General features: G+C 44.5%; 1 protein-coding gene and 2 pseudogenes across 1 annotated transcript; 1 reads left to right on the forward strand and 2 right to left on the reverse strand.

Annotated features, from left to right (window-relative positions):
• Positions 1-4,804: 4,804 nt before the first annotated feature.
• Positions 4,805-7,929, reverse strand: LOC109870695 (FUN14 domain-containing protein 1-like). The gene is made up of 5 exons (XM_020461295.2): positions 7,858-7,929; positions 7,195-7,351; positions 6,891-6,966; positions 6,552-6,680; positions 4,805-6,298 (listed from the first exon to the last, which is right to left on the reverse strand). The coding sequence occupies exons 1-5, from the start codon at positions 7,874-7,876 to the stop codon at positions 6,221-6,223; spliced, it is 459 nt and encodes a 152-aa protein (XP_020316884.1). The 5' UTR covers positions 7,877-7,929; the 3' UTR covers positions 4,805-6,220.
• A 2,203-nt stretch (positions 7,930-10,132) lies between these two features.
• Positions 10,133-116,296, forward strand: LOC109905194 (lysine-specific demethylase 6A-like; annotated as a pseudogene).
• Positions 116,297-137,641: 21,345 nt separating this feature from the next.
• Positions 137,642-144,179, reverse strand: part of LOC109905201 (divergent protein kinase domain 2B-like) — a 44,908-nt pseudogene continuing 38,370 nt past the window's right edge.

Raw genomic sequence — 144,179 nt, forward strand, 5'->3', positions numbered from 1 at the left:
ATGTTGTTGTTTTTTACCTTTATTTAACTAGGCAAGTCAGTTAATAACAAACTCTTATTGACAATGACAGCCTAGGAACAGTGAGTTAATTGCCAGGGGTAGAAAGACAGATTTTTACCTTGTCAGTTCGGGGATTTGATCTTGCAACCTTTCAGTTACTAATCCATCACTCTAACCACTAGGTTACCTGCCACCCCCATTAATGCACACCTGTCAGGTTGGATGAGAGCTATGTGAGGGAAGGGAGGGCAGTAAGGAGAGATTGAGGGAGAAAGAGAGAGTGATAGAGAGAGAGAGACCTGTCAGGGAAGGAGTGAGGGAGAAGACATCCAAGCAAAGAGAAAGAGGCACATTTCCTTTTGACTACACTTCTGTCATGATATGACGAAATCAAATGAAAATGTTGTGCATTCTACCAGGAAATGGCTTGCTCTTACTCTTTTTTACGTGTGTATTGTATGATTTCACTTATGTTTTGGAGTGTCACTAAGTGGATTCACAGGAGCATTGCCTATATTCACTGGAGATTAACAACGGGAGGAAAGCAGAGGAACTCATGGACCTGTTGGCACACCAATCCCCCTGCGAGAATGCAGATACAATCATTCAGATGTATTCCCATTGGTTCACTGCATATTGTAGCCTGTATTTAAACCCTTGAAGAAGCAGCATGGAGGCAAAACGTCTCAGGGCGCCGATGAGGAAGGATCACAAATGAACATGAGAAACTGGAAAGGGGGTGAAGCTCTGGCGGCATCATTGATGGTAAACACGGACTGGGGAGTCCACAGTTTTTAAAACATTTCCACTTGACTGGAATCACGTTATTTTAAAGAACGGATTTTGGTTTTTAAGGAATAGACTGTGGTTTATTGTAAATATATACTCAAAGACAATTGTGTGGCATTGTGCTGCTCAACATTTCTTTGTTCCTCAGGTCTAACCCAGAGGAGGAGGAGAGGACAGAGCAGAAGGAAAACCATGATCGGACTTCCCCACCCCTTAAACTGGACGAAGACCTTTTCTATTTTTGTGGAACGAAATTCCACTTTAGCCCATTAGTAGGTGGCTTACAGTTTTACCTATATTTATTTGTGTTCAAAATAAATGTCCATACTTTTTTGCTGAAATCACGCCTCCTTGTGTTTTATGATTAGTGTGGTTCCCAACTGCTCACGACAACCTTATACGTTTAAGAGTCCTGGTCTCCAAACCTCCATCGGGTGGTGTAGTGGCAGGATTGTGACTACTGTATTTGGAACCCAGGACCGTAACAATTAGTGAAATTGCAGAAGAAGCCCTATGAGTGTAAGGTACGGCTGCACCATTTTTATTGGAGCACCATGGGTGCCAAAATTCCAAGGCTCAGATGTGCGCTATGAAGACTGGAAAGATCAGATTCAAGCCATGTTGCGCACAAATGTGGTCGGAAGCTCAGCAATGTGGTTTCATCATGAGTGCATTGGAAGGAGAGGCCCGTAGAGAAATCTTCATTCTTGAAGAGGACGAACGAGCTACCCCGAAACTCATTTTCCAATATTTGATATATCTACTGGTGCTTTACATGCTCTGTTTTTTAATTGGAGAGAGAAGCCTGAGGAGTCTGCACGTTCATATGCCCTGCACCTACGTGAGCTGGCGCAGTGCTTTCAAAACTGAGACCCACAGGACCACTGCCAAGCAGACAGACACACATGACCAGTACATCCTCGGGTCTGCGAGAAAGGTCAGAAACTATGACCCCGACCATAACTTCCATCAGCTGCGCCAGGAGGCCCTGTACCTTGAGGAAGATGGGCGTGGCCAATATGAAGATGAACCAACCTGTGCAGTGGTTTGGGATCTTCCAAATAACCCAAACATTATTCTTGGAAAAAAGAGCTAAAAAGAGAATCGCTGGCTGAGATGAAGGAGAAAATGGCAGAGCTCAGCTGAACCATCTGGGAAAAGCTTTGAGGAACCAGGGTGAGGTATGAGGACACTTCTTTGTAAATGGACAATGGGTCCCTAGTTACCCTTATGACAGAGGCTTGTTTTAACCAACTTTTTCCAGAACAGGATGTTGGCTCCAAGGAGGACCTTGGCTGGCTGACACTGACTGCAGCAAATGGGTTACAAATCCCTCACATTGGCTATGTACTAGCAGATGTAAAGGTGGGAGAGCTTGTGTTGAAGTACAAAGGGATTGTGATTTCAAGGAGTGAACTCAATAACCCTGACTCCCTACCCAATATAGGCAGTAACATCATGACGGGATACATCTCTCTCTGATTCACAGATTAAATATGAGTTCTTTCCAACACTTAAAAAAAATATTTTACCTTTATTTAACTAGGCAAGTCAGTTAAGAACAAATTCTTATTTTCAATGACGGCCTAGGAATAGTGGGTTAACTGCCTGTTCAGGGGCAGAACGACAGATTTGTACCTTGTCAGCTCGGGGGTTTGAACTTGCAACTTTCCGGTTAGTAGTCTAACCACTAGGCTACCCTGCCGCCCCACATCTGCTGACCCCTCATCCAGGCCTCCACAACACCCACATAAAAGGTGTGGGTACCAGTCAAGGTGAAAAATCGAAACTCCTTTCCAGTCATATTGCCATGCTACCACAATAGATGGCCATACCTCCCACCATGTACCAAGAGGTTGATAGTCTCTTAGGGGCCGTGCAGAAAACAGGTCTAGTAAGGGAAGCACAAGCCCCAGGGACGCACCAACTGTCTTAGTCAGAAAGAAGAACGGAGACGGAGAACTTTGAATTTGTGTTGATTATCAGAAAAGGAAAAATGTAAACTCATAAAAGATGCCCATCCGTTGCCCAGAATTGAGGAAGCACCGAACACACTCACAAAAGCCAGTTACTATTCCACCCTAGATTTGGCCAGGTGGAAGTGACAGACCAATACCGTGAGAAAATGTCTTTATGAACCCCGCTTGGCCTTTAGGAGTTTGAACACATGCCCTTTGGGTCGTGCAATGCCCCCGAGATCTTCCAAAGACTAATGCAAAGCTGTTTGGGTAACTTCGTAGCAGAGTCCCCTTTGGTCTACCATGACAGCTTCATTGTGTATTTAGCAGACTTTGAAACAGTTGACCTGGATATAGTGTTTGAAAGGCTGAAGAAATTTGGCTTGAAACTGCACCCTGACAAATGTACTTTGTTTCACAAACAGGTCAAGATCCTGGGACAAATTTTCAATGGAGATTGGGTTGCCCCCGATCCAGAGAAGATTGCCATTGTCCAGAGCTGGCTGGGCCGTCTCTCAGACAGTAAAACAAGTGCAGTCTTTCCTCGGATTGGCTGGTTATTACAGTAGGCCCATACCTGGTTTTGCAAGCTTGGCCCGGCCATTCAATTGTCTCCTAGTCCCACTGTTCTTGAATTCCGGATCTACCACCTGGATGGCGTTGTCCAACAGATAGAAACAGATCTTACACGCAGTCGGTAGAGCATGAGACTCTTAATCTCAGGGTCGTGGGTTCGCGCCCCACATTGGGCGCTCTTGTTTTTTGGGGGGGGCGGCAGGTAGCCTAGTGCTTAGAGAGTTGGGCCAGTAACTGAAATGTTGCTGGGTTGAATCCCGAGCTGACAAGGTAAAAATATGTCTTTCTGCCCCTGAACAAGGCAGTTAACCCACTATTCCCCGGTAGGCCGTCATTGTAAATAAGAATTTGTTCTTAACTGACTTGCCTTGTTAAATAGGTTAAGTAAAACATTTTTTTAAATTACGTGATACTTCTCTTGCTTCTGAGGCACAGCCTCACAAAATAATGTGTCGAAGCTCAGCACCTGAGGGGGAGAGATGGTGAAAATATAGCAGTCTGTCTGTAGTCATCCTTCTTGACAACAATTAACCACAATGTGTATGCACTTTCCAAGATTCTTTGGAAAGCCCATAACAGTTCCATGACAGACCTGTCAAAAGCCACTCATGACAGAGTGTCACTGCCCTCTCCTTTGGGGAAGACAAGAGTAGTTTGGTTGTGCCTTCTGGCCCAGCAGCAACTCCCCTTCAATGCCTGGCTTCCCTGAACCTACCATCATAGGGACCCCCTTTGGAACAGTCAAAAGGACTTGTGGAATTTGTCTTTCCCCAACTGTAGGATAAGGAAGTCACAAATGAGTCAAGAAAAGACAACAGAGCCAATTGCAGGGGAATATTATGGTTTGTTGTAAGAGCATAGTCAGACAAGCAGGAATTCATAACATGCAAATTGCTGCCCTAATTTCCTCGCAGCAAACAGGAATGCACTATATAAGGCAAAGCACTTGCACAATCTGTGGACGCAGCTAGTCGATATATAACGTTAGCGTGAGCTGTTTTGTCCCGTTCGCTTCAATTCTCCAAGCATAGAGTATATATATGGTCATTCAATAAACAAAATACAGTAAAACATAACCACTACAAACCTTACGTTTTTGATAAGAGAATTGCCAGGCAGCATCGGCAGCGCAATAGAGGCAGTATTTGGAATATAAATGTACTTTATACTTCGTCCAACTCGTGAGAACATCTTCCGTTCTTCACCAGTTTTAGGTTGCCATGGAGCATGCCGGTTATCGTCCGTTGCCCGGCAACGGTGCAGCGACAGAGTCTAGGGTTTCAGTTTGATTTTTTTGCAACATTCTTCTCTGAAAATGGTAACACCGCACAGGAACATTTTTGCAATATTGCAACAACATTTGGAAATAATATACCATTTCAATGACATAGTAACGATGACTTGAAAGATAAATGCTAACTCATTCAAGTATTTTAAGTCAAATTGGAGGGCAGGAAATGATCTGCGCCCTAAACTCAAAGTACTGAAGGAAGTTTAGTTTATTGGGATCCCTATTAGCTACTGCACTCTTCCTGGAGTCCACATAAAACACTCAAATACATGACAAAGTACAGAACAGTAAGAGACAAGAACAATATAAGATTTTAAATTAAATACATTACACTAAATAAAAAATAAGGAGACACCAAGAGACACCAAAAATAGAATTTACACACTATACATACATATTCATATTCTTATATACAGTACAGGTAAATGAGATCTTTAGAAATAGTAGAGGTGCTGTGATACAATGTTTTTTTAAATCTGTTTTTTTAAAAGCTAAACTTGACACAGACATAGGCCTATTCTTTCATTTGAAATAAAGAAAGCCATGATTGTTGGTTGCATTTGGTATTTTATATTAAGAATATATACACACACTACAACAGCATTGTAATTCAATAACAAAGGTAAATTGCTTTCCTGTGAAAGAGAAAACACAAGAGGCTAAATGACCTCCAAGCAAATATTGCACCGCTCGTAAAGGCAAAAGAAAGATAGTCATGGTAATCCTAAACCAATAAATATAATGTGATTGAAGTATTAACTCATACAAATGAATGAAAAGGGCATATATTGTGCAAACATGGTGCACTGCATGACTTGGGTAGGACTATATTGACCAGAAAACACTCGAAAGAACTAGACCCAAATGTAATCAATAAGTTCCCGCATTGCAGCCCAATTAGGTGTGTATGTGTAACAAGTGCAACAGTACACTGTACATATACTGTACATATGCATGAAGTTCTGCTGAAGACCACACAGTCGATCTGAATAAATACAGCATCAATCGAAGTGTTTTGCATCTTCCTATTCTTTTTACATATGTACATACGTCCATCTCCAGCAGCAGCTCAAAGCCATTGGAAGTGAGTATGTTTCTATCTTTCATATGATGAATATATGAATCAGAGTGAGCCAGGAACACTGGATCCCATCTACAGGGTCGCAACACCTGTGTGCTCTTATCGCATTTTGATTAATAACTGTTTTGTAGACCAGCGTTTTCCACAGGACCCACTGGCTAGTTCCTTTTGGGTTGTACCCAATTGCCTTGAGTTGGGGGCTAAAGCCTAGCTAGAAACACAGTTTTGTTTATATGGTGGAGCAGCAGGATATCTTGATTCCAGTTACTATCAGGTGGTGCTAAAACCATGCAATTACATGGTAGATAGACAGGTAGGTATTGTGAAACAGCATAGTAAGTACACATTACAGAGTATTTACAACTACATTATCTTTTTTTGCGGGTTGTGTAATTGGCTCAATTTGATATATTGTGCTGTGCATCTGTTCTTGTTGTTCCCACCACATTTTTAAAAGGGCATTTCACTTCACAGCCAGACCTCTCAAGTGATTCTTCTATAAAACTGCAGGCCCCTGTTGTGTTCTTAGGATGCCAGCCCAAGCAAGAAGCCTCCAAAGAATCCACTGGTGACGATAATGTTTGTCTTCACAAACTCTGTGGACTGGGAGGGATTGAGATAAAAAAAACAGTATTAAAATATAAGAAAAGTGCAATATCCTTTTAAGACAAATAACAAATCTGAATGCATATGGATAATTGATCCCTTGACTTAGCAGCCTAGTCTGTACAAGTAGGCAGAATTTGTATTATGTCAGTATGAATGTAGTTCAATTCACACTGCTTTGTCATGCACAAATCAAATCAAATCAAATGCTATTTGTCACATGTGCCGAATACAACAGGTGTAGGGCTACCTGGTCGATAAAAGAGTTGAGCTCTGGTACAGCCCTGTCGGCTTTCTTCTTCAGGTGCCTCTTGGCTTTGTTGACATCCTTCTCCACTCTCTTCCAGTCCACCTGCACATAGCCACTGTGGTTGGCTATCTGGAGAATAGAATATACATTTTTTTTATTTTAGGGACTATAAAAAAAACTAAGCAAAAATGCTATGTAAAATAATCTATGACAATAAGGATTTTAGCTAATAGTATTGTAGCTAAAGAGCAAGCTTCTCTTCGCAGGGGGTGACCAGCATGTGAAATAACTCATTTAGACTTTTATACTGTACATTAAAAACTTGTGTTGAGTTCCCACCTGTAACAACAGGAATCCTCCACCCACAGCAGTGGCTGCGATCTTCCCCACCTTCTGGAAAAGATATCCCGCACACCTGGCAGCGAGAGACAACGCAAAACTCTAATTAAACCCTATCCTGCATGTAGTACACTAAACAGGGCAATAGAATCCTCTACAGAGGAAACCTGTATTTTGATCATACCATGCATTAAAGTACAGTAGCATTGACCACCATGAGAGAGATACATCAAATGATAAAGAACAGTCCTGAGGATGCTCCGTTGTATAATCAACATAGGCTACCTTGGCCTGCAGGACTTACCAGCCACTCACACCACCCAGTGCTATTTGTGTGGCCACCGAATACTTCTCAGCCATTGGACCCGAATTGTTCCCACCAAATAGGCAGCCCCACCATTGTTGACGCCTAGCATATTGTGTCAGGTCGACCACCTCATATGTGTCCTCATTCTCTGGGTCTTGGGGCGGGAGACACAAAGTAGAGCACTTTATGTACAAGAGGCAGTTTCACAAGTATTAATATCCCCGTCAGACGTGTTGGATGATTGTGCCATATTCCATTGGCAACAGTACAAATGAAGTAACGTCAAACCATGTTGGAAGGAGAGGATTATGAGTCTAATTTCTTACAGGCACTTCTTGGCATAATAATCCATTCGCGTATGTGGGGAAATAGCAGTCTAAAACGTCAAATTGCATGGTGTTATAACGTGGTAACAATGTTGCAACTGTAGCCATTCCTATTTATCTTGATATAATCTATGACGTTGATACATTGAAACATACCGAGTGAGTGCGATCAGAGACCGAAAGAGTAGACCTAATCGTTTTTTAGCGAGTAGGTTGCCACATATTTGACATATATGGATATGATTTAATGCTCTATAGCGTACATCTAAGATGGAAATATGGGACCAAATATGGAAACATAAAGGTCGTTTTTTGGTTTGAGAGCGACACTTACCCTCTTCACGATCCGCCATTTTGGAGTGTCTTGACTTGAATGTTGTTGACAAATGCTGTCACAGGCGTGATGGGATACATGGTTTGCATAGTTTGTCAGACAGTCAAACAGAATTTCATTCATTTAAAAAAAATATCTTATTAGAATGTCTCAATACAGTTTATAATTTAATGCAGCTTTCATAAATGTAGGTTGCCTCACAAATAAACAAAACTGACAAATAAAATGTTTTACCCCCCCAAAAAAATGTATAGCTTGCAAAGTATATAACTGTACACAGTAAATGTAGCAGCACAGAATAGGCTACTTCAGTCTGTTATTTTGGAGCAGGATTATAGCTATAATAGAGTTGGGTCTGTATCCTTTGCAATAAATGACTGATTAATGTTTTTTTTTGTGTATTTCATATTAACATTCATCAGAGTGATTTATGGATAATATTCCCTGTGGTACTATTGTATGGTATGTGATATGACAACTGTACAGTATGACAAGTGACCTGGTATTCTGGGAGATGTTTTAGGATTACACATAACCTAACTCAATGTCTCCAATATCTAAGAGCTCTTGAGCTTTATGTAACTAAGCCTATTCTATGACTTCATGGTCGTTATTATTTCCTTTATATTGAAAAGACACAATCTGGAGTCTGTGTTTCATCCCTTTGGCAGCCCACACATTTCATGGACAGATTTTATTAGATAAACTCCAGGTGCAAAAGTTATGTGTTTCTACAGTATATCAACAATGCTAAATGATGTACTGTTGAATCTTGGGTAAAAGAATTAGCAGATTTGGTAGGCCTATGCATATTGGGCTTGCTGCCTATGTGTTTGATAACCATTATGCTTCATTGATTTAATTGAAACCAGGAGATTCATTTGATCCCTTTCTTTTCCCCTCAAACTACACAGCTTCCTGTTACAAGACGGTGACAGTTGGCCATCTATCTCTGTCACCATGACAGTGATGACAGATTTACAGCCCAGCCTATATTTTGGCGCGGGGGGGGGGGGGGGGGGGGATTCCAATCGAACTGGAAAGCGACCTCTGCTCTGAGTTATCAAGTCTGATGGACGAAGCCACACCGTCTGCAGGAGACAACAACATCAGCCAGCAGGATCAAGGCTCCCCATATACTTCATCCAATATCCAAATCTTCACCTTGTGTCATTATGAGTTGAACATTGGTAACAACCCCAACTCCCCAAAGCCTGTTGTGTTGTGATGGACATGTTTAGTCAGCTCCAATATGAGTACTCCAGCATCAGACCATTTAGAGAAGCTTCAAGTTTCAAGTTTCACTGTTATGTGCACAAGTACAGTGAAATGCCTTTCTGGCAAGATGTAGTTTGGCATATTGTCTACAATGTCATTGGCATCTTGCAAAAATAAACACATTTGTCTATGCTAACACTTGTAACACTTAGCACTTATATACAGTACAAGTCAAACGTTTTGACTCGCCTCCTCATTCAAGGGTTTTTCTTTATTTGTATTATTTTCTATATTATAGAATAATAGTGAAGACATCAAACTATGAAATAATACATATGGAATCATGTAGTAACCAAAAAAGTGTTAAACAAATCAAAATATATTTTAGAATCTTCAAAGTAGCCACCCTTTGCCTTGATGACAGCTTTGCAAACTCTTGGCATTCTCTGAAGTATTATAAACTATAATTTTGTAAATCACACACTAAATTGTTATAGCAAACAGTGATAACAAAGCAATCACATCAGATTAAATAGTAATAGCAACACTGCAGCATTCATGCATAATCCTTGGCAACCAACTGACCTGTACCCCCTCCCATCCGTGCTCTCCAGAATCCTTGGGACGTCCATACCCCCATGTAGTTTAGGTTTCAAATGGTCAAGGTAAGGGTTAACATTAGGGTTAGGTAACTATACTTTCCTAGTAAAAAAAAAAGAAAAAGTAAGGGTTATGTTAAAAGTTTATAGTAAAGGTTAGGATTAGGGTTTAGTGTATGGACGCCCCAAGGATCCCAATATTATCACTAACCATACTGGCATCCCTTGAAAAGGACAGTTACCTTAACCAATAAGATACCTCAAAGTAGACTTAGAAAACGTAATGCTTATCACAATACAACATGGGAAACCAATCGAAATAAGCTGTGGAACTGCGTAAAGTTAAGGGTTTTTTATTCCTGTGTGTGAGGAACGACACCCAAGGAAAATGAAGTCACATGATTACACACAGATACATTCGTTGGTCACAGTGAGGAGAGGGCGTTCCTACGGTGGCGGCGTGCATTCGCCTATGTGACACAATTACAACAACTTTGAGCTGGTGTGGGGGGAAGTTTACTATTATGACCAAATAACGCCCTATCGTAAAAACCGGCATCAACTCTACTCCTTGCATTATTTGGCAAATACATACATGTAGAATTTTGTGTACAATCATGCGATAAGGCTGTTTTTGGACGGGTCTTGTTTTCCTTCAGGATTTGGCAATCACTCGGCTGAGCTAGCAACGTTTTCAGTCCTACATACGGTGGTGTACTTTCGTTCTTATATTTTGGTGGAGTTTTGTCGCCCGCTTCCCTGTTCCTTTTCTATGAAATTGTGCGGAGTGTCGCTCGACGCGGCTGCTGCTCGAAGTCTCGGCGCTGCTGGTGATGAGGAAAAGAAAATGGCGGCGGGAAAAGCGAATGAAATCGAATTGGACTTTCTGAAGCTAACAGCGCAGGAGAGAGAGAGCTTGGTCGAAATTGACAGGTTAGCGAATGAGCAATGCATTTGCTTTCTTTGTCTACGTTTTTGTGTATTGAGTTTTCGTACATTAAAGTATTTTAAAACGACCTATATGCCCCAAGTAATACGGAACCGCCTGTGTTGTCCTCTGCTTGCAGTTCACTATTTGGATTTCAGAGGCTTCATGAAGATGGCGCCAGAACGAAGGCCTTGCTGTTAAAGGTATGTCACAGATAGGACCAGAGTCGCCCCTCCGCTGTCACTCCTGATTCGTGCATATCTGGAATAAGTGTCAGGGACCTGCTGGACATTTAACCACAAACCCCTTCCATTAGCTAGAAGCCAGGCGCACAAGTCGGTGGATATTACGTTAATGAATTCCCTTTCCAGTCAGTGTGAATTATAGTTGTATCTTGACAAAATGTGGAAAAGTGACACCGGCAGCATTTTAATTTAACTAATGTTACAGGACATTTGAGAAATGCATTGGGTGCGTAACCTGATTATGGCGTCCACCCACGGTGCTCATAATGACACAAGTCACATTTCGATGATCGTAATTAATTTGAACAGAACATGCAACTGCGTGTGTCCTTTACCAAATTTCTGATGCGCTGTTAGAGTAACTGACACATTGACTTTTCCTCAGCCAACAAGACCAGTAATGAACAGCAAAATCACTAACCTATGTCAATCTACTATCCCCGTAAGTAGACAAGTTTACACTCAGTTTTTGTTATGTGCGAGAAAGAAATATGCTATTCCAAACCGACTCAGGGACAGTGGTGGGAAGATGGATCCTAAATTCATATTTATTTATTTATTTATTTATTTACCTTTATTTAACCAGGTAGGCAAGTTGAGAACAAGTTCTCATTTACAATTGCGACCTGGCCAAGATAAAGCAAAGCAGTTCGACAGATAAAACGACACAGAGTTACACATGGAGTAAAAACAAACATACAGTCAATAATGCAGTATAAACAAGTCTATATACAATGTGAGCAAATGAGGTGAGAAGGGAGGTAAAGGCAAAAAAGGCCATGATGGCAAAGTAAATACAATATAGCAAGTAAAATACTGGAATGGTAGTTTTGCAATGGAAGAATGTGCAAAGTAGAAATAAAAAAATAATGGGGTGCAAAGGAGCAAAATAAATAAATAAATTAAAATTAAATACAGTTGGGAAAGAGGTAGTTGTTTGGGCTAAATTATAGGTGGGCTATGTACAGGTGCAGTAATCTGAGCTGCTCTGACAGTTGGTGCTTAAAGCTAGTGAGGGAGATAAGTGTTTCCAGTTTCAGAGATTTTTGTAGTTCGTTCCAGTCATTGGCAGCAGAGAACTGGAAGGAGAGGCGGCCAAAGAAAGAATTGGTTTTGGGGGTGACTAGAGAGATATACCTGCTGGAGCGTGTGCTACAGGTGGGAGATGCTATGGTGACCAGCGAGCTGAGATAAGGGGGGACTTTACCTAGCAGGGTCTTGTAGATGACATGGAGCCAGTGGGTTTGGCGACGAGTATGAAGCGAGGGCCAGCCAACGAGAGCGTACAGGTCGCAATGGTGGGTAGTATATGGGGCTTTGGTGATAAAACGGATTGCACTGTGATAGACTGCATCCAATTTGTTGAGTAGGGTATTGGAGGCTATTTTGTAAATGACATCGCCAAAGTCGAGGATTGGTAGGATGGTCAGTTTTACAAGGGTATGTTTGGCAGCATGAGTGAAGGATGCTTTGTTGCGAAATAGGAAGCCAATTCTAGATTTAACTTTGGATTGGAGATGTTTGATATGGGTCTGGAAGGAGAGTTTACAGTCTAACCAGACACCTAAGTATTTGTAGTTGTCCACGTATTCTAAGTCAGAGCCGTCCAGAGTAGTGATGTTGGACAGGCGGGTAGGTGCAGGTAGCGATCAGTTGAAGAGCATGCATTTAGTTTTACTTGTATTTAAGAGCAATTGGAGGCCACGGAAGGAGAGTTGTATGGCATTGAAGCTTGCCTGGAGGGTTGTTAACACAGTGTCCAAAGAAGGGCCGGAAGTATACAGAATGGTGTCGTCTGCGTAGAGGTGGATCAGGGACTCACCAGCAGCAAGAGCGACCTCATTGATGTATACAGAGAAGAGAGTCGGTCCAAGAATTGAACCCTGTGGCACCCCCATAGAGACTGCCAGAGGTCCGGACAGCAGACCCTCCGATTTGACACACTGAACTCTATCAGAGAAGTAGTTGGTGAACCAGGCGAGGCAATCATTTGAGAAACCAAGGCTGTCGAGTCTGCCGATGAGGATATGGTGATTGACAGAGTCGAAAGCCTTGGCCAGATCAATGAATACGGCTGCACAGTAATGTTTCTTATCGATGGCGGTTAAGATATCGTTTAGGACCTTGAGCGTGGCTGAGGTGCACCCATGACCAGCTCTGAAACCGGATTGCATAGCAGAGAAGGTATGGTGAGATTCGAAATGGTCGGTAATCTGTTGGTTGACTTGGCTTTCGAAGACCTTAGAAAGGCACGGTAGGATAGATATAGGTCTGTAGCAGTTTGGGTCAAGAGTGTCCCCCCCTTTGAAGAGGGGGATGACCGCAGCTGCTTTCCAATCTTTGGGAATCTCAGACGACACGAAAGAGAGGTTGAACAGGCTAGTGATAGGGGTGGCAACAATTTCGGCAGATAATTTTAGAAAGAACGGGTCCAGATTGTCTAGCCCGGCTGATTTGTAGGGGTCCAGATTTTGCAGCTCTTTCAGAACATCAGCTGAATGGATTTGGGAGAAGGAGAAATGGGGAAGGCTTGAGCGAGTTGCTGTTGGGGGTGCAGTGCTGTTGTCCGGGGTAGGAGGTGCCAGGTGGAAAGCATGGCCAGCCGTAGAAAAATGCTTATTGAAATTCTCAATTATGGTGGATTTATCAGTGGTGACAGTGTTTCCTATCTTCAGTGCAGTGGGCAGCTGGGAGGAGGTGTTCTTATTCTCCATGGACTTTACAGTGTCCCAGAACTTTTTTGAGTTAGTGTTGCAGGAAGCAAATTTCTGCTTGAAAAAGCTAGCCTTGGCTTTTCTAACTGCCTGTGTATAATGATTTCTAGCTTCCCTGAACAGCTGCATATCACGGGGGCTGTTCGATGCTAATGCAGAACGCCATAGGATGTTTTTGTGTTGGTTAAGGGCAGTCAGGTCTGGGGAGAACCAAGGGCTATATCTGTTCCTGGTTCTAAATTTCTTAAATGGGGCATGTTTATTTAAGATGGTTAGGAAGGCATTTAAAAAAAATATCCAGGCATCCTCTACTGACGGGATGAGATCAATATCCTTCCAGGATACCCCGGCCAGGTCGATTAGAAAGGCCTGCTCGCAGAAGTGTTTCAGGGAGCGTTTTACAGTGATTAGTGGAGGTCGTTTGACCGCTGACCCATTACGGATGCAGGCAATGAGGCAGTGATCGCTGAGATCTTGGTTGAAGACAGCAGAGGTGTATTTAGAGGGGAAGTTGGTTAGGATGATATCTATGAGGGTGCCCGTGTTTAAGGTTTTGGGGAGGTACCTGGTAGGTTCATTGATTATTTGTGTGAGATTGAGGGCATCAAGTTTAGATTGTAGGATGGCTGGGGTGTTAAGCATGTTCCAGTTTAGGTCACCTAGCAGCACGAACTCTGAAGATAGATGGGGGGCAATCAGTTCACATATGGTGTCCAGAGCACAGCTGGGGGCAGAGGGTGGTCTATAGCAGGCGGCAACGGTGAGAGACTTGTTTTTAGAGAGGTGGATTTTTAAAAGTAGAAGTTCAAATTGTTTGGGTACAGACCTGGATAGTAGGACAGAACTCTGCAGGCTATCTTTGCAGTAGATTGCAACACCGCCCCCTTTGGCAGTTCTATCTTGTCTGAAAATGTTGTAGTTTGGAATTAAAATGTCTGAGTTTTTGGTGGTCTTCCTAAGCCAGGATTCAGACACAGCTAGAACATCCGGGTTGGCAGAGTGTGCTAAAGCAGTGAATAGAACAAACTTAGGGAGGAGGCTTCTAATGTTAACATGCATGAAACCAAGGCTATTACGGTTACAGAAGTCGTCAAAAGAGAGCGCCTGGGGAATAGGAGTGGAGCTAGGCACTGCAGGGCCTGGATTCACCTCTACATCGCCAGAGGAACATAGGAGGAGTAGAATAAGGGTACGGCTAAAAGCTATGAGAATTGGTCGTCTAGAACGTCTGGAACATAGAGTAAAAGGAGGTTTCTGGGGGCGATAAAATAGCATCAAGGTATAATGTACAGACAAATGTATGGTAGGATGTGAATACAGTGGAGGTAAACCTAGGTATTGAGTGATGAAGAGAGAGATATTGTCTCTAGAAACATCGTTGAAACCAGGAGATGTCATTGCATGTGTGGGTGGTGGAACTAATAGGTTGGATAAGGTATAGTGAGCAGGACTAGAGGCTCTACAGTGAAATAAGCCAATAAACACTAACCAGAACAGAAATGGACAAGACATATTGACATTAAGGAGAGGCATGCTTAGTCGAGTGATCAAAAGGGTCCGGTGAGTGGAGAGGTTGGTTGGTGATTTAGACAGCTAGCCAGGGCATCGGTAGCAAGCTAGCATAGGATGGAGGTCTGTTGTTAGCCACCTCCTGCGCTCCGTCAGTAGATTAGTGGGGTTCCGTGTGGTAGAGGGGATCAATCCAAATCACACAACAACAACAAAAATAAAAACAATAGATATAGTTATAGAGGCCCAAGAAGAAAACATAATAATAATAATAAAAAAAAATAATAATAATAAAAAAATAAATAAAAATATTAAAAAATAAAATAAAAAATGTCCGATTGTCTATTCAGATAGCAGCCGGTAAGACAGCTAACGGTTAGCAGGCCGCAGATGGGCGTTCAGGTAACGTCGCGACGGAGGAGCCAGCCGAATAACTCCTTCGGGTAGATAACGTCGGCAGTCCAGTTGTGAAGGCCCGGTGGGGCTCCGCGAAGGCAGCAAAACGGGTCCGGATAGGCGACTGCAGCCCAGGTGCGATTGATGGAACTCAGGAGTGATTGACGGAGCTTGCTAGCTCCGGAACAATTGATGTTTGCTCCGGAATCGACGAAGGCCGGTAGTCACACGGATAGCAGCTAGCTAGCTGTGAGATCCGGGCATGAATGTCCAGAGAGCAGTCGAAATCCAGGGACATGGAGAGAAAAATTGGTCCGGTATGCTCCGCTCCGAGCCGCGCTGCGCCGTACAGAACTGGCGATAGACTTTCGAGCCAAAGGATAGCCGATGACCACAAACCGTGGTTAGCTGAACACCAACGACTTGCCAGTAAAGGAGCCAACTAGCTTCTGAACTAGCTTCTGGATTAGCTTCTGGCTAGTTTCAGGCCAGCCTCCTGGAGTTTCTGGCTAGCTTCTTGGAGGATTACAGATCTGAGGTAAATAATATTTTTTATAAATATACATTGGTGAGGCGGGTTGCAGGAGAGTGTTTTGAAGATGAGTTGATGGAAAATAAAAATAAAATGTATGTGAAAAAGTTGTAAATATATATATATATACAGGACACGACAAGACGAGGACAAAAGACGTCTGAACTGCTATGCCACCTTGGAGACCACCATATTACCAGTAAGCCTAGGCTACATCTGGCAAAAATGTGACAGCAATGATGCTGATGCAACAGAACAGAACATTTAGCTTAAAATGTTGATAAAACTATTATTTCATCTCATTATAAGCGCAGCAATGTGTACAAGTCAGTAGGCTACATACTAATGTGTGTTCCTTAAAGTGGAACTGAAGGTGTTTGAACTACTTTGCAGATATGAAACAGACAATCATATCAGTCAAAAATATACATTTCCCAGTTTATGCTACAAAACCAACTTTATAAGAGGTTTTAATAATAGGTTCTGTTTTCCTCAACATTCCATGACATACACGAAGGTATTGTGGGCAGAATAGATGGATGTATTTCAATGTTTGATTAATATAATTCACCAATACATTTAATTCACCAACACTATCACTCCAGTGTTTAATTGCTAAATTGTAATTACTTTGCCACCATGGCCTATTTATTACCTTACCTCCCTAATCTTACCTCATTTGCACACACTGTATATAGACTTTCCTATTGTGTTATTGACTCTACGTTTGTTTATTCCATGTGTAACATGTTTTGTTTGTGTTGCACTGCTTTGCTTTATCTTGACCAGGTCGCAGTTGTAAATGAGAACTTGTTCTCAACTGGCCTACCTGGTTAAATAAAGGGGAATTAAAAAAATTAAATAACATTTCTTGGTAGTCCAAAATATTGCTATCAGGTTGTAAATCACAGCTGGCCTGGTACATTGTTTGCTGCCTCCATTGGGATGCACTGTTTGAGTTTTAATAATGGCTCAATATAAAAAATGGAATAATGTACAGTGGGGCAAAAAAGTATTTAGTCAGCCACCAATTGTGCAAGTTCTCCCACTTAAAAAGATGAGAGGCCTGTAATTTTCCTCATAGGTACACTTCAACTATGACAGACAATGAGAAAAAAATCCACAAAATCACATTGTAGGATGTTACATTTATTTATTTGCAAATTATGGTGGAAAATAAGTATTTGATCACCTACAAACAAGCCAGATTTCTGGCTCTCACAGAGCTGTAACTTCGTCTTTAAGAGGCTCCTCTGTCCTCCACTCGTTACCTGTATTAATGGCACCTGTTTGAACTTGTTATCAGTATAAAAGACACCTGTCCACAACCTCAAACGGTCACACTCCAAACTCCACTATGGCCAAGACCAAAGAGCTGTCAAAGGACACCAGAAACAACATTGTAGACCTGCACCAGGCTGGGAAGACTGAATCTGCAATAGGTAAGCCTAGCCAGTCTCCAGATCTCAACCCCATAGAAAATCTTTGGAGGGAGTTGAAAGTCCGTGTTGCCCAGCAACAGCTCCAAAACATCACTGCTCTAGAGGAGATCTGCATGGAGGAATGGGCCAAAATACCAGCAACAGTGTGTGAAAACCTTGTGAAGACTTACAGAAAACGTTTGACCTCTGTCATTGCCAACAAAGGGTATATAACAAAGTATTGAGATAAACTTTTGTTATTGACCAAATACTTATTTTCCACCATAATTTGCTAATAAATTCATAAAAAATCCTACAATGTGATTTTCTGGATTTTTCCCCCTAATTTTCTCTGTCATAGTTGAAGTGTACCTATGATGAACATTTACAGGCCTCTGTCATCTTTTTAAGTGGGAGAACTTGCACAATTGGTGGCTGACTAAATACTTTTTTGCCCCACTGTAAGTCAGAACGTCCAGACTTGTGATGCTAGGCGGGCGGGTGCGGGCAGCAATCGGTTGAAAAGCATGCATTTAGTTATACTAACATTTAAGAGCAGTTGAAGGCCACGGAAGGAGTGTTGTATGGCATTGAAGCTCATCTGGAGGTTAGTTAACACAGTGTCCAAAGATAGGCCAGAGGTATACAGAATGGTGTCATCTGCGTAGAGGTGGATCAGGGAATCACCAGCAGCAAGAGCGGCATCATTGATTTATACAGAGAAAAGAGTCTGCCCGAGAATTGAACCCTGTGGCACCCCCATAGCGACTGCCAGAGTTCCCGGACAACAGGCCCTCCGATTTGACACACTGAACTATATTCAATATTCAAGAAGTAGTTGGTGAGGCAGTCATTTGAGAAACCAAGACTGTTGAGTCTGCCTATAAGAATTCGGTGATTGACAGAGTCGAAAGTCTTGGCCAGGTCGATGAAGATGGCTGCACAGTACTGTCTTTTGTCAATGGCGGTTATGCTATCATTTAGGACCTTGAATGTGGCTGAGATGCACCCATAACCAGATTTCATAGCGGAGAAAGTACGGTGGGATTCAATATGGTCGGTGATCTGTTTGTTAACTTGGCTTACGAAGACTTTAGAAAGGCAGGTAAGGATGGATTGTAGGTCTATAACAGTTTGGGTCTAGAGTGTCTCCCCCTTTTGAAGAGGGGGATGACCGCAGCAGCTTTCCAATTTTTAGGGATCTCAGATGATGCAATTTCGGCGGATAGTTTTAGAAAGAGATGGTCAATATTGTCTAGACAAGCTGAATGGTAGGGGTCCAGATTTTGCAGCTCTTTCAGAACATCAGCTATTTGGGTGAAGGAGAAGTGGGGGAGGGGGGAGCTTGGGCAAGTTGCTCCGGGGTGTGCAGAGCTGTTGGCCAGGGTAGGGGTAGCCAGGTGGAAAGCATGGCAAGCAGCAGAAAAATGCTTATTGAAATTCTCGATTATCGTGGATTTATTGGTGGTAACAGGGTTTCCTAGCCTCCTCCGTGCAGTGGGCAGCTGGGAGGAGGTGCTCTTATTCTCCATGAACTTTACTGTATCCCAAAACTTCTTGGAATTTGTGCTACAGGATGCAAATTTCTATTTGAAATAGTTAGCCTTTGCTTTCTTAACTGTGTGTTTTTTGGTTCCTAACTTCCCTGAAAAGTTGCATATCGCGGGGGCTATTCGATGCTAATGCAGTACGCCACAGGATGTTTTTGTGCTGGTCAAGGGCAGTCAAGTCTGGGGAGAACCAAGGGCTATATCTGTCATTGGTTTTACATTTTTTGAATTGTGCATGCTTATTAAAGGAAAGCATTTTTAAAGAATAACCAAGCATCCTCTACTGATGGGATCAGTTCAATATCCTTCCAGGATACCCAGGCCAGGTTGAGTAGAAAGGCCTGCTCGCTGAAGTGTTTTAGGGAGTGTTTGACCGTGATGAGGGGTGGTGGTTTGACCGCGGACCCATTACGGACGCAGACAGTGATCGCTGAGATCCTGGTTGAAGACAGCAGAGGTGTATTTAGAGGGTAGGTTGATCAGGATGATATCTATGAGGGTGCCCGTGTTATGGATTTGGGGTTGTATCTGGTAGTTACCTTGATAATTTGTTTGAGATTGAGGGCATCTAGCTTAGATTGTAGGACAGCCTGGGTGTTAACTCTTTGGGCTAGACGTGCCACTAGCGACCCACCTCGATAACATCCGGAGACATTTGCAGTGAGGCGAATTCAAAAATACTACATTCGTAACATTAAATATCGATGAAGAACAAGTTTCTTACATCATTTAAAAGGGGAACTTCGTGTTATTCCAGCTGCTTTGTTAGATTTCAAACAGGCTTTATGGCGAAAGCATACCATGCGATTATCTGAGGACAGCGCCCCGCATACAAAAGCATTAAAAACATTTTCCAACCAAGCAGATGCATCGCGAAAGTCAGAAATAGCGATAAATAAATCACTTACCTTGGAATAAATTCATCTTTTTGCGATCCCAAATGTCCCAGTTGCACAATGACGGGTCATTTTGTTCGAAGTAGTCCTAAATATGTTGCTGTTATGAGTGCATTTTACATTACTTTTGGGTTGTCATATAACGCTCAAGTCTAATGCGTGGAGGTATGTTTTCGTTAGAAACCATGCTGTTGGCATTTTCTGTCCTCTCTTTTGCTTCTCAAAAGTGGCTGTGTCAGCTGCAAGCGCTAGTAGCCTGGGTAGCTTACTGCTGCCCCATTTGAGAAGACTCTGACAAATTACTGTCAAGCTGTGTATGACGGTAGACACATTGACAGAAGTCCCGAAAGTAACCAAAATGTTGTGTTCTAGTATCAGAAAAAGTACTGATATCTCAGTATACCAACACTAATCACCAGTCACCATGCAATTTTACCGTAACACAATTACATGGTAGCTAGCTACTTCATATTAAAGGGGCAGTCAGAAGTTACTATATCCCCTTTTGAACTTATAAAATAATTATATGATTCTTGAAGAATTTAACTTAACACCTCATGAGCTTAGTTCAACTGTCGTATCCCATCAGAACCCAAAATATAAGCTTGTATTACTCTGTAAACAAACAAAAGGTAATCAAACACTATATAGCCTCAAAACATAGTTAAAACTATAATTTTGATATCATGGATGGTCAGTCCTTGCATCCATAGCTCTCTCTATGAATTTGAGTGGTTAGAGTTCTCCAGCCCCATCACTCCGCTTTCTACCAAATCAGGGTCAGGGAGACATCTTTGTTATTGTTTCGGCATCATTTACATACAGGAATGGTTGCTAAGAAGCAACAACAAACAACTTTTTTGCAGTGTGTCTCCACACTTACTACTAGGTTACCTGCAGACGCATGGCTGATGAAGGCCTGTTACTTAATGGTCTACTGCTCCTTTTTATACTTTTTTATATATTGAGTTTTTGTTCAGTAAAAGAGTGGCCCAATCACTGGCCACTTTAGTAAATGGATCACTAGTCACTTTAAACAATGCCACTTTAAATAATGTTTACATATCTTACATCACTCATATCATATGTATATACTTTGCTTTATACCATCTAGTGCACCTTGCCTATGCCGCTCGGCCATCGCTCATCCATATATTTATATGTACATATTCTCATTCCCCCCTTTAGATTTGTGTGTATAAGGTAGTTGTTGGGGACTTGTTAGATTACTTGTTAGATATTACTGCACAAGCATTTCGCTACACTCACATTAACATCTGCTAACCGTGTGTATGTGACCAATGAAATGTGATTTGACATTGAGGATACAGGGTTATTGAAAATGGAGAATCTGTTGAGCTGCCTAGAACTTGCCACAGTGTCCCTCCCAGATTTGCACTGGGAGCCTAGCCAAATCAAATAATCATCAAAGTTGTTGGTTTCTCAGGCGGGTAATTTACTATCAGATTTAAATATAACAACACCATACATGGTGCCAATTTCCTGTGCAGTGTATTTTGAAGGCTAGTTCACTCACAGTGTAGGTTTTTAGTCTTTATGTTTTTACTGTTTGCTTTTATATGTAGGCCTAGCTTGTTAGCTGGGAGTTAGTAGTAAGGCTACCACTTCCCTCATGGTTAATGGCAATTCAGTGTGTTATGATGACCAATCTTTTATATGTAGGCCTAGCTTGTTAGCTGGGAGTTAGTAGTAAGGCTACCACTTCCCTCATGGTTAATGGCAATTCAGTGTGTTATGATGACCAATCTTTTATATGTAGGCCTAGCTTGTTAGCTGGGAGTTAGTAGTAAGGCTACCACTTCCCTCATGGTTAATGGCAATTCAGTGTGTTATGATGACCAATCTTTTATATGTAGGCCTAGCTTGTTAGCTGGGAGTTAGTAGTAAGGCTACCACTTCCCTCATGGTTAATGGCAATTCAGTGTGTTATGATGACCAATCTTTTATATGTAGGCCTAGCTTGTTAGCTGGGAGTTAGTAGTAAGGCTACCACTTCCCTCATGGTTAATGGCAATTCAGTGTGTTATGATGACCAATCTTTTATATGTAGGCCTAGCTTGTTAGCTGGGAGTTAGTAGTAAGGCTACCACTTCCCTCATGGTTAATGGCAATTCAGTGTGTTATGATGACCAATCTTTTATATGTAGGCCTAGCTTGTTAGCTGGGAGTTAGTAGTAAGGCTACCACTTCCCTCATGGTTAATGGCAATTCAGTGTGTTATGATGACCAATCTGAAGCATTGTGACGTCTTGTAAACACATCAAACAAAGAAACCACTTCATGGCAGGACCCAAGACCAACCCACCGCGGGGTTCTGAGTCTGACTCGCCGTGTTGAAAACCATTGACCTAACTTCATCAATTTCAGAATGTAACGCTACGTTAATATTAGTCCTGTAATATATACTTGACTGGTTGAGTAATGATCCACCCTGTGAGGAGATGAATAATGTCTCTGGTATAATCAGTAGTCATATTACTAAGTCACAGTGGGCTCTGGTGGGCCCGGCACCATGCAGGGCGGAGAGCTCTGCTACTGGAGCTAAAGACATGTCAATACAGTTTTTTTTATTTAACCTTTAATTTAACTTGGCAAGTCGGTTAAGAACACATTCTTATTTACAATGACGGCCCTGCAAAAGGTCTCCTGCGGGGACGGGGGCCTTTGATTAAAATAAATAAATATAACACCACAACGAGAGAGACAACACTACATGAAGAGTGACCTAAGACGACGACATAGCAAGGCAGCAACACAACATAACAACAACATGGTAGCAACATGACATGGTAGCTGCACAAAACATGGTACAAAAATGATTGGGCTTCGGACCACTTGGCATCCAGCTTCTTTACGCCACTACACTTTTCCTTTTTTTAAACCCTCCTCTCTTGCCACATGGCAGGCTTTCAGCTGATTATTAAGGCATGAAAACACAGTGTTAGCCAGCTCTGGACCTGTTCCAGAAAGGGGGAGAGATGGGGATGTAAAAGTGTTGTAAACTTTTAAAAGTGTTGCCCTGAATTGGAAGGATTTGTTTAGTTACTGTACTGTGTGCACTAGTTCCTATTATAGCGAGAAACTGTCAACTGTTGTGTTTTCATGCCAATGGACGGACAAGCAGGACAGGTAAGCTTGATGTAGGCTACCCTTTTATTAGGGCATGTTTGGAGAGACTATAGTAGCTTGCATTGCTTGTGCATTTGACAGACATTTGATTAGTTGACTTGGCGTTGTTAGTAGTTTGGATGGTATCCAGATGTTCATACCGTTTCTGTACCATGGTAGGACCATGTATATGGTAGTACTGAATATGTGCGCGAGGTGCGATATAAAAAATATTTTAAAAAACAATTGTGTGTGTATGTACAGTTGAAGTAGAAAGTTTACATACACTTAGGTTGGAGTCATTAACTTGTTTTTCAACCGCTCCACAAATGTCTTGTGAACAAACTGTTGTTTTGGCAAGTCTGTTTGGACATCTACTTTGTACATGACACAAGTAATTTTTCCAACAATTGTTTACAGACAGATTATTTCACTTATAATTAACTGTATCACAATTCCAGTGGGTCAGAAGTTTACATACACTAAGTTGACTGTGCCTTTAAACAGCTTGGAAAATTTCAGAAAATGATGTCATGGCTTTAGATAAAGCTTCTGATGGGCTAATTGACATCATTTGAGTCAATTGGAGGTGTACCTGTGGATGTATTTCAAGGCCTACCTTCAAACTCAGTGCCTCTTTGCTTGACATGGGAAAATCAAAAGAAATCAGCCAAGACCTCGGGGAAAAAAATGGTAGACCTCCAAGTCTGGTTCATGTTTGGGAGCAATTTCCAAACGCCTGAAGGTACCACGTTCATCTGTACAAACCACAGCATGCAAGTATAAACACCATGGGACCACGCAGCCGTCATACCGCTTAGGAAGGAGGCGCGTTCTGTCTCCTAGAGATGAACGTACTTGCGAAAAGTGCAAATCGATCCCAGAACAACAGCAAAGGACCTTGTGAAGATACTGAATGAAACTGGTACAAAAGTATCTACAGTGGGGCAAAAAAGTATTTAGACAGCCACCAATTGTGCAAGTTCTCCCACTTAAAAAGATGAGGCCCGTAATTTTCATCATAAGTACTCTTCAACTATGACAGACAAAATGAGAAAATAAAATCCAGAAAATCACATTGTAGGATTTTTTAGGAATTTATTTGCAAATTATGTTGGAAAATAAGTATTTGGTCACCTACAAACAAGCAAGATTTCTGGCTCTCACAGACCTGTAACTTCTTCTTTAAGAGGCTCCTTTGTCCTCCACTCGTTACCTGTATTAAAGGCACCTGTTTGAACTTGTTATCAGTATAAAAGACACCTGTCCCCAACCTCAAACAGTCACACTCAACTCTATTATGGCCAAGACCAAAGAGCTGTCAAATAATGACCATCATTATGTTTTGAGGAAAAAGGGGGAGGCATGCAAGCTGAAGAACACCATCCCAACCGTGAAGCACGGGGGTTGCAGCATCAATTTGTAGGGGTGCTTTTCTGCAGGAGGGACAGGTGCACTTCACAAAATAGATGGCATCAAGAGGGAGGACAATTATATGGATATATTGAAGCAACATCTCAAGACTTCAGTCAGTATATACTGTACTCTATACCATCTACTGCATCTTGCCATCTTGATGTAATGTATCACTAGCCACTTTAACAATGCCGCTTTATGTGTTTTCATACCCTACATTACTCATCTCATATGTATATACTGTACTCTATACCATCTACTGCATCTTGCCTATGCCGTTCAGCCATTGCTCATATATTTGTATGTACATATTCGTATTCATTCCTTTACACTTGTGTGTATAAGGTAGTTGTTGTGAAATTGTTAGGTTATATTACTTGTTAGATATTACTGCATGGTCGGAACTAGAAGCACAAGCATTTCGCTACACTTGCATTAACACCTGCTAACCATGTGTATGTGACAAACACATTTGATTTCATTTAGGAAGTTAAGGCTTGGTTGCAAATGGGTTTTCCAAATGGACAATGACCCCAAGCATACTTCCAAAGTTGTGGCAAAATGGCTTAAGGACAACAAATTCAAGGTATTGGAGTGACCATCACAAAGTCCCGACCTCAATCCCATAGAAAATTTGTAGGCAGAACTGAAAAGCGTGTGCGAGCAAGGAGGCCTACAAACCTGACTCGGTTACACCAGCTATGTCAGGAGGAATGGGCCAAAATTCACCCAACTTATTGTGGGAAGCTTGTGGAAGGCTACCCAAAATGTTTGACCCAAGTTAAACAATTTTAAGGCAATGCTACCAAATACTAATTGAGTTTATGTAAACTTCTGACCCACTAGGAATGTCATAAAAGAAATAAAAGCTGAAATAAATCATTCTCTCTACTTATATTCTGAAATTTCACATTCTTAAAATATTGCCAAGAAACTGAAGATCTCGTACAACGCTGTGTACTACTCCCTTCACAGAACAGCCCAAACTATCTCTAACCAGAATAGAAATTGGAGTGGGATGCCCTGGTGCACAACTGAGCTTGAGGACAAGTACGTTAGTGTCTAGTTTGAGAAACAGATGCCTCACAAGTCCTCAACTGGCAGCTTCATTAAATAGTAGCAAAACACCAGCCTCAACGTCAACAGTGAAGAGGTGACTCCGCGATGCTGGCCTTCTAGGCAGAGTTCCTCTGTCCCGTGTCTGTGTTCTTTTGTCCCTCTTAATCTTTTTTTATTGACTGGTCTGAGAGATGGCTTTTTCTCTGCAACTCTGCCTAGAAGGCAAGCATCCTGGAGTCACCTTTTCACGGTTGACATTGAGACTGGGTTTTTGCGGGTAAGAATCAGAATGTCCACAAATGGGCTTAACCACAGACAGAACTATTTCTCAGCTCAGTGGCCTTCTATTGTGCCCCCCCCCCCCCCATTTTAGTGGCCTTCTATTCCCCCCGCCCATTTTAGTGGCCGCCTTTAAGAAGCTTTTTGTGCATACGAAACATTTCTGGGATCTTCTATTTCAGCCCATGAGACATGGGACCAACACTTTACAAATCAAATGTATTTATATAGCCCTTCGTACATCAGCTGATATCTCAAAGTGCTGTACAGAAACCCAGCCTAAAACCCCAAACAGCAAGCAATGCAGGTGTAGAAGCACGGTGGCTAGGGAAAAACTCCCTAGAAAGGCCAAAACCAAAAAATGTGGGGTGGCCAGTCCTCTGCTGGCTGTGCCGGGTGGAGATTATAACAGAACATGGCCAAGATCAAATGTTCATAAATGACCAGCATGGTCGAATAATAATAAGGCAGAACAGTCGAAACTGGAGCAGCAGCACGGTCAGGTGGACTGGGGACAGCAAGGAGTCATCATGTCAGTTAGTCCTGGGGCATGGTGCTAGGGCTCAGGTCCTCCGAGAGAGAGAGAGAGAGAGAGAAAGAAAGAATTAGAGAGAGCATATGTGGGGTGGCCAGTCCTCTTCTGGCTGTGCCGGGTGGAGATATGTTATGTTTATATTTTTGTTACCGGAGTTTGTGCCTGTGAGATTGAGTCTGAATAGTGGAAGCGTCGTCTTCTCTTCCCTTGCAGTTGAAACTCGAACATAAAATCAACGGAAGTTGTGATCAAAACATTGTAAATAGCCAAGAAACACAAGGACAAAGTTTCACTTCAGTCGACTTTCGATTCAAGTCAATTAGACTAACTTTTATGCCAGGGCTTATATAAAGGAATCTTTCACTCAGCTCTTTACGTGTGCACAGATCACCAGCCAGGCAGTTGCAGCGCCAGGGGGAATAGGCTATATAGGATTCGTAGTTTGACTTTCATTTACCAGCTATAAAATTAAACGGCTACTGCAGCATTTATTTGACTATAAATGTGATCATACTTGACTTTTTTAAATTTTTATTCAAGAAATGATCTCTCACTGTGGAGCCCTGAACACCCTCCAACGTGGCTGGTGAATAGATATCTTACCATGCCAAAATCAACCCGCAGGCTGTTAATTTTAGGCAGAACTGCCCCTGCACATGGACTACTGGTTCCCCCTGTATATAGCCAAGTTATCTCACACTGTATTTTATGATTTTTTATTATTACTGTACGTGTTTCACTGTTCTATTAAATAAATGGTTTTTTAAAATATATCATTTTCTCTTTTCTTTCTCTCTGCATTGTTGGGAAGGGCCTGTAAGTAAGCATTTCGCTGTTAGTCCACACCTGTTTTATGAAGTATGTACAATTTGTTTTGATATACCTTTGCCTGAAAGTGTATATATATTTTTACCCTGCAATAGAATTGAATCATGCCGAGGAAATTTGAACATTTCTGTGGGACCGTACTTCACGCCGTCCAATCCCTGTTCTTCATTAGGCTTCTCATGCTATGGAGCCTAGATGCAGTGCCTGATTGGACGGCTGGCTCTCTTCATCTGGCATCTCGGGACAGAGCACTGTACCCAGGGGTATATGGGAAATATAGCCCACATAGGGTGGTCAAATAGTGCTCTGGAGTGGTGTGTTATTTGGGGGGGTGACCTGCAATGGCATGTTATTTGGGGTGGGGGGAGGTGTGATCTGCAATGGCATGTTATTTTTTTTGGGGGGGGGGTGACTGCAATGGTGTGGTGTTTGGGGGGAGGGGGGGGGTGACTACAATGGTGTGTTGTTTGGGGAGAGGGGTGACCTGGAATGGTGTGTTATTTGGGGGCGTGACCTGAAATGGTTTGGTGTTTGGGGGGGAAGGGGTGACCTGGGGTGGTGTTTGGGGGGAGGGGGGGAATGGGGTGACTGGAATGGCGTGGTGTTTGGGGGGGGTGACATTTGTCTGGTTCATATCAGCCACTGTCTGCTTCAGTCAGGTCTTGAGTGATCCTGTAGCACAGTGTCTGGGTTGTCTGTCTGGCTGGCTAGATCTGAATGGATGAGACAGGGCTGTGGTGTGACGATTGAGACTACGCTGTCTGTGTGTCTCTGTCTCCCCTTAGGACTGCACTGACCTCTCTCCTCTCTTTTTCCTTTATTTTTCTCACTCACTCACTCACTCACTCACTCACTCACTCACTCACTCACTCACTCACTCTGTCTGACACCTTTGGCTGCCGGACTGACTCTGAGATCCCCCTCCTAGTCAATACAGCTCTACAGTGTCACCTGCTCTACATTGTGCGTCAAATGAGGAACACATGACTACCGCTACACCCTGGTTCCTGGTATGCCATTGCTCCTGCACTATAATAACATTCCTAACAAATGCAAATGTCGTTTTGATATCAAGTTGGCGGATTTGAAATGGCTCGACCGAACTGCTCCCTTTTCTCTCTCTGAGTGGCTAGGCTATATCCCGGCCACTGGTCCTGGTGATATACAGCTGGGGTGCACATACTTTTTATTCAGCCAGTGACTCTCCATCCTCCAGCTCACTGCCTGTTTCTAGGTGCTGCTCTCTCATTTGGCCCTCAGCCAAACTGGGTAGGCACACCTCCCTCTTCCCTCTTTGAAAGTCTGTGGTGGTGATTTTGTGTGGCTGTTATTTACATTTTGCCAGGCTGTAACCCCAACTTTGGCATGGGAGCCTTGGCTTGTCACCTTGCCAAACGACTTGGGCGGTGAAAGCCTTGCAATGCACCCTCCCACTGAAAGGTGGGAGGTTGACACCTGTGTGTCTGGGGCGACCTGCCAGAAACCTGTATCTATTTTTATGAGAGGTACAGCGATATGGTTCAGTGATGATCAAGTTATTTTAGGGACTTGTAGTTGCTGTTTTGTAACACGTTAGATGGCTGTTATTGTTTTCATATGTTCCTCATCAGGATTTTTTGCCATTAGACAGACCGTAACCAACGTGTTTAGTGTTTAGGAAACTTAGGCCTATAAGCTCAAACTGATTTAGTGTGGACTTCTAAAAGTTGGGGCATTCTTTAGGCCACCATTTTTAATACAGGGTGTTGAAATGATTTCCCTCTCTCCCCCGCCCCCTCTCCTCTGCCCCCTCCCCTCTCCCTCTCCCCTCTTCCCTCTCCCCATAGGCTGTAAGTTGCTATGACTCTGCCATCCTGAAGTCCGAAGGGAAAGTAGAGCCAGAGATGTTCTGCCAGCTGGGCCACTTCAATCTTCTCCTGGAGGACTATCCAAAAGGTGATCAAACACACACACACACACACAGTCTACACCAGATCACATCCTTAATTTAGTAATAACAATGCTTTTAAAATTTGGCAGAATGTAGGATTTCGGTGTTGGAATTTGTCCTTTAAAAGTAGCAGCAGCTGCCAGACAGACTACGCGCCCTCCCTCTTATTCTTCCCAAACCTTGTAAAAGGTGTCTGGAAATGACAAATAATAGTAGGCAGTTATGTTGGTGTGTGGCATGCTCTGCCGTCCCTGTTGTCACACGGAGTCCTTAACTTCTCTGCTGTCCCTGTTGTCACACGGAGTCCTTCACTTCTCTGCTGTCTCTGTTGTCACACGGAGTCCTTCACTTCTCTGCTGTCCCTGTTGTCACATGGAGTCCTTCACTTCTCTGCTGTCTCTGTTGTCACATGGAGTCCTTCACTTCTCTGCTGTCCCTGTTGTCATATGGAGTCCTTCACTTCTCAGCTGTCCCTGTTGTCACATGGAGTCCTTCACTTCTCTGCTGTCTCTGTTGTCACACGGAGTCCTTCACTTCTCTGCTGTCTCTGTTGTCACACGGAGTCCTTCACTTCTCTGCTGTCCCTGTTGTCACACGGAGTCCTTCACTTCTCTGCTGTCCCTGTTGTCACACGGAGTCCTTCACTTCTCTGCCGTCCCTGTTGTCACACGGAGTCCTTCACTTCTCTGCCGTCCCTGTTGTCACACGGAGTCCTTCACTTCTCTGCCGTCCCTGTTGTCACACGGAGTCCTTCACTTCTCTGCCGTCCCTGTTGTCACACGGAGTCCTTCACTTCTCTGCCGTCCCTGTTGTCACACGGAGGCCTTCACTTCTCTGCTGTCTCTGTTGTCACACGGAGTCCTTCACTTCTCTGCTGTCCCTGTTGTCACAAGGAGTCCTTCACTTCTCTGCTGTCCCTGTTGTCACACGGAGTCCTTCACTTCTCTGCCGTCCCTGTTGTCACACGGAGTCCTTCACTTCTCTGCCGTCCCTGTTGTCACACGGAGTCCTTCACTTCTCTGCCGTCCCTGTTGTCACACGGAGTCCTTCACTTCTCTGCCGTCCCTGTTGTCACACGGAGTCCTTCACTTCTCTGCCGTCCCTGTTGTCACACGGAGTCCTTCACTTCTCTGCCGTCCCTGTTGTCACACGGAGTCCTTCACTTCTCTGCTGTCCCTGTTGTCACATGGAGTCCTTCACTTCTCTGCCGTTATGTAATTCCACTGCCGTTGTTTGTTGATGTCTCTGGGCTTTATATGACTACAAGTCTGGGGGAGTTTCTTGAGGAAATGTAGGTCGTTTTCATGCTTGAGTGTTTACGTTTGAAGAGCTGTTTTATTGTTATGCTTTGGGTTTTATTTGGCCTGTATTGCTGATGATTTGTTCACTAACTGGTCTCTCCTCTCAGCATTATCTGCATATCAGAGGTACTACAGTTTACAGTCGGACTACTGGAAGGTGAGTGGCTACTTTCTGAAACATCATGTATCCAAGTAGATCTAGCTGTAGACTGCTACTTTCTGAAACACCATGTATCCAAGTAGATCTAGCTGTAGACTGCTACTTTCTGAAACACCATGTATCCAAGTAGATCTAGCTGTAGACTGCTACTTTCTGAAACACCATGTATCCAAGTAGATCTAGCTGTAGACTGCTACTTTCTGAAACATCATGTATCTAAGTAGTTCTAGCTGTAGACTTCTACTTTCTGAAACACCAAGTAGATGTAGCTGTAGACGGCTACTTTCTGAAACATCATGTATCCAAGTAGATCTAGCTGTAGACTGCTACTTTCTGAAACACCATGTATCCAAGTAGATCTAGCTGTAGACTGCTACTTTCTGAAACACCAAGTAGATGTAGCTGTAGACTGCTACTTTCTGAAACATCATGTATCTAAGTAGTTCTAGCTGTAGACTTCTACTTTCTGAAACACCAAGTAGATGTAGCTATAGACTGCTACTTTCTGAAACATCATGTACCCAAGTAGATCTAGCTGTAGACTGCTACTTTCTGAAACATCATGTATCCAAGTAGATTGTAGCTGTAGACGGCTACTTTCTGAAACATCATGTATCCAAGTAGATGTAGCTGTAGACGGCTACTTTCTGAAACACCATGTACCCAAGTAGATCTAGCTGTAGACTGCTACTTTCTGAAACATCATGTATCCAAGTAGATTGTAGCTGTAGACGGCTACTTTCTGAAACATCATGTATCCAAGTAGATGTAGCTGTAGACTGCTACTTTCTGAAACACCAAGTAGATCTAGCTGTAGACTGCTACTTTCTGAAACACCAAGTAGATGTAGCTGTAGACTGCTACTTTCTGAAACACCATGTACCCAAGTAGATCTAGCTGTAGACTGCTACTTTCTGAAACATCATGTATCCAAGTAGGTCTAGCTGTAGACTGCTACTTTCTGAAACACCATGTATCCAAGTAGATCTAGCTGTAGACTGCTACTTTCTGAAACACCATGTATCCAAGTAGGTCTAAATGTTGACAGCTGACCCCTTGTTTTCTTGGCATTCAACTGCATACCTTGACATTGACAGTCTGTTCATAAAGGAATGGTGTTAGACTAGGGAAGCTGTTCTCCAGTGTCTAGGTCATATTCAGTTGACCGTTTGACCCGGCCAGGCCAGCCACCAGCTCTTATCATGCGGTGTGTCCTCTCCCTGCCCAGTGTGGGTGGATAAGGGGAGGATGGATGTTAGTTCCAGTCTGCCGTGGTGCCCATTGGCGTGTGAGTGGAGATGAGGTGTTGGGCACGTGACCTTGACGTGACCGTGATGGTTGACGTGACCGTGATGGTTGACGTGACCGTGTTGGGGACGTGACCGTGATGGGGACAGACAGCGTTGTGTTTCTGCCCCTGTTCACTGCGGTTCTGGTTCTGGGACTGTGACTGGGCCTGCCTGGGAGAAAGGGCTATGGCTTTAGACTGGAGTAAGGAATGGCTTCCTGGGACTGGGCAGAGGGCTGAAGCTGGGGTGTAGGGTTGGAGCTTGATCGAGGTTTTCTGGACTGAGCATCAGGTTGGGCTTAGGGTTGGAGCTTGAGTCTCATGACTGTTGGCGAGGAGCCAGGTCTCGGGTAGAGGACTTGACTGAGCTATGCTGAGACTGGGAGGAGCAGGGAGGTAGGCTATACTCCCTGAGTCTGTGGAAGAAATGGTCAAAACATTGACTGAACTTGACTGAGTCGGTCTGTCTCATGGGAGGTGAATGTGAAGGGTAGGCTGCCAGGCTGTCAGAAACATTCTTACTCAGACTCTCGCATCCTCTCTCACTTTCTCAACTCTCACATCGTCTTACTCAGGGGACCGATGCATATCGATGAATTATTACTGGTGTTGCATGGTATACTGAAACTTCTGTACTTTTTCCGATACTAGAACCTGAAAAAGGGTTTGATACTAAAATGTTTGTTGCTTTCGGTACTTCTGTCATGTGTCTCACGTCGTCTACTGATTCAGAGAGGATCAAGTCTGTCAGTGCAGCCGATGTCCTCTTATCGTCTGCTCCACTTACTCATTGCTAGTTCTAGCGGCTAGAGTCTGTCTGTTCTGAGGAACCACTGCACTCACTGGGAGTCTGGGCTGCATCAGTTATGCTGCACAGAAGTTCAACTCTAATAATGCATGTAGAAATGTTGAAAATATTTAATTACTGTTCGCAAAACAATGTCCATTTATATAACTTTTTTCATTCACTTCATCTCCCCCGCCTCACCTCTTTCCCAGTCAAGATCATCTTAGTTTGAGCCTCGCTGTCTGAGATGTCATGGGTCTTAAAGAGACTGTGCAGACTTTTATAAAATAACAGATGGCTTCTTCTATGCAGATGTTGTTGATCAATAAAATAAGTCCCAAATGGAAAGGAAACAGTTTGTCAAATTGACTGTGTGATTTATATAATTGATTCATTAATGCATACATTCAAATCTAAAAAGTCAAATGTAATGATATTGACATCGTGTGGAAACCCTCAGCCATACTGTCTGTCTGATCCTCTCTCCTCCTAACTCCTCAGCCATGCTGTCTGTCTGATCCTCTCCTAACTCCTCAGCCATACTGTCTGTCTGATCCTCTCCTAACTCCTCAGCCATGCTGTCTGTCTGATCCTCTCCTAACTCCTCAGCCATGCTGTCTGTCTGATCCTCTCCTAACTCCTCAGCCCTGCTGTCTGTCTGATCCTCTCCTAACTCCTCAGCCCTGCTGTCTGTCTGATCCTCTCCTAACTCCTCAGCCCTGCTGTCTGTCTGATCCTCTCCTAACTCCTCAGCCCTGCTGTCTGTCTGATCCTCTCCTAACTCCTCAGCCCTGCTGTCTGTCTGATCCTCTCCTAACTCCTCAGCCCTGCTGTCTGTCTGATCCTCTCCTAACTCCTCAGCCCTGCTGTCTGTCTGATCCTCTCCTAACTCCTCAGCCCTGCTGTCTGTCTGATCCTCTCCTAACTCCTCAGCCCTGCTGTCTGTCTGATCCTCTCCTAACTCCTCAGCCCTGCTGTCTGTCTGATCCTCTCCTAACTCCTCAGCCCTGCTGTCTGTCTGATCCTCTCCTAACTCCTCAGCCCTGCTGTCTGTCTGATCCTCTCCTAACTCCTCAGCCCTGCTGTCTGTCTGATCCTCTCCTAACTCCTCAGCCCTGCTGTCTGTCTGATCCTCTCCTAACTCCTCAGCCCTGCTGTCTGTCTGATCCTCTCCTAACTCCTCAGCCCTGCTGTCTGTCTGATCCTCTCCTAACTCCTCAGCCCTGCTGTCTGTCTGATCCTCTCTCCTCCTAACTCCTCAGCCCTGCTGTCTGTCTGATCCTCTCTCCTCCTAACTCCTCAGCCCTGCTGTCTGTCTGATCCTCTCTCCTCCTAACTCCTCAGCCCTGCTGTCTGTCTGATCCTCTCTCCTCCTAACTCCTCAGCCCTGCTGTCTGTCTGATCCTCTCTCCTCCTAACTCCTCAGCCCTGCTGTCTGTCTGATCCTCTCTCCTCCTAACTCCTCAGCCATGCTGTCTGTCTGATCCTGTCTCCTTCTAACTCCCCAGCCATGCTGTCTGTCTGATCCTCTCTGTCTGTCTGATCCTCTCTCCTCCTAACTCCTCAGCCATACTGTCGGTCTGATCTGCTCTCTTGTTTTCTGGTTGATTGGTATGTCTGTATGAGTAGGAGGTTCTGTGCTTAGAGGCTTTCGGTTGTGACTGATACCGGTACTACAGTGTCATGTGAAACTATGGCACAATGGTAACCTCAAAGGTGAATTACTGGGACACAATGGTAACCTCTGAAAGGTGAATTACTGGGACACAATGGTAACGTCTGAATTTCACTCTTTGGAAATGAACTGCAGTAGGTATTTAGGCCTCTACTCTGCCATTGACCTTATGGGCATAGAATGCACTTTAATCCTGAGAGGGATGAGGAGCTGCTGTTTTTTGGCTAGGCCAACTAAACACTTTCCATTTAGATGACTCAGTCAGGACTGTATGTTAGTGATATCAATCCCTCCAGGATTGCATTATCATTTTTTGTTGGCAAAATCAACAATTCCCTTCGTATTAGGCTACGCGAGGGCCTGCAAAATTGACTAGTCACGGCACTATTTCCTCAAAACAGTAAAATCATCTCAATTTTTGTGCTTTTTCATGACAAATTGGATCTTTGCATATTGCAATGCAGAAAATGTCAATTGGCACTGCAAAATGAAGTGTCCCCTTCTCTGCAAATATCACAACAAAATCCCAGCTAAATCCTAGAGGGACTGTGGCGTGTCCTTTTTTTTGTTGAAACTTGACTGAGCAATGTGTTGTTCAGACAGTATCTTTTTTCATTTTTAATATTAAATTATTATTTTTTTAATATTTTTTTTACCAGTGCCGTTTGAGAAATAGACTCAATGTTCCTGCCACTAATGGTTTTTCTCCCTCTCTCAAGAATACTGCCTTTTTATATGGCCTTGGTTTGGTCTACTTCCATTACAACACATTTCACTGGTAAGTACGCATGGACAGTATTTTCCTTTGGCCTGTAGTGTGTTTTTATTAGCTTGGCCTCGTGGATCTGTGTCGTGATACACAAGGCTATATAGTACATTACGTTTGTGTAGCTATTGTATGTTCCTTACTGTGTGTATATGGTTTCATTGAACCCTGGTGGGATTGACTGTTGAATAGTCAATTATGCTTCTTTCATTCTATAAACTCATAGTTTAAAGTCCAATAACATTTTATTGGTCACATACACATGGTTAGCAGATGTTTAGCAAAATGCTTGTGCTTCTAGTTCTGACAGTGCAGTAATATCTAACAAGTAATATAACAATTCCCCAAAAACGACCTAATACACACAAATCTAAAGGGGTGAATGAGAATATGTACATGTAAGTATATGGATGAGTGATGGCCAAGCAGCATAGGCAAGGTGCTGTAGATGGTATAAAACAGTATATGCACATGATATGAGTAATGTAAGATATGTTAACATTATTAAAGTGGCATTGTTTAAAGTGACTAGTGATCCATTTATTAAGTGTCCAGTGATTGGGTCTCAATGTAGGCAACAGCCTCTCTGTGTTAGTGATGGCTGTTTAGCAGTCTGATGGCCTTAGACAGAAGCTGTTTTTAATTCTCTCTGTAAATTCTGTTTAACAGTGCTGCCATTGCTTTGTATGACACTTGTTTTTCAAAGAATGTTGCTATTTACTGCCTCTGTCAATTGTAGGTCAGACATAGCCCAGAATACTACTTACAGCAAATATGGAAGATTTGATATGCAGCAAGACTAGAGCCTGCTTGAGTTTTGGGCGGGGGGTGGAATGAGGAAGTTAGGCAGCTGACAGTTCAGGGAAAGGAAATCCTTTTACGTTCATACACTCAAGAGCTTAAGTTACGATCATGAAAAGGTTAAAGCGTGGGGAGAGGGCGTAGTGTGATGGGGGTGCGACCAGTCTCAACGTCAACAGTGAAGAGGCGATTCCGGGATGCTGGCCTTCTAGGCAGAGTTCCTCTGTCCAGTGTCTGTTATTTTGGCCATCTTCACTGTTGGCGTCGAGACTGGTGTTTTGCGGGTACTATTTAATGAAACTATTTAATGAAGCCACCAGTTGAAGACTTGTGAGGCATCTGTTTCTCAAACTAGACACTCTAATGTACTTGTCCTCTTGCTCATTGTACACCGGGGCCTCTTCTCTTTCTATTCTGGTTAGGGCCAGTTTGTGCTATTCTGTGAAGTTAGTACTACACAGCATTGTACAAGATCTTCAGTTTCTTGGCAATTTCTCACATGAAATAGCCTTCATCTCCCAGAACAAGAATAGACTGACAAGTTTCAGAAGAAAGGTATTTGTTTCTGGAGAATTTGAGCCTGTAATCAAACTCACAAATGCTGATGCTCCAGATACTCAATTAGTTGAAAGAAGGCCAGTTTTATTGCTTCTTTAATCAGCATGACAGTTTTCAGCTGTGCTAACATAATTGGAAAAAAGTTTTCTAATGATAAATTAGCCTTTTAAAATGATCAACTTGGATTAGCTAACACAACGTGCCATTGGAACACAAGTGATGGATGCTGATAATGGGCCTTTCTACTAGAGGTCGACCGATTTATCGGAATGGCCTATTAATTAGGGCCGATTTCAAGTTTTCATAACAATTGAAAATCGCTATTTTTGGACACAGATTTTTTATTTATTTTTTTAATTATTATTTTTTACACCTTTATTTAACTAGGCAAGTCAGTTAAGAACACATTCTTATTTTCAATGACGGCCTGTGTGAAGACTATTTCTTCCGAACAAAGACAGCCAACTTCGCCAAACGGGGGATGATTTAACAAAAGCGCATTTGCGAAATGGCACAATCGTTGCACGACTGTACCTAACCATAAACATCAATGCCTTTCTTAAAATCAATGCACGGGAGTATATATTTTTATACATGCATATTTAGCTAAAACAAATCAGGTTAGCAGGCAATATTAACCAGGTGAAATTGTGTCACTTCTCTTGTGTTCATTGCACGCAGAGTCAGGGTATATGCAACAGTTTGGGCCGCCTGGCTCGTTGCGAACTAATTTGCCACAATTTTTTAATGTATTTATGACATAACATTGAAGGTTGTACAATGTAACAGCAATATTTTGACTTATGAATGCCACAAATTAGATAAAATACGGAGCGGTTCGGTATTTCACTGATAGAATAAATGTTTTGTTTTCTAAATTATAGTTAGCTGATTCAACCATATTAATGACCAAAGGCTCATATTTCTGTGTTATTATGTTATAATTAAATCTATGATTTGATATTTGATAGAGCTGCCTGACTGAGTGATGCGTATGAGTCTGCTGCTGCCTACCATTCATTCAAACAGCACTTTAGTGCGTTTTGCCGACAGCTCTTCGCTGTGCTTCAAGCATTGAGCTGTTTTATGACTTCAAGCCTGTCAACTCCCGAGATTAGGCTGGTGTAACCAATGTGAAATGGCTAGCTAGTTATCGGGGTGCGCCCTAATAGTGTTTCAATCGGTGACGTAACTCGCTCTTAGACTTGGAGTAGTTGTTCACCTTGCTCTGCAAGGGCCGTGGCTTTTGTGGAGCGATGGGTAAAGTTGTCGATGTGTTTCTGGTTCGAGCCCGTCGAGGAGAGGGACGGAAGGATATACTTTTACCTCAGGTGGTGAGGGTAGGCAACAACATCTCCACCCCGCTGATCCTCAACACTGGGGCCCCACAAGGGTGCGTTCTGAGCCCTCTCCTGTACTCCCTGTTCACCCACGACTGCGTGGCCACGCACGCCTCCAACTCAATCATCAAGTTTGCGGACGACACAACAGTGGTAGGCTTGATTACCAACAACGACGAGACGGCCTACAGGGAGGAGGTGAGGGCCCTCGGAGTGTGGTGTCAGGAAAATAACCTCACACTCAACGTCAACAAAACTAAGGAGATGATTGTGGACTTCAGGAAACAGCAGAGGGAACACCCTCCTATCCACATCGATGGAACAGTAGTGGAGAGGGTAGTAAGTTTTAAGTTCCTCGGCGTACACATCACAGACAAACTGAATTGGTCCACCCACACGGACAGCATCGTGAAGAAGGCGCAGCAGCGCCTCTTCAACCTCAGGAGGCTGAAGAAATTCGGCTTGTCACCAAAAGCACTCACAAACTTCTACAGATGCACAATCGAGAGCATCCTGTCGGCCTGTCGGGCTGTATCACCGCCTGGTACGGCAACTGCTCCGCCCACAACCGTAAGGCTCTCCAGAGGGTAGTGAGGTCTGCACAACGCATCACCGGGGGCAAACTACCTGCCCTCCAGGACACCTACACCACCCGATGTCACAGGAAGGCCATAAAGATCATCAAGGACAACAACCACCCGAGCCACTGCCTGTTCACCCCGCTATCATCCATAAGGCAAGGTCAGTACAGGTGCATCAAAGCTGGGACCGAGAGACTGAAAAACAGCTTCTATCTCAAGGCCATCAGACTGTTAAACAGCCACCACTAACATTGAGTGGCTGCTGCCAACACACTGACTCAACTCCAGCCACTTTAATAATGGGAATTGATGGGAAATGATGTCAAATATATCACTAGCCACTTTAAACAATGCTACCTAATATAATGTTTACATACCCTACATTATTCATATCATGTGTATATGTATATACTGTACTCTATCATCTACTGCATCCTTATGTAATACATGTATCACTAGCCACTTTAACTATGCCACTTTGTTTACATACTCATCTCATATGTATATACTGCACTCAATACCATCTACTGTATCTTGCCTATGCCGCTCTGTACCATCACTCATTCATATATCTTTATGTACATATTCTTTATCCCCCTACACTTGTGTCTATAAGGTAGTAGTTTTGGAATTATTAGCTAGATTACTTGTTGGTTATTACTCCATTGTTGGAACTAGAAGCACAAGCATTTCGCTACACTCGCACTAACATCTGCTAACCATGTGTATGTGACAAATAAAATTTGATTTACATTGGCAATACTAAAGTGCCTATAAGAACATCCAATAGTCAAATGTATATGAAATACAAATGGTATAGAGAGAAATAATCCTATAATTCCTATAATAACTACAACCTAAAACTTCTTACCTGGGAATGTTGAAGACTCATGTTAAAAGGGACCACCAGCTTTCATATGTTCTCATGTTCTGTGCAAGGACCTTAAACGTTAGCATTTTTACATGGCACATATTGCACATTTACTTTCTTCTCCAACACTTGTTCAATTTAGTTTAAATAATGCAAATAAAAAGTTTCATTATTCAGAAGCCAGAAGCTTGCTAGAAGCTTGCTAACTAACGTTAGTATTCAGCTAACCACAGTTGGCGGTCATCAGCTATCCTTTAGCTCGAAAAGCTATCGCCAGTTTTGTACAACGCGACTCAGACCAGAGCATACCGGACCTATTTTCTATCCATATCCCCGGATTTCTACCGCAAGCTCTGGACATTTACACCTGGATGTTGCAGCTAGCTAGCTGGTATCCGAGTGACTATTGGCTGACGTCGGTCCCGGAGCAAACATCAATTATTCTGGAGCTAGCCAGCTGAAGAGTTCCATCAGCCACTCCTGGGCTACAATCACCTATCCGGACCCGTTTTAATGCCGATACGGAGCCCCACCGGGCCTTCACGACTGGACTACCGACGTTATCTGCACGAGGGAGTTATCCAACTGGCCCCTCCGTCGCGACGTAACCTGAACGCCCATCTGCGGTCCGCTAACCGTTAGCTGTCTTATCGGCTGCTAACGGCTACGCCTACCTGGCTACGTCAACAGCACTGCACCCCCAACAGCAACTCGCCCAAGCCTTTCCCATTTCTCCTTGTCCCAAATCCAGTCAGCTGATGTTCTGAAAGAGCTGCAAAATCTGGACCCTACAAATCAGCCGGGCTAGACAATCTGGACCCTTTCATTCTAAAAATTATCTGCCAAAATTGTTGCAACCCCTATTACTAGCCTGTTCAACCTCTCTTTCGTGTCGTCAGATTCCCAAATATTGGAAAGCAGCTGCGGTCATCCCCCTCTTCAAAGGGGGTGACACTCTAGACCCAAACTGCTACAGACCTATATCTATCCTACCCTGCCTTTCTAAGGTCTTCGAAAGCCAAGTCAACAAACAGATTACTGACCATTTTGAATCCCACCGCACCTTCTCCAATGCAATCTGGTTTCAGAGCTGGTCATGGGTGCACCTCAGCCACGCTCAAGGTCCTAAACGATATCTTAACCGCCATCAATAAGATACAATACTGCGCAGCCGTATTCATTGACCTGGCCAAGGCTTTCGACTCTGTCAATCACCACATCCTCATCGGCAGACTCGACAGCCTTGGTTTCTCAAATGATTGCCTCGCCTGGTTCACCAAATACTTCTCTGATAGAGTTCAGTGTGTCAAATCGGAGGGCCTGTTGTCCAGGCTGCTGGCATTCTCTATGGGGGTGCCACAGGGTTCAAATCTTGGTCCGACTCTCTTCTCTGTATACGTCAATGATGTCGCTCTTGCTGAGTCTCTGATCCACCTCTACGCAGACGACACCATTCTGTATACTTCTGGCCCTTATTTGGACACTGTTATCAACCCTCCAGATGAGCTTCAATGCCATACAACTCTCCTTCCGTGGCATCCAACTGCTCTTAAATACAAGTAAAACTAAATGCATGCTTTTCAACCGATCGCTGCCTGCACCTGTCCGCCCGCCCAGCATCACTACTCTGGACGGTTCTGACTTAGAATATGGGGACAACTACAAATACCTAGGTGTCTGGTTAGATTGTAAACTCTCCTTCCAGACTCACATGAAGCATATCCAGTCCAAAGTAAAATCTAGAATTGGCTTCCTATTTCACAACAAAGCATCCTTCACTCATGCTGCCAAACATACCCTCGTAAAACTGACCATCCTACCGATCCTCGACTTTGGCGATGTCATTTACAAAATAGCCTCTATTACCCTACTTAATCATTTGGATGCAGTCTATCACAGTGCCATCCTTTTTGTCACCAAAGCCCCATATACTACCCACCACTGCGACCTGTAGGATCTCGTTGGCTGGCCCTCGCTTCATACTCGTCTCCAAACCCGCTGGCTCCAGGTCATCTACAAGACCCTGCTAGGTAAAGTCCCCCCTTCTCTCAGCTCACTGGTTACCATAGCAGCACCCACCTGTAGCACGCGCTTCAGCAGGTATAACTCTCTGGTCACCCCCAAAACCAATTCCTCCTTTGGCCGCCTCTCCTTCCAGTTCTCTGCTGCCAATGACTGGAACGAACTACAAAAATCTCTGAAACTGGAACCACTTATCTCCCTCACTAGCTTTAAGCACCAGCTGTCAGAGCAGCTCACAGATTACTGCACCTGTACCTAGCCCATCTATAATTTAGCCCAAACAACTGCCTCTTCCCCTACTGTATTTATTTATTTTGCTCCTTTGCACCCCATTATTTTTTATTTCTACTTTGCACATTCTTTCACTGCAATTCTACCATTCCAGTGTTTTACTTGCTATATTGTATTTATTTTGCCACCATGGCCTTTTTTGCCTTTATCTCCCTTATCTCACCTCATTTGCCCACATTGTATATAGACTTATTTTTCTACTGTATTATTGACTGTATGTTTGTTTTACTCCATGTGTAGCTCTGTGTTGTTGTATATGTCGAACTTCTTTGCTTTATCTTGGCCAGGTCGCAATTGTAATTTAGAACTTGTTCTCAACTTGCCTACCTGGTTAAATAAAGGTGAAATAAAATTTAACATTTGAGGCTAAATTGATTTTATTGATGTATTATATTAAGTTAAAATAAGTTTTCATTCAGTATTGTTGTAATTGTCATTTTAAATCGGCCAATTAATCGGTATCGGTTTTTGGTTCTCCAGTAATCTGTTTCGGTGTTGAAAAATCATAATCGGTCGACCTCCGCTTTGTACGCCTATGTAGATATTCCATTGAAAACCAGCCGTTTCCAGCTCCAACAGTCATTTACAACATTTAACAATGTCTACACTGTATTTCTGATCAATTTGTTATTTTAATGGACAAAAAATGAGCTTTTCTTTCAGGAACAAGGCTATTTCTAAGTGACCACAAACGTTTGAACGGTAGTGTATATAAGATTTATGAGAAGGTGGAGATGAATAGAATATGACGTTCATCTAAACAGAAGGGGGAAATTATTGTCTAAACACCCAGCAATGATGGTGAATATGCACAGTGCTCACTCACCGGGAATATGGCCGATGCTTTCCTCTGGTGCCAATAAAAGATAGGCCTACTGTTGTTCGATCAATTAAGTAGAGAATTTTGATAGTTAAAAAGCAGATTTTTTTTTTTTTAATTGTGTTCTCTTTACAGCTTTCCAAACATATGTTTTCCCACGATTACATTTGGTAAAAATTGCAATATGCCTGGCTGGGCCTCTACTTTTCGCTGACAGTTGCAACTCAACAATCGTCTATTTGGTATAACTCACACACGTTGCCCAAATGACATGCGCTGCCTGCCTTCCAACTGTAGGCAATGCGGTTTAAAACAAGCTAATGATCCTCTGTGTTCAAATCATGCTTTAGTAGTCTATTTTGAATGATTGTATTTATTTATGTATCGACAGAAGTAGGCTATATAATTACTTGGGGAAAGCTTCCCCTAACATTATGGACGCGGCGCCTATGATCCTATGTCAATCTACTATTCCCCCATAGTAGAAAAGGTGACCTATTCAATTGGTCAACTTGTCGAGAAAGAAATAACCCAAACAGACTCTAGGACAGTTGTGGGACGATAGATTCCAAATTCATACAACCAAGTAGGTCTAGACTACATTAAAAAATAAAGTACATAAAAAGCAATGAATCTGATCAGAACATTTAGCTTAAAATGTTGATAAACTATCATTTATTTAAATGATTAGCGCACAAGGCAGTAGGCTATGCACAAGTGTGCATTTGGCTACTGGACAATGAAAGCAAGTTGAAAACCAATAGAAATAGCCTACTGGACAATGAAAGTAAGTTGAAAACCAATAGAAATAGCCTACTGGACAATGAAAGCAAGTTGAAAACCAATAGAAATAGCCTACTGGACAATGAAAGCAAGTTGAACACCAATAGAAATAGCCTACTGGACAATGAAAGCAAGTTGAAAACCAATAGAAATAGCCTACTGGACAATGAAAGTAAGTTGAAAACCAATAGAAATAGCCTACTGGACAATGAAAGCAAGTTGAAAACCAATAGAAATAGCCTACTGGACAATGAAAGCAAGTTGAAAACCAATAGAAATAGCCTACTGGACAATGAATGCAAGTTGAAAACCAATAGAAATAGCCTACTGGACAATGAAAGCAAGTTGAAAACCAATAGAAATAGCCTACTGGACAATGAAAGCAAGTTGAACACCAATAGAAATAGCCTACTGGACAATGAAAGCAAGTTGAACACCAATAGAAATAGCCTACTGGACAATGAAAGTAAGTTGAAAACCAATAGAAATAGCCTACTGGACAATGAAAGCAAGTTGAAAACCAATAGAAATAGCCTACTGGACAATGAAAGCAAGTTGAAAACCAATAGAAATAGCCTACTGGTTTCAAAGGCTTTTGGAACTATTGCCTCCCACGGATATGGTTGCGTTTTGCCTCGGCTACTTTGAAACGAGGTTAAACATGCCTCGTAGTGAATCGTTCAAGTAAAAAAAAAAAAAAAAAAAAAAAATGAAGTAGCTATATGTTTTAAAAATGCCTACAGCCTCCAGCTCGTTGCCTAAGCATTTGAATGGCGAATGAGAAGCACGCTTTGTAATCATGGCCCCAAAAACTTTTTTTAACACACGATTGCATTTAGAAATGTTGCGCTATGATTGGGCTTATAAAAGCGTTGTCTGACGGTTTTTGCGTTCTGTCTGTCTGTCTATGCTGTGTGCATGTGATCAATAAGATGCATAACGAATACACACCAATTTAGTTCCTTTAAATTATGCAAATTAACTCATAGACAGATTTACATCAACTGTTATTTCCATCGATGAATAGGCTAAAAAGCACTATTTTGCAATGGGATGTTATTTTTCTCCTGGACAATTTTATTTGTCTGCTCACACTTTGCTTCTGCAGTGGGGTGCTCTGTGTGTGGAATCCAGTGTTCAGTCTTCGTTATCTGTCTCAGCCAGGTAACCAGTTACCAGACCCTGCTGTGTTGTTAACAGTACTGTGTCTCGGTCTCTTCACATGCTTACCTCACTGTTTTCTACCACTTTCCAAGCCTGTAAAGTGTATGGGACGAGCGACTACCACAGATGCCACTATAACCGAATAAGCCTAAGTAAATAATTTTTAATCACAAAATAAAAAGTACCCCAGAAGCTTTTTACCAAAATACTCTCTCTCTCCCCATATACCTATTATAGGGAATATATTACTATACTTTAGAGTTGAAGTTGGGACCTTATTGTGTAAGTACTTTGCTGTGTAGTGGTGTTAGGCATCTGTGGCATTGCCTGATATTGACTACTGTAGGTGCCCTTTCTCCCTGTCTAGGTCAGTGCAGACCTCCTCCTCAGAGGCCCAGGCAGGACAGAGAAGGTAGGCCCGCTATGTTGGTTTCCATATGGAGAAATTCTGCTAGAATGTGTCTATGACGCAACTTGATGCCATCTTGAATCTACATGTTGTCTAGGCAGTCATTATGCATCTACATTTGAGTAATTCCATAGAGAATAATGCAGCTATTAAGGTCATATTGCCCTGACTAGGAGCCGTCTTGAATCTACATGTTGTCTAGGCAGTCATTATGCATCTACATTTGAGTAATTCTATAGAGAATAATGCAGCTAGGAAGGTCATATTGCCCTGACTAGGAGCCATCTTGAATCTACATGCTGTAAAGCCAAGTCGGACCATCACGGTAGAGAACTCCAGTGTCGCCCTCCCAGAGTGCAAAGAAACTTGGCGTGTCCCTGGAGAAACACCCTGTCGTTCTCTGCATACATCAAAGCAGTGACCTGCTCCTGCAGTTTTATGCTCTACAACATCCGTAGAGTACGACCCTACCTCACACAGGAAGTAGCACAGGTCCTAATCCAGACACTTGTTCTCTCCTGTCTGGACTACTGCAACTCACTGTTGGCTGGGCTCCCGCTCAGCTAGGACAGCTGAGCCCTGGCCATCTTCCGAAAACATCTGAAACCCTAACCTTCAAACAATATCTTAAATAATTCTCACCTCGACCTGGATTATATATCTATTGTTCTATTGCTAGGTCTTACTGCCCTGTTGGAGCTAGAAACAAAAACATTTCTGCAAATCTGTGTACACAAACAAACTTTGATTAGGGGGCTACAGGGAAGCATGTAATCTGGGTTCCCTCTATGTACTACAACTTACTTTAAACAGCTAGAGTCTACAGAGGAATGCAGCACTATCAAATGTAATGTTACCAGATGTCTCCAACCAACCCTGGTCCGAGAGAGCTACAGGGCTAGAGCTGTGGTCTCCAACCAACCCTGGTCTGAGAGAGTTACAGGACTAGAGCTGTGGTCTCCAACCAACCCCGGTCCTAGAGAGCTACAGGGCTAGAGCTGTGGTCTCCAACCAACCCTGGTCTGAGAGAGTTACAGGACTAGAGCTGTGGTCTCCAACCAACCCCGGTCCTAGAGAGCTACAGGGCTAGAGCTGTGGTCTCCAACCAACCCTGGTCTGAGAGAGTTACAGGACTAGAGCTGTGGTCTCCAACCAACCCCGGTCCTAGAGAGCTACAGGGCTAGAGCTGTGGTCTCCAACCAACCCTGGTCTGAGAGAGCTACAGGGCTAGAGCAGTGGTCTCCAACCAACCCTGGTCCTAGAGCTACAGGGCTAGAGCAGTGGTCTCCAACCAACCCTGGTCCTAGAGTTACAGGACTAGAGCTGTGGTCTCCAACCAACCCTGGTCCTAGAGAGTTACACAGCTAGAGCTGTGGTCTCCAACCAACCCTGGTCTGAGAGAGCTACAGGGCTAGAGCTCTGGTCTCCAACCAACCCTGGTCCTAGTAGTCTGGTCCTAGAGAGCTACAGGGCTGGACTAGTAGAGCAGTAGTCTGGTCCTAGAGAGCTACAGGGCTGGACTAGTAGAGCGGTGGGACATATTCCCTACATTAGATAATACAACAGGATTTTGACAGTAATAGCATAATTATAGTATTATTGGGGTTCAGTCAGAGAACACTTTGCATTGTTTAATGTTCTCCCTCTGTCTTTGCCGTCTGTCTGGCCTGGGGACTGTTTAATGTTCTCCCTCTGTCTCTACAAGTCTGTCTGGCCTGGGGACTGTAATGTTATGCCTCCATCTCTACAAGTCTGTCTGGCCTGGGGACTGTTTAATGTTCTCCCTCTGTCTCTACCATTCTGGTTTTCTGTTAGCTTGTCTGCTGTGCACTCATTTTCACTGCCAATCTGTTCCAGCCTAGAGAAGCTAATGTGCCTACCACTCTGGAAGGAAGGAATGAATAAGAGGGAGGGAGAGAGGGATGAAGGATTGGAACAGGGAAAGGAGGGGGAGTGAGGCCAATGGGTTCAGAATGCTTATCCTGTGAGTTTGTGTGTAGTGAGATCAGTGTTTCTACTGTCGTCTCTCGTGCTGTGGCCCTGACATGCGATAGCATTTGTTTTCACAACTGCACTGTGAGTGGATTTTTTTTGGTTTGTGTAGGTTCTTGTAATTGTTTATGTGTTGAATATGGGTATTTGTATATCAGAGGGGTGAAGCAGTAGAGTGGGTCAGGTTTATTTTGCAGCCTATATAGTTTGTTTATGTGGTTTACATCAGTGTTGTTATGGATGGGGGTTATGTTGCCACGGTAACAGCGCTGCTTGCTCTCTTGCGTCTGATCATTCTCTCTCATTCTCTGTGGCTCAATCCAGAGATGCTCTAGCAAGGCAGATAGCTGCAGGACTCTTCCATGCCTCTGAATGTAAAATACAAATGTATTTTACAATAGTAGGAGCATGTCAAGGGTTTTGTTCCTCGATTTTTATCCCAGAAAAAAAGCAGCCTCATTTAACATATCGTTATTTTTACACATTTAGCTTTTGTGAATTAGTTTTTTTTTTGTGTGTGTTGTTCCATCCTATGTTTAACGCTCTCCTCCTGTTTCTCTCTGTTTGCAGGGCGATACAAGCATTTCAGGATGGGCTCTATATTGACCCCAGTTTCTCCCGAGCCACAGAGATCCACATGAGACTGGGCCTCATGTTTAAAGGCAACACCAATTACGAGTCCAGTCTGAAGGTATGTACTATTAAAGGGCTGATCCCAATTAGTCGACTGCATTTGACTTTTAGTCTATATCACTTCCCCATTACATGTATCATCAGTAGTACGTTTACCGTACTTCCTATCATTTCTAATCTACGTTTGTTCGATTATGGTAATTTATGTTAATGCATTCAATTTATTATTATTTGAATTTTTCCAGTCTTACCGTTCACATTGTTTGAGTGGACACAGTGTTGTGGAGCGATTCTGTCAATGTTGAGTAAGGACGCGTACCTGATTATGTGTAGAAGTATATAGACTACCTGGGCTGCGAGCAAATGTATATGGGGATGTGATGGTGTTTCTGATTTGCTTCACCTACCACCACTAATGACCTGGGGAGCTTCTCAGAGTAATGTTTTCTTCACCTCAAACATCAAGCAAACAAATTCTGTTTTTACATCCATTGAGAATGACAACTAATTCCTCAATGTATTTGAACAATCTTTCCAGCGCTCTCCCTTTTAAAAACCTCTCGTCGTGAAAGAGAAAAATGTAATGTTCTGATCCAGTGGAAACATCATAGAACAGGCCGACCTGATTACTTCTTATCAGAGCTTGACTTGGACTGAAATAGGTTCCGGTACTCATTTTGGGTAGTGATGCACCGATATGCCCCTTTTGGCCGATACCGATATCCGATATTTTCCTTGCCAAAAAAAAGATACCGATATTTAACATTTTAGCAGCCTTTGAAGCATTCTAGTACAATTAAATAGTTAACACACATACATGGACGCAGTGGTCTAAGGCCCTGCATCTCAGTGCTAGAGGCGTCACTATAGTCCCTATGCGAGTCCCATAGGGTGGCGCACAATTGGCCCAGCGTCGTCTGGGTATGGCCGGAGTAGGCCGTCATTGTAAACAAGAATTTATTCTTAACTGTCTTGCCTAGTTAAATAAAGGTTACACACACACACACACACACACACACACACTGACCAAAAAGTTATTTTGTTGCCATTTACGTATGTCCCCATTACCAGTAGAACATCATCAAAACCTATTTATTTCACTTTACTTGCTGTGCTGTTTCGTTGTTCATTTCTTCAGTTGTTTCATTCTCAAACAGGGTTTCTATGGGAACGCTGTTTGGGTCTTTGCGTGTCAAAAAATATACATGTTAAATAACACTATTTGACGTGTCAAATAAGCTTGTTGACCAATCAGGACCTGAATATGACTGCACGTCACATAATAATTTAACGCATTCATACATTTCTTACCTAGTTCTTACACATTGATTACACTATCACTCGTATTTCACGTCACAATGATTCATTGATACATATGCCTTGATGATGGTAAAGTTGTCTCGTGCACCTACAGTGCTGGTCATAAAAATAAAAAAAAAAGCTAGCTCATTGAAGCAAACAATGTTTTTCCCCAGAAACGTAGCAAAACGGCAATCTAGGTGTCATCATCTAAAATAACCCTAATTTATAAGACAGTTCTTATTTGATTAATGGTGGTTGGACCCATCGATGTGAAGCTAGCCACAATAAGGATTAGTCACAATAGTGGAGTTTGCAGTTAGCCATCAAAATAAAAGTATGACATAATTCTACCTTTTTGTATTAATTTGTATCACTGTCGATGACATACTTTTCTTTTGAAGGCGAACCACAAATTCCTCTCTTGTGCCTAATCCTTATTGTGAGCAAATCAAGTCCACTATAAATCTACCGCTGGCATAAAAGAAAGCTACAGCAAAGTTGATCTTGTGAGGTTTCAAAATGTTTAAAGCAATGACTAGAGAGAGACTGTCAAAGAATACAGCGAAGAGCTGCTGTGTTTGAGTGAATTCATGTTTTAAGTTCTTACACAGCACTTTCAACACTTTTTTTATAAGACATGAAATGTTCTTCCTATTTCCACTCAGTGCTACATCACTCACTGCAGCAGTAATGAACGATCGGAGAAGTGTATCATGAGGCATGTGTTATTATTTTTGGCTTGGGTATTTTTTTAGAATATCAACAATATCGAGAATGTCAACATATCTAGATCTCTGCCTCTCTCTTGAGTCATTTTGTCTTATTTCATCAAACCGTAAGCTTAAAGAATCAGACCAGCTCAATGCATATCGTTGATTCTATTAAAAACACACAGGGTGTGTCTATATATGTAAAAAATACACTTAAAAAAATGTAAACCAATCGATTGGTTGAAAGAACAGACAACTTTTCTTTAGTCAGGGACAGCCTGCTGATGTATAAGCCTAGGTATGTATCAGTGCTCTCCTTTATGACAGTCAATGTCTCCTATTTCACAGAACGATCTTCCCTACTGGAGTATGTGTAGAAAATAATAGCCTGTTTGGTGGGTGTGTAGGCCTGTTTGTTGCCATTGACATTGACACTATAAGCTAGGGTGGATCTCTGTGTCTTTTCTCCTCTGTGAAAGTGATACGTCTGAATGTATACTTTGTTCTGCTTTGTTTTGTCCAGACCAGACATACGCACCTGAGGGCTTCTGAACCAGACAGGGTTAGAGCTGCCATGCACTGGATAGGGGTTGAATGGTGCTATTATTACCAGCAGAGCTTAGAGAGGAGGAGCATGTAGTAGACTGTCTGAGTCTAAAATGGAATGTGGAACGGTGGGTTTACATGGAATGTTGTGGGACGGTGGGTTTACATGGAATGTTGTGGGACGGTGGGTTTACATGGAATGTTGTGGGACGGTGGGTTTACGTGGAATGTTGTGGGACGGTGGGTTTACGTGGAATGTTGTGGGACGGTGGGTTTACGTGGAATGTTGTGGGACGGTGGGTTTACGTGGAATGTTGTGGGACGGTGGGTTTACGTGGAATGTTGTGGGACGGTGGGTTTACGTGGAATGTTGTGGGACGGTGGGTTTACGTGGAATGTTGTGGGACGGTGGGTTTACGTGGAATGTTGTGGGACGGTGGGTTTACGTGGAATGTTGTGGGACGGTGGGTTTACGTGGAGTGTGGGGCTAAGTGTAAACTCTGTCAGTCTATTAGCTAGAAAGGTATCATGGTGGTGTAGAGATCATGTTGCTGTTGTAAAGCACATTTTCTGCAATTCTATAAATGTTCCCATTGAGCTAAGAGAAAATGAGGCGTTTTTAAGCACATTTTTGGAAATTCTACACATTTTGGCATGGAGATGAGGGACCATTTTGCAGTTAAAGCTAATTTCCCCCAATTCTATGCATTTTGCCATGGTTAATGTTGTTCCTCTGTTCAAACATGGAACTAAATCAATGTGCATGTTCCCTGAATGTTCTATTCTCCCTGACTGTCCAGATTTGATTTGATTGTTAGTTCTCAGAGATGGTATTATTAAAAAAAATATATAGATATATGTAGTTCAGTGTACTTTTTATCTGGTTTTGGTTGTTTAAGTTGACACAAACTGTTTGTACATTCTGAAAATTACCAGTAAGTCGGCCCACCTAAGAATTATCTATACAGAAAAAAACCTGTAATTAACTCCATATTAAAGGGATAGTTTGAGATTTTGTCAATGAATCCCTTTATCTACTTCCCCAGAGTTGGATGAACAGGAACAGCTAGCATGATAACTTCCTTCATTCTGGAAGCAGAGACATATAAGTGATATCCACAATGGTATTCTGTTCCAGCTAGCGATATTTATAAAATAATGGTTTTTACATGGACAAATCCCTACAAATATTTTTTCAATTGTGGACACAGTTTGAAAACCCCTGCGCTAGGCTTCTTACCATGTAACTATGGATTTGCGTGCAGTATATTGGATTAGGGGAATAGTCCTCAGGGATCTGTCCAATAGAGGTAGACAGATTTTATGATTTTTCAGCGCCGATAACAATTATTGGAGAATAAAAAAAAGCCGATACCGATTTAATCGGACAATTCTTTTATTATTATTATAATTGTTTTGTACTAATGACAATTACAACAATACTGAATGAACACTTATTTTAACTTAATATAAAACATCAATAAAATCAATTTAGTCTCAAATAAATAATGAAACATGTTAAATTTGGTTTAAATAATGGAAAAACAAAGTGTTGGAGAAGAAAGTGAAAGTGCAATATGTGCCATGTAAGAAAGCTAACGTTTCAGTTCCTTGCTCAGAACATGAGAACATATGAAAGCTGGTGGTTCCTTTTAGTGGAAGTGGTTTCCCTCCCTCCTGAAAGAGGGTAAAGGAGGGGTGTTGCATACGGCCTAGTGGAAGTGGTTTCCCTCCCTCCTGAAAGAGGGTAAATGAGGGGTGGTGCATACGGCCTAGTGGAAGTGGTTTCCCTCCCTCCTGAAACAGGGGAGGGGGAGAGGGTAAATGAGGGGTGGTGCATACAGCCTAGTGGAAGTGGTTTCCCTCCCTCCTGAAAGAGGGAGGGAGGGGGGAGAGGGTAAAGGAGGGGTGGTGCATACGGCCTAGTGGAAGTGGTTTCCCTCCCTCCTGAAAGAGGCATGTTGGCTGGCTAGAGAAAAGGCATAGAGACGGTTTGTATTTTCATGTAAAAGGAATCAATGAGCCAACCTATGGAAATATCCAGCCATTTTGCATAAATGAATGTGCTTTTGACACCACATGCTACTGTATCTACAACAAACACACCCACTCAGTCACTCTCTCAGCAGGTGCTAATGTAGGCAGTGAGGGAGACCGAGGGAGAGTGTTAGGGATCACTAGAGGAATTGATTGGTACATATTAGTCAGCTGATGAGGATCCTTCTTCCTGGGGAGTGAGGGAGAGGGAGATCCTCTACTGCAGCCATCTGCTGAATAGTAATCAGTGACACTGAGAGGGGGAGATCCTCTACTGCAGCAGTCTGGAGAGCTGTGGAGAGGGAGGGAGAGAAGGGGCAAGGAGGAGCTGTAGAGGGAGAGAAGGGGCAAGGAGGAGCTGTAGAGGGAGAGAAGAGGCTAGGAGGAGCTGTAGAGGGAGAGAAGGGGCAAGGAGGAGCTCTAGAAGGAGAGAAGGGGCTGTAGAGAGCTGCTGGAAGATATTATGATGTTTCAGGGAGGTCCTGCATCGTACAGAAGGTTTGGCATGCATGGTAGAGTATTGTTTGTGTTTTGGTCTAGTGATACATTTTCCATGTTGAGTGTGTGCGACTTTGAAGATGTTTGTTTGTTCCGGGTATATCTCCTCAGCTTTGTGTGTGTGTGTTCTCCTCAGCTTTGTGTGTGTGTGTGTTCTCCTCAGCTTTGTGTGTGTGTGTGTTCTCCTCAGCTTTGTGTGTGTGTGTGTTCTCCTCAGCTTTGTGTGTGTGTGTTCTCCTCAGCTTTGTGTGTGTGTGTTCTCCTCAGCTTTGTGTGTGTGTGTTCTCCTCAGCTTTGTGTGTGTGTGTGTGTGTGTGTGTTCTCCTCAGCTTTGTATGTGTGTGTGTTCTCCTCAGCTTTGTGTGTGTGTTCTCCTCAGCTTTGTATGTGTGTGTGTTCTCCTCAGCTTTGTGTGTGTGTGTGTGTGTGTGTGTGTGTTCTCCTCAGCTTTGTATGTGTGTGTGTGTGTGTTCTCCTCAGCTTTGTATGTGTGTGTGTGTTCTCCTCAGCTTTGTGTGTGTGTGTCTTCTCCTCAGCTTTGTGTGTGTGTTCTCCTCAGCTTTGTGTGTGTGTGTGTTCTCCTCAACTTTGTGTGTGTGTGGTGTGTGTGTGTGTGTGTGTTCTCAGCTTTGTGTGAGATTAGCTGAACTGTGACTTACACTCTGACTGAGGTGTGGGGGAGGGAGGGAGGTTGGCTGAGGGAGGTTGACTGAGCGAGGTTGACTGAGGGAGGTGTGGGTGAGGGAGGTGTGGGGGAGGGAGGTGTGGGGGAGGGAGGTTGGCTGAGGGAGGTTGGCTGAGGGAGGTGTGGGGGAGGGAGGTTGGCTGAGGGAGGTGTGGGGGAGGGAGGTTGACTGAGGGAGGTTGACTGAGGGAGGTTGACTGAGGGAGGTTGACTGAGGGAGGTTGACGGAGGGAGGTTGACGGAGGGAGGTTGACGGAGGGAGGTTGACGGAGGGAGGTTGACGGAGGGAGGTGTGGGGGAGGGAGGTTGGCTGAGGGAGGTTGGCTGAGGGAGGTTGGCTAAGGGAGGTGTGGGGGAGGGAGGTTGACTGAGGGAGGTGTGGGGGAGGGAGGTTGACTGAGGGAGGTGTGGGGGAGAGAGGGTGGCCGAGGGAGGTGTGGGGGGAGAGAGGGTGGCCGAGGGAGGTGTGGGGGAGGGAGGTTGGCGTGCGGGAGGGAGGTTGGCTGAGGGAGGAGTGGGGGAGGGAGATTGGCTGAGGGAGGTGTGGGGGAGGGAGGTTGACTGAGGGAGGTGTGGGGGAGGGAGGTTGACTGAGGGAGGTGTGGGGGAGGGAGGTGTGGGGGAGGGAGGTTGGCTGAGGGAGGAGTGGGGGAGGGAGGTTGGGGGGAGATGTGGGGAAGGGAGGTTGGCTGAGGGAGGTGTGGGGGAGGGAGCTTGGCTGAGGGAGGTGTGGGGGAGGGAGGTTGGCTGAGGGAGCCTGATTTTTATCTGCCTGACATTGACAAGTGACTCTGTGTGTGTGACACCGTTAAGTGTGTTCATTCTAGACAGGCGCCTCTGTCTGTTGTTATTTTTGATGAGGTGTTATGCCTTATCTCTTTTGATTTGGGTTACATTCCTTTGCTTCCTGTTTCCAGTGTTTCATTACCAGTACAGTGTGTTCATATGTTACAGTATGTATTTAATTATAAACTGGGTGGTTTGAGCCCTGAATGTGGATTGGCTGACAGCCATGGTATATCAGACCGTATACCACGGGTATGACAAACATAAATTTTTACTGCTCTAATTATGTTGGTAGTAAGTTTATAACAGCAATAAGGCACCTCGGGAGTTTGTGTCGCGCCTAACAGCCCTTAGCCGTGATATATTGGCCATATACCACACCCCCTCGTGCCTTACTGCTTAATTATACTATGTTCTGTTGGTGTGTCACAGGCTGGTGATGGCAATAAATGTTGTCTAACACAGAGTAATAAGGCGTGCTGCAGAACCTGTGATGTTTAATTTTTTCTTGGAGCTTAAGCATTATTGTCATGGTGTATTCGTGTAGGGGTCAGAGTATCTGAGCTGAGCGGTCGGAAATCAAAGCTCCAAGCTCATGGAGTGGTGCTTGCGCACAACCTTTCCAACCGCTCTGCTAAAAACCCGCTCTGCTAAAACCCGCTCTGCTAAAAACCCGCTCTGCTAAAAACCCGCTCTGCTAAAAACCCGCTCTGCTAAAAACCCCTCTGCTAAAAACCCACTCTGCTAAAAACCCCTCTGCTAAAAACCCCTCTGCTAAAAACCCACTCTGCTAAAACCCGCTCTGCTAAAAACCCACTCTGCTAAAACCCACTCTGCTAAAAACCGCTCTGCTAAAAACCGCTCCCCCGAAGGAAAAATAAACGTATATAAAAAATAACTCAAACTGACGCTCCCGAATTTGCTCCATTCATTAAAATCACTCATTTCAAATAGGCTACATGTCGTTTTTATAAAGCATATAAATACTCTAAATATTTCAGGAGCCAGACAGGTAGTCTAAAAACGTATAAAAATGTATTATTTATGCTATTTTATTTCAATTATTTCTAGGCCATAGTCTACAAAACTACATTGTGAAGCAATTGCGAGAGTGGCACTCAGCATTTAAACAACATTTCGAAACATGAGTTTGGCTTCAGGCTCAAGCGATGGTGTCTGGAGAGCAGGCCAGCAGTAGAGACTACCCTCTCAGCGCTTGGAGAGCAGGCCAGCAGTAGAGATACCTTCTCAGCGCTTGGAGAGCAGGCCATCAGTAGAGACTACCCTCTCAGCGCTCGGCGAGCAGGCCAGCAGTAGAGACTACCCTCTCAGCGCTCGGCGAGCAGGCCAGCAGTAGAGACTACCCTCTCAGCGCTCGGAGAGCAGGCCAGCAGTAGAGACTACCCTCTCAGCGCTTGGAGAGCAGGCCAGCAGTAGAGATACCTTCTCAGCGCTTGGAGAGCAGGCCAGCAGTAGAGATACCTTCTCAGCGCTTGGAGAGCAGGCCAGCAGTAGAGATACCTTCTCAGCGCTTGGAGAGCAGGCCAGCAGTAGAGATACCTTCTCAGCGCTTGGAGAGCAGGCCAGCAGTAGAGATACCTTCTCAACGCTTGGAGAGCCACTGGGGATGCTAAACAACCTTCAGGCCACTCTTACCAAGCTGTTTTCTTATTATTTTTCTCTCTTGGTAGACCTAAGGGTTATTTTACCTAATGTCCTTATCAAAACAGAAAATCTCCTTGAAAGAGGTAATATGCCAGGCATATTGGGCCGAAATCAATGATGGCCTATTGTATAGATAATAGAACAAATGAACAAAACTTTTAGGAGATGTGATTTTTAATTTAGAAATACTTTGCTACAATGACACACCAGCTACTCACCTGGTTACTTTATGATATAGCATGTGCACGTACTAAGTACACCATCATGCTTTTGGGATACTTGTCTTTTCAGATTTCACAATGATTATTTAGTTGTGGACACTACATTTCCTCCTCATCTTTGACTACCAATGCATGCTGGGCCAGGCATGCCCTGAGCTCGTGAAGTGAAAGTTACTGGAGCGTAATTGGAAGGCCAACACTCCAGCCTTTGGGGAAATTGGCGCCACGCTCCAGTCAAAATTGGGCACGCTCCATTGCTCGCTCCATTCCAGCTTCGCTCTGCTAGTAATACTCTGATAGGGGTGTAGCATGTGCAGGCTTTCGCTCCAGCCCAACACTAACACGTGGTGCCTAAATGTAGGTTGTGGTATCAGGTGTGGTATAGCTCGGCTGGAACAAAGCCTGCAGCTCTCCAGCATTACTGGGTCATGACCAGAACATGACACTGAAACCAGTAGAGGCCTGAACTACATGTTGAGACCGGGGCCTTCCGCCTACCTCGGGTACACTCAGGGCATACCCAGCATAGCATGCATTTGTGGTTTACTTGTGTTCCGCTAAAGATTAGGAGGACCAAGAGCAAGAGAGGGAGTGTGGTGATGTAGTGTCCACAATTAAAGAATCATTGTGAAATCTGAAAAGACAAAAGCATGATGGTGTACTTAGTATGTGCACATGCTATAACATAAAGGAAGGAGGTGGGTAGCTAGCTAAGTGTGTCATTGTAGCAAAACAAAAAAATCAGATCTCTTAAAAGTTTCATTAATTTTCGTTATATTATCTATACAATAGGCTGCCATTGATTTAGGCCTGGCAAGTTACCTCTCAAGAAGCTTTCTGTTTTGATAGGGTTATTTTACCTATAATCCTTTAGGCTTACCTACAGGGAAAAACACAACTATACATCCCTGCCCAGCCTGGAAAGAGTGACCAGAAGGGTGTTTAGCATTCCCAGTGGCTCTGCAAGCTCTGATATTCTTCACTGCTGTTCTACCACATGAGCCTGAAGCCACAGACTCTGGCCACTCATGTTTAAAAAAAAATTCTTCAAAGGCACTGTAGATGGAGCCTAATAAGGCATTTTTCATTTCATTCTAAGTCACAGTTTAGACTGTATTAATTATTTAATACAACAAAATGTTGAAATAGCCTTGAATGTTGATCTTCCATCTGGAAGGTTCTCCCATCTCCACAGAGGAACTCTGGAGCTCTGTCAGTGACCATCAGGTTCTTGGTCACCTCCCTGACCAAGGCCCTTCTCCCGTGATTGCTCAGTTTGGCCAGGCCACCAGCTCTAGAAAGAGTCTTGGTGGTTCCAAACTTCTTCCATTTAAGAATTGATGGAGGCCACTGTGTTCTTGGGGACCTTCAATGCTACAGAAATGTTTTACATCTGTTTCTCGACACAATCCTGTCTCTGAGCTCTATAGACAATTCCTTCGACCACATGGCTTGGTTTTTGCTCTGACATGCACTGTCAACTGTGGGAACTTATATAGACAGGTGTGCCTTTCCAAATCATGTCCAATCAATTGAATTTACCACAGGTGGACTCCAATCAAGTTGTAGGAACATCTCTCGAATGATCAATGGAGACAGGATGCACCTGAGCTCAATTTCCAGTCTCATTGCAAAGTACTTGAATAGTATTGTAAATATGGTATTTGTTTCTTATTTTAAATACATTTACAAAAGTCTAAACCCTGTTTTTGCTTTGTCACGATGGTGTATTGTGTGTAAATTAATGAGGAAAACAATTTAATTTAATACATTTTAGAACAAGGCTGGAACTTAACAAAAGGGGGGAAAGGTCAAGTGGTCTGAATACTTTCGAATGCGTTCTATGTAGGGCAGACAATTGACTACTCATATTCCACATCAATCTGACCATGCAATATTGGGTTACATTACCTTATGTGCCTCCCCCCCAGCATTACTATTCACTTTTCAGATATGGGTGCGTGTCAAAATATCTATAGATTTAACCGCTTTTGCAGTAAAATACTTTAACGCAACCATCATTTTCATATATGGGAGACCTTGGAGGTATTTTGTTATACCTCGGGTAGAGGTATCGCATTTCTGTTGGGTGGGGGGGGGACTTGCCACTTGCCTATAGATCGAGCCATCTCCATATCAAATCATATTTTGCACATGTTATTGTGGTTGTAGTGAAAATGCTTGAGCTCCTAGCTCCAACAGCGCAGTAATATATGACAATTGATAACAATACACATGTAAAAGTAAAAGAATGGAATTAAGAAATATATAAACATTAGGACGAGCAATGTGGGAGTGGCTTTGGCTAAAATACAGTAGAATATAATACAGTATATACACATGAGTTGAGTAAAGCAGTATGTAAACATTAGGACGAGCAATGTGGGAGTGGCTTTGGCTAAAATACAGTAGAATATAATACAGTATATACACATGAGATGAGTAAAGCACTATATAAACATTAGGACGAGCAATGTGGGAGTGGCTTCGACTAAAATACAGTAGAATATAATACAGTATATACACATGAGATGAGTAAAGCAGTATATAAACATTAGGACGAGCAATGTGGGAGTGGCTTTGGCTAAAATACAGTAGAATATAATACAGTATATACACATGAGTTGAGTAAAGCACTATATAAACATTAGGACGAGCAATGTGGGAGTGGCTTTGACTAAAATACAGTAGAATATAATACAGTATATACACATGAGATGAGTAAAGCACTATATAAACATTAGGACGAGCAATGTGGGAGTGGCTTTGACTAAAATACAGTAGAATATAATACAGTATATACACATGAGATGAGTAAAGCAGTATATAAACATTAGGACGAGCAATGTGGGAGTGGCTTTGGCTAAAATACAGTAGAATATAATACAGTATATACACATGAGATGAGTAAAGCAGCATGTAAACATTATTAAAGTGACCAGTGATTCCATGTCTATGTAAATAGGGCAGCAGCCTCTAAGGTGCAGGGTTGAGTAACCGGGTGGTAGAACAGTGACCAGTGATTCCACGTCTATGTACACAGGGCAGCAGCCTCTAAGGTGCAGGGTTGAGTAACCGGGTGGTAGAACAGTGACCAGTGATTCCACGTCTATGTACACAGGGCAGCAGCCTCTAAGGTGCAGGGTTGAGTAACCGGGTGGTAGAACAGTGACCAGTGATTCCACGTCTATGTACACAGGGCAGCAGCCTCTAAGGTGCAGGGTTGAGTAACCGGGTGGTAGAACAGTGACCAGTGATTCCACGTCTATGTACACAGGGCAGCAGCCTCTAAGGTGCAGGGTTGAGTAACCGGGTGGTAGAACAGTGACCAGTGATTCCACGTCTATGTACACAGGGCAGCAGCCTCTAAGGTGCAGGGTTGAGTAACCGGGTGGTAGAACAGTGACCAGTGATTCCATGTCTATGTACACAGGGCAGCAGCCTCTAAGGTGCAGGGTTGAGTAACCGGGTGGTAGAACAGTGACCAGTGATTCCACGTCTATGTACACAGGGCAGCAGCCTCTAAGGTGCAGGGTTGAGTAACCGGGTGGTAGAACAGTGACCAGTGATTCCACGTCTATGTACACAGGGCAGCAGCCTCTAAGGTGCAGGGTTGAGTAACCGGGTGGTAGAACAGTGATCAGTGATTCCACGTCTATGTACACAGGGCAGCAGCCTCTAAGGTGCAGGGTTGAGTAACCGGGTGGTAGAACAGTGACCAGTGATTCCACGTCTATGTACACAGGGCAGCAGCCTCTAAGGTGCAGGGTTGAGTTGCCGGATGTTAGCCGGCTAGTGATGGCTATTTAACAGTCTGATGCCCTTGAGAAAGAACCTGTTTTTCAGTCCCAGCTTTGATGCACCTGTGTTGACCTAATTTTCTGGATGATAGCGGGGTGAACAGGCTGTGGCTTGGGTGGTTGATGATCTTTTTAGCCTTCCTGTGACATCGGGTGATGTAGATGTCCCGGAGGGCAGGCAGTGTGATGCGTTGTGCAGACTGTACCAGCGTCTGGAGAGCCCTGCGGTTATGGGTGGTGCAGACCATACCAGCCTCTGGAGAGCCCTGCGGTTATGGGTGATGCAGACCGTACCAGCCTCTGGAGAGCCCTGAGGTTATGGGTGGTGCAGATCGTACCAGCGTCTGGAGAGCCCTGCGGTTATGGGTGGTGCAGACCGTACCAGCGTCTGGAGAGCCCTGCGGTTATGGGTGATGCAGACCGTACCAGCCTCTGGAGAGCCCTGAGGTTATGGGTGGTGCAGATCGTACCAGCGTCTGGAGAGCCCTGCGGTTATGGGTGGTGCAGACCGTACCAGCGTCTGGAGAGCCCTGCGGTTATGGGTGATGCAGACCGTACCAGCCTCTGGAGAGCCCTGCGGTTATGGGTGGTGCAGACCGTACCAGCGTCTGGAGAGCCCTGCGGTTATGGGTGATGCAGACCGTACCAGCCTCTGGAGAGCCCTGCGGTTATGGGTGGTGCAGACCGTACCAGCGTCTGGAGAGCCCTGCGGTTATGGGTGATGCAGACCGTACCAGCCTCTGGAGAGCCCTGCGGTTATGGGTGGTGCAGACCGTACCAGCCTCTGGAGAGCCCTGCGGTTATGGGTGATGCAGTTGCCGTACCAGGCGGTGATAGAATGCTCTCAATTGTGCATCTGTAAAGTTTCTGAGGGTCTTAGGGGCAAAGCAGAATTTCTTCGGGCCCCTGAGGTTGAAGATGCGCTGTCATGCCTTCTTCACCACACTGTCTCTGTAGGTGGACCATTTCAGATGGTCAGTGATGTGGTCAGTGATGTGTACGCCGAGGAACTTGAAGCTTTCCACCTTCTTCACTATGGATAGGGGCGTGCTCCCTCTGCTGTTTCCTGAAGTCCACAATCAGCTCCTTTGTTTTGTTGACGTCTAGAGAGAGGTTATTTTCCTGGCCCCACTCTTGTCAAGGCCCTCACCTCCTTCCTGTAGGCTGTCTTGTCATTGTTGGTAATCAGGCCTACTAATGTTGTCTCATTTGCAAACTTGATGGTTGAGTTGGAGCTGTGCATGGTCATGCAGTCATGGGTGAACAGGGAGTACAGGAGGGGGCTGAGCACGCAACATTGTGGGTCCCCAGTGTTGAGGATCAGCCAAGTGGAGGTGTTGTTTCCTACCTTCACTACCTGGGGGCGGCCCATCAGGAAGTCCAGGACTCAGTTGCACATGGCGGAGTTCAGACCCATGGGCCTCGACCTTAATGGTGAGCTTGGATGGTACTATGGTGTTGAAGGCTGAGCTGTAGTCAATGAACAGCATTCTGACATAGGTATTCCTCTTGTCCAGGCGGGATAGGACAGTCTGCAGAGTGATGGCATCGTCTGTGGATCTATTGGGACGTTAAGCAAGTTGAAGTGGGTCTATTGTGTCAGGTAAGGTAGACGTGATATGATCCTTAACCAGCCTCTCAAAGCACTGCATGATGACAGAAGTGAGTGCTACGGGGTGATAGTCATTTAGATCAGTTACCTTTGCTTTCTTGGGTAGGAACAATGGTGGACATCTTGAAGCAAGTGGGGACAGCAGACTGGGATAGGGAGAGATTGAGTATGTCCGTAAACACTCCAGCCAGCTGGTCTGCGCATGCTCTGAGGACTCTAGGTTTTGAGTAGGTTTTAATGGTCACCATGGGAACAACATACCCTATACGCATATCCAGTCCCAATCAGGTCTACACACACAGGACTAGGGGAGTTGGGGAAATGATATTTTCTAAGGCAGGGCTTTCCAACCCTTTCCCTGGAGAGCTACCCTCCTGTATATTTTCACTCCAACCCTGTCCTCTACCCTCCTGTATATTTTCACTCCAACCCAGGTGTAACTAACCTGATTCAGCTTATCAACCAGGTAATTATTAGATTTGGATGTGCTAGATTCGGGTTGGAACCCCCCCCCCCCCCACAGGACTGTAGCTCTCCAGGAACCGGGTTGGAGAGGCTGGTTGTCAGGCCGTGTGCGTCCGCGGAGAGTTGGGTCTGCTGTTGAGGAGACACTGCAGCAGGGTTGTGCAGGCTAGTCACATGGTCAACCCGGTCTTTGAACGTCCTCTCTGTCCGTTGCGTTGTCATACTTTAGCTGTTGTTTGTAAGCCTGGCGGGACCAGACATGTTTTGTCTACGTCATGTGAAATGCTAACCTTTTGTCATAATGGACCAACGCTGCATATAAACCCCCCTTAATGACATTCATTCTCTCTCTGCAGCATTTTCAGCTGGCTTTGATTGACTCCAACCCCTGCACTTTGTCCAAAGCTGAAAGTAAGAACCATTACATCCCCATTTCTCTCTACTACACTCAAGCACACCATTCCCCTCCTGTTTGGTACCGTCACTGAAACCCCAATGAATTCCCCTTCCTGTTTGGTACCGTCACTGAAACACCAATGAATTCCCCTTCCTGTTTTCCCCAGTATGTGGAGTTATGTACTCACTGGCTATGTGAGATGATGCATTATCCATAATGACAGTGTCAGGTTGACTTGGTCATTTGTCAGTGTTAACCCACGTAAAGGAAAGGGCACAGAACGCTGTCTGGGTATTTTTATAATTTCATTATATACTCCCGGTTGCCGTGCCATTTCCCCATGGTCTGTATGCCTGACCCTGGGGTTTTCAAGGCGATACACACACACACACACACACACACACACACGCTCATTCCGACCACCTGCCTGAGATTGAGTTGCCTAGGAGACCACATTAGAAGGGATCGGCAGAGAGCTGCTCGCTAGAGCTCAGACTCTGCCACACGTACATGTGAGCAATTTTATGCATACACACACACACACACATTGGGGACCTAACCTCTCTCCCATCTGTAGTCACACACCATGCAGACTCCTTCCGTCTGCACCCAGGGACTCAGAAGCAGTACCACAGGGGAGTCAGAGGCAGTGCATGGGTTTATTTGCCATAGCTCTCTCTGTAAAAAAAAAACATGTTTTTATCCATTTCATGAATTTGTACCAGCTGGAGCTTCTGTTTGGTTTCATCTCTAAGGGGAAATGTGAGAGAGCACACTATGTAAGTGATTTAACCTCCAGTCCTTTGTATCAGTTTAACTCTCTCTTTCTATTTACAGTTCAGTTCCACATCGCTCATTTATATGAGATTCAGGTAAGAAATCCTTCCTTATTTCCCCCTTTTTCTCTGGTGCTGGTAGTGAAGGCTGCTGAGAAGTCTGCTGTACATTTTGGTGGTGGATAGGTTGAGTTGACCTCGTATAGATCTTCGAGTGACCTAGTATCACTATATACCTTATAATATGGCCTATCTTCTAATCCCTTATCAGTTGTTGTCATTACTCCTAAAAGGGAAGGTAGCTGTGGTCTGTTTACCTTGTGGTCTGCACAAACCGTTATTTCTTTGTCCTCTGTGACAGCAGGAAGTAGGCATATGCAAACTGAAACAAGGCAACAGTCAATATGTCGTCTGCCTCGAATGGGGCTGTTAGTGACAACTAGAAACATTAACAACATTTATTGTCAGCTGTATCTGTATGGAATTAAAGTACCAACACATCTACACACACTTATAATATGTTAACTTTTTGTGAATGCGCTTATCAAGTCAGTCAAAAGTTTGGACCTACTCATTCAAGGGTTTTTCTTTATTTTTAATATTTTCTATAATGTAGCTTTGCTTATTTGAGCTGTTCTTGCCATAGTATTGACTTGGGTCTTTTACCAAATAGGGCTATGTTCTGTATACCACCCCTACCTTGTCACAACACAACTGATTAGCTCATGCATTAAGAAGGAAAGAAATTCCACAAATTAACTTCTAACAAGGCACACCTGTTAATTGAAATGCATTCTAGGTGACTACCTCATGAAGCTGGTTGAGAGAATGCCAAGAGTCTGCAAAGCAAAGGGTGATTACTTTGAAGAATCTCAAATATAAAATATATTTTGATTTAACACATTTTTTTTTTGTTTACACAAATAGTAAAAAATTGAAAAACCTTGGAATGAGTAGGTGTGTCCAAATAGTAAAACTAGAGAAGCCTTGGAATGAGTAGGTGTGTCCAAATAGTAAAACTAGAGAAGCCTTGGAATGAGTAGGTGTGTCCAAATAGTAAAACTAGAGAAGCCTTGGAATGAGTAGGTGTGTCCAAATAGTAAAACTAAAGAAGCCTTGGAATGAGTAGGTGTGTCCAAACTTTTGACTGGTACTGTATGTACAACATGTCATGACTATAGCTCAAAAGGGATAGGATGTAAGCTTGTTCAAAGTTTGGAATTTCAGTTGATTATTATAGCGCCCCCCTTGGGCCAATCAGTCATTTTGTAAATGCCGGATCTCTGATTCCCCCCTCCCCCCCCCCCCCAAGTGAGGAGCAAAAACCCGCGGACACTTGGCTCTCCAAGGAATGACTTTGACGCGTTCGATTTTGGTGAAAAACAAAACTGACCTTAGATCAGTGTCCAGTGACAACGTGAACCAGAAGAACTCTACAGCTCCAGTCGCAGTGCTCTTCTAACCTGCTATAGTCTGCCCCCCCCACTCACTCCTCATCCAATCAGCTCTTCTCTGCCATGCCTATAGCTGTGGTGGATGCCAGGGAAACAACAAATAGTTTCAAATGTCCATGGGTAATGAGGTGTTTTAGGAGCGAACATGGTTATTTGCTGGATAGTAGACATGTTCAGTTGGTAAGACAGCTACTGCTTGGTAACACCTTGCTGTTGGTCCCTGAAACACACTGTGGTGACATCAAGCCATAGGACGGCTACCTGCCCCGCTGCTTTTAGCCGTTCGTGTTGTGTCCAAAGCTTTAGAATGAGTTGAATTTCAGATGTACAGTCAGTAGGACTAGTTTTAATCAGCCTTTGAAACATATATTGACTCATCGTGGCTGTTGTCCCTCTGCAGCAGACATATGGTGAGCAATATGTTTGGAACATCGAATCGCAATAAAATCTCAGTATCGAATCGCAATACATATAAACTCAGCCAAAAAAGAAACGTCCCTTTTTCAGGACCCTGTCTTTCAAAAATAATAAATCCAAAAAAACTTCACAGATTTTCATTGTAAAGGGTTTAAACACTTTCCCATGCTTGTTCAATGAACCATAAACAATTAATGAACATGTACCCATGGAACGGTTGTTAAGACAAGAACAGCTTATAGACGGTAGGCAATTAAGGTCACAGTTCTGAAAACTTAGGACACTAAAGTGGCCTTTCTACTGACTCTGGAAAAACACCAAAAGAAAGATGCCCAGGGTCCCTGCTCATCTGTGTATGTGCTTTAGGCATGCTGCAAGGAGGCATGAGTGCTGCAGATGTGGCCAGGACAATAAATTGCAATGTTCGTACTGAGACGCCTAAGACAGCGCTACAGGGAGACAGGACGGACAGCTGATTGTTCCTGCAGTAGAAGACCACGTGTAACAACACCTGCACAGGATCAGTACATCCGAACATCACACCTGCGGGACAGGTACAGGATGGCAACAACAACTGCCCGAGCTACACCAGGAACGCATAATCCCTTCATCAGTGCTCAGACTGTCCGCAATAGTCTGAGAGAGGCTGGAATGAAGGCTTGTAAGGCAGGTCCTCACCAGACTTCACCGGCAACAACGTCGCCTATGGGCACGAACCCACCGTCGCTTGACCAGACAGGACCGACAAAAAGTGCTCTTCACTGACGAGCCTCGGTTTTGTCTCACCAGGGGTGATGGTTGGACTCGTGTTTATCGTCGATGGAGTGAGCGTTAAACCGAGGCCTGTACTCTGGAGTGGATCGATTTGGAGGTGGAGGGTCCACCATAGACTGGGGCGTTGTGCCACAGCATCATACGACTGAGCTTGTTGACATTGCAGGCAATCTCAATTCTGTGCGTTACAGGGAAGACATCCTCCTCCCTCATGTGATACCCTTCCTGCAGGCTCATCCTGACATGATCCTCCATCATGACAATGCCACCACGCACAACGCACAGTACGGCTGATTTCCTGCAAGACAGGAATGTCAGTGTTCTGCCATGGCCAGCGAAGAGCCAGGATCTCAATCACATTAAGCACATCTGTGACCTGTTGGATCGGAGGGTGAGGGCTAGGGCCAATACCCCCAGAAATATCTGGGAACTTGCAGGTGCCTTGGTGGAAGAGTGGGGTAACATCTCACAGCAAGAAACTTCAAATCTGGTGCAGTCCATGAGGAGGAGATGCACTGCACTACTTAATGCAGCTGGTGGCCACACCAGATACTGACTGACTTTTGATTTTGACACCTCCTTTGTTAAGGGACACATTATTTAATTTATGTTAGTCACATGTCTGTGGAACATGTTCAGCTTATAGCTCAGTTGTTGAATCTTATGTTCATACCAGTATTTAGTTTGCTGAAAATAAACGTAGTTGAGTGAGTGGACGGAGTTTAGAATCGTGAGAAATCGCAATACGTATCCTATCGTGATAATATAGTATTTTTTTAATATATATTTTTTTACCTTTATTTAACTAGGCAAGTCAGTTAAGAACAAATTCTTATTTTCAATGATGTCCTTGGAACAGTGGGTTAACTGCCTGTTCAGGGGCAGAACGACAGATTTGTACCTTGTCAGCTCGGGGGTTTGAACTTGCAACCTTCCGGTTACTAGTCCAACACTCTAACCACTAGGCTACCCTGTGCCAGGGACCCTGTAAGGTCCCTGGCAAATCCCAGCCCTATTGATAAACTTATTTTCCAATCAGACGTATTGGAAAGGTAAACAACACCTCACGTTGAGATGTGGTGACTGGTAATGGTTGGTGCATTAGAACCTGGTTGTTAGGGGGCTGTGTGTACGACTGGGTTTGATTACTCTGGTTTTTATAGCCAGACAGGAAGAGCCCAAAGCCAGACTGCTGTGTGTGTGTGTATGTGTGTCAGGGCCTTCACAGCTACAGACATGGAGTAGCTTTGCCTTGGTGATGGCTGAGTAAGAGCAGATAAGAACAGAGACCTCCAGACAACACACAACCGGATCAGACCCAATATCAATGAGAAAAATAAACTAGTCTGAGTGTGCTTTTCAGGTTTAAAACAGCACTGAATGTGGGATAATACACACACACACACACACACACACACACACACACACACACACACACACACACACACACACACACACACACACACCTTTTTCCACAATCATATGGAGTAGCTAGCCAAATAGAAAAAGTAGCCAGCCAGGTGCCCCGACAAGCTGTATTTTGGTGGCCTCTGGTGCATTCTAATGCTAGATTGTATTTTCAACCAGCAATTATCAGGAAATAACACTGAATTTTAAATAATGTCACACTTTTATAGTGTTAGTTTCATTAACTGTTGTACATTATGATATAAAACCCCAGACAAACATTATTTCTACTGCTGACTTCCACAGGCTTCAAGCTTCCTTTTTAAGAGGCACTTTCTCAGCTTTCTGCAATACAGATATGAAGCAGGTGTTCACTTATAAAACAATTCAATCTAGTTCATATTTCAAATCAAAATCCAATAAAAAAAATTGTCACATGCTTACGAGCACTTCCCAACAAAGAAACATTTTATAGAAAAAATTTAACACAAGAAATAAATTGAAAAATTATAACAGGAATTAAATAAATAATGATTAATGATAACTTGGCTATATACACGGGGTACCAAGTCGATGTGCAGGTGTACAAGGTAATTGAGCTACATAGACAGTGCCTTCAGAAAGTATTCTCTCCCCTTGACTCTGTCTGTTACAACAAAAGTGTCTGTGGGTTTTCGCTCCTCCCTTGTTCTTGATTGATGAAATGAGGTCACTAATTAGTAAGGAACTCCTCTCACCTGGTTGTCTGTCTTAATTGAAAGGAAAAAACAAAAACCCGCAGACACTAGACCCTCCATGGAATGAGTTTGACATCTCTGTGTTTTACAGCCTGAATTTAAAATATATTAAATTGATGTTGCGGGAGAGGTTGTTGTCCTGGCACCACACTGCCAGGTCTCTGACTTCCCTGTATGCTCTCTCATCGTCTTCAGACCTACTACAGTTGTGTCGTCTCCAAACTTAATGATGGTGTTGGAGTCGTGCGTGCCCATGCAGTTGTGGGTGTACAGGAGGGGACTAAGCACGCACCCCTGGGGGGCCCCCTTGTTAAGGGTCAGCGTGGCGGATGTGTTGCCTACCGTCACCAAACTGGGGGGAGGGGGCTTTAGGAAGTTCAGGATTCAGTTGCAGAGGGAGGTGTTTTTCCCCCCCAGGGTCCTTAGCTTAGTAATGAGCTTGGAGGGCACAATGGAGTTGAACACTGAGCTGCAGTCAATGAACAGCATTCTCACATAGGTGTTCCTTTCGTCCAGTTGAGAAAGGGTATAGAAAGGGTTTTGTTGGGGCAGTAAGTAAGTTGTTGTGTGTCTGGGATGATGGTGTAGTAGATGTGAGCCATTATCAGCCTTTCAAAGCATGTCATGGCTACAGATGTGAGTGCTACAGGGCGATAGTCATTTAGACAGGTTACCTTGGCATTCTTAAAGACAGGGACTATGGTGGTGTGCTTAAAATATGTAGATATATCAGACTGGGTCAGGGAGAGGTTGAAAATGTCATTGTAGATACTTGCCAGCTGGTCAGCGAATGCTCTGAGTACGAGTCCTGGTGACCCCTGCGGCCTTGTGAATGTTAAACTGTTTAAAGGTCTTCGGCTACAGAGCGTTTGATCACACAGTCATCCGGGAACAGCTGGTGCATAGGTCAATGTTGCTTGCCTCGAAGCGCACATAGAAGGTATTTAGCTCGTCTTGTAGGCTCGCATCACCGGACAACTTGTGGCTGTGTTTCCCTTTGTAATCCATGATAGTTTGCAAGCCCTGCCACATCAGTGTCCCGCTTATTGAAAGCAGCAGCCCTAGCCTTTAGGACTTCTGAGTGGCACAGCGGTTTAAGGCACTGCATCTCAATGCAAGAGGTGTCACTACAGTCCCTGGTTTGAATCTAGGCTGTATCACATCCGGCCGTGATTGGGAGTCCCATAGGTCGGCACACAATTGGCCCAGCGTCGTCCGGGGTAGGCTGTCATTGTAAATAAGAATTTGTTCTTAACTGACTTGCCTAGTTAAATAAAGGTTACTTTTTTATATATATCAAAAATTGTGTTTAGCTCAGTGTGGATGTTGCCTGTAATCACTGGGGAAAACGTCATTAATGCACTTATTAATGAAGCCAGTGAACATATTTCAGTCTGCTTCTTCCTGTTTGAGTTTTTGCTTGTAAGCAGGAATCAGGAGGATAGAGTTATGGTCAGATTTGCCAAATGGAGGGTGAGGGAAAGCTTTGAATGCGTCTGATTGATTGTGCCAGTAAAGGTGATCTAGAGTTTTTTTCGCATCTAGTTGGACAAGTGACATGTTGGTAGAAATGGGGTAAAGCGGATTTCAGTTTTCCTGCATTAAAGTCACCGGCCACTAGGGGCGCCTCTGGGTGAGCATTTTCTTGTTTTCTTATGGCCCTACACATCTCATTGAGTGTCGCCTTAATGCCAGCATCGGTTTTTGGTGGTAAACCAGCTACAAACAATATAGATAAACTCTCCTTCTAGATAGTGAGGTCTACAGCTTATCATGAGGTATTCTACCTCAGGCGAGCAGAACCTCGATACTTCCTCTATTATAGATGGTGCACCAGCTGTTGTTAACAAAGAGACACACCCCCTCTGAGCTTCCCCGATGCAGTCGTTCTGTTCTGCTGATGTATAGAAAACCAGCTAGATTTTTATTTAACGTGTCCTTGTTCAGCCACGACCCAGAGAAACCTAGGATATTACAGCTCTTCAGGTCACGTTGATAGGATGGACTTGAACGGAGCTGATCCAGTTTACTCTCCAGTGATTGCCTGTTCGCTAATAGAACTGTAGAGGTGTTTTATCCACGCTCCGACATTGTCTCGTTAGTTATCCCGCTCGGTGGTCTCTGTAGCAACGTCTTCTCCTTTGAGTGTCAGTGTTTTGGGCCTGGTCTGCGATAATCAATGTCCTTCTCCTCCAACTCATTGAAGTAAAAGTTATTGTCCAAATGGAGGTTAGTGATAACTGTTCTGATGTCCAGAAGCTCTTTTCAGTCATAGGATGGCAGAAACATTATGTAATTTTTTTTTTACTATCAGCGCCGAAAATACACAAAATGGTTCAATTGGTCAGGACCCCGTAAAATGGCTGCTATTCCCTCCTGCGCCATTATCCCATTTTGGACCACAGTGAGCCTCTCTCCACTAGCCTGCCTATTGTTCTAGCAGTGAGGAGAATCCACCATATTTATTGAATGTTTTCATAATTTATCTGCAGATAATTGCCAAAAAGCCTACCAGTATGCAAATTAGGGAGCCAAATGAACAGCTCTCTTACCGAGACATTTCGGTAGGCTACTGACAAGTCACTCACTTCAATGTCACTTTCTGGCAAGTCCGGGTGGACTTCATATCGAAAAATGCAAGCAAGATCTTTAGAGTACTTGTCTGGATGCGATACCATGGACATATAACTAGGTTGTATGATTTATGGTATGAGAGACACTTTATTCAGTCAGTCCGACAACTTTTATAAACAAGTCAAGCTTGCTGTTTGTCAATCAGAGCACAGTAAATAGTATGGGTTTGCCCACATGGCCTTACTCGTATCCATACATTGACAGTGGATAATGGGATGGAATAATACTTGTGAATGAAAACAACAGAAGTGTTTTAATATGCTTAAGTAGATGTTGGCAAAATAACTACGTGCCCATTTTAACAGCTGCAGATTTTAGGCAGGGTGCGGGTGCGTGTGTCCTCCATCTTGCAGCCGGCAGCCAAGTTTGCGGTCACTCAGTCAGAATCCGCATCACCGTTTCATATTTTTCTCTACCCATGCCTCGCTTGTTAGATGTTATGCAAAATGATAGCTTGATAGCAAATGTTCTTCGGCATGTGATCTACCATCGTTACAGGCAGCGGCAATCTGAATGATCAGACTGAAAACATGCAAGGGAATAGAAATTATGAAGCGAGCGGATGGAGAAATACAACTTCACTCTATGCAATCAGAGCAGCAGGATCAGCGTACAGCCCGTCCTTCTCTTTACAATCAGAGCAGCAGGATCAACGTGCAGCCCCGTCCTTCTCTTTACAATCAGAGCTGCAGGATCAACGTACAGCCCCGTCCTTCTCTTTACAGACAGCCACATGACTGATTGACATGAGAGAGATGTGTGCTTTCACCTGAAAATGTATTAGTTTCAGATGATTCTTACAAAAAAAGGAATAACATCATAGTCGTATACAGTAAATTGCCAGTTTTGTCTGACTATTTGGCACACCATTAGTAAATAACCTATACACCACCACGTGGCATTCGGAAAGTATTCAGATCCCTCAACTTTTTTGTTTACAGCCTTATTCTAAAATGGATGAAATAGTTTGATTTCCCTCATCAATCTGCACAAAATAACTCATGGCAAAGCAAAAACAGGTTTTAGACATTCTTGATGTCTATTCTTTTTTTCTTTTTTTCTTTTTTACTAAATCACATTTACATAAGTATTCAGACCCTTTTCTCAGTACTTTGTTGAAGCACCTTTGGCAGCGATTACAGCCTGGAGTCTTCTTGGGTATGACGCTACAAGCGTGGCACACCTGAATTTGCGGAGTTTCTCCCATTCCTCTCTGCAGATCCTGTCAAGCTGTCAGGTTGGATGGGTAGCATCGCTACACAGCTATTTTCAGGTCTCCAGAGATGTTAGATCGGGTTCAAGTCCGGCCTCTGGCTATTATGTACCCTACTCAGGGGGCGTGGTCAAGTTAACCCCTGCCTCACTGTGTATCAATGCTACAGTAGGTGTCTTTCTAGTGTTCTTTTTACAGACTTATCAACCGTAGCATATTTTATGTTCATTATTAAAGGTTTACTTTTGTAAAGGTTTACTTTTGTAAAGGTTTACTTTTGTAAAGGTTTACTTTTGTAAAGGTTTACTTTTGTAAAGGTTTACTTTTGTAAAGGTTTACTTTTGTAAAGGTTTACTTTTGTAAAGGTTTACTTTTGTAAAGGTTTACTTTTTCTAAAATAAGCTCAGCAAGTAGGCACTTGATGGGCACTTGTCAGCTGTTCAGAGCAAAAAACGTGTGCTGTGTGAACTCATGTACTGCTCCAGAAGTTGTGACTAGCGACAGCGTGGTGGTGCTTGGATGAACGGCCAGTCATATTGCTCAAATTCAAATGGCATGACATTTACACGTGTAGTCTTCAATGTTTCTTCAATGTTTTTAATGATAGACTGTGACAGAGCAGGTAAATGTTCAACTGGAATGCAAAAACACTTCTGTACTCGGCGGTCCCGTTCTGTGGGCTTGTATGGCCTACCAGTTAGTGGCTGAGCCGTTGTTGCTCCTAGACGTTCCCACTTCACAATAACAGTACTTACAGTTGACCGGGGCAGCTCTAGCAGGGCAGACATTTGACGAACTGACTTGTTGGAAAGGTGGTATCCTATGATGTTGCTACATTGAAAGTCACTGAGCTCTTCGGTAAAGCCATTCTACTGCCACTGTTTGTCTATGGAGATGGCATGGCTGGGCGCTTAATTTTTTTTATACACCTGTCAGCAACGGGTGTGGCTGAAATAGCCGAATCCACTAATTTGAATGGGTGTCCACATACTTTTAGCCTGTAGTGTATCTGGTGGTGGTCTGAGGTGTCCAATCTTCTGTGTCTGACCAGTGAGACCATAAAACACACTGACTCTTTGGTCTGGCTTTAAACATCCTTCCCCTCTCTCTCTTTTCCTCTCCCTCTCTCTGTCACTCTCTTTCCCCCCCACTGTCATTCTGCAGAAGAAATTCAGAACAGCAAAAGAAGCGTATGAGAATTTACTCCAGACAGAGAATCTTCCTGCACAGGTGAAGGCTGCTACACTGCAGCAACTAGGTAAGTCCTCTTTCCTCTCTCCTATGTACTATGGCATCGAAGACGCCCACTTGTTACAAGCAATATGCCACTTGTCCTTTTGATAACATGAACCTGTATTTTTCTTTGCGTCTCGTTGAATATGTATCCTAGTTTGTTCTTGAAGGTTCTATTTAAAAAGTGCAGTCTTTTACATGTTATGTGCAAAAAGTGTAACTTTCGAGAGCAGTGTCTATAGGACGAGTGTGTGGTGTTTTGAGTCGTCAAGTTACTTTACCACATTTATGCCTCTCTAATATTTTATTTTTTATAAAATATATTTTAATTTTTATAAACAATACAAAACATACAAACATTACTGCATCACACTTGTCCATATCCACTAGCCACATCTCCAGCACCCTAATACATTTCTTCCACATGTCCTCAAACTGCACCATTTGTTGCTGAAGGTACTACTATGTACCAGGTGTATAAGGCTGATGACACAGGATTGCATTGTGTTCTGGGAGAAGTTGTGCTCCTTGTTGTTTACCATATTCCCAACTGGATAGTATTCCCAGATCCCCACCTCTTCCCTGCTCCCATCACACGTTTCCCAAGTCTCTCTCTGCCCTGGCCTGACTAATGCAACAGCTCATTATGGAGGTGTTAGTGTCTGTACCCCAACCCCCACGCTATACACACATACTTTCCCCGACGTAGTCCTCTCTGAACACAGACGGCTCTTGTCTTGTTTCTTGCAGTCTTCCCCCAGTTTGGGATGTTCCCTCGGGTCTGAAAAACATTTCTCTTTTTCTGCCCTGCCAGCCGCCTTACTAGGGAACACAAGCGTTTCGCTACACCAGCAATAACATCTGATAAATATGTGTGTGATCGATAAAATGTTATTTGGTGGTGGCCTTCCAGCAAGGCTCGCCACAGCTGTTGTGTGGAGCGATGGGGAGATGTGTTTGTGTCTGTGTGTGTGCCCGTCCTTAGGGAGGTGTGTTTGTGTCTGTGTGTGTGCCCGTCCTTAGGGAGGTGTGTGTAGAGAGAGAGGTGGGAGCGACCCCAGGGGTGAGTTGTTTAGACCTTTGAAGACACGGCTGATGTGTGTATGGACGACAAATCCCCCGCTCTCCTTCCCTCCCTCCCTCTTTCTCCTCCCTCTTCTTTAGAAAGCTCTAGATAGATGAGCCTTTTGGTCCTTTTTATGAGACTGGTGCTTTTACACACCAGGCAGACAGCAGTGTTCCCCTCTTTGACAGTCTAGTGTAGTTTTAATATGTTGTATATATTAGTGTACTACTAGACCTGGTAATGGACTAGCAGAAGTACCTGCAGGATCAGTTGTGTTGACTTACTATTGGAGACAGTAAAGTATAGTGGTTCTGTTGACCAGCTAGCAGAAGGCTAGCCCTGGACCCAGACTAGCAGTGGTTCTGTTGACCAGCTAGCAGAAGGCTAGCCCTGGACCCAGACTAGCAGTGGTTCTGTTGACCAGCTAGCAGAAGGCTAGCCCTGGACCCAGACTAGCAGTGGTTCTGTTGACCAGCTAGCAGAAGGCTAGCCCTGGACCCAGACTAGCAGTGGTTCTGTTGACCAGCTAGCAGAAGGCTAGCCCTGGACCCAGACTAGCAGAAGGATAGCCCTGGACCCAGACTAGCAGTGGTTCTGTTGACCAGCTAGCAGAAGGCTAGCCCTGGACCCAGACTAGCAGTGGTTCTGTTGACCAGCTAGCAGAAGGCTAGCCCTGGACCCAGACTAGCAGTGGTTCTGCTGACCAGCTAGCAGAAGGATAGCCCTGGACCCAGACTAGCAGTGGTTCTGTTAACCAGCTAGCAGAAGGCTAGCCCTGGACCCAGACTAGCAGTGGTTCTGTTGACCAGCTAGCTGAAGGATAGCCCTGGACCCAGACTAGCAGTGGTTCTGTTGACCAGCTAGCAGAAGGATAACCCTGCACCCAGACTAGCAGTGGTGTAAAGTGCAGTGGTTCTGTTGACCAGCTAGCAGAAGGCTAGCCCTGGACCCAGACTAGCAGTGGTTCTGTTGACCAGCTAGCAGAAGGATAGCCCTGGACCCAGACTAGCAGTGGTGTAAAGTGTAGTGGTTATGTTGACCAGCTAGCAGAAGGATAGCCCTGGACCCAGACTAGCAGTGGTGGTTGTTGGATCCTTCACCCTGCTAACTCCCCTGGTCTCCTCCAGGCTGGATGCATCACACAGTGGAGCGGTTAGGGGACCCAGGCTCCAAGGACAGCTATGCCATCCAGTGTCTGCAGAAGTCACTAGAAGCAGACCCCAACTCTGGACAGTCCTGGTACTTCCTCGGCAGGTAAAGGCATTTTCTTTCATAGTGAATTCCTGCGGGCTCTTGTTTTCCTTTTAGCAAGTGTGTAAAAAACGTTAAACCGCTGTGTGTTGAATAAGACTCTGCCCTGAAGGCCTTTTCTCTCTGCAGCTCCTGTCTCTGCTGTTTCTCTACAATCTATAGGCCTAGAAACTGGAGCCGTTTCAGAGCTGCTCCTCCACTGATTATTATTGATCCAAGTCTGTACTCTCTGGGAAGACAGCGTTTTACACAGAGACCTATTGATTAATAGCTCTGTAAATCTGAGCTATTAATTAAATGGAATTGTTCCTTTCTGTTATTCCACACGCTTTTCTAAAGGCTTTTACATAGTGCTTACTTATTGAATCCACTTGTTTTAGTATAGATCATTAGACCACAGTTGACCTGGTTTGGCTAGTGTGGCAGACAGTGTTGCAGTGGATAGATGGCCTCCTGTCTGTCAATCCTGTAGTACAACTAAGGGCTGCAGCAGTATGTTGTGTTAGAGGCTGTGAGAGAAGTTAATGGCTAGCAAGTAGGGTTTGGTAGGTTACTTTATAAATGTAATATGTTAGTTACTAGTTACCTGTCCAAAATTGTAATCGTTAACGAACCTTTTGGATTACCCAAACGCAGTCATGTAATCTGATTACAATCAGTTACTTTTAGATTACATTCCCCTTAAGAGGCATTAGAAGAAGACAAAATGTATGTTTACCAATTGAACGACATCTATTGCAGGATAAATCAGTGTTAAAGTTCACATAGCTGGCCATATATGGATGTTCAATTTTACTATATGGGATGGTTATGTAGGCTTCTTGAAACCCATCGCTTTCTACTACATAAATAATACAATTAAATGATATCTTTACATTAAAAACCAAAGTCAATCAGAATGCCAGTCATTCCAATAAATGTTATACCCCTAGATCTTCAAGAATAGCACTTGGAAATATGAAGGTATAGATTAGTCAAATTGTTTTGCCTGAGCATGACCCAAAACGAAGGATTTATTAGCCAGCCCTACTCTGTTGTTTACGATTTTGCAGTCATGGAGTACTGATTGGGCTCATTGATTGGAGTTGATAAATAAATGCTGTTCTCATTGGAATGGCATGCTTTGAGCACGACTGAAAAGTGCTATTTACATGTGAAAAAATGAATGCCATAAGCTGCATTTGCTATAGACCTGTTTACCTCTTTGTTGGGGACACTGATATCTTGATAATATGCAGCTGTTTAAAGGGCAAATCAACAAATCTGTTTTGGTAAAACGCTGAGGGATGGGCCTGGAGAAATGTGACCACTCAGATTAATAGACAGAGCTATTATTAATGCAAGGACTGACCATCCATGATATGAAGATTATTGTTTTAACCATGTTATGAGGCTATACAGCATTTATTTACACTACCGGTCCAAAGTTTTAGAACACCTACTCATTCAAGGGTTTTTCTTTATTTTATACTATTTTCTACATTGTAGAATAATAGTTAAGACATCAAAACTATGAAATAACACATATGGAATCATGTGATAAATAGGGGTAAGTGTTAAACAAATCAAAGTATATTTTAAATGTAAGATTCTTCAAATAGCCAAATTTGCCTTCACGACAGCTTTGCACGCTCTTGGCATTCTCTCAACCAGCTTCTCCTGGAATGCTTTTCCAATAGTCTTGAAGGAGTTCCCACATATGCTGAGCACTTGTTGCCTGCTTTTCCTACACTCTGCAGTCCAACTCACCCCAAACCATGTTATATTTGTGGTTCTGATGGAGTTTGACAGTTGAAGTAAGCTTATGAAGCACTTGTAGGTTATATTATTCAAGAATCAGTGGGTATATATCCAGTGCCTTCAGCAGGGTTGTACATTTTGGGGAGTATTTAGGGGTGGAAACTTTCCATGGGAATTAACGGGAATATATGGGAATTAACAGAAATAGATGCAAATTAATATTAATACCATTTAAATGTAGATGTTTTTTGCATTGGATATATTTACCATATATGGAGACAGAAACATAAACCGTTTACCTTATCATAATTAGACATAATTGCAAATGATTAAATCCTTCCTGTAGAAAAAAAAAACTGTTTAGTTACGATTTTAACTTTAATTAAAAGAGCTGACTCTTCACATGGGATGATTTCACTGAGCAACAAAAGGGAATATTGAATGATCCCCAATGATCCAGGAGTTTCAGGCTGCTTACCACTCTCTCCCAAAATACATCATCCAGGAGGATCCTCTTGATGGGGCTGTCTATATCGGCAGACTGTGATATGGCCATTTCTCGGAGAGACTCCTTCCCCTCCAGGAGACTGTCAAACATGATGACAACACCACCCCAACGGGTGTTGCTTGGCAGCTTCAATGTGGTGCTCTTATTCTTCTCACTTTGCTTGGTGAGGTAGATTGCTGCTATAACTTGATGACCCTTCACATACCTAACCAACTCATTGGCTGTCTTGTAGAGTGTATCCATTGTTTTCAGTGCCATGATGTCATTGAGGAGCAGATTCAAGGCATGAGCAGCACAGCCAATGGGTGTGATGTGAGGGTAGGACTCCTCCACTTTAGACCAAGCAGCCTTCATGTTCGCAGCATTGTCTGTCACCAGTGCAAATACCTTCTGTGGCCCAAGGTCGTTGATAACTGCCTTCAGCTCATCTGCAATGTAGAGACCGGTGTGTCTTGTGTCTGTGCTCTTGTAGAATACTGGTTTAGGGGTGGAGATTATGTAGTTCATTCTTCCTTGCCCACGGACATTCAACGACCCATCAGAGATGATTGCAATAGTCTGCTTTCTCTATGATTTGCTTGACCTTCACTTGAACTCTGTGGAACTCTGCATTCAGTAAATGAGTAGATAAAGCATGTCTGTTTGGAGGGGTGTATGCTGGGCGAAGAACATTCAGAAATCTCTACCAATACACATTGCCTGTGAGCATCAGGGGTGAACCAGATGCATACACAGCTCGAGCAAGACATTCATCAGCATTTCTCTGTTTCTCCATTAAGTCAAAAACCTTCAGATTCCAGGAGGACCATGAGCTGTTGCTATCGATACGGTGTCTGATTCATAATTTTCACCTCGAATAGAAGTAGAGGGACTTTTGTCAGAGGTTGCTTGTTGTGAGCGCTGAGGGAACTTCATGCACTTGGCCAGATGATTCTGCGTCTTTGTTGCATTCTTCACAAATGATTTGGCACAGTATTTGCAAATGTACACAGCTTTTCCTTCTATATTAGCTACAGTGAAATGTCTCCACACATCAGATAGTGCCCGTGGCATTTTCCTGTAAAGATTAGGAAAAAAAACAAATCCAATTCCATGTACAGATAAATAGTTACGCAGTTAGATGAAACAACTCCTTTGTAAGATAAATGTTTTAAAATGAAATGTAATGAAACAGGTGAATTAACACTCCTCAGTTAGCAGGCTCAAGCAAGCTAAAACTAACTAGCAGAAATTGTTTTGATTTAAAATTATTTAGAAATTATTTAAACACACTTTGCTGTAGGCTACTATTTACTAATTAACAAGTTAAAGACTAAGTAGTTTTTTTCAGGATAAAAAAGGAATAGAATGAAGCAAAGCACAGGCAAAATCTTAGAGGGAAAACCTGGTCGTCTGCTTTCCACCAGCCACTGGGAGATGAATTCACCTTTCAGCAGGACAATAACCTGAAACACAAGGCCAAATCTACACTGGAGTTGCTTACCAAGAAGACCGTGAATGTTCCTGAGTGGTCCAGTTACCGTTTTGACTTAAATCTACATGAAAATGTATGACAAGACCTGAAAATGGTTGTCTAGCAATAATCAACAACCAATTTGACAGAGCTTGAAGAATGTTGAAAAGACCAATGGGCAAATGTTGCACAATCCAGGTGTGGAAAGCTCTTAGAGACTTACCCAGAAACGCTCCCAGCTGGCGCTGCAGTACAGCGCCCTTAACCACTGCGCCACCCGGGATTGACCCTTTTTCTTGTTTTTATTTTATTTAACATTTAACTAGTCAAGTCAGTTAAGAACACATTCTTATTTACAATGACGGCCTACCCCGGGCAAACCCTAACGCCCCGGGCAAACCCTAACGCCCCGGGCAAACCCTAACGCCCCGGACTACGTCGGGCCAATTCTGCGCCGCCCAATCACTGCTGGATGTGATTTAGCCTGGATTCCAACCAGGGTCTGTATTGACTCCTTTTGCACAGAGATGCAGTTCCTTAGACCGCTGCGCCACTCGGGAGCCCGAGCTAGGTGAGATCGCGAGGTGAGACGACCACATCACAGTCGTAGCAAGTACATTTTCTCTCTATAGTAGTTATTATCATCAAGTTGGTGCAAGTAGGAAAAGTGCAGGCCGTGGGATTTTCTTCTATTGGTTGTTGTGTGGTAGAGCCACTGAATGTGACGGGTAATGGTTCTGCATGAGCTGTAGTCAACCTTTGAGCTTGTAGATGTGCAGTTGCACAACTGTGTGTAGAGTGTTAGCTTTAGGGCTGACCCCATTTAGTCAACCGGTCAATTGTTTGTTGAAAGGCTGTTGGTCGACCAAGATTTATTTAATGGAGCTCTAGCAACAACAACAAAATATGGTATACAAGACACCTGTCTGATTGGCTCCTGTTTGAGTGGACTGGTCCATTGTAATGAGGCATGGGAAGCATATGTTCACATTGCTAAAGCAAGTGGAAGAGATAATAAACAGAAGTGAAGAAGAAGAAGAAGACAACAGTAAACATTACACTTCCAAAAGTTCCAAAGGAATAGAGACATTTAAAATGTCATATGTCAATATACAGTGTTGTAACAATGTGCAAATAGTTAGTTAAAAAGGGAACATAAATAAATATGAATGTGGGTTGTATTTACAATACTGTTTGTTCTTCACTGGTTGCCCCTTTCTTGTTGCAACATGTCACAAATCCTGCTGCTGTATTTCACCCAGTGGATATGGGAGTTTATCAAAATTGGATTTGTTTTGTAATTCTTTGAGGGTCTGTGAGGGAAGTATGTCTCTAAAATATGGTCATAGATTTGGCAGGAGGTTAGGAAATGCAGCTCAGTTTCCACATCATTTTGTGTGCAGTGAGCACATAGCCCGTCTTCTCTTGAGAGACAGGCCGCCGTAGGCAGACCTTTCTCAATATCAAGGCTATTCTCACTGAGTCTGTACATAGTCAAAGCTGTCCTTCATTTTGAGTCAGTCACAGTGGTCTCGGTCTCAGTCACAGTGGTCTCGGTCTCACTCTTGCTCCCTCTCGGTCTCACTCTCGCTCCCTCTTGGTCTCTGATGGTCTGACAGTATCTCTCTCTTCATACTCATATTGATAGTACTAAGCATAATGTGTGTTCTCTCCAGGTGCTACTCCAGTATTGGGAAAGTCCAGGATGCCTTCATCTCCTACAGACAGTCCATTGACAAGTCTGAGGCCAGCGCTGACACCTGGTGCTCCATAGGGTAAGACCTGACTCTGCAGCCAGTGTGTACGCATCATCTGTCTGTAGGTTCTTTGGAGAAGTCTTAAAGGATTACTCAATCTGAAGGCTTGTAGGTGTTGGCCATGGCAACAGGAGGGAGGTAGTGGTCCCTAGAGTTAAATATGGATAGACTTGGCGTGTGGCCACTCGAGGGAGAGAGGACACTAAAAACTCCATGCACTCCCCCCTCTACCCATCACTTGATCTTTCTCACGTTCTCTCTTCCTTCTTCCCTCCCTCCTCTCTCTCCCACCCCCTCTCTCTCTCCCACCCCCTCTCTCTCTCCCACCCCCTCTCTCTCTCCCACCCCCTCTCTCTCTCCCACCCCCTCTCTCTCTCCCACCCCCTCTCTCTCTCCCACCCCCTCTCTCTCCCCCCCCTCTCTCTCTCCCACCCCCTCTCTCTCCTCCCACCCCTCTCTCTCCTCCCTCCTCTCTCTCCCACCCCCCTTCCTCTCTCTACTCCCCCCACCCCCCCCCCTCTCTCTCTCCCCCTCTCTCTCTCCCCCCTCTCTCCTCTCTCTCGCTCTCCCACCCCCCTCTCTCTCCCACCCCCCCTCTCTCTCTCTCCACCCCCCCTCTCTCTCTCCCACCCCCCCTCTCTCTCTCCCACCCCCCCTCTCTCTCTCCACCCCCCTCTCTCCTCTCTCCTCCCACCCCCTCTCTCTCGCCCACCCCCCCCTCTCTCTCCCACCCCCTCTCTCTCATCCCACCCCCCCTCTCTCTCTCCCACCCCCCCTCTCCTCTCCCACCCCGCCCCTCTCTCTTCCCACTACCCTCTCTCTCTCTCCCACCCCCTCTCTCTCCCACCCCCTCTCTCTCCCCCCCCTCTCTCTCCCACCCCCTCTCTCTCTCTCTCTCCCACCCCCCCTCGCTCTCTCTCTCCCACCCCCTCTCGTCTCCCACCCCTCTCTATCCCACCCCTCCCTCCTCTCTCATCTCCACCACCTTCACTCTCTCTTCCCACCCCCTCTCTCCTCTCTCTCCTCGCGTCTCCCACCCCCTCTCTCCCCTTCCTTCATTCCTTCCTTCCTTCCCCCCTCCCTCCCCACTCCTTCATTATTTCTTCCCCTCTCTCTCTCTCCCAACCCCCCCGCTCTCCTCCCACCCCCCCCCCCAGCTCCTCCTCCCCCACCCACCCTCTCTCTCTACTCTCACACCCCCCCTCTCTCTCTTCTCTCTCCCACCCCCCTCTCTCTCTCCCACCCCCCCCTCTCTCTCTCCCACCCCCCCTCTCTTCTCTCCCCCCCCCCCTCTCATCTCGTCCTCTCTCCCACCCCCCACTCTCTCTCTCTCCCCCCCCCCTCTCTCACTTCATCTCCCACCCCCCCCTCTCTCTCTCTCTCTCCCACCCCCCCCTCTCTCTCTCTCTCACACCCCCCCTCTCTCTCTCTCCCACCCCCCCTCTCTCTCTCTCTCCCACCCCCTCTCTCTCCCACCCCCTCTCTCTCTCCCCTTCCTTCCTTCATTCCTTCCTTCCTTCCCCTCTCCCCTCCCTCCCTCCCTCCTTCCTTCCCCTCTCTCCCTCCTTCCTTCCCCTCTCTCTCTCCCACCCCCCCCCCCTCTCTCTCTCTCTCTCCCACCCCCCCTCTCCCTCCCTCCCTCCTTCCCCCTCCCCCCCTCCCTCCCCCAGTGTTCTGTACCAGCAGCAGAACCAGCCTATGGATGCTCTGCAGGCGTACATCTGTGCAGTGCAGCTGGACCACAGTCATGCGGCTGCCTGGATGGACCTGGGCACGCTCTACGAGTCCTGCGGGCAGCCGCACGACGCAATCAAGTGTTACATCAACGCCACGCGCAGCAAGGCCTGCACCAACACCGCTGCCCTCACACACCGCATTAAGCTGCTCCAGGTAGGCAGGGACGCAGAGAGGGAGGGATACATACACACACACACATGCAGAGATATGTAAACACACACACACACACACATACCAAGCAGAAACAAATGATTTGACTGGCTGTTTTCTGTTAAACGTAGTGCTGTGTTGTGTTACAGTGTATGTATGTGTTTTAAAGCCAATGACATTATTCACTCTCTGAAAGAGTTGTATTTTATACATGTGTGTGTTCCTGTTTATTGTACAGGCTGTGATTATTCTGTTTTTTTATTTGAGTCATTGAGATATGATCACTGATTCATATTGATGCCATACTATACAATCTCACCAGTAATCGTAAGACATAATGTCATGGCATTGACCATTCTTTGAGTGATTATTTTCATTTGACCTCATCTCATCTCTGGAGAGGCTGTATTTAATGTGCAATTACCTAATAGTGTAACAAGGTGCTCAGTCAGCAGTGTCAGTGGGTTGTCCTACCATAACATAGAGCAGTACTGAAATACTGAAATGTGTCTTTATGCCCCCCCCCCCCCCTCCTCCTATAGGCTCACCCTCAGACAGGTAGTGTTGCGGGGGGGAAGGGTGGTAAAATGCTTCCTAGTATTGAGGAGGCGTGGAGCCTGCCCATCCCCGCTGAGCTCACCTCCAGACAGGGGGGCCTGAACACTGCAGCAGGCAGCCCAGGGCCACAGGCACAGCAGCAGGTGAGACCTCTAGAGACCCCCCCCCCCAGATAACAAACCCCTACTACTACTACTACTACCTAAACTAACCTGTCCTGGTGCATCTTAATAGCCTTCATCTTTCCTCGTCTTCCTCCCTTCATTGGCACTGATCTGCAAATTCAGGATAGTTGAGTAGAGTGGATGCCCTGTAGCCTTATCTGCATTCACCTGACCGTTTAGAAACGTTTTGTATCAGTGCAGACAAACCAAAGGAGTTGAGAGAATCCCCCTCACAAACACTAAGCTCACATACGGTACATTTACTAGGTGTGGTTCATAATACAGTAGATTTACTAGGTGTGGTTCATAATACAGTAGATTTACTAGGTGTGGTTCATAATACAGTAGATTTACTAGGTGTGGTTCATAATACAGTAGATTTACTAGGTGTGGTTCATAATACAGTAGATTTACTAGGTGTGGTTCATAATACAGTAGATTTACTAGGTGTGGTTCATAATACAGTAGATTTACTAGGTGTAATTCTCTGTGGTTCATAATACAGTAGATTTACTAGGTGTGGTTCATAATACAGTAGATTTACTAGGTGTGGTTCATAATACAGTAGATTTACTAGGTGTAATTCTCTGTGGTTCATAATACAGTAGATTTACTAGGTGTAATTCTCTCTGTGGTTCATAATACAGCAGTATAGGTCATAAGTCAAGTCACTTTTCTCACCCCATCTCCTCACCCTGACTAGCTGTTGGACATGACATGTACAGAATGAATGTAAACTACTGATATGCTGTTTATCTGTTAGTGACTATGAATATTTAATTCATTGTCAACTTGCATGTCTTGTCTTTTCTTCTTGGATGACTGTTTGACATTAAAACTACCTTGGCACCAAAGGTTTGATGGTAAACGGTGGTAACCCAGATATTTTTGTTCCTTATGTTTCATCGCATTCCTCTTGCCAAGAAAAAGACTTCACACAGTTTGTTGGCTCTGAGATTCCTGATTAGAAGTATCACTTAGGTTGTTGTCAGGATTGTGGCATCTGCTCTGACCGCCTCCTCTCTTCCCTCCCCCCGTAACCATCCCACTCCTCTCCTGCCTCCCCCCCCACTCCTCTCCTGCCTCCCCCCCCACTCCTCTCCTGCCTCCCCCCCCACTCCTCGCCTGCCTCCCCCTAATACCCTCCTCTCCTTCCTGCCCCCCCCCACTCCTCGCCTGCCTCACCCCTAATACCCTCCTCTCCTTCCTGCCCCCCCATCACCCCCCCCCCACTCATCTCCTGCCCCCTCTATAACCCTCCACTCCTGCCTTCCCCCTCCTCTCCTGCCTCCCCCTATAACCTTCCCCCTCCTCTCCTGCCTCCCCCTATAACCTTCCCCCTCCTCTCCTGCCTCTCCCCTATAACCTCCCCCTTCACTCCTGCCTCCCCCTCCACTCCTGCCTCCCCCTATAACCTTCCTCTCCATTCCTGCCTCCTGCCTCCCCCTATAACCTTCCTCTCCACTCCTGCCTCCCCCTATAACCTTCCTCTCCACTCCTGCCTCCACTCCTGCCTCCCCCTATAATCTTCCTCTCCACTCCTGCCTCCCCCCTCCACTCCTGCCTCCCCCCTCCACTCCTGCCTTCCCCCTCCTCTCCTGCCTCCCCCTATAACCTTCCCCCTCCTCTCCTGCCTCTCCCCTATAACCTCCCCCTCCACTCCTGCCTCCCCCTCCACTCCTGCCTCCCCCTATAACCTTCCTCTCCATTCCTGCCTCCTGCCTCCCCCTATAACCTTCCTCTCCACTCCTGCCTCCCCCCTCCACTCCTGCCTCCCCCTATAACCTTCCTCTCCACTCCTGCCTCCCCCTATAACCTTCCTCTCCACTCCTGCCTCCACTCCTGCCTCCCCCTATAATCTTCCTCTCCACTCCTGCCTCCCCCCTCCACTCCTGCCTCCCCCTATAACCTTCCTCTCCACTCCTGCCCCCCCTCCAGGCATGTAAGCCCCACCAGGGAGGTGAGGGAGGCCAGGTACAGACACGGGTCTCTCCCCATCCCAGCCACACTGACAGTCAGGCCAGCCCTGCCAAGAGGAAACGTACCACCAGCCCAGCTAAGGTAGGGTTCAGTCTTTTACCCACCCAACTGATCCTATTCATTAAGGCATTCATTCAAATGTGTTTCAACGGATAACTAAAGTGAGTGTTTCTTATTGGACATGTCCAGGTAGTCCTGCCCTTTTTCAGTAAGTTTACAATCCAGCTTTGGTACTAAAGCCTGGGAACTGTCCACTCCATCACACAACTGGTGAACGCATAAAGGAATGACGCTGAATGAAACATTTACACGGTATATTGACGAGCATCTCTCTTTTCTCTGAGCACAGAGTGGTGTCGACTTGTGGACAAACGACCTGGTACAACAGCAGATCCCCAGCTGGTACCTAACGCCACAGAGACTACAGGTGGGTATTTGTTAACCCCTATAGGTCTACGCCCATAAATTGCAATATCTACTAAGTTAACATATGGAATTGTTTTAAGATGATGATGAAGCCATTTGAATTTTAGGACCCTGTAGGTATAAAAATAAAACATAAATATATCTATTACAGGTCGACCAATTATGATTTTTCAATGCCAATACCGATTATTGGAGGACCAAAAAAGCCGATACCGATTAATTGGACAATTTTTGTATTTAAAAAAAAAAAGTGTAATAATGACAATTACAACAATACTGAATGAACACTTATTTTAACTTAATATAATACATCAATAAAATCAATTTAGCCTCAAGTAAATAATGAAACAATTGTATGTTCAATATATAATAATAATAATGTTATAATGTTCAATTTGGTTTAAATAATGCAAAAACAAAGTGTTGGAGAAGAAAGTAAAAGTGCAATATGTGCCATGTAAGAAAGCTAACGTTTCAGTTCCTTGCTCTGAACATGAGAACATATGAAAGCTGGTGATTCCTTTTAACATGAGTCTTCAATATTCCCAGGTAAGAAGTTTTAGCTTGTAGTTATTATTGGAATTATAGGACTATTTCCCTCTATACCATTTGTATTTCATTAACCTTTGACTATTGGATGTTCTTATAGGCACTTTACTATTGCCAGTGTAACAGTATAGCATCCGTCCCTCTCCTCGCTCCTCCCTGGGCTCGAACCAGCAACACAACGACAACAGCCACCATCGAAGCAGCGTTACCCATGCAGAACAAGAGGAACAACTACTAGAAGGCTCAGAGCGAGTGATGTTTGAAACGCTATTAGCGCGCGCTAACTAGCTAGCCATTTCACTTCAGTTACACCAGCCTCATCTCGGGAGTTGATAGGCTTGAAGTCATGAACAGCGCAATGCTTGACGCACAATGAAGAGCTGCTGGCAAAACGCACGATAGTGCTGTTTGAATGAATGTCTCAGTCAGATACTTGGATGCTCAGTCAGATTATATGCAACGCAGGACACGCTAGATAATATCTAGTAATATCATCAACCATGTGTAGTTAACGAGGGATTATGCTTGTTTCTATAAGATAGGTTTAATGCTAGCTAGCAACTTACCTTGGCATACTGCAGTCTCCTTTTGGAGTGCAACGAGAGAGAGGCAGGTCGTTATTATTATATTATTATTATTGCGTTGGACTAGTTAAGGTTGCAAGATACAGGGTCCATTCCGATTAATCGGTCGGCCTCTAATATATATATATTATACTAATATATATATAAACTCAGCAAAAAAAGAAACATCATCTCACTGTCAACTGCGTTTATTTTCAGCAAACTTAACATGTGTAAACATTTGTATGAACACAAGTTTCAACAACTGCGACATAAACTGAACATGTTCCATAGACATGTGAATAACGTGTCCCTGACCAAAGGGGGGGGGGGGTCAAAATCAAAAGTAACCGTCAGTATCTGATGTGGCCACTAGCTGCATTAAGTAAGGCATTGCATCTCCTCCTCATGGACTGTACCACTTTTGCCAGTTCTCACTGTGAGATGTTACCCCACTCTTCCACCAAGGCCCTAGCCCTCACCCTCCGATCCAACAGGTCCCAGCCGTGCTCAATGAGATTGAGATCCGGGCCCTTCGCTGGCTATGGCAGAACACTGACATTCCTGTCTTGCAGGAAATCACGCACAGAACGAGCAGTATAGCTGGTGGTATTGTCATGCTAGAGGGTCATGTCAGGAAGGGTACCATATGAGGGAGGAGGATGTCTTCCCTGTAACGCGCAGCATTGAGATTGCCTGCAATGACAACAAGCTCAGTCCGATGATGCTGTGACACACCGTGTCAGACCATGACGGACCTTCCATATCGATCCCGCTCCAGAGTACAGGCCTCGGTGTAACGCTAATTCCTTCGAAAATAAATGTGAACCCAACCATCACCCCTGGTGAGACAAAACCGCGACTCGTCAGTGAAGAGCACTTTTTGCCAGTCCTGTCTGGTCCAGCGACGGTGGGTTTGTACCCATAGACGACGTTGTTGCTGATGATGCAAGGCAGGTCCTCACCAGACAACAAGCCTACACGCCCCCAGTCCAGCCTCTCTCAGCCTATTGCGGACAGTCTGAGCGCTGATAGAGGGATTGTGCGTTCCTGGTGTAACTCGGGCAGTTGTTGTTGCCATCCTGTACCTGTCCCGCAGGTGTGATGTTCGGATGTACCGATCCTGTGCAGGTGTTGTTTACACGTGGTCTGCCACTGTCCGTCCTGTAGCGCTGTCTTAGGCGTCTCACAGTACAGACATTACAATTTATTTCCCTTACCACATCTGTGGTCCTCATGCCTCGTTGCAGCATGCCTAAGGCATGTTCACGCAGATGAGCAGGGGCCCTGGGCATCTTCCTTTTGGTGTTTTTCAGAGTCAGTAGAAAGGCCTCTTTACTGTCCTAAGTTTTCATGACTGTGACCTTAATTGCCTACCGTCTGTAAGCTGTTCATGTCTTAACGACCGTTCCACAGGTGCATGTTCATTAATTGTTTATGCTTCATTGAAGAAGCATGGGAAACAGTGTTTAAATCCTTTACAATGAAGATCTGTGAAGTTATTTGGATTTTTACGAACAATGTTTTCAAGTGTTTGTATCTGAGAGATATAAGAAGTCAGGATTTGGATTGATATATTTTAGATCCATATTTCGTCATGTTATTTTTGGCTCATTTTACCCGCGATTAAAAACTCAATTTGTACAGCCTAGTCCTGGTCACTGGTGGAAAAATACACAATTGTCATGCTTGAGTAAAAGTAAAGATAAATGAATAGAAAATTACTCAAGTAAAAGTGAAAGTCACCCAGTAAAATACTACTTGAGTTAAAGTATTTGGTTTTAAATATACTTAAGTATCAAATGTAAAAGTATAAATACTTTCACATTCCTTATATTAAGCATTCCACACGGCACGATCTTGTTGTTTTTTTACAGATAGCCAGGGGCTCACTCCAACACTGACATAATTTACAAATGAAGCATTTGTGTTTATTGAGTCTACCAGATCAGAGCAGTAGGGATGACCAGGGATGTTCTCTTGATGTCTGTGAATTGAACCATTTTTCTGTCCTGCTAAACATTCAAAATGGAATGAGTACTTTTAGTTGTCAGGGAAAATGTATGGATTAAAAAGTACATTTTCTTTAGGAATGTAGTGAAGTAAGAGTTAAAGAAAATATATGTATAAATAGTCAATTAAAGTACAGATACCCCCCCAAAACGACTTAAGTAGTACTTTAACGTAAGGACGGACTTTACTAGTTCTGGGTTACCTTCAGACGATGCACCCTGAAGCTTGTGTGCGCCGTAGAGCAGATCAAACGACACCTTTGTGTTTGAGAGAGTGTCCCTATTCGTTATTGGTGACATTTGTTTGTAGCTCCAACGGTTTGGTCTTTTTTTCAAAGATTTGACTGTAGATTCATATAAAGAAATCAGTCAATTGAAACGAATTCATTAGGCCCTAATCTATGGATTTTACGACTGGGAACACAGATATGGATCAGAAAACCAGTCAGTATCTGGTGTGACCACCTCATACATGGCGACACATCTCCTTCGCATTAAGTTGATCAGGCTGTTGATTGTGGCCTGTGGAATGTTGTCCCACTCCTCTTCAATGGCTGTGCGAAGTTGATGGGCATTGGCAGGAACTGGAACACACTGTCAGACATGTTGATACAGAGCATCCCAAACATGCTCAATGGGTGGCATGTCTGAGTTTGCAGGCCAACGGTACGTCTCTAGTATAAACACACAGGGGGAGCTGCAGCTCAATGGTATGCCTCTAGTATAAACACACAGGGGGAGCTGCAGCTCAATGGTATGTATAATGGTAGTATAAACACACAGGGGGAGCTGCAGCTCAACGGTATGTCTCTAGTCAAAACACACAGGGGGAGCTGCAGCTCAATGGTATGTCTCTAGTATAAACACACAGGGGGAGCTGCAGGATTCAAAATGACGTCAGTGTTTTTTTTTTTTTTCACCTTTATTTAACCAGGTAGGCTAGTTGAGAACAAGTTCTCATTTGCAACTGCGACCTGGCCAAGATAAAGCATAGCAGTGTGAACAGACAACAAAGAGTTACACATGGAGTAAACAATTAACAAGTCAATAACACAGTAGATGTTTGACGCTGTGGAGCATCACTCAGCTTTGCTGGGTTTTAATGCGAGTAATTTTAGACTCTCTGCCTTTTCAAAAGTAACTTGAGGACTGAATAGTAAGAATAAAAGTCTTAAGCGAAACAATTCAGAATGTAAATAGTTAAGGATGGTTCTAAATACCTTTCCCTCCACCTCTAGCTCCTGGATCAGCTCCGGACCAACCGGACCAGTCTGAAACCACCACAGGTACAGATGCTGGATCAGCTGGAAAACCAGATCTCCCTCATGCAGCAGCATCAACAGCAGGTACATACACACACTCAAACAAACCTGTGGCTTTATGTATGAATAACTTAAGCCATCGTTCCATTCCAGTGTTTAAAGACATTTGGAGTGCTTTATATAAGAAAAAGACGTGCTAGTTTAGTCTAGTACAGTTGAATTTTTAAAAAGAATAATAAAAAATGTATTTCCAGTAACTATGCTTTTCTGTCTCTCTTCCATCTCTCCGTTTTTATTTTCTAGGTGAAACAGCAGGCAGCAGGCCAGTTGTGGCCCACACAACCCAACGGCCCCTCGCTATCCCCAAACTCCCTCCCCTCACCTCACCCCCTCTCCCGGACTTCACCTGTCAGTCACACCACAGCCCACCCTCCCTGCACTCCTCAGCCAATGGCCAACGGACTTTTATCTTTAAGTCACCTGGGACAGCTGGGTAATCAGGAGGCGGGGACCATGGGCAATAATCACACTCCCGGTTTACCGGGTGCAGGGACTTTCCCGGGGGGTCTAACGGGAAGTGGCAGGAGTAACAGAAACGTGCCTTACCTGCAGCAGAACTGTCTACCTCACAACTGCACAGCCGCTAGTGATACCAGTACCCCTACCAGCAACACCACCAGTCACCGCAGTAACAGTACCAGTAATGCAGAGGAGGCCTGGAAGAGCCAGCAACACACCAACTCCCCAGAGGTACATATTGATGGTACTGTCTCAGTTGAGCTGCTCATATTGTCTGTCTAATCTCCTTCGTTCTAGCTCTCTTTTGCTCTGACTTGGTCTCACACTCACTCTTTCTTGTTTTGTCTCACCCTCTAATGTTCATTGCTGTTTTGTCTCACCCTCTAATGTTCATTGCTGTTTTGTCTCACCCTCTAATGTTCGTTGCTGTTTTGTCTCACCCTCTAATGTTCGTTGCTGTTTTGTCTCACCCTCTAATGTTCGTTGCTGTTTTGTTTCTCCGTCAGGGGCTTCACAATGGTCCAGGTTCATATTCGGCAGGTCCCAATGGAGAACACCCTTCCTCCCCCTCCCATCCCACCCAGGCTGCTGGCCCTGGTGCTCAAAGTCTAAATCAGGTCGGACATTCCACCAGGCCCTGCCCTGCCTCCTCTTCCTCCTCCTGTTCCTCCCTCTCCTCCTTCTCCTCTTCGCCACAGAGGGGCGGTGCCCTCAACTATCTCCCTTCCTCTCCCCTCCCCTCCACCACCACTACCTCAGGGGCCCAAACCAAAGAGACCACGCCTTTAGGAAGCAGCAGCGGATTGGCTACCCATGCAGGGACACTGCGCAGTCCCAGTCCCAGTCTCACCGCCCTTACACATGGATTGGCTAATCACATCCAGCAGGGGGCGGTGACCACCACGTACTGCTCGGGGAGCCAATCCCAGCCCGGCTCTCCTCCTCCGGGCGCGCTCAGTTCAGACGACCCTCAGCTCTCAGCCTTGCTCAGAGGAAAGGACAATAATAAGGATGATGATAACCACGATAGTAATAATAATCATCATCGTGGCGTTAATCAAGGAGCCACCACGGACGATAACATCAAGGTCAACAACATCCACCCGGGTGTCCACCATGGAGGTCCCAAACCCCTGTCGGAACACTCTGTGGCGTCCTCGCCCCTCTCAGCCATGTCCGTCACCACCCCCTCCCCCCACCGATCCACTAACCCCCCGACAGCCAACAACCTCGCCAGCCTTAACAGCAGCCCGTCCAACAGCGGAACCACCGGTACCACCACTACCCCACAGGTCAATGGTAAGGGGCTAGAGGACTCTCGCAGCCCAGTCAAGGTGGATCCCAATGAGCTGTCTCACAGAAGGCCAGCCCTGGCCTCATGGTCCTCAGTATCCATCTACCCCAGCTCAAACCACGTGCTCAAAGCATGCAGGTAGGACATCATATCCTTCTGTCACATCACACTTCAATTGTAGCCAATTTGCGTTTTGATCGGAGTGTATGTATGGATGTGGTAAAGTCTGTGTTGTTATGCAGTGTTTCATTGTAAATGTCATACTAACTAGAGTTCACTGTCTGAGTCACATGGAGCTGACTGGTGTGACTGACTGACTGGTGTGGCTGACTGACTGACTGGTGTGGCTGACTGACTGAATGGTGTGGCTGACTGACTGAATGGTGTGACTGACTGACTGGTGTGGCTGACTGACTGTGTGGCTGACTGACTGACTGACTGGTGTGACTGACTGACTGGTGTGGCTGACTGACTGACTGGTGCGGCTGACTGACTGACTGGTGTGGCTGACTGACTGACTGGTGTGGCTGACTGACTGACTGGTGTGGCTGACTGACTGACTGGTGTGGCTGACTGACTGACTGGTGTGGCTGACTGACTGACTGACTGGTGTGGCTGACTGACTGACTGACTGGTGTGGCTGACTGACTGGCTGACTGGTGTGGCTGACTGACTGGCTGACTGGTGTGTCTGACTGACTGGCCTGACTGGTGTGGCTGACTGACGGGCGACTGGTGTGGCGGACATGACTTGAGGTGTGGGCTGACTGGTGTGGCTGACTGGAAAACTGGTGTGGCTGACGGTACTGTGGTGCTGACTGACGGACTGGTCTGGCCTGGCTTGACTGGACGGTGTGAATGACTGACTGACTGGTGTGACTGACTAGAAACTGACTGACTGACTGGTGTGTCTGGCTGACTGACTGACTGGTGTGGCTGGCCTGACTGAACTGACTGGTGTGGCTGACTGACTGACTGACTGACTGGTGTGACTGACTGACTGGTGTGGCTGATGACTTACTGAATGGTGTGGCTGACCTGACTGACTGACTGGTGTGGCTGACTGGAACTGACTGGTGTGGCTGGACCTGACTGACTGACTGTGTGGTGCTGACTGACTGAATGACTGGTGTGGCTGCTGACTGACTGTGTGGCTGACTGACTGACTGACTGGTGTGGCTGGCTGACTGACTGACTGGTGTGGCTGACTGACTGACTGGTGTGGCTGGCTGACTGACTGACTGGTGTGGCTGGCTGACTGACTGACTGGTGTGGCTGGCTGACTGACTGACTGGTGTGGCTGGCTGACTGACTGACTGGTGTGGCTGGCTGACTGACTGACTGGTGTGGCTGGCTGACTGACTGACTGGTGTGGCTGGCTGACTGACTGACTGGTGTGGCTGGCTGACTGACTGACTGGTGTGGCTGGCTGACTGACTGACTGGTGTGGCTGACTGACTGACTGACTGGTGTGACTGACTGGTGTGGCTGGCTGACTGACTGACTGACTGGTGTGGCTGGCTGACTGACTGACTGGTGTGGCTGGCTGACTGACTGACTGGTGTGGCTGGCTGACTGACTGACTGGTGTGGCTGGCTGACTGACTGACTGGTGTGACTGGCTGACTGACTGACTGGTGTGGCTGACTGACTGACTGGTGTGGCTGACTGGCTGACTGCGGTGGCTGGCTGAGTTGCTGATGACTTATTTATTTTGGTGAGAAAGACGACTGTGGTTTGAGTTGCCTCTTGAAGGTCTTTGTGCTGTAGCCAGCCAGCCTGGCCTTAAGGGCCTGTAGCCCTTAGTTAGCCTTTAGTTGGTGGCAGGTAGCCTAGTGGTTAGAGAGCTGGACTTGTAACCCGAAAGGTTGCTGGATTGAATCCCCGAGCTGACAAGATAAAAATCTGTCGTTCCGTCCCTGAGCAAGGATTCAGAGGGGTTGGATTAAATGTGGAAGACACATTTCAGTTGAATGCATTCAGTTGTACAACTGACTAGGTATCCCCCATTCATTAGTTAGCCTTCTAGTTAACTTTCTAGTTAACCCTTAGTTAGCCTTTTAGTTAACCCTTTAGTTAGCCTTTTAGTTAACCCTTTAGTTAGCCCTTTAATTAGCCTTTTAGTTAACCCTTAGTTAGCCTTTTAGTTAGCCCTTAGTTAGCCTTTTAGTTAGCCTTTTAGTTAGCCCTTAGTTAGCCTTTTAGTTAGCCCTTAGTTAGCCTTTTAGTTAGCCCTTAGTTAGCCTCTTAGTTAGCCTCTTAGTTAGCCCTTAGTTAGCCCTTAGTTAGCCCTTAGTTAGCCTTTTAGTTAGCCCTTAGTTAGCCTCTTAGTTAGCCTCTTAGTTAGCCTTTTAGTTAGCCTTTTAGTTAGCCTTTTAGTTAGCCTTTTAGTTAGCCTTTTAGTTAAGCCTTTTAGTTAACCCTTAGTTAGCTTTTTAGTTAACCCTTTAGTTAGCCTTACCTGCTCTGGGTTACCAAATAGTTGTATCAGTGTTGGACTAGTAACTGAAAGGTTGCTAGATCGAATCCCTGAGCTGACAAGCTAAAAATATGTCATTCTGCCCCTGAACAGGGCAGTTAACCCACTGTCATTGTAAATAAGAATTTGTTCTTAACTGACTTGCCTAGTTAAATAAAGGTAAAATAAATCAAAAGTGTAGATCTGAAGGACCTGGACATGATGAACATGGCAGATCTCCACTAGCTTTCCTCTCTGATAGGCTAGGGGGATGTCCTCGGGTGGACACCAGTGACTAGGCTGGGCCCTAGGGGATGTTTCTGGATGGATGGGTTATTAGCACATCTGTTTAGTGTCTACAGGAAGTGGCCAGGAACTGAATTTTTCCCACTATTTGGTCTTTAGACAAAATTTTCACATCAGATTTATTTTTTCCCCAAAGCACAGGGGGAGCTTTTTCCACAAAGCTGATCTGATTTGTCAAAGGTCAAATCAAAACTGTTTATCTGAATTGGATTTCCTGTGTAAACATAGCCATAGTACCAGTTAATCTGGAATCTGTTTTAACGGTGATCTGTTTTAAGTGTTTTCCGCTCCGCAATGCATGTCTAGACTCCAGATTCATCGTGTTGGTTTGTGCTGCTGCTATTAGCTGAAAAGTGATCTGTGCTGTCTCACCTAGCCAATTAAAGAGGAGAGATGGGAGAGATACAACAAAAAGCATTGTTATTGGAACAGTTTAAAAATACTGTTTCTGAGACCTGGTGTTTTCTCTATTCCCCCCACCCCCGTGTCTTTAGGAACCTGGGGAAGAATGGCCTGTCCAGCAGCAGTATCCTCCTTGATCAGTGTCCCCCGCCCAGGCCCCCCCCTGCCCCCCTCACCCTCGCTGCCGAAGGACAAACTCAACCCCTCCACACCCAGTATCTACGTGAGTAAATAGCTGTGAGGGTTTTTACTCATGTCTGTATGTTGGGATTAGGGTTTCCGTTGGCCTGTAGTAGTCGGCTTTTGGACTATTTTTGGAAAAGCAGATGAATGAAATGGGCGCTGGCCAATTGTCTGGGAGAAGAAGAAAAAATCCCACTGTGAAATGAGGCTTTAAATCCTCTTGAATTTGCAGAATTTAGTGGAATTAAATTGGTGTGTGTGTAGGCTACAGTATATTCATTATATATCTTATTTATCACACGCATACAACATACAGATACAGAGGAGCAATAAATCTGTCAGACAGCGTGAGAGCTGCTGCTGCAGCATCTCAACCAACCATCAGAAGGCAGGTTTCATCAGCGTGAGAGATGCTGCTGCAGCATCTCAAACAACCATCAGAAGGCAGGTTTCATCAGCGTGAGAGATGCTGCTGCAGCATCTCAAACAACCATCAGAAGGCAGGTTTCATCAGCGTGAGAGATGCTGCTGCAGCATCTCAACCAACCATCAGAAGGCAGGTTTCATCAGCGTGAGAGCTGCTGCTGCAGCATCTCAAACAACCATCAGAAGGCAGGTTTCATCAGCGTGTCACACGCCACTTTGCAATGAGCTGACGGCAGTAGGCTGTGCCTACTTAAGTGTTTGAAACCCGAACATTTTAAAACATATGAGGTATGTCTTCAAAGTAGCCTATTAGATCTCCTCTCTTTCTACATTTCTAACAGATATTTGAATCTCTGTCACCGTTTGTGTGACAGGCGCCCTTTTGACACTGTGGTTTCCTGCCATTTGCATTATGGAACAAACATTCACTTGTAGCCTACTACTGCCTTGTGCGCATTGCTGCGCTTGTAATGTGAATAAATAATAGCTTATTAATATTTTAAGATAAACGTGCTGATCTGTTGCGTCAGACTCATTACTTTTTAAAGTTGCATCCTCGACCTGCATGTTCTGTTATTATGAATTACCATATTCTAAGTGTGATGTCACTCTGAGCACTGTGGGTGGACGCCCTAATCAGGTTATGCGTATGGGTCCGGCAGATTTCTCCAATGTCCGGTAAATTTAAAATGTTGTCGGTCAAATATCCTGCTCCTCATTTTCCTAACAGAAACCCTGGTTGGGATTTCATTCCTGTGCTTTTTACTCTCTCAAATAAATGTAGTTGTCATTCCTACTGGCCTGGGCTCTATGGCTGGCCTGGGCTCTATGGCTGGCCTGGGCTCTATGGCTGGCCTGGGCTCTATGGCTGGCCTGGGCTCTATGGCTGGCCTGGGCTCTATGGCTGGCCTGGGCTCTATGGCTGGCCTGGGCTCTATGGCTGGCCTGGGCTCTATGGCTGGCCTGGGCTCTATGGCTGGCCTGGGCTCTGGCTGGCCTGGGCTCTATGGCTGGCCTGGGCTCTATGGCTGGCCTGGGCTCTATGGCTGGCCTGGGCTCTATGGCTGGCCTGGGCTCTATGGCTGGCCTGGGCTCTATGGCTGGCCTGGGCTCTATGGCTGGCCTGGGCTCTATGGCTGGCCTGGGCTCTATGGCTGGCCTGGGCTCTATGGCTGGCCTGGGCTCTATGGCTGGCCTGGGCTCTATGGCTGGCCTGGGCTCTATGGCTGGCCTGGGCTCTATGGCTGGCCTGGGCTCTATGGTCTTAGTGTTTATTACAACTAATGGTCTAGTTTGCATTTCAAGTCAACATTTAGGGCAGCAGGTGGTCTGGTGGTTAGAGGTGGGCTGGTAGGCTAGTGGTAAGAGCGTTTGGTTCGAATGAGCAATGCACTTAACCCTAATTGCTCCTGTATGTTGCTCTGGATAAGAGCATCTGCTAAATGACTTAAATGTAAATAATTTGGTAGTCAGTTGGTTACAGTTTGGTAGTGTGGTTTGGCTATACTCGACATTAGAGTGTGTGTGTGTGTGTGTGGTCTCTGATCTGTCTGTTTCTCCCATGGTGTGTAGCTGGAGAATAAGAGAGATGCCTTCTTCCCTCCGCTTCATCAGTTCTGCACCAACCCCTCCAACCCTGTCACTGTCATCAGAGGGCTGGCCGGGGCGCTCAAACTGGGTGAGTTACACACACGGCTGGCAGTCATATACCGCCATTACACACAGTACTGCTGCTGGTGGCATTCCAGTCCAGCAGAATAAATACAAGTCAACTGTCTAGTCCTTCTGTCTCATTTTTGTTTAACGTAGTAAAGCTATGTGTGTGTGTGTTTGCATTCATTCACTGGCTTGGGGTGTGTGTGTGTTTGCATTCATTCACTGGCTTGGGGTGTGTGTGTGTGTGTGTGTGTGTGTGTGTGTGTGTTTGCATTCATTCACTGGCTTGGGGGTGTGTGTGTGTGTGTGTGTGTCTGTTGAACAACTTTACATGTATGAGAACAGCACCACCTGCAGGCAGAGAGTGTCATTACATTCAATGTAGCATGTGGAGTAAAGTATTTGCTGCATAGAAAATATATTGGCTCCCTCACTCCATCAGTTCTCTACTGTTGCATGCCACATCAACACACACTGGATAGGTGCAGTGTTTTACAGGGTCAGACATAGTAGTATGATAGGTGTTGTTTTACAGGGTCAGCCGTAGTAGTATGATAGGTGTTGTTTTACAGGGTCAGACATAGTAGTATGATAGGTGTTGTTTTACAGGGTCAGCCGTAGTAGTATGATAGGTGTTGTTTTACAGGGTCAGACATAGTAGTATGATAGGTGTTGTTTTACAGGGTCAGCCGTAGTAGTATGATAGGTGTTGTTTTACAGGGTAAGACATAGTAGTATGATAGGTGTTGTTTTACAGGGTCAGTCATAGTAGCACGGTGCCCCTGGAAGAAATTAGCCGCTAGTGCACCTGCTTGAAACTCACTCAAAATATCTGGATGGATAAATAGTTTGTATTTCATTAAGCTAGAGTGCTTCTGAACTCTTTGATTTACTGCACTGGGAAATACTTTTCAGCCATGCTGTCAGGAATTAGCTGAAGTGACATATTTTGCAGATGCAAGTTGTGAGTTTACTAAACATCACCTTTCTCTTTTTATCTCTCCACTTTTCCTCATTTCCCATCCCTTTCTCCCACTTCTTTCCTCTCCCTCGCTGTTTTCCCTCCCTCCACCCTTCTCTCTCTGTCTCCATCTCCCTCCACCCGTCTCTCTCTCCCTCCACCCTTCTCCCCCACCCTGTCCACTCTGTCAGACCTGGGTCTGTTCTCTACTAAGACCCTGGTGGAGGCTAACCCAGACCACCTGGTGGAGGTGCGGACTCAGCTGTCTCAGCCCACCGATGAGAACTGGGACCTGAGCGGCACCAGGAAGATGTGGCGCTGCCAGAGCAGCCAGTCACACACCACCATCGCCAAGTACGCCCAGTACCAGGCGTCGTCCTTCCAGGATTCACTACGGGTTAGTAGAGGGAGCGGCTGAAGGATACAGGCACACAGACAGACCGACACAGAGAACCATCACTATTGCAAATGCTGTAAATACAAGACCTTGTTGATTAGAGACCCAAGGAGTTTTGAGCTGGGTCCTGTTCTCTGAAAGGCCGTGTGTTCACTGTGCTGAGAACCAACCCCTGTCAGACACTGAATATTCACATGTTCTCTCCTTACTCTGTCACTCAAACTAGACAACGTAAATCTATATTGAATGTATTTCCCAGGAGGAGAAGAAGATGGAGCTGGAAGCAGAGGCAGCCAACTCAGAGAGGTAAGATGCCCTCTGTCTGTCTCTGTCCCTCCCTCCCTGGCCGTCTCTCTCTCTCTCTCTCTCTCGGTCTGTGTGTCATATCGCTCTGCTCTGTCTAAACTACATCTCCCATGATCCTGCAGTGTGGCGTGCCGGAAGAAAGGGCCCTTCAAACACATCAAGTTTGGCACCAACATCGACCTGTCTGACGATAGGAAGTAAGTGTTCCACACAACTCTCACTGACAACATTATGTAGTTCTGTTAACGAGAGACTTTAGTTTGACCTTTTCATGTAAACCAGATTATATCATGTGGTCCAAAAACAGACTGGTTAGGGTCTACAGGTGGAGCTGTCTCCAGACCATTTGGTTGTAGAAACAGACATAAGGTATGGCTTAGGGAGAAGGGACAAGGGCTGGTTTTGGATTAGGCATTGTTATCATGATGAGGATCTCTGAGGTTGGGTGCGGTGTGTGTCTGTGCAGTAGAGTTTAGTGCTGACCCTTGCCCTCTGACCTCATCCAAGGTGGAAACTGCATCTGCAGGAGCTCAGTAAGCTGCCAGCCTTTGCCAGGGTGGTGTCTGCTGGAAACCTGCTCAGCCACGTAGGACACACCATCCTGGGCATGAACACTGTCCAGCTTTACATGAAGGTCCCTGGGAGCAGGACGCCAGGTACACACAGACACAGATGCACTCATACACACTGTTCATACACACTGTACATACACACTGTACACACACACACACACACCTAAATGCAACACAAACACCAGACCTGGGTTCAGATACTATTTCAAATATCTACGTTACTTTCACATTTCCAAGTAAATATTGAAATGTTTTTATTTTTTTTTAAGACGAGGAGTTGAATATTGGAATGTATTTAGAAATACTCAAATACACTGACTCAAATTAAGTCCCATGCATTTAACCCAGGTATTTGAACATTGGGCCAGTAACCGAAAGGTCGCTGGTTTGAATACGTGAGCCGATAAGGTGAAAAACCTGTCAACGTGCACTTAACCCTAATTTGCTCTAGATACGCCATACATAGTCTGACCCTGTAAAACAACACCTATCATACTACTATGACTGACCCTGTAAAACAACACCTATCATACTACTATGTCTGACCCTGTAAAACAACACCTATCATACTACTATGTCTGACCCTGTAAAACAACACCTATCATACTACTATGTCTGACCCTGTAAAACAACACCTATCATACTACTATGACTGACCCTGTAAAACAACACATTTCACTGCACCTATATGTTTTACAACACCTATCATACTACTATGTCTGACCCTGTAAAACAACACCTATCATACTACTATGACTGACCCTGTAAAACAACACATTACACTGCACCTATCATACTACTATGTCTGACCCTGTAAAACAACACATTTCACTGCACCTATATGTTTTACAACACCTATCATACTACTATGTCTGACCCTGTAAAACAACACATTTCACTGCACCTATCTGTTGTACAACACCTATCATACTACTATGTCTGACCCTGTAAAACAACACCTATCATACTACTATGTCTGACCCTGTAAAACAACACCTATCATACTACTATGTCTGACCCTGTAAAACAACACCTATCATACTACTATGACTGACCCTGTAAAACAACACATTTCACTGCACCTATCATACTACTATGTCTGACCCTGTAAAACAACACATTTCACTGCACCTATCATACTACTATGTCTGACCCTGTAAAACAACACCTATCATACTACTATGTCTGACCCTGTAAAACAACACCTATCATACTACTATGTCTGACCCTGTAAAACTACACCTATCATACTGCTATGTCTGACCCTGTAAAACAACACCTATCATACTACTATGTCTGACCCTGTAAAACAACACCTATCATACTACTATGTCTGACCCTGTAAAACAACACCTATCATACTACTATGTCTGACCCTGTAAAACAACACCTATCATACTACTATGACTGACCCTGTAAAACAACACCTATCATACTACTATGTCTGACCCTGTAAAACAACACCTATCATACTACTATGTCTGACCCTGTAAAACAACACCTATCATACTATGTCTGACCCTGTAAAACTACACCTATCATACTGCTATGTCTGACCCTGTAAAACAACACCTATCATACTACTATGTCTGACCCTGTAAAACAACACCTATCATACTACTATGTCTGACCCTGTAAAACAACACCTATCATACTACTATGTCTGACCCTGTAAAACAACACCTATCATACTACTATGTCTGACCCTGTAAAACAACACCTATCATACTATGTCTGACCCTGTAAAACTACACCTATCATACTGCTATGTCTGACCCTGTAAAACAACACCTATCATACTGCTATGTCTGACCCTGTAAAACAACACCTATCATACTACTATGTCTGACCCTGTAAAACAACACCTATCATACTACTATGTCTGACCCTGTAAAACAACACCTATCATACTACTATGTCTGACCCTGTAAAACAACACCTATCATACTATGTCTGACCCTGTAAAACAACACCTATCATACTACTATGACAGACCCTGTAAAACAACACATTTCACTGCACCTATATGTTTTACAACACCTATCATACTACTATGTCTGACCCTGTAAAACAACACCTATCATACTACTATGACTGACCCTGTAAAACAACACATTACACTGCACCTATCATACTACTATGTCTGACCCTGTAAAACAACACATTTCACTGCACCTATATGTTTTACAACACCTATCATACTACTATGTCTGACCCTGTAAAACAACACATTTCACTGCACCTATCTGTTGTACAACACCTATCATACTACTATGTCTGACCCTGTAAAACAACACCTATCATACTACTATGTCTGACCCTGTAAAACAACACCTATCATACTACTATGTCTGACCCTGTAAAACAACACCTATCATACTACTATGACTGACCCTGTAAAACAACACATTTCACTGCACCTATCATACTACTATGTCTGACCCTGTAAAACAACACCTATCATACTACTATGTCTGACCCTGTAAAACAACACCTATCATACTACTATGTCTGACCCTGTAAAACTACACCTATCATACTGCTATGTCTGACCCTGTAAAACAACACCTATCATACTACTATGTCTGACCCTGTAAAACAACACCTATCATACTACTATGTCTGACCCTGTAAAACAACACCTATCATACTACTATGTCTGACCCTGTAAAACAACACCTATCATACTACTATGTCTGACCCTGTAAAACAACACCTATCATACTACTATGTCTGACCCTGTAAAACAACACCTATCATACTACTATGTCTGACCCTGTAAAACAACACCTATCATACTATGTCTGACCCTGTAAAACTACACCTATCATACTGCTATGTCTGACCCTGTAAAACAACACCTATCATACTACTATGTCTGACCCTGTAAAACAACACCTATCATACTACTATGTCTGACCCTGTAAAACAACACCTATCATACTACTATGTCTGACCCTGTAAAACAACACCTATCATACTACTATGTCTGACCCTGTAAAACAACACCTATCATACTATGTCTGACCCTGTAAAACTACACCTATCATACTGCTATGTCTGACCCTGTAAAACAACACCTATCATACTGCTATGTCTGACCCTGTAAAACAACACCTATCATACTACTATGTCTGACCCTGTAAAACAACACCTATCATACTACTATGTCTGACCCTGTAAAACAACACCTATCATACTACTATGTCTGACCCTGTAAAACAACACCTATCATACTATGTCTGACCCTGTAAAACTACACCTATCATACTGCTATGTCTGACCCTGTAAAACAACACCTATCATACTGCTATGTCTGACCCTGTAAAACAACACCTATCATACTACTATGTCTGACCCTGTAAAACAACACCTATCATACTACTATGTCTGACCCTGTAAAACAACACCTATCATACTACTATGTCTGACCCTGTAAAACAACACCTATCATACTACTATGTCTGACCCTGTAAAACAACACCTATCATACTACTATGTCTGACCCTGTAAAACAACACCTATCATACTACTATGACTGACCCTGTAAAACAACACATTTCACTGCACCTATCATACTACTATGTCTGACCCTGTAAAACAACACCTATCATACTACTATGTCTGACCCTGTAAAACAACACCTATCATACTACTATGTCTGACCCTGTAAAACAACACATTTCACTGCACCTATCATACTACTATGTCTGACCCTGTAAAACAACACCTATCATACTGCTATGTCTGACCCTGTAAAACAACACCTATCATACTACTATGTCTGACCCTGTAAAACAACACCTATCATACTACTATGTCTGACCCTGTAAAACAACACCTATCATACTACTATGTCTGACCCTGTAAAACAACACATTTCACTGCACCTATCATACTGCTATGTCTGACCCTGTAAAACAACACCTATCATACTGCTATGTCTGACCCTGTAAAACAACACCTATCATACTACTATGTCTGACCCTGTAAAACAACACCTATCATACTACTATGTCTGACCCTGTAAAACAACACCTATCATACTACTATGTCTGACCCTGTAAAACAACACCTATCATACTACTATGTCTGACCCTGTAAAACAACACATTTCACTGCACCTATCATACTACTATGTCTGACCCTGTAAAACAACACATTTCACTGCACCTATATGTTGTATGTGACAATAAAACATGATAAAATACTTAAAGTGGTTGATTCACATTATTTGAAAGTACTCAAATACACAGAAAATATGTATTTAAATAACAAATAATCATATATTTGATTCCAGGTCTGACACACAATTTTGTTTTTTTGTAGTCATTTTGTTTTCTGAGGTATTTGTCTTGTCTTTTAGGTCACCAAGAGAACAACAACTTCTGTTCAGTGAACATCAACATCGGCCCGGGGGACTGTGAGTGGTTCTCTGTGCCCCAGCCTTACTGGGGAATCATCAACGACTTCTGTGAAAAGTATGTCAACAAAAATCTCCTGCTTCTAGCTCAACACAAAGTGCATCTCCTACCTCTGTCTTTTTACAGCCAATACAATCTGAAGTCACAGACACATCGAACTCTGCTTTGACTATAGTGGACCTAATGCTAATAAAAGTAGAATCATTTTTTCATATTTTCATTCATTGATGATGTAACAATCATTCATTGATGTAACAATCATTGATGATGTAACAATCATTCATTGATGATGTAACAATCGTTCATTGATGTAACAATCATTCATTGATGATGTAACAATCTATTTGATTTGATGAACTGCAAGGGGTTGGCAGTATTTGTATTTCTAACATCCTGTGTGTCTCTCTCCTCCAGGAACAACATCAACTTCCTGATGGGTTCATGGTGGCCCAACCTGGAGGACCTGTACGAGGCAGATGTCCCCGTCTACCGCTTCATCCAGCGCCCCGGAGACCTGGTGTGGCTCAACACGGGCACCGTCCACTGGGTCCAGGCCATCGGCTGGTGCAACAACATCGCCTGGAACGTAGGACCCCTCACTGGTAAGACGGGGAGAACAAGGGGATATACTGCCTATGAACATGCACTGCTGTTTTATGGGTTTTAATGCTGAATTCGTTGGAGCATCATTTAAATATGATAGATGGATTCTGACAAGCCTTGACATTGTGAAATTGAAATGATATTGTCATTAATACCCCCTTCTACCTCTCCCCCTCTGTCTCTCTCACTTTCACTTTATCTTTCTCCCCCGCTCTCTCTCTCTCTCGATCTCTCCCTCCTCAGCGTACCAGTATAAGCTGGCAGCAGAGCGATATGAATGGAATAAGCTGCAGAGCGTCAAGTCCATTGTCCCCATGATACACCTCTCCTGGAACATGGCCAGGAATATCAAAGTCTCCGACAGCAAGCTCTTCCAGATGATCAAGTGAGTCTCACACACACACACACACACACACACAATTCCCTTTCGCTCGGCCTCTCACTCATAAACACCTGCGCTCGTGCACGCACACAAACACCTAACCCCTGTGTGTCTCGGTCTCTGCTAGGTACTGTCTGCTGCGGACATTGAAGCAGTGTCAGATGCTGCGGGAGCTACTGCAGGTGTCAGGCAAGGAGCTGGTGTGGCACGGCAGGACCAGGGACGAACCCGCACATTACTGCAGCATCTGTGAGGTACACACACACACTGTCCTTGTGGGAAAATCCTATTTTCCCTAAGTGGGGTTTCCGTTAGCTGGTGATGATTTTAAAAGGGAGGTATAGCCGATAATGTAAAACTGTTGCCGACCAAAACGACCGGGAGAAACAATTATCCCCTTGCAAAATAATGCTTTTTATTAATTGATGGTAATACCACTTCATAGAAATACAGTTGACCGTCATGCTTATCAGTCTATTGGTTAATTTGCCTAATTTACTAGAAATAAATTGGCCAGTTTTTGTTTTTTTCTTAGTCACCATCTTATTTGTCCAACACAACTATCACATGCACACAGCATACAGTCTATTCTGAGTGGGATTTCTCCTGCTGCTCCTCAGCTGGTTGTTGCTGGAGTAAAACATGTGGTTCTCCTGCTGCTCCTCAGCTGGTTGTTGCTGGAGTAAAACATGTGGTTCTCCTGCTGCTCCTCAGCTGGTTGTTGCTGGAGTAAAACATGTGGTTCTCCTGCTGCTCCTTGTTGCTGGAGTAAAACATGTGGTTCTCCTACTGCTCCTTGTTGCTGGGGTAAAATGTGGTTCTCCTGCTGCTCCTCAGCTGGTTGCTGCTGGAGTAAAATGTGGTTCTCCTGCTGCTCCTCAGCTGGTTGCTGCTGGAGTAAAACGTGTGGTTCTCCTACTGCTCCTTGTTGCTGGAGTAAAATGTGGTTCTCCTGCTGCTCCTCGGCTGGTTGCTGCTGGAGTAAAACATCTAGTGCACAATTTAACCAGATCTATTTTTATTTCTCAACTGGTAGTTGAAGCACACCTCCCATTCACCATTCAGGTGCAGGCAACAGGATATCAGCGTTTCACCCACCATTTAACAATGTGAGCTGGAGGCAGTATGTATTTTAAAACATACTTTGTTTGTATCCTGACTGTTTTACTTAATGTTATGAGGCATGTCCTACCTTGCTTCAAATCCGACCATGGAAACAAGGCATTTATTTTATAAAGAGTTATAGGAGGTGCGTGAGTTTCAAGTTTGGGGACGCTTAGCATTGGTTTTCATATAAACTTTATTTCGTTGTCCAGAAGCCAAAGGCACAATCCTAGTCGTATCAGCAACCCATCCTAGTTGTTACATCATCAGATTACCACTCTTTCTAAGTTTCTAACTGTTCAGATATGGAACCACTATCAGGTGCGCTGTTCAGAAGGGTGTTTTTTTTCTTTTTTCGCAAATTACATTACAACGTTTTCTTGGCTGCTTCATTACACGTGTTGCATGTTCTGTTAAGATGCATTATCATATTGTAAATGTGATTTGTGTCATTCCCGAGCACTATGGGTGGACACCGTAATGGGCTTATGCACCCAATGCATATGGTTCAGTAGAATTTCTCAAATGGACAGTAAATTAAAATCTTCCCGGTCACATTGTCTGGCGTCACCTTTCCCAAATGGGAACTCTGTCCCTAATTAGCGTTAGCGTAATGAATGGAAGCCTGTGGGTATCTGCTAGAATGCTTGCTAGACTTTCAGTCATTCCGCTAACACTAGACACAGAGGCATGCAAATTGTGGGGATGACTCTGGGGAAGTAACTAAAGGGCCTCGTTGCCACAATCCCAAATTATCCATTTAACCCCTAAACCCTAAACCTAAACCCTAAACCTAAAATAGCCTTTTTCCTTGTGGGGGCTGGCGAAATGTCCCCTCTTGTCTGAATTTTCCTTGTTTTGCTCTCCTTGTGAGGATTTCTGGTCCCCACAAGGATAGTAAAAGCAAAACAAACACATGTACCTCTCCTCACACACTCACTCTCGCCCTGTTTCCAGGTGGAGGTGTTTGCCCTACTGTTTGTAACCAGTGAGAGCAACAGCAGGAAGACATACGTGGTGCACTGTCAGGACTGTGCCCGTAGGGGGAGCTCTAACCTGGACAACTTTGTGGTGCTGGAGCAGTACAAGATGGACGACCTCACACAGGTCTACGACCAGTTCACACTCGTAAGTCAACAAGGACACGAGTGACTATATGATGACCAGTAGGTTAACACTAGACCAGCTAAAGCAGCCATTTTGACTGCTCGTGAATTTAAAACCATTTATTTCTCTGCCATGCCCCCCCGTCTTTGACTTTTTCTATAATCCACACTGTCATTGTTAGAATCTTAATGTCACAAACAGAACTGGAGTTCTAACCAGCATGCCATTTTATGAATGGTTTTCCTCCTCCTTCCCGACAGTAGGGCATGCTCTGCTCCTTCTCACAACAGTGGAAGGTACGGTGCCCAGTTGATACCCTGGGCTTCCGAGTGGCGCAGTGGTCTAAGGCACTGCATCTCCGTGCTAGAGCCGTCACTACAGACCCTGATTCGATTCCAGGCTCTATCACAACCTGCCGTGATTGGGAGTCCCAAAGGGCGAACCTAAATTGTACCGAAACTAATTTCACACATATAACAGATTAAATAAATGAAGAAACAAGTATGATGGATGAAAATGGTGGAGAATGGATGAGCGAGGAGAAACAAACAATGCATTATTGTGTAATCACCAATTGTGACCGACCGTCTCGATTCGTTCGGTTTTATGTAGCAAACTTTGAAATTGTGTTTTTTACAATCGATAAAAGTAGAGACTCTGAGCGCTAAAATTATATTTCATACACTACAGTTGAGGAACAATAGGAAAGTAATTCTGCTTTGAAAGTTGATACATTTGTAAAATCACTTTTGAGAAAATGGCCTTTGAATGTTTTGGTACTACTACTGGAGAGCTCATCTTTGTCTACAACCATTCAGTAACGTTCACACCATCTTAAGCTTTAACCCCACCCATCTCTTTAAGAATTCACATGTGAGGCTGTGTACTAAACAACCAAAGATTAAAAGACTAAAGGTTGATTTATACTACGGGTGTGTTCGTAAATTTCATCTGGAGTGCCAGAGTGTTTTCTGGGAGTTTGTAAAACTGAGTGTTCTAACAGAGCTGGGTAGGCTGTTTTTATGTTATCCAGAGCTTTGGTGACTGCAACTGTGCTGTTGGCAACAATTTAATTATGCTTTTTTGCCAACGTTCACTGACACAGGCCATATTCAACGGGTGTTGAGCATTCGTAAATGTGCCAGTTATTCTGTGCTCTAGCTAGCTAGCTAGCTAGCTAGGTAAACAATGAACCATAATCCCAACTCAAAACATTACTAACCTGAATGAATCTGCAGGTAGCTAACCAACCAGGTTCAATGTTAGCTAGCTAACATTAGGCTATAATTAGCAATGCAAATGGCTTTGAATATGTAATCCGGAGACGGGTGATTTATACAACCGCCTGCTGTGTGTTCACTTTTCGTCTGCATATTTGTAATCAAACAGGCAGAATTTTCTGCATTTCCTTAGCTGTCATACTCTAATTCCACTGATTTCAAAACTTGGTCCTCCAGACAGTGGAGAGCAACACTTATGTAGTTCTACTTTGTGATATTTTTTTTTAAGCACCATTAGAAAGGATTACCTACACATACTGACCAGCTAATATTATAGACTGAAGCGTGCTACATGGCAGACCAATCCGAACTCATCTCTCGGCATGTCCAGCCCACTCATTATCTCAGCCAATCATGGCTAGCGGGAAGGTTGCTGACTTTTTACATGGCTAAACCAACAATTTTATTTGTATTTACAGATGGCATAAAAGTTTGTTGTATGCCATCTAGCGCGCGGAACCCCTCAACAACATTCCGCTGAAAAGGCAGTGCGTGAAATTCAAAAATATTTTTTAGAAATATGTAACTTTCACACATTAACAAGTCCATTACTGCAAATGAAAGATAAACATCTTGTTCATCTACCCATCGTGTCCGATTTGAAAAATGCTTTACAGCTAAAGCATAGCATATGATTGTTAGATCACCGCCAAGTCAAAAAAACACACAGCCATTTTTCCAGCCAAAGATGGGAGTCACAAAAAGCAGAAATATAGATAAAATGAATCACAAACCTTTGATGATCTTCATCAGATGACACTCATAGGACATCATGTTACATGTATTGTGTATGTTTTGTTCGATAATGTGCATATTTATATCCAAAAATCTGTTTACATTGGCGCCTTACATGCAGTAATGTTTTGATTCCAAAACATCCGGTGATTTTGCAGAAATACTCATAATAAACATTGATAAAAGATACTAGTGTTATTCTCAGAATTAAAGAGACTTCTCCTTAATGCAACCGCTGTGTCAGATTTCAAAAAAACTTTACGGAAAAAGCATAATCTGAGAACGGCGCTCAGAACCCAAAACAGCCAGAGGAATATCCTCCATTTTGGAATCAACAAAGTTAGAAACAACACCATAAATATTCACTTACCTTTGATGATCTTCATCAGAAGGCACTCCCAGGAATCCCAGTTCGACAATAAATGACTGATTTGTTCCATCATTTATGTCCAAATAGCCACTTGTTGTTAGCGTGTTCAGCCCTCTAATCCATCTTCATGAGGCGCAGGCACTTCATCCAGACAAAAACAGTCCTTCAGAAACATGTCAAACGATGTATGGAATCAATCGTTAGGATGTTTTTAACATAAAACATCAATAATGTTCCAACCGGAGAATTCCTTTGTCTTCAGAGAAGCACTGGAACGAGAGGTAACTCTGTCAGGAGCGCGCGTCATGAGACCAAGGCTCTCTGCTCAAAGAGGTCTCATGAGCCCCTCCTTTATAGTAGAATCCTCATTCAAGTTTCAAAAGACGGTTGACATCTAGTGGAAGCCCTAGGAAGTGCAACCTCATCCATATCTCAATGTATATTCGGTAGGCAAAGCTTTGAAAAACTACTAACCTCCGATGTCCCACTTCCTGGTTGGATTTTTTTCAGGTTTTCGCCTGCCATATGAGTTTTGTTATACTCACAGACATCATTCAAACAGTTTTAGAAACTTTAGAAACTTTTTAAACTGTTTTCTATCCAATACTAATAATAATATGCATATATTAGCTTCTTGGACAGAGTAGGAGGCAGTTCACTCTGGGCATGCTATTCATCCAAAAGTGAAAATGCTGCCCCCTATCCCCAAAAGGTTATTAAGGCACATCAAAGTTCACATATTCCAGAAGGTATTTCTGCCAAAGAAACGCATTAAAAAATATATATAATTAAAGTTTAAGTTCAAATGGCTCTCCTGTGAAGTGAAGGCTCTCCTGTGATGCGCGACATACACCTAGTTTCCTGAAATTAGTCATATTTGTGATTGAAAAACAGGAAGGGCCATTCTTTTGTGTTGGTATATTCTAATTATAATCTCAATGTTATCTACACAGTATCAGTAGTTTTCGGTCTACTGACTTACTTAGAGTATATAGTGAGAGTGTGCGTAATTTGCAATGGCAAGAAGACCAAGATGCTGCTACAAGATATTAATAAAAATGCCAAGAGTATACAAAGCTGTCTTCAAGGCAAAGGGTGGCTACTTTGAAGAATCTAAAATCAAAAATATATACATTTTTGATTTCACGTGTTATTTCATAGTTTTGATGTCTTCACTATTATTCTACATTGTAGAAAATAGTTTAAAAAATCAAGAAAAACTCTTGAATAAGTAGGTGTCAATTTTTTGACTGGTACATACAAACATAGTTAATTCGGATAGTTTTCAAACCCCTTCCCTTTTTTCACATTTTCTTACGTTACAACCTTATTCTAAAATGTATTTAATGTTTTCCCTCTTCAACGTACACAATAGCCCATAATCACAAAGCGAAAACTGGTTTTTAGATTACAAATACATTATAAATAAAAAACAGACCTTATTTACTGAAGTACTCAACCCTTTGCTATATGAGACTCAAATTTGAGCTTAGGTGCATCCTGTTTCCATTGATCATACTTAATGTTTCTACAACTTGATTGGAGTCCACCTGTGGTACATTTCTTTCGATTGGACATGATTTGGAAAGGCACACACCTGTCTATATAAGGTCCCACAGTTGACAGTGCATGTCAGCAAAAACCAAGCCATGAGGTCGAAGGAATTGTCTGTAGAGATCCGGGACAGGGTACCAAAACATTTCTGCAGCATTGAAGGTCCCCAAGAACAGTGGCCTCCATCATTCTTAAATGGAAGGAGTTTGTAACCACCAAGACTCTTCCTTGAGCTGGCTAAACTGAGTAATCGTGGGAGAAGGGCCTTGGTCAGGGAGGTGACCAAGAACCCGATGATCACTCTGACGGAGCTCCAGAGCTCCTCTGTGGAGATGGTTGTCCTTCTCCGATGGGAGAACCTTCCAGAAGGACAATCGTCTCTGCAACACTCCACCAATCAGGCCTTTATGGTAGAGTGGCCAGACGGAAGCCACTCCTCAGGTACATGACAGCCCGCTTGGTTTACCAAAAGGCATCTAAAGTACTCTTAGACAATGAGAAACAAGATTCTCTGGTCTGATGAAATCAAGATTGATTGCCATGTGTCACATCTGGAGGAAACCTTACTACTACTGTGAAGCATGGTGGTGGTTGCATTATGCTTTGTGGATGTTTTTCAGCGGCAGGGACTGGGAGACTAATCAGGATTGAGGGAAGGATGAACACAGCGAAGTACATCGAGATCCTTGATGAAAACCAGCTCCAGAGCGCTCAGGACCTCAGACTGGAGCAAAGGTTCCCCTTCCAACAGGACACTGATCCTAAACACACAGCCAAGACAATGCAGGAGTGGCTTCGGGACAAGTCTCAATGTCCTTGAGTGACCCAGCTAGAGGCCGGACTTGAACCCAATGGAACATCTCTGGAGAAACCTGAAAATAGCTGTGCAGCGATGCTCCCCATCCAACCTTACATACCTTGAGAGGATCTGCAGAGAAGAATGGGAGAAACTCTCCAAATACAGGTGTGCCAAGCTTTTAGCATCATACACAAGGCTGTAATCACTACCTACGGTGCTTCAACAAAGTACTAAGTAAAGTGCCTGAATACTTATGTAAATGTGATATTTCAGGTTTATTGTTAATACATTTGCTAAAATGTCTAAAAAACAGTTTTTGCTTTGTCATTATGGGGTATTGTGTGTAGATACTCTGCCTGTCTTGAGCTCTCGCTAGCAAATTTGCAACATTGTATCAACTCTGGGTTTCGGCCATTGAGTCTGTGACAGACATTTGTTTGCACACAGGAGAGAAGTGTTCTGGTATTTTCAATACATTTTGATAGATTCATCGCCCTGAAAGAGAAATTAAAAAATGTCCACCAAGGAGGACTATTTACATGAAGTAATACTGCTTTCTTCATCTAATGCTTGGTCGAGTATTTTGCATAGAAATGCTACAAAACGTAAAAATCAAGCTTGCTAAACTCAGAAAGGATTTAAACACTGTTTCCCATGCTTTTTCAATTAACCATAAACATGCACCTGCACCTGTGGAACGGTCGTTAAGACAAGAACAGATTACAGACGGTAGGCAATTAGGTCACAGTTATGAAAACTTAGGACACTAAAGAGGCCTTTCTACTGACTCTGAAAAACACCAAAAGGAAGATGCCCAGGGTCCCTGCTCATCTGCGTGAATGTGCCTTAGGCATGCTGCAAGGAGGCATGAGGACTGCAGATGTGGCCAGGGCAATAAATTGCAATGTCCGTACAGTGCGACACCTAAGACAGGACGGACAGCTGATCGTCCTCGCAGTGTCAGACCACTTGTAACAACACCTGCACAGGATCAGTACATCCGAACATCACACCTGAGAGACAGGTATAGGATGGCAACAAAAACTGCCAGAGTTACACCAGGAATGCACAATCCCGCCATCAGTGCTCAGACTGTTCGCAATAGGCTGACAGAGCCTGGACTGAGACCTTGTAGGCCTGTTGTAAGGCAGGGGTGATGGTTGGATTCACGTTTATTGTCGAAGGAATGAGCGTTGCACCAAGGCCTGTACTCTGGAGTGGGATCGATTTGGAGGTGGAGGGTCCGTCATGGTCTGGAGCGGTGTGTCACAGCATCAGACTGAGCTTGTTGTCATTGCAGGCAATCTCAATGCTATGCGTTACAGGGAAGACATCCTCCTCCCTCATGTGGTACCCTTCCTACAGGCTCATCCTGACATGCCCCTGCAGCATGACAATGCCACCAGCCATACTGCATGTTCTGTGCGTGATTTCCTGCAAGACAGCAATGTCGATGTTCTGCCATGGCCAGATAAGAGTCTCGATCTCAATCCCATTGAGCACACCTGGGACCTGTTGGATCAGAGGGTGAGTGCCAGGGCCCCACCTGCCCCCCCAAGAAATGTCCGAGAACTTGGTGGAAGAGTGGGGTAACATCTCACAGCAAGAACTGGCAAATCTGGTGCAGTCCATGAGGAGGAGATACACTGCAGTACTTAACTTCTTGCGGATCATTGGGACGCTACTGTCCCACCTGGCCAACATCCAGTGAAATTGCAGAATGCCAAATTCAAATGACAGAAATCGGAACATTAAACATTCATGGAAATACAAGTATCATTTAAAAGCATAACTTCTTGTTAATCCAGCCGCTTAGGTATGCTGCAACATCTGAGGACAGCGTCCCACACACAAAAGCATTACATACATTTTTCAACCAAGCAGATGCGTCACGAACGTCAGAAATGGCGATAAAATAAATTGCTTACCTTTGAAGATCTTCATCTGGTTGCAATCACAAGGGTCCCAGCTACATAACGAATGGTCTTTTTGTTCGATAAAGTCCTTTATATCCCAAAAAAGTATGTTTCAATGGCACGCTTGACTCAGTAATCCACCGGTTTCCCTCGTTCAAAATGCATACACTTCTTCTAAACAAGTCAAACAACGTTCCTAATCAATCCTCAGGTATCCTATTATGTAAATAAATGATCAAATTTAAGACTGAGAATACCGGAGACCATTACCGGAGATAAATAACGAAGTGCGCGCACTCACCGGAACGCGCTACAAACACTACAGCCAAAATGGGAGCCACAAAATTCTAGATAATTTTTCAAAAAACAAGCCTGAAACTCTTTCTAAAGACTGTTGACATCTAGTGGAAGCCCTAGGAACTGCAATCTGGGAGGACTTCCTTTTATATTCCCATTCCAACCATTTCAAAAAAATTTGGATGGATTGTCCTCCGAGTTTTCGCCAGTTCTGTTATACTCACAGATATTATTTTAACAGTTTTGGAAACTTTAGAGAGTTTTCAATCCAATACTACCAATTATATGCATATCCTAGCTTCTGGGCCGGAGTAACAGGCAGTTTAATTTGGGCACCTCATTAATCCAAACTTCCGAATACTGCCCCCTAGCACTAAGAAGTTAATGCTGCTGGTGGCCAGATACTGACTGTTACTTTTGATTTTGCCCCCCCCCCCCCTTTGTTCAGGGACACATTATTCAATTTCTGTGGAACTTGTTCAATTTATGTTGAATCTTGTTATGTTCGTACAAATATTTACACATGTTAAGTTTGCTGAAAATAAACGCAGTTGACAGTGAGAGAACGTTTCTTTTTTAGTTTAAGTTACTGTCCCAAGGATGGAAGTTTAAACAAGTGGAAAAATGGACACTGAAACAGGATATTGACAAGCCAGATGCAGAAGGAAATGTGCATTATGCAAGGAGCCAACATTCACTTTCACTAAGCAATCATTCTTCCTTGCATAATTACTGCAGTCACTTCCACCCCTTAAAAAGCATTACCCTACACATGGTGTCAATACTTGGGCACCCCTTAAAAAGCATTACCCTACATATGGTGTCAATACTTGGGCACCCCTTAAAAAGCATTACCCTACACATGGTGGCATTCACAGTAGTAAGTCTACACACTAGTGAGTCAAAATTCATATTAGTTATATTTTTTTTTTTAAGGTACTAGCTTGTTCATTAGTAAGTCTTCAACCAGTTTACATGAATCTCATCTCTCTCTCTCATCCCTATCTCGTTCTTCCTCCACAGGCTCCTCCTTTGCCATCATCCTCTTGACGGTAACATTCTGTTGTTCTGAGGACAATAAGAATCCATGCTGTACTCCCAGAACCCACCGGAAGCCCCTTTTCTGATATTCAGGAAGTGAGCCAGCAGTCCTCTCCTGCTTTCTGTAGATATTCCACAAGGCAGCTGGGTGAAAAGCTGTGTGTCTATGCAACCTGCCCAGAGTGGAGGTGAGGTGTCTCCTCCTAGAGGACTGGAGGGGGAGGGCATTACTCCTGCCTTCTCCACCAGCCGTGGTGGAAAAAGTACCCCATTGTCATACTTGAGTAGAGGTAAAGATACCTTGATAGAAAATCACCAGCCACCAGTAAAATACTACTTGAGTAAAAGTCTACTATATGGTTTTAAATATACTTCGGTATCAAAAGTAAATGTAATTGCTAAAATATACTTAATCAAAAGTAAAAGTACAAGTATAAATAATTACACATTTCTTATATTAGGCAAAGCAGATGGACACATTTTATTTATTTTTTAATTTACAGATAGCCAGGGGCACACTCAAACACTCAGATATCATTAACAAATGAAGCATTTGTGATTAGTGAGTCTGCCAGATCAGAGGCAGTAGGGATGTTCTCTTGATGTGTGTGAATTAGACCATTTTCCTGTCCTGCTAAGCATTTCAAGTGTAACTTTTGGGTACTTTTGGGTGTCAGGCAAAAGTATGGAGTAAAACATTTTTTTAAAATTTTTTTTTAAATGTAGCGAAATAAAAGTTGTAAAAAATATAAATAGTAAAGTACAGATACCCCCAAAAACGACTTAATTGCTGTCTGGCACAATAGCTGACAAAAATGATGACCGCATTTCTTTTGTATATATTTAGTTAAAACTGGCAACAACACACAAAGACTACTGACCTGATACACATTTCCCCTTTTTAATTATGTTTGTGGGCTGATACAAACGTTCTCTGAGTTGGTGTCTTTCCCCCCCCCCCCCCCACTTGAGTCTACGTCCTAGAATCGCTGGTCTTTTGTATGTTAGTAAATAGAAGTCATCTTTGGGCAAGAAAATAAATGTAAAAACATTTTGTAAAGTAATATATATTTTTTACTGTTTTAGTTATTTTGGAACCATATGGTTTGGTTCTGTAGGTAAAATAGTATTCCAATGAGAGAGAAATTAACAGCCAAGTCACCAAGGGACTTTTATGGAATAAACTTTTTTTTTCTAACCTTTGTTGTAAATTTACACTATTTATAAAATGTATATTTATTGCTTGAAAATATTTGTTGATCGAATGCTGTAATTTTCTCCCCACAGATGACCTACCATTTTAAAGGACTTTTATACACAACCCTTCCTATGTTTTCTATACGAATAAAACTGCTTTAGCAAAGCATTTTCCCAGAGACTCCTTGAAATGGTTTTACTGTTTGCAGGATGTTTGAGTCATTAAACAGAAGTTGTATTCATTTACATCTGGAACTTCTCTCGTGGTTCTTCTCTAGTTTAATCTCTCCTCTGATGCACAGAGATGCTGACCGCTTCACTACCTGATACGGGCTAGTGGAGGTCAGCTGCTGACCGCTTCACTACCTGATACTAGCTAGTGGAGGTCAGCTGCTGACCGCTTCATTGCCTGATACTGGCTAGTGGAGGTCAGCTGCTGACCGCTTCACTACCTGATACTGGCTAGCCAAGGTCAGCTGCTGACCGCTTCACTACCTGATACTAGCTAGTGGAGGTCAGCTGCTGACCGCTTCATTGCCTGATACTGGCTAGTGGAGGTCAGCTGCTGACCGCTTCACTACCTGATACTGGCTAGCCAAGGTCAGCTGCTGACCGCTTCACTACCTGATACGGGCTAGTGGAGGTCAGCTGCTGACCGCTTCACTACCTGATACGGGCTAGTGGAGGTCAGCTGCTGACCGCTTCATTGCCTGATACTGGCTAGTGGAGGTCAGCTGCTGACCGCTTCACTACCTGATACTGGCTAGCGGAGGTCAGCTGCTGACCGCTTCATTGCCTGATACTGGCTAGTGGAGGTCAGCTGCTGACCGCTTCACTACCTGATACTGGCTAGCGGAGGTCAGCTGCTGACCGCTTCACTACCTGATACTGGCTAGTGGAGGTCAGCTGCTGACCGCTTCACTACCTGATACTGGCTAGTGGAGGTCAGCTGCTGACCGCTTCATTGCCTGATACTGGCTAGTGGAGTACAGCTGCTGACCGCTTCACTACCTGATACTGGCTAGTGGAGGTCAGCTGCTGACCGCTTCACTACCTGATACTGGCTAGTGGAGGTCAGCTGCTGACCGCTTCACTACCTGATACTGGCTAGTGGAGGTCAGCTGCTGACCGCTTCACTACCTGATACTGGCTAGCGGAGGTCAGCTGCTGACCGCTTCACTACCTGATGCTGGCTAGTGGAGGTCAGCTGCTGACCGCTTCACTACCTGATACTGGCTAGTGGAGGTCAGCTGCTGACCGCTTCACTACCTGATACTGGCTAACCAAGGTCAGCTGCTGACCGCTTCACTACCTGATACTGGCTAGTGGAGGTCAGCTGCTGACCGCTTCATTGCCTGATACTGGCTAGTGGAGGTCAGCTGCTGACCGCTTCACTACCTGATACTGGCTAGTGGAGGTCAGCTGCTGACCGCTTCACTACCTGATACTGGCTAGTGGAGGTCAGCTGCTGACCGCTTCACTACCTGATACTGGCTAGTGGAGGTCAGCTGCTGACCGCTTCACTACCTGATACTGGCTAGTGGAGGTCAGCTGCTGACCGCTTCACTACCTGATACTGGCTAGTGGAGGTCAGCTGCTGACCGCTTCACTACCTGATACTGGCTAGTGGAGGTCAGCTGCTGACCGCTTCACTACCTGATACTGGCTAGTGGAGGTCAGCTGCTGACCGCTTCACTACCTGATACTGGCTAGCCAAGGTCAGCTGCTGACCGCTTCACTACCTGATACTGGCTAGTGGAGGTCAGCTGCTGACCGCTTCACTACCTGATACTGGCTAGCCAAGGTCAGCTGCTGACCGCTTCACTACCTGATACTGGCTAGCGGAGGTCAGCTGCTGACCGCTTCACTACCTGATACTGGCTAGTGGAGGTCAGCTGCTGACCGCTTCATTGCCTGATACTGGCTAGTGGAGGTCAGCTGCTGACCGCTTCACTACCTGATACTGGCTAGCGGAGGTCAGCTGCTGACCGCTTCACTACCTGATACTGGCTAGCCAAGGTCAGCTGCTGACCGCTTCACTACCTGATACTGGCTAGTGGAGGTCAGCTGCTGACCGCTTCACTACCTGATACTGGCTAGTGGAGGTCAGCTGCTGACCGCTTCACTACCTGATACTGGCTAGTGGAGGTCAGCTGCTGACCGCTTCACTACCTGATACTGGCTAGTGGAGGTCAGCTGCTGACCACTTCACTACCTGATACTGGCTAGCCAAGGTCAGCTGCTGACCGCTTCACTACCTGATACTGGCTAGTGGAGGTCAGCTGCTGACCACTTTACTACCTGATGCTGGCTAGTGGAGGTCAGCTGCTGACCACTTCACTACCTGATACTGGCTAGCCAAGGTCAGCTTCTGACCGCTTCACTACCTGATACTGGCTAGCCAAGGTCAGCTGCTGACCGCTTCACTACCTGATACTGGCTAGCTGAGGTCAGCTGCTGACCGCTTCACTAACTGATACTGGCTAGCGGAGGTCAGCTGCTGACCGCTTCACTACCTGATACTGGCTAGCGGAGGTCAGCTGCTGACCGCTTCACTACCTGATACTGGCTAGCCAAGGTCAGCTGCTGACCGCTTCACTACCTGATACTGGCTAGTGGAGGTCAGCTGCTGACCGCTTCATTGCCTGATACTGGCTAGTGGAGGTCAGCTGCTGACCGCTTCACTGCCTGATCAAATCAAATCAAATTTATTTATATAGCCCTTCGTACATCAGCTGATATCTCAAAGTGCTGTACAGAAACCCAGCCTAAAACCCCAAACAGCAAGCAATGCAGGTGTAGAAGCACGGTGGCTAGGAAAAACTCCCTAAAAAGGCCAATACCTAGGAAGAAACCTAGAGAGGAACCAGGCTATGTGGGGTGGCCAGTCCTCTTCTGGCTGTGCCGGGTGGAGATTATAACAGAACATGGCCAAGATGTTCAAATGTTCATAAATGACCAGCATGGTCGAATAATAATAAGGCAGAAAAGTTTAAACTAGAGCAGCAGCACAGTCAGGTGGAAGTTGAAACTGGAGCAGCAGCATGGCCAGGTGGACTGGGGACAGCAAGGAGTCATCATGTCAGGTAGTCCTGGGGCATGGTCCTAGGGCTCAGGTCCTCCGAGAGAGAGAAAGAAAGAGAGAAGGAGAGAATTAGAGAACGCACACTTAGATTCACACAGGACACCGAATAGGACAGGAGAAGTACTCCAGATATAACAAACTGACCCCAGCCCCCCGACACATAAACTACTGCAGAATAAATACTGGAGGCTGAGACAGGAGGGGTCAGGAGACACTGTGGCCCCATCCGAGGACACCCCCGGACAGGGCCAAACAGGAAGGATATAACCCCACCCACTTTGCCAAAGCACAGCCCCCACACCACTAGAGGGATATCTTCAACCACCAACTTACCATCCTGAGACAAGGCTGAGTATAGCCCACAAAGATCTCCGCCACGGCACAACCCAAGGGGGGGGGGCGCCAACCCAGACAGGGTGACCACAACAGTGAATCAACCCACTCAGGTGACGCACCCCCTCCAGGGACGGCATGAGAGAGCCCCAGCAAGCCAGTGACTCAGCCCCTGTAATAGGGTTAGAGGCAGAGAATCCCAGTGGAAAGAGGGGAACCGGCCAGGCAGAGACAGCCTGATACTGGCTAGCGGAGGTCAGCTGCTGACCGCTTCACTACCTGATACTGGCTAGCCAAGGTCAGCTGCTGACCGCTTCACTACCTGATACTGGCTAGTGGAGGTCAGCTGCTGACCGCTTCACTACCTGATACTGGCTAGTGGAGGTCAGCTGCTGACCACTTCACTACCTGATACTGGCTAGTGGAGGTCAGCTGCTGACCGCTTCACTACCTGATACTGGCTAGCGGAGGTCAGCTGCTGACCGCTTCACTACCTGATACTGGCTAGCGGAGGTCAGCTGCTGACCGCTTCACTACCTGATACTGGCTAGCGGAGGTCAGCTGCTGACCGCTTCACTACCTGATACTGGCTAGCCAAGGTCAGCTGCTGACCGCTTCACTACCTGATACTGGCTAGTGGAGGTCAGCTGCTGACCGCTTCACTACCTGATACTGGCTAGTGGAGGTCAGCTGCTGACCACTTCACTACCTGATACTGGCTAGCCAAGGTCAGCTGCTGACCGCTTCACTACCTGATACTGGCTAGTGGAGGTCAGCTGCTGACCACTTCACTACCTGATACTGGCTAGCCAAGGTCAGCTGCTGACCGCTTCACTACCTGATACTGGCTAGTGGAGGTCAGCTGCTGACCGCTTCACTACTTGATACTAGCTAGTGGAGGTCAGCTGCTGACCGCTTCACTACCTGATACTGGCTAGTGGAGGTCAGCTGCTGACCGCTTCACTACCTGATACTGGCTAGTGGAGGTCAGCTGCTGACCGCTTCACTACCTGATACTGGCTAGTGGAGGTCAGCTGCTGACCGCTTCACTACCTGATACTGGCTAGTGGAGGTCAGCTGCTGACCACTTCACTACCTGATACTGGCTAGCCAAGGTCAGCTGCTGACCGCTTCACTACCTGATACTGGCTAGCGGAGGTCAGCTGCTGACCGCTTCACTACCTGATACTGGCTAGCGGAGGTCAGCTGCTGACCGCTTCACTACCTGATACTGGCTAGCGGAGGTCAGCTGCTGACCGCTTCACTACCTGATACTGGCTAGCGGAGGTCAGCTGCTGACCGCTTCACTACCTGATACTGGCTAGCCGAGGTCAGCTGCTGACCGCTTCACTACCTGATACTGGCTAGTGGAGGTCAGCTGCTGACCGCTTCACTACCTGATACTAGCTAGTGGAGGTCAGCTGCTGACCGCTTCACTACCTGATACTGGCTAGTGGAGGTCAGCTGCTGACCGCTTCACTACCTGATACTGGCTAGTGGAGGTCAGCTGCTGACCACTTCACTACCTGATACTGGCTAGCCAAGGTCAGCTGCTGACCGCTTCACTACCTGATACTGGCTAGCCAAGGTCAGCTGCTGACCGCTTCACTACCTGATACTGGCTAGTGGAGGTCAGCTGCTGACCGCTTCACTACCTGATACTGGCTAGCGGAGGTCAGCTCCTGACCGCTTCACTACCTGATACTGGCTAGCCAAGGTCAGCTGCTGACCGCTTCACTACCTGATACTGGCTAGTGGAGGTCAGCTGCTGACCGCTTCACTACCTGATACTGGCTAGTGGAGGTCAGCTGCTGACCGCTTCACTACCTGATACTGGCTAGTGGAGGTCAGCTGCTGACCGCTTCACTACCTGATACTGGCTAGTGGAGGTCAGCTGCTGACCACTTCACTACCTGATACTGGCTAGCCAAGGTCAGCTGCTGACCGCTTCACTACCTGATACTGGCTAGTGGAGGTCAGCTGCTGACCACTTTACTACCTGATGCTGGCTAGTGGAGGTCAGCTGCTGACCACTTCACTACCTGATACTGGCTAGCCAAGGTCAGCTTCTGACCGCTTCACTACCTGATACTGGCTAGCCAAGGTCAGCTGCTGACCGCTTCACTACCTGATACTGGCTAGCTGAGGTCAGCTGCTGACCGCTTCACTAACTGATACTGGCTAGCGGAGGTCAGCTGCTGACCGCTTCACTACCTGATACTGGCTAGCGGAGGTCAGCTGCTGACCGCTTCACTACCTGATACTGGCTAGCCAAGGTCAGCTGCTGACCGCTTCACTACCTGATACTGGCTAGTGGAGGTCAGCTGCTGACCGCTTCATTGCCTGATACTGGCTAGTGGAGGTCAGCTGCTGACCGCTTCACTGCCTGATCAAATCAAATCAAATTTATTTATATAGCCCTTCGTACATCAGCTGATATCTCAAAGTGCTGTACAGAAACCCAGCCTAAAACCCCAAACAGCAAGCAATGCAGGTGTAGAAGCACGGTGGCTAGGAAAAACTCCCTAAAAAGGCCAATACCTAGGAAGAAACCTAGAGAGGAACCAGGCTATGTGGGGTGGCCAGTCCTCTTCTGGCTGTGCCGGGTGGAGATTATAACAGAACATGGCCAAGATGTTCAAATGTTCATAAATGACCAGCATGGTCGAATAATAATAAGGCAGAAAAGTTTAAACTAGAGCAGCAGCACAGTCAGGTGGAAGTTGAAACTGGAGCAGCAGCATGGCCAGGTGGACTGGGGACAGCAAGGAGTCATCATGTCAGGTAGTCCTGGGGCATGGTCCTAGGGCTCAGGTCCTCCGAGAGAGAGAAAGAAAGAGAGAAGGAGAGAATTAGAGAACGCACACTTAGATTCACACAGGACACCGAATAGGACAGGAGAAGTACTCCAGATATAACAAACTGACCCCAGCCCCCCGACACATAAACTACTGCAGAATAAATACTGGAGGCTGAGACAGGAGGGGTCAGGAGACACTGTGGCCCCATCCGAGGACACCCCCGGACAGGGCCAAACAGGAAGGATATAACCCCACCCACTTTGCCAAAGCACAGCCCCCACACCACTAGAGGGATATCTTCAACCACCAACTTACCATCCTGAGACAAGGCTGAGTATAGCCCACAAAGATCTCCGCCACGGCACAACCCAAGGGGGGGGGGCGCCAACCCAGACAGGGTGACCACAACAGTGAATCAACCCACTCAGGTGACGCACCCCCTCCAGGGACGGCATGAGAGAGCCCCAGCAAGCCAGTGACTCAGCCCCTGTAATAGGGTTAGAGGCAGAGAATCCCAGTGGAAAGAGGGGAACCGGCCAGGCAGAGACAGCCTGATACTGGCTAGCGGAGGTCAGCTGCTGACCGCTTCACTACCTGATACTGGCTAGCCAAGGTCAGCTGCTGACCGCTTCACTACCTGATACTGGCTAGTGGAGGTCAGCTGCTGACCGCTTCACTACCTGATACTGGCTAGTGGAGGTCAGCTGCTGACCACTTCACTACCTGATACTGGCTAGTGGAGGTCAGCTGCTGACCGCTTCACTACCTGATACTGGCTAGCGGAGGTCAGCTGCTGACCGCTTCACTACCTGATACTGGCTAGCGGAGGTCAGCTGCTGACCGCTTCACTACCTGATACTGGCTAGCGGAGGTCAGCTGCTGACCGCTTCACTACCTGATACTGGCTAGCCAAGGTCAGCTGCTGACCGCTTCACTACCTGATACTGGCTAGTGGAGGTCAGCTGCTGACCGCTTCACTACCTGATACTGGCTAGTGGAGGTCAGCTGCTGACCACTTCACTACCTGATACTGGCTAGCCAAGGTCAGCTGCTGACCGCTTCACTACCTGATACTGGCTAGTGGAGGTCAGCTGCTGACCACTTCACTACCTGATACTGGCTAGCCAAGGTCAGCTGCTGACCGCTTCACTACCTGATACTGGCTAGTGGAGGTCAGCTGCTGACCGCTTCACTACCTGATACTAGCTAGTGGAGGTCAGCTGCTGACCGCTTCACTACCTGATACTGGCTAGTGGAGGTCAGCTGCTGACCGCTTCACTACCTGATACTGGCTAGTGGAGGTCAGCTGCTGACCGCTTCACTACCTGATACTGGCTAGTGGAGGTCAGCTGCTGACCGCTTCACTACCTGATACTGGCTAGTGGAGGTCAGCTGCTGACCACTTCACTACCTGATACTGGCTAGCCAAGGTCAGCTGCTGACCGCTTCACTACCTGATACTGGCTAGCGGAGGTCAGCTGCTGACCGCTTCACTACCTGATACTGGCTAGCGGAGGTCAGCTGCTGACCGCTTCACTACCTGATACTGGCTAGCGGAGGTCAGCTGCTGACCGCTTCACTACCTGATACTGGCTAGCGGAGGTCAGCTGCTGACCGCTTCACTACCTGATACTGGCTAGCCGAGGTCAGCTGCTGACCGCTTCACTACCTGATACTGGCTAGTGGAGGTCAGCTGCTGACCGCTTCACTACCTGATACTAGCTAGTGGAGGTCAGCTGCTGACCGCTTCACTACCTGATACTGGCTAGTGGAGGTCAGCTGCTGACCGCTTCACTACCTGATACTGGCTAGTGGAGGTCAGCTGCTGACCACTTCACTACCTGATACTGGCTAGCCAAGGTCAGCTGCTGACCGCTTCACTACCTGATACTGGCTAGCCAAGGTCAGCTGCTGACCGCTTCACTACCTGATACTGGCTAGTGGAGGTCAGCTGCTGACCGCTTCACTACCTGATACTGGCTAGCGGAGGTCAGCTCCTGACCGCTTCACTACCTGATACTGGCTAGTGGAGGTCAGCTGCTGACCGCTTCACTACCTGATACTGGCTAGTGGAGGTCAGCTGCTGACCGCTTCATTACCTGATATTAGCCAGCCAAGGTCCAGTTGTGCAGTGGTGGGTATATCCACTTCGTTTTGTCGGCATTGAGTATATGCCTTAATCCCCACGATGCGTGTCAAAGTAGTGTAGTGGAGGTATATGCCATATAAATGAAGGCTAATGGAACAGATCAGAACGTTTAGCTTATAGTGTTGATAAACTACTTCACATTTTAAGCACAGCAATGTGCACACGGTGGTAGGCCTACTCACAAATGTTTCAAAATGCAATTTGCGGGAAGACACGTCTAAAATGCACACCACACATGCCAGCAGTTTCATGGACAGAGATGGAAATATCCCATTAGACATTTAGAAAGAGGGGAGATCCAAAGATGCAAAAACTATAACTAGGATAATGCATTTGGGTATGAAAGAAAGTTGATTTGAAAACCAAAAGAACAGGAGAGGAAGTTTTTATTAAATAATTGCCTCCACGTTTCTATGGTGGGATTTTGGCTATAGGCTGCTTTGAAACAAGGTAAGACATAGCGATGCTAATGAATATAGCGATGCTAATGATAGGCCTTAACACTCTTCTGGTAGATGGAATGGCTTTCCCGAAATCCTCCATTCAACGTTAACTGCTGTATCTCCCAAAGTAGCAGATACTTACCTGGCACACTGATATGGTGATTGTTTGTGTCAGTAATCCGTCTCGTGTGCACTACAGAAACCAAACAACAGTGCTAGGTGCCTGCACAGTTTAAATAAAGGGTAACTGCACTAATTTCTAACATTTTCCCGATGTGGTTTAAGGATTGTTGTGGACTTAAAACATCCTATGTTGTTTTTTTTCAGAGAGAGAACCTGAAGAAAATGAAACCTCTGAAGCCTGCGAATTTCTGACTCATTTGACAGCCTCATGTTTCAATAGTAGGTATACTAATAGCCTACTTGTACAGCTTAGGTTGGCCTGACTGTGAGAAACCAATTATGGGATTGATAATTTTAGGTCATTCAGCGTGTATGTCACGTTTTGTGAGATTTTGGGGAAAATGAAGAGTATACCCACTTCTCCAATACACCACTGCTGAGGTCTGAAGAAGGCAAGCATTACTACTAGGGCTATCAAAATGAAATTGAGTTCATCGCTGGATTCACATACTGACACCACACCATACTTTCCCACTCATAAACTCTGCTGCTACTGTTCCTTGTGTTACTCATAGCCATACTCTGCCTACAGTGCCTTTTTAGAAGGTATTTACACCCCTCGATGTTTGTTGGTGGTTTTCCAATGCAAAGAAGGCCGTCTATTGATAGATGGGTATAGAAAAAAGCAGACGTTGAATATACATTTGAGCATGGTGAAGTTATTTACACTTTGGATGGTGTATCAATATACCCAGTCAATACAAAGATACAGGAGTCCTTCCTAATTGTTTCTGTAGAGGAAGGAAAACCTCTCAGGGATTTCATTTTAGTATTGCGGAGTAACTACCATGTTGTTGATCCATCCTCCGTTGACTCCTATTAAAGCCATTAAACTCTGTAACGGTTTTAAAGTCACCATTGGCCTCGTAAACGACATAGTGAACAGAAGGAAGCCTTTCCATTCCAAAACAATAAAGCAACAATGTAAAACTGCAAAGAAATAAACTTTGTCCTGAATACAAAGCATTTTGTTGGGGGCAAATCCAACACATCACCACACTTCATACACTAAACAAAAATATAAAAGCGAACATGTAAAGTGTTGGTCCCATGTTTCATGAGCTGAAATTAAAATGTTCCATAAGTACAAAAAGCTTGTTTCTCTCAAATGTTGTGCCCACATTTTTTTTTTACATCCCTGTTAGTGAGCATTTCTCCTTTGCCAAGATAATCCATCCACCTGACAGGTGTGGCATATCAAGAAGTTGATTAAACAGCATGATCATTACACAGGTGCACCTTGTGCTGGGAACAATAAAAGGCTACTCTAAAATGTCACATATCTCAAGTTTTGACAAAGTGTGCCAATGATATGCTGACTGCAGGAATGTCCGCCAGAGCTTTTGCCAGATCATTTATTGTTCATTTCTCCACCATAAGCTGCCTCCAAATGTCGTTTTAGAGAATTTGGCAATACGTTCAACCAGCCTCACAACCGCAGACCACGTGTAACCACACCAGCCCAGAACTCTACGTTTCTTCACCTGCGGGATCGTCTGAAACCAGCCCCCCCGGACAGCTGATGAAACTGTGGGTTTGCACAACCAAAGAATTTCTGCACAAACTGTCTGAAACAGTCTCGGGGAAGCGCATCGTCCTCACCAGGGTCTTGACCTGACTGCAGTTTGGCGTTGTAACCTACTTCAGAGATGTGTGCTCTTCATGGGCAGATGGCAAACCGCCATGTATGGCGTCGCGTGGGCGAGCAGTTGGCTGATGTCAATGTTGTGAACATAGTGCCCCACGGTGGAGTAATGGTATAGGCAGGCATAAGCTAAGGACAACAAACACGTACTTTTATCGATGGCAATTTCAATGCGCCAGAGATACAGTGACGAGATGCTGAGGCCCATTGTCGTGCCATTCATCTGCCGCCATCACCTCATGTTTCAGCATGATAATGCACGGCCCCATGTCAAAAGGTCTGTACACAATTCCTCAAAGCTGAACATTTCCCAGTTCTTCCATTGCTTGCATACTCATCAGACATGTCACCCATTGAGCCTGTTTGGGATGCTCTGGATCGACGTGTATGACAGCGTGTTCCAGTTCTCGCCAATATCCAACAACTTCACACAGCCATTAAAGAGGAGTGGGACAACATTCCACGGGCCACAATCAACAAATTGAAAATCTCTGGCAAGACTTAAAAATGACTTTCTACCAATGATCAACAACCAACTTGACAGAGCTTGAAGAATTTTAAAGAATAATTCGCAAATATTGTACAATCCAGGTGTGCAACGCTATTAGTAATTCTAACATGTATTGACTAAGGGGTGTGAATACTTATGTAAATGAGATGTCTCTGTATCTCATTTGCAAACATTTATTAACATTTTCACTTTGTCATTGTGGAGGGCAGCCTGCATGCAGAGGGCTCTAAATTACCACAATATTACATCTTCATCCTATAAGGTTGAAAGCAGTGCCATGTTACAGCTGCTTCTCTTTAGACATATAGCCAGTAGTAGGGTGGATTGGCCATCTGGCAATATATATGCATCCAACACATTTGTAGAGTCACCAATCTTGATGTAGTCATTGCGTGCTATGAATATGAGACCAAATAATTTACTTTTTACTACTTTAATGCATATATGTGAATTTGTCCTAATACTTTTTGTCCCCTAAAAATGGGTTGGGCTATGTATAAGAAGTGTGTTAATTTCTAAACAGTTCACCTGATATGAATGAAAATAACCTAAAATTAAAGCTGACAGTCTGCACTTTAACCTTTAAAGTCATTGTATAATTTCAAATCCAAAGTGCTGGAGTACAGAGCCAAAACAACAACATATATCACTGTTCCAATACTTTTGGACCTCACTGTAGTTAATGTGTTGAGGTTCCACTTCCTTAAGTGTTAAACCCAAAATTCCTGTGATATTACTTAGTGCACATAAATATGTATGTAATTAATCTCTATTGAACAAAAATAAATCTGGAAAGGAGTCCTATTTTGACAGTAAAATAAGAGTAACTATAGTCTAATTGTCAACCCCAAATTCTTGACAATCACTGGATTAGGTTGCAGAAAATATCTTGAGACATGCATTCCTGCTTGGACGCGTTAGATGAAATAACGTATTTCTTGAATAGCTCAGTATATTTATTAAGTTCTTCATGAAGCACTATGAACTACTTTGTAAGATGACGACTCATGATTTGGTCAGGGGCCAAGGGAAAATGTTAGTCTGGAGCCCTGTAATAATAATAATTAACACATAGGGTAGGTGTTGATTCACGGGAACACATATGACAGGCACTCATTTGCAACATAACGTATAAGGCTTAAGCAGGCAGACAGACGGAGAACAAGAAGAAGTACAGATTGACAGCAGAGAATATGCTGAGACAGCACAACAGGGAGGCAAACCAAATGGCTAAAGGAAAGGAACAGTTCTAGTGGTGAGTTGTATCACCAGGCAGAGGAACAGTTATAGTGGTGAGTTGTATCTCCAGGCAGAGGAACAGTTATAGTGGTGAGTTGTATCTCCAGGCAGAGGAACAGTTATAGTGGTGAGTTGTATCTCCAGGCAGAGGAACAGTTATAGTGGTGAGTTGTATCTCCAGGCAGAGGAACAGTTATAGTGGTGAGTTGTATCTCCAGGCAGAGGAACAGTTCTAGTGGTGAGTTGTATCACCAGGCAGAGGAACAGTTATAGTGGTGAGTTGTATCTCCAGGCAGAGGAACAGTTATAGTGGTGAGTTGTATCTCCAGGCAGAGGAACAGTTATAGTGGTGAGTTGTATCTCCAGGCAGAGGAACAGTTCTAGTGGTGAGTTGTATCTCCTGACAGAGGAACAGTTCTAGTGGTGAGTTGTATCTCCTGACAGAGGAACAGTTATAGTGGTGAGTTGTATCTCCAGGCAGAGGAACAGTTCTAGTGGTGAGTTGTATCTCCAGGCAGAGGAACAGTTCTAGTGGTGAGTTGTATCTCCAGAGGAACAGTTATAGTGGTGAGTTGTATCTCCTGACAGAGGAACAGTTATAGTGGTGAGTTGTATCTCCAGGCAGAGGAACAGTTATAGTGGTGAGTTGTATCTCCAGACAGAGGAACAGTTCTAGTGGTGAGTTGTATCTCCAGGCAGAGGAACAGTTCTAGTGGTGAGTTGTATCTCCAGAGGAACAGTTATAGTGGTGAGTTGTATCTCCTGACAGAGGAACAGTTATAGTGGTGAGTTGTATCTCCAGGCAGAGGAACAGTTATAGTGGTGAGTTGTATCTCCAGACAGAGGAACAGTTATAGTGGTGAGTTGTATCTCCAGGCAGAGGAACAGTTATAGTGGTGAGTTGTATCTCCAGGCAGAGGAACAGTTATAGTGGTGAGTTGTATCTCCAGACAGAGGAACAGTTATAGTGGTGAGTTCTATCTCCAGACAGAGGAACAGTTATAGTGGTGAGTTGTATCTCCTGACAGAGGAACAGTTATAGTGGTGAGTTGTATCTCCTGACAGAGGAACAGTTATAGTGGTGAGTTGTATCTCCAGAGGAACAGTTCTAGTGGTGAGTTGTATCTCCAGGCAGAGGAACAGTTATAGTGGTGAGTTGTATCTCCAGGCAGAGGAACAGTTATAGTGGTGAGTTGTATTTCCAGACAGAGGAACAGTTATAGTGGTGAGTTGTATCTCCAGGCAGAGGAACAGTTATAGTGGTGAGTTGTATCTCCTGACAGAGGAACAGTTATAGTGGTGAGTTGTATCTCCAGAGGAACAGTTCTAGTGGTGAGTTGTATCTCCAGGCAGAGGAACAGTTATAGTGGTGAGTTGTATCTCCAGGCAGAGGAACAGTTATAGTGGTGAGTTGTATCTCCAGGCAGAGGAACAGTTATAGTGGTGAGTTGTATCTCCAGGCAGAGGAACAGTTATAGTGGTGAGTTGTATCTCCAGGCAGAGGAACAGTTATAGTGGTGAGTTGTATCTCCAGGCAGAGGAACAGTTATAGTGGTGAGTTGTATCTCCAGACAGAGGAACAGTTATAGTGGTGAGTTGTATCTCCAGAGGAACAGTTATAGTGGTGAGTTGTATCTCCAGAGGAACAGTTATAGTGGTGAGTTGTATCTCCTGACAGAGGAACAGTTCTAGTGGTGAGTTGTATCTCCTGACAGAGGAACAGTTATAGTGGTGAGTTGTATCTCCAGGCAGAGGAACAGTTCTAGTGGTGAGTTGTATCTCCTGACAGAGGAACAGTTCTAGTGGTGAGTTGTATCTCCAGGCAGAGGAACAGTTCTAGTGGTGAGTTGTATCTCCAGGCAGAGGAACAGTTCTAGTGGTGAGTTGTATCTCCAGGCAGAGGAACAGTTCTAGTGGTGAGTTGTATCTCCAGGCAGAGGAACAGTTATAGTGGTGAGTTGTATCTCCAGGCAGAGGAACAGTTCTAGTGGTGAGTTGTATCTCCAGGCAGAGGAACAGTTCTAGTGGTGAGTTGTATCTCCAGGCAGAGGAACAGTTATAGTGGTGAGTTGTATCTCCAGGCAGAGGAACAGTTATAGTGGTGAGTTGTATCTCCAGGCAGAGGAACAGTTATAGTGGTGAGTTGTATCTCCAGGCAGAGGAACAGTTATAGTGGTGAGTTGTATCTCCAGGCAGAGGAACAGTTATAGTGGTGAGTTGTATCTCCAGGCAGAGGAACAGTTATAGTGGTGAGTTGTATCTCCAGGCAGAGGAACAGTTATAGTGGTGAGTTGTATCTCCAGGCAGAGGAACAGTTATAGTGGTGAGTTGTATCTCCAGGCAGAGGAACAGTTCTAGTGGTGAGTTGTATCTCCAGGCAGAGGAACAGTTATAGTGGTGAGTTGTATCTCCAGGCAGAGGAACAGTTATAGTGGTGAGTTGTATCTCCAGGCAGAGGAACAGTTATAGTGGTGAGTTGTATCTCCAGGCAGAGGAACAGTTCTAGTGGTGAGTTGTATCTCCAGGCAGAGGAACAGTTATAGTGGTGAGTTGTATCTCCAGGCAGAGGAACAGTTATAGTGGTGAGTTGTATCTCCAGGCAGAGGAACAGTTATAGTGGTGAGTTGTATCTCCAGGCAGAGGAACAGTTATAGTGGTGAGTTGTATCTCCAGGCAGAGGAACAGTTATAGTGGTGAGTTGTATCTCCAGGCAGAGGAACAGTTATAGTGGTGAGTTGTATCTCCAGGCAGAGGAACAGTTCTAGTGGTGAGTTGTATCTCCAGGCAGAGGAACAGTTATAGTGGTGAGTTGTATCTCCAGACAGAGGAACAGTTATAGTGGTGAGTTGTATCTCCAGAGGAACAGTTATAGTGGTGAGTTGTATCTCCAGAGGAACAGTTATAGTGGTGAGTTGTATCTCCAGAGGAACAGTTCTAGTGGTGAGTTGTATCTCCTGACAGAGGAACAGTTATAGTGGTGAGTTGTATCTCCAGGCAGAGGAACAGTTATAGTGGTGAGTTGTATCTCCAGGCAGAGGAACAGTTATAGTGGTGAGTTGTATCTCCAGACAGAGGAACAGTTATAGTGGTGAGTTGTATCTCCAGACAGAGGAACAGTTATAGTGGTGAGTTGTATCTCCAGGCAGAGGAACAGTTATAGTGGTGAGTTGTATCTCCAGACAGAGGAACAGTTATAGTGGTGAGTTGTATCTCCAGACAGAGGAACAGTTATAGTGGTGAGTTCTATCTCCAGACAGAGGAACAGTTATAGTGGTGAGTTGTATCTCCTGACAGAGGAACAGTTATAGTGGTGAGTTGTATCTCCTGACAGAGGAACAGTTATAGTGGTGAGTTGTATCTCCAGAGGAACAGTTCTAGTGGTGAGTTGTATCTCCAGGCAGAGGAACAGTTATAGTGGTGAGTTGTATCTCCTGACAGAGGAACAGTTATAGTGGTGAGTTGTATCTCCAGGCAGAGGAACAGTTCTAGTGGTGAGTTGTATCTCCAGGCAGAGGAACAGTTATAGTGGTGAGTTGTATCTCCAGGCAGAGGAACAGTTATAGTGGTGAGTTGTATCTCCAGGCAGAGGAACAGTTATAGTGGTGAGTTGTATCTCCAGGCAGAGGAACAGTTATAGTGGTGAGTTGTATCTCCAGGCAGAGGAACAGTTATAGTGGTGAGTTGTATCTCCAGACAGAGGAACAGTTATAGTGGTGAGTTGTATCTCCAGAGGAACAGTTATAGTGGTGAGTTGTATCTCCAGAGGAACAGTTATAGTGGTGAGTTGTATCTCCTGACAGAGGAACAGTTCTAGTGGTGAGTTGTATCTCCTGACAGAGGAACAGTTCTAGTGGTGAGTTGTATCTCCTGACAGAGGAACAGTTATAGTGGTGAGTTGTATCTCCAGGCAGAGGAACAGTTCTAGTGGTGAGTTGTATCTCCTGACAGAGGAACAGTTCTAGTGGTGAGTTGTATCTCCAGGCAGAGGAACAGTTCTAGTGGTGAGTTGTATCTCCAGGCAGAGGAACAGTTCTAGTGGTGAGTTGTATCTCCAGACAGAGGAACAGTTCTAGTGGTGAGTTGTATCTCCAGAGGAACAGTTATAGTGGTGAGTTGTATCTCCAGAGGAACAGTTATAGTGGTGAGTTGTATCTCCAGAGGAACAGTTCTAGTGGTGAGTTGTATCTCCTGACAGAGGAACAGTTATAGTGGTGAGTTGTATCTCCAGGCAGAGGAACAGTTATAGTGGTGAGTTGTATCTCCAGGCAGAGGAACAGTTATAGTGGTGAGTTGTATCTCCAGACAGAGGAACAGTTATAGTGGTGAGTTGTATCTCCAGACAGAGGAACAGTTATAGTGGTGAGTTGTATCTCCAGGCAGAGGAACAGTTATAGTGGTGAGTTGTATCTCCAGACAGAGGAACAGTTATAGTGGTGAGTTGTATCTCCAGACAGAGGAACAGTTATAGTGGTGAGTTGTATCTCCAGGCAGAGGAACAGTTATCTCCTGGGGTGTTTTGAAATATTGTATTTGTTTTGGCTGTGGATCCAACGTTTACTGGATCTTTAGTCCTCCGACTAAAAGATCTGGAGTTGTCTACTGTATGTTCTATACTAAACACGCAGAGAACAGGCTACTCGGGTCAAGTTAGAACAGGCTACTCGGGTCAAGTTAGATCAGGCTGAATCAATGTCTGCAAGATCACATAATGATCACTGTATTCTACAAAACATTACTGAATATAATAGCACAGTGTAATGTTACTGTAAGACTAAACCTCCACCACATTTTTTGCTCGTGGCCAAAATGAACAGCGCACGCCACTAGGCAAAATACACAGGTAGGCTACGCTACCTGTGCAGGTAGGCTACGCTACCTGTGTAGGTAGGCTACATTACCTGTGCAGGTAGGCTACGCTACCTGTGCAGGTAGGCTACGCTACAGTTCACACCATCTGCTCTGAAATTAGCTCATTGTACATCATTCAAAACATCACTGAAGGCTACTTCAAAAACTCCAGATTTAAATGCATATATCCCCATGAAACTGATCTGATATCAAATGGTTGGTTACTGTGGGTAAAACTTTAAGAATATATCATTCACGATTAAATGCGGTGGTTCTTTTGTCTTACAGTAACGCTCTGCTGTTATACTTGGTTCTGTTATGTCGAATACTGTGATCATTATGTGAGATCTTGCAGACATCGATTCAGCTTGATCTAAATTTATTAAACAGGCACTATTCACCTGAGTAGCGGGTTCTCTGCACGTGGAGAATATCTGCATGCACAGAATCTTCAGGAAGCTCCTGATCTTGTAGTCAGGGACAAAAAAATCCAGAAAAAGTTGGATCTGCAGCCATGGCATGAGCTGGTTGAAAAAGAGGAGGACCATGTCTCAACAGTCACTGGTACGGGAAATGGTTGACAAACAATAATCTATTGCCAGTGTTCTGACAGCACTACTGCCCAATGCCGTTTAGCAAACTCCAGGCGGTGCTCTGGTCAGATGACATGGAAACGGAGCTCTTTGGCCATGCACACCAGTGGTGGGTTTAGCATCGAAAATCAGAAGCATAAGCAGAAAAGTATCTCATACTTATTGTAAAATATTGTGGTGTGTTTTCCATATTATAGGGCCATTTTACTTCCACTGGTGCTGGGGCCCTTGTTAAGGTCAACGGCATCATGAACTTTATCCAGTACCAGGACATTTTTGCCTGGTTGCCTCTGCAAGGAGGCTGACACTTGGCCCCAAGTGAATCTTCCAGCAAGACAATAACCCCAAGCACTCTTCAAAATCCACAAAGAAATGCTTAATTGACCACAAATCAACATTTTGCCATGGCCATCTCAGCCTCTGGATTTGAACCCCATTGAAAACCTGTGGTTTGAATTGAAGAGGGCAGTCCATAAACTCAGTCAAATGATGTCAAGGATCTGGAAATATTCTGTATGGAGGAATGGTCCATCCCAATGTGATCTCCATTAAAACCTTTTAGAAAAAGACTCAGTGTTTAGTATACTCACAAGGGTAGTACTAAAATCAGGGGTGCCAATAATCTTGACCCCTATTATACTTTGTGTTACTTGTTAAACAAAATCTCTGTGAGCAATTCTATTAGTATAAATAACATTTGCAAAAGAAAAAGTAGCATACAATATAGCTCAGTATTTTGTATTATTATTTTCTGCCCATCTTTATCAAGCCAATAGTTACCTGACTACATTTTGATACATATATAATCTCTGCATCCATTCCCTAGTTTGTAATATCAACAAACAAGTTTAGCCATTGCGTCGTCTTTTACTGCTGAGATGGCGGTCATTCTAGGGATATACAGTGCCCTCAGAAAGTGTTCAGACCCCATTTACTTTTTTTACATTTTGTTACGTTACAGCCTTATTCTAAAATGGATTGAAAAAATATATATATATTCTCATCAACCTACACACAATAACCCATAATGACAAAGCAAAAACAGGTTTTTAGAAATGCTGAAATATCACATTTACGTAGGTCTTTAGACCCTTCACTCAGTACTTTGTTGAAACACATTTGGCAGCGATTGCAGCATTGAGTCTTCTTGGGTATGACGCTACAAGCTTGGCACACCTGTTTTTGGGGAGTTTCTCACATTCTTCTCTGCAGATCCTCTCAAGCTGTCAGGTTGGATGGGTAGCATCACTACACAGCTATTTTCAGGTCTCCAGAGATGTTAGATCGAGTACAAGTCTGGGCTCAGGCTGGGTCACTCAAGGATAGGGCTGTTGCGGTGACCATACTGTATTACCGGCGCAAGTGGTGGTCAAGAGTCTTGAAGCCAGTCAAATTCCACATGACCTTTTAGTCACAGTAATTAGGCTTCTCCAAGCTCTGATGCTGCTGGTCATTAGTAGCCTAACAAACGTGCTAATTGCCTGGTTCTCAGCACTCTATTGTCCCTCTAATCACTCTGACATCAATGCAAATGTAATCAAAAATCTAATCAAACACTTCATGAGAGTCCATGAGCTCATGTTGCGCAACATTTCAATAGGCTATGCAATTGCGGGAGAAAACCGAGTGATGGCTGATAATTAAAAGAGGAGGATCCCATCAGCTTTCTATAGGCTAGACCTAATAATAGACAACTGAAATAGACTATTTTCTTTATATCATGCTTCTTTTGACTTGTCTAAAACAAATAATGGATTTATTGTGAAGGTGTAGGCTATATTTCATGGATTATTCAACTTTTTAAATGGGTTGTAGGTTATGTGTGGAAGCCAGGAGATGCTAAATGTGTTTGTTACTTTTCGGTCAACTACCGTAAGACTGACAGTTCATCACTGGCTGATGAAATTTCGTGACTGCCACAGCCCTACTCAAGGACATTCAGAGACTTGTCCTGAAGCCACTCCTGTTTTCTTGGCTGTTTGCTTAGGATCGTTGTCCTATTGGAAGGTGAACCATCGCCCCAGTCTGAGGTCCTGAGCACTCTGGAGCAGGTTTTAATCAATGATCTCCTTGTACTTTGCTACCTTCATCTTTGCCTTGATCCTGACTAGTCTCCCAATTCATGCAACTGAAATACATCCCCACAGCATGATGCTGCCACCACCATGCTTCATCGTAGGGATGGTGCCAGGTTTCCTCCAGATGTGACACTTGGCATTCAGACCAAAGAGTTCAATTTTGGTTTCCTCAGACCAGAGAATCTTGTTTCTCATGGTCTGAGAGTCTTTTGGTGCCTTTTGGCAAACTCCAAGCGGGCTGTCATGTGCCTTTTACTGAGGATTGGCTTCCGTCTGGCCACTCTACCATAAAGGCTTGATTGGTGGAGTGCTGCAGAGATGGTTGTCATTTCGGAAGGTTCTCCCATCTCCACAGATGAACTCTAGAGCTCTGTCAGAGAGACCATCGGGTCCTTGGTCACCTCATTGACCAAGGCCTTTCTACACCGATTGCTCAGTTTGGCCAGGCGGACAACTCTAGGGAAAAGTCTTGGTGGTTCCAAACTTCTTCCATTTAAGAATGATGGAGGCCACTGTGTTCTTGGAAACCTTCAATGCTGCAGAAGTGTTTTGGTATCCTTCCCCACATCTGTGCCTCGACACAATCCTGTTCCTGTGAACTGTGGGAAAACTGTAAACTGTGGGACCTTATAGACAGGTGTGTGCCTTTCCAAATCATGTACCACAGGTGGACTCCAATCAAGTTGTAGATGTCATGTCCTGACCTTAGTTCCTTTTTTATGTCTCTGTTTTAGTTTGGTCAGGGCGTGAGTTGGGGTGGGTATTCTATGTTGTGTATTCTAGGTTTTGTATTTCTGTGTTTGGCCTGGTATGGTTCCCAATCAGAGGCAGCTGTCAATCGCCGTCTCTGATTGAGAACCATTCTTAGGCAGCCTGTTTTCCCACTATGGGTTGTGGGTAGTTGTTTTCTGTGTCTGTGTTTTACCATACAGAACTGTTTCGGTTTTCATGTATTTCTCTTGTTCTTTTGTATTCAGTGTTAGGTTATATTTAATTAAAATATGGACACTTACCACGCTGCGCATTGGTCCGATCTTTCCTACTCCTCCTCAGAAGAGGGGTAAACCGTTACAGTAGAAACATCTCAAGGATGATCAATGGAAACAGAATGCACCTGAGCTCAATTTCAGATCTCAGCAAATTGTCTTAATATTTATGTAAATAAGGTATTTCTGTTTGGACCTCAGGAAGAGTAGCCGATGCCTTGGCAGCATCTAATTGGGGATCCTAAAAAAATACTAAATACAAAAATACTGTCAGAAATCAGCTTCTCTCCCCTAGTCTGTGTGAGGGTCTATTTCCCCCCCAATTCCAACCCAATCTTCCATATGATGCCACTATACACAAAGACAGCAGACATCATTACATATCCCCACTGAGCTTCTGTAGATCTGATAGAACAGTGGAACATATTGTTTTTTGTTTCATAAGGGAAAGGAACTTTGCAGTTACTTCAGACAACTACTGTTTGACCTTAGGACTCTGATTATTAAAACTCTGTATCTGACTGTTTTTAGATGCTCTGTTTGTAGACTCACTGCTCGCAGGGTAGCATTTTCATCTCTTTGTAGACAATTACATCATCTCCGTAAATTGTCCCTCTAATACGGAGTTACAGTCACCCTTAAAGGGACACAATTGCCACTGAATTACGAGCAAAAGAAACCTGGGTTGTGTTCAATAGGGAAATAAGCACTGAACAAAAATATGAACACAACATGTAAAGTGTTAGTCCCATGTTTAATGAGCTAAAAACAAATATTCCCAAACGTATTATTTATATTTCTGTTCAGTGTAATTTCAGGTTCCCTGTTTCAAAACTTTATTTCCCTATCGGACCCAACCCAGGTTTCTTTTGTGTGCTCGTAGTTCAGAGGCAATTGTGTTCCTTTAATGCACATTAAAAATGTTGTGCACAAATTTGTTTACAACCCTGTTAGTGAGCCTCCTTTGCCAAGATAATCCATCCACCTGACAGGTGTGTCATATCAAGAAGCTGATTAAACAGCATGGTGATTACACAGGTGCAGCTTGTGCTGTGGACAATAAAAGGCCACTTTAATGAAGTATACATGACACGCACACATAGTTTGCTTACACGCACTCACTCACACCTTACTTTCTACATGCTTTTATTTGGGTTTCTATGCAAAGTATATTATTTAATGGTTATTTAAGCCTGCTACTAATTACTTGAAATGAGACATGCACTCCTTGGCCAGTTTATTAGGTACACTACCTAATAAAGCGTGTGACCTAAGTGACTTTGAGCATGGTATGATCGTCGGTGCCAGGCGCGCCGATTCCAGTATCTCAGAAACGGCTGGCCTCCTGGGCTTCTCACGCATGACGGTGTCTAGGTTTTACAGAGAATGGTGCGACAAACAAAAAACACTGAGTCAGCGGCAGTCCTGTGGGTGAAAACAGCTTGTTGGTGAGAGAATGGCAAGAATCTTGCAAGCGAACAGGCAGGCCTCAAGCAGACCAATAACGGCGCAGCACAACAGTGTCTCGGAATGCACAACTCATCGGTCTGTGTCACGGATGGGCTACTGCAGCACACGACCACAGCGGGTTCCACTCCTATCAGCTAAGAACAAGAAGAAGCTCCAGTGGAAGCGACTCCAACGATCACCAACACTGGACAATTGAGGAGTGGAAAAACATTGCCTGGTCAGTACTTGGCGATAGCAGCATGAGTCCATGGCCCCATCCTGCCTGGTGTCAACGGTACAGGCTGGTGGCAGTGGTGTAATGGTGTGTGTAATGATGTTTTTCCAGGCACACGTTATGTCCCTTGATATCAATTGAGCAATGTTTCCATACCCCAAAGAAGTCCGGCTGTTCTGGAGGGAAAGGGGGGGACTGGCTCTACTAGATGGGTGTGCCTAATAAACTGGCCACTGAGTGTATAATCATGCCAAAACATGATTCAAAAATGTAATTCACTGACAGAGGTAATGAAACACAAATAGACATTTACAGTAGCTGGCTAGGCTAGTCAAATTAACAGTAGCTTTCAATTAACTGGTTAAACTGGTTAAATTAACAGTAGCTTTCAGACTAGCTTTCAATAAATTGGTTAAATGGTCAACAAAAACAGATATTTAAATCCACTCAAACAGATATTTATCTTATTTCAGTCTTTCGGAGCTAGCTACACCACATGACCAAAAGTATGTGAACACCTGTTCGTCGAACATCTCATTCAAAAATCATGGGCATTAAAATGGAGTTGGTCCCCTCTTTGCTGCCTCGACTCTTCTGGGAATGCTTTCCACTAATGTTGGAACATTGCTGCGGGTAATTGCTTCCATTCTGCCACAAGAACATTAGTGAGGTCGGGCACTGACTTTGGGCGATTAGGTCTGGCTTGCAGTTGGCGTTCGAAACCATCCCAAAGGTTTTCGATGTTATTGAGATCAGGGCTCTGCCAGTCAAGTTCTTCCACACCGATCCCGACAAAACATTTCTGTATGGACCTCGCTTTGTGCACAGGGGAATTGTCATGCTCAAACAGGAAAGGGCCTTCCCCAGACTGTTGCCACAAAGTTGGAAGCACAGAATCGTCTAGAATGACATTGTATGCTGTAGCGTTAAGATTTCCCTTCACTGGAACTAAGGGGCCTAGCCCGGACAATGTAAAACACCCCCAGACCATTATTCCTCCTACACCAAACTTTACAGTTGGCACTATGTATTGGGGCAGGTAGCGTTCTCCTGGCATCTGCCAAACCCAGATTTGTCTATTTGGACTGCCAGATGGTGTAGTGTGATTCATCACTCCAGAGAATGCGTTTCCACTGCATAAAAGTCCAATGGCAGCGAGCTTTACACCACTCCAGCTGACGCTTGGCATTGCTCGGCCATGAAAACCTATTTTATGAAGCTCCCGACTAACAGTTCTTTTGCTTACTTGCTTCCAGAGGCAGTTTGGAACTCCGTAGTAAGTGTTGCATCTGAGTACAGACGATTTTTACTTGCTACGCTCTTCAACACTCTGTGTGGGCTTGTGTGGCCTACCTAGATGTTTCCACTTCACAATAACAGCACTTACAGTTGACCAGGGCAGCTGTAGCAGGGCAGAAAATTGATGTACTGACTTGTTGGAAAGGTGGCATCTTATGACAGTGCTATGTTGAAAGTCACTGAGCTCTCCAGTGAGGCCACTTTACTGCCAATGTTCGTCGATGGAGATTTCATGGCTGTGTGCTCGATTTTATACACCTCCGCAATGGGTGTGGCTGAAATAGCCGAATCAACAATTTTGAAGTGGTGTCCACATACTTTTGTATATATAGTGTATATCTGTTCCTCTTCATTAGACAGCAGCTCACGTTTTCACGAGGCATGTCCTATGCTTACATCATAGATAGAAGCAGGCCAATGGCTGCCTTCATTACGAAGGGAATGTACAGGAGTTCTGATTGGTTCTACATTTAGCAGTTCAGCAAATTTGCCTGAGCAGACATTGTTTAAATATTCTTTATGAGAAAATGGACAAGAATTGAAGGTGTCAACTAATTTTATAGTCATCATAAGAATTGTTTTAATGTCATAAACAACAATTCTGCTCCTCCCTTGAAGGGGATGGATCAACTTCACATTTTTTGGCTTCGGCCCACCACCTACATGTAATATAGCTTTGAGTACTTTGGGAAAGTGCAACCCCTTATCATCATCATCATCGGTCTCCCCATCCTCCGTAACGTCAGAGCTGGTAGCCATTCATTCCACTCACCCTGCTCCAGGTCGATGACTCCTATGCTGCTGGCATCTGTGATGAACACTCTGGTTATCTAGCAAGCTGAACATGTCCTCCCCTAGCTGGGTATAGTAGAGCAGGAAGCCCAGGCTGTTGTGGCGCAGGTCCTGGGTGATCTGGAGCAGCTGGTAGGCCTAATCATTCCTCTAGAGGAACTCCCTGGTGGAACTAGAAAAGGCCCCACAGAGGTCTGGAGCTCGCCCACACCATCAGCCTGCCACACGAGCCCTGGTGGCGGTGGAACGGCCAGCCCTCTGTGCCCGGGAACATCTAGGAATGGGGAGTGGAGGAGGTGAGAGAAGACAAGAGGACAAGAACATTTTTAAAAAGAGAGAAGGAAACAGGATACAGAGAAGAGCAGCGGAGGAGAGGAGGAGGGTAAGATGGTGAACAAACATCAGAGGGCTTGCCACTGGGTTGTTCCAGGACTCTGTCTCCACAGTAGGAACCCCTTTGAACTATGTACAGGGGGGATGAAGGCAGCAGCTGCATCAAAGGGGTTCCTACTGTTCTGGACAGAGAGTCACCTGAGGTCTCTGCTGCTTTTGTGATCTCCATGGTCAGTGTATTTATTTCCTAAAATATTGAATTTGGCCTTTACTACTATAGCCCATAGAAACTAAATGAATAACACATTCATGAAAGGACGTCAAAAAATAAATCACGAGGATTAAAGTTTTGAAGTGTCTGTCCTCTATCTAGGAGATTTAATATACAGTTGAAGTTGAAAGTTACTTATACCCCAGCCAAATACATTTAAACTCAGTTTTTCACAATTCCTGATTTGTTTTATTTTATTTTATTTTTTAAAATATTTTTTTTACCCCTTTTTCTCCCCAATTTCGTGGTATCCAATTGTTGTAGTAGCTACTATCTTGTCTCATCGCTACAACTCCCGTACGGGCTCGGGAGAGACGAAGGTTGAAAGTCATGCGTCCTCCCATACACAATCCAACCAAGCCGCACTGCTTCTTAACACAGCGTGCATCCAACCCGGAAGCCAGCCGCACCAATGCGCCGGAGGAAACACTGTGCACCTGGCCACCTTGATTAGCGCACACTGCGCCCAGCACGCCACAGGAGTCGCTGGTGCGCGATGAGACAAGGACACCTACCGACCAAGCCCTCCCTAACCCGGGCGACGCTAGGCCAATTGTGCGTCGCCCCACGGACCTCCCAGTCGCGGCCGGTTACGACAGAGCCTGGGCGCGAACCCAGGGACTCTGATGGCACAGCTGGCGCTGCAGTACAGCGCCCTTAACCACTGCGCCACCCGGGAGGCCCAATTCCTGATATTTAATCCTAGTAAAAATTCCCTGTCTTATGTCAGCTAGGATCACCGCTTTATTTTAAGAATGTGAAATGTCAGAATAATAGTAGAGAGAATGATTTATTTCAGCTTTTATTTCTTTCATCACATTCCCAGTGGGTCAGAAGTTTACAAACACTCAATTAGTATTTGTTAGCATTGCATTTAAATTGTTTAACTTGGGTCAAATGTTTCGGGTAGCCTTCCACAAGCTTTAATTTTGGCCCATTCCTCCTGACAGAGCTGGTGTAACTGAGTCAGGTTTGTAGGCCTCCTTGCTCGCACATGCTTTTTCAGTTCAGTGCTTTGTGATGGCCACTCCAATACCTTGACTTTGTTGTCCTTAAACCATTTTGCCACAACTTTGGAAGTATGCTTGGGGTCATTGTCCATTTGGAAGACCCATTTGCGACCAAGCTTTAACTTCTTGACTGATGTCTTAAGATGTTGTTTCAATATATCCACATAATTTCCCATTCTCATGATGCCATCTACTTTGTGAAGTGCACCAGTCGCTCCTGCAGCAAAGCACCCCCCCCCCAACATGATGCTGCCACCCTCGTGCTTCATGGTTGGGATGGTGTTCTTCGGCTTGCACGCCTCCCCCTTTTTCATCCAAACATAACGATGGTCATTATGGCTGAACAGTTCCATTTTTGTTTCATCAGACCAGAGGACATTTCTCCAAAAAGTACGATCTTTGTCCCAATGTGCAGTTGCAAACCGTAGTCTGGCTTTTTATGGCGGTTTTGGAGCAGTGGCATCTTCCTTGTGAGTGGCCTTTCAGGTTTTGTCGATATAGGACTCGTTTTACTGTGAATATAGATACTTTTGTACCCATTTCCTCCAGCATCTTCACAAGGTCTTTTGCTGTTGTTCTGGGATTGATCTGCACTTTTGCACCAAAGTACGTTCATCTCTAGGAGATAGAATGCATCTCCTTCTTGAGCGGTGTGACGACTGCGTGGTCCCATGGTGTTTATTTGCGTGCTATTGTTTGTACAGATAAACATGGTACCTTCAGGCGTTTGGAAATTGCTCCCAAGGATAAACCAGACTTGTGGAGGTCACATATTTTTTTTCTGAAGTCTTGGCTGATTTCTTTTGATTTTACCATGATGTCAAGCAAAGAGGCACTGAGTTTGAAGGTAGGCATATTTTGAAAACTCCATGTTCCATAACCTCCCATTGCTCCATTTAAAGGGATATCAACCAGATTCCTTTTCCTATCGCTTCCTCAAGGTATCAACAGTCTTCAGACATAGTTTCAGGCTTTTATTTTGAAGAATGAGCGTGAACGACCACATTGCGTAAGTGGATAGTTGGGGGCTCTCAGAGTGAATTGTGCGCAAAAGAGAAAGGCGGCCATTGTTACTCCCGGACCTAGTGAAAAGCCAACTATCCCGGTTGATATATTATCAAATAGATATTTGAAAAACACCCTGAGGATTGATTATAGAAAATGTCTGACATGCTTCTGTGGACATTATGGATATCATTTGGAATATTTGTCTGCGTTGTCGTGACCGCTCTTTCCGGTGGATTCCTGGGCATAACGCACCAAACTAACGGAAGTATTTGGATATAAAAAATATCTTTATGGAACAAAAGGAACATTTGTCTAACTGGGAGTCTCGTGAGTAAAAACATCCAAAGATCATCAAAGGTAACCGATTAATTTGATTGCTTTTCTGATTTTCGTGACCAAGTTACCTGATGCTAAGTGTACTTATTGTTTTGTCGAGCGATCGATAAACTTACACAAACGCTTGTATTGCTTTCGCTGTAAAGCATAATTTCAAAATCGGAGACGACAGGTGGATTAACAAAAGGCTAAGCTGTGTTTTGCAATTTTGCACTTGTGATTTCATGAATATGAATATTTTCTAGTAATATTATTTGACTGTGGCGCTATGCTATTCAGCGTTGCTGATGACAATTATCCCGGATCTGGAATTGGTGGTTCAGAGAGGTTAACATGATTTTTTTGTCTTAGGCTTTATCTGTGTGAGGGAAATCCAGCTCTGAGTATCTATCTACGTACATCTCTGGCCCACCTGCAGTATGGCTGTTGATTGACAG

The sequence above is a fragment of the Oncorhynchus kisutch genome, linkage group LG2 (assembly GCF_002021735.2).
Source record: "Oncorhynchus kisutch isolate 150728-3 linkage group LG2, Okis_V2, whole genome shotgun sequence".
Lineage (NCBI taxonomy): Eukaryota > Metazoa > Chordata > Actinopteri > Salmoniformes > Salmonidae > Oncorhynchus > Oncorhynchus kisutch.

Bases quoted from the DNA above. Each gene is read 5' to 3' on its own strand.
- LOC109870695 (XM_020461295.2), bottom strand. The intron at 6,967-7,194 runs GTAAGTCCTGCA...TCTCGCTGCCAG, and splicing joins CTGGGTGGTGTGAGTGGCTG to GTGTGCGGGATATCTTTTCC. The intron at 6,299-6,551 runs GTAGCCCTACAC...AATCCCTCCCAG, and splicing joins TCAACTCTTTTATCGACCAG to TCCACAGAGTTTGTGAAGAC.